Source organism: Panulirus ornatus, chromosome 40, assembly GCF_036320965.1.
Source record: "Panulirus ornatus isolate Po-2019 chromosome 40, ASM3632096v1, whole genome shotgun sequence".
Taxonomy (NCBI): Eukaryota; Metazoa; Arthropoda; class Malacostraca; order Decapoda; family Palinuridae; genus Panulirus; species Panulirus ornatus.
In genome coordinates, this window is record NC_092263.1 from 11,721,010 (window position 1) to 11,865,188 (window position 144,179).

At 37.4% G+C, this 144,179-nt stretch overlaps 6 protein-coding genes across 10 annotated transcripts; 3 read left to right on the forward strand and 3 right to left on the reverse strand.

The window, feature by feature from the left end:
* The first annotated feature begins 595 nt into the window (after positions 1-595).
* LOC139761403 (geranylgeranyl transferase type-2 subunit alpha-like) lies at positions 596-13,775 on the forward strand. Its single transcript, XM_071685545.1, has 10 exons — positions 596-730; positions 2,134-2,244; positions 2,861-2,979; positions 3,788-3,978; positions 4,987-5,186; positions 7,115-7,215; positions 7,950-8,121; positions 9,564-9,789; positions 10,088-10,216; positions 11,961-13,775. Exons 1-10 carry the CDS (start codon positions 728-730, stop codon positions 12,392-12,394), a joined length of 1,686 nt encoding a protein of 561 aa, XP_071541646.1. The 5' UTR covers positions 596-727; the 3' UTR covers positions 12,395-13,775.
* A 1,384-nt stretch (positions 13,776-15,159) lies between these two features.
* vih (ubiquitin conjugating enzyme vih) lies at positions 15,160-27,164 on the reverse strand. The gene is made up of 4 exons (XM_071685546.1): positions 26,982-27,164; positions 23,320-23,434; positions 21,599-21,803; positions 15,160-19,465 (listed from the first exon to the last, which is right to left on the reverse strand). Exons 1-4 carry the CDS (start codon positions 27,083-27,085, stop codon positions 19,350-19,352), a joined length of 540 nt encoding a protein of 179 aa, XP_071541647.1. The 5' UTR covers positions 27,086-27,164; the 3' UTR covers positions 15,160-19,349.
* A 2,096-nt stretch (positions 27,165-29,260) lies between these two features.
* Rrp46 (exosome complex component Rrp46) lies at positions 29,261-34,839 on the reverse strand. Its single transcript, XM_071685551.1, is given in 7 exon segments — positions 29,261-29,647; positions 30,746-30,786; positions 30,789-30,885; positions 32,026-32,147; positions 32,618-32,731; positions 34,090-34,165; positions 34,761-34,839. Coding segments are annotated over 6 exon segments (630 nt in total). The 5' UTR covers positions 34,157-34,165; positions 34,761-34,839; the 3' UTR covers positions 29,261-29,458.
* A 1,584-nt stretch (positions 34,840-36,423) lies between these two features.
* On the forward strand, positions 36,424-48,854 carry cnir (cornichon-like protein). 2 transcript variants are annotated; one of them, XM_071685555.1, is made up of 6 exons: positions 36,424-36,579; positions 38,012-38,080; positions 39,744-39,856; positions 45,736-45,876; positions 47,337-47,413; positions 48,487-48,854. In XM_071685555.1, exons 1-5 carry the CDS (start codon positions 36,469-36,471, stop codon positions 47,404-47,406), a joined length of 504 nt encoding a protein of 167 aa, XP_071541656.1. In that variant the 5' UTR covers positions 36,424-36,468; the 3' UTR covers positions 47,407-47,413; positions 48,487-48,854. The 2 variants fall into 2 exon arrangements, with proteins under 2 accessions (XP_071541656.1, XP_071541655.1); XM_071685554.1 differs by lacking the exon at positions 48,487-48,854 and having other exon boundaries at positions 47,337-48,128.
* Positions 48,855-50,305: 1,451 nt separating this feature from the next.
* On the reverse strand, positions 50,306-55,332 carry LOC139761407 (AP-4 complex subunit sigma-1-like). The gene is made up of 3 exons (XM_071685553.1): positions 55,187-55,332; positions 52,950-53,099; positions 50,306-51,425 (listed from the first exon to the last, which is right to left on the reverse strand). The coding sequence occupies exons 1-3, from the start codon at positions 55,310-55,312 to the stop codon at positions 51,129-51,131; spliced, it is 573 nt and encodes a 190-aa protein (XP_071541654.1). The 5' UTR covers positions 55,313-55,332; the 3' UTR covers positions 50,306-51,128.
* A 305-nt stretch (positions 55,333-55,637) lies between these two features.
* Cka (Connector of kinase to AP-1) lies at positions 55,638-119,983 on the forward strand. 4 transcript variants are annotated; one of them, XM_071685547.1, is made up of 15 exons: positions 55,638-55,880; positions 60,641-60,744; positions 62,186-62,344; positions 62,565-62,624; positions 63,578-63,698; positions 64,516-64,594; positions 65,356-65,444; positions 72,091-72,175; positions 98,260-98,393; positions 104,858-105,036; positions 108,227-108,396; positions 110,512-110,694; positions 115,938-116,107; positions 116,292-116,457; positions 117,384-119,983. In XM_071685547.1, the coding sequence occupies exons 1-15, from the start codon at positions 55,671-55,673 to the stop codon at positions 117,551-117,553; spliced, it is 2,079 nt and encodes a 692-aa protein (XP_071541648.1). In that variant the 5' UTR covers positions 55,638-55,670; the 3' UTR covers positions 117,554-119,983. The 4 variants fall into 4 exon arrangements, with proteins under 4 accessions (XP_071541648.1, XP_071541650.1, XP_071541649.1 ...); XM_071685549.1 differs by having other exon boundaries at positions 110,527-110,694; XM_071685548.1 differs by having other exon boundaries at positions 104,861-105,036.
* The last annotated feature ends 24,196 nt before the right edge of the window (positions 119,984-144,179 follow it).

A 144,179-nucleotide genomic window follows, 5' to 3' on the forward strand; every position in this document is an offset into this window, starting at 1 on the left:
ATATGGAATTACATTAGACGCCATTATGTTAAAATACGAGGAGATAAATAGAAATGAAAAGATTATTACAGCTGTAATTTATATTATGTGACGACGAAGCTGTATTTCATGATATTGTGCTGTATCATATGTTCATCATGTCCCTATTTTCCTATGTAATAAGATTACATTATTCCACATATTTAATGAAGTGATGGAGTTACATTATATTGCACTATCATCGTCTTGGATTATATCTGTAATGATTAATCTCTCATATCTCGGGAGGGGTTCCCAGGTACCTTTTTATGCCATAGATCGATGTCCCAATAACGAAATGTATAGATAATAGCGTAATATATAATAAATCATTTAGAATTTGATGTAAAGAACTTAATATTGGACAAGGGTATGTAATTACACCTTCATCAACACTAAATGTCATTTAACTCTCCTATAACTAATAAAAAAAATATTACCGGCCTCAAAGTATTCAAATTTAGAAGTATATATAGTTATTTAAAATGTATTTGTGATATATTAATTATATTGAAACTGGTGAAGTTAACCTCTGTTAGGGGGGGGGAAAAAATAACTGGTGAAAATAATTGATTGTTATGACTTGCGGTCAGTCGGTCAGCTGAGAGAGGCGAGGAGAAGTTAAGTGTTATGAACTATATTATTGACCTTGCCTCACTTTGTTCTACAGATTGTGCTTGAAATTTGAAACGAAAAGGATATTCTCGCGATGGTAATTCATTTTTTTTTTTTAAGTGTGGTTCTGTATGATCATTAGTGTGTCAGTCATTCCTCGTGTGAGTTGTGGATTCAAGTGTCTGTGTATGTGTGGTGCCATAGTAAACATTGTTGACATTGATATAGAAATGATGTCAAATCTAGTGAGACTTGAGGACTATGGAAGATGATGTATTTATGTAATAATAATGTTGTGTGTAGAGATGATGATAGGGCTGGCCTGGGGGGGGGGGAGGGGTTTAGTAATTACGATAGATAATGCTGATGGTTGGGAGGACAGTGAAGATTAGGGAAAATGTATAACTCCTAAAAGTCAACAGAATCCTAGAAATCTTTGGGAAACTTACCTTAGGCAGCCAGCGTGTGGTGATATGTTTTTCCTGTAGGATCTCGAGAGAAATAACCCGTAGTAAAAATGGAGGGTAATCATAGAAGTGGATTCCTAGCTGAAGGGGTGGTTCTGAAGGGCACTTGAATGATGATGCATCATCCAGAAATGCTGAGGGGGGGGGGGAGATAGTAGGGAAGGCTATGAAGTTCAGAGACAGTGTGCGGTTGGGAGGGGGAGTGGGTAATTATTTCTGATGTAGGTGAAACACTTGAGAAATCTACAGAACTTGTGGAAATCTCACCTAGCATCCCAGCGTAGATGAAATTTGCTTTTCATTGTGTTTCGCGAAAAATGGCATCGTTAGAGCTCTGTGCTTACCCCTTGTAGCTGAAAGGTTTGTGTGCTGAGGGCGTCATCTTCCATACAAATAGGTCTGTCAAATATCATCCACTTCCGTTGAACTTTTGTCATCGCTTGGGGTTACCAAGGGGGGAGGGGAGCAAAACAAGTGCATTCATTAATGCTGGTGTATTTCTACTAGTTTGATTTCTAGAATCTGACAATTTCTTGAAGTTTTCCACCTACTTGCGTATTACTCAACTGCTGTCATCTTATGTATTAGATAGTGTTACTCGCTCTTGATATCTATCATCTTCAGAGTGGGAGAGCTAAATTTATGTGTGATCTTATGATGCATAGTTAGGGGAGGTTTTGTATCAATTTGAGTTAAAAAAAAAAGGAAAATTGTTGACAGAGTCCCCCTCCCCCCCACATAATGATTCACTTAAATATGAGACAAAATTGTAAGATATAGTATGAACTCGATTACTATTATTTTCATATTCTTTGTGTAATTCTTCGCATTCCTCACCAGTTGATACATGTATGTGTTCTCTACTTAGGTCATCCAACAATGTACGCATTTTCTTATATGGAAGTAATTTTATTTAGTTAATGCAAACATGTATTATTCTCAGCCACATAAAAAATAGTTACAAATGATAGCTGTCCAGTCTCAGGGAAGGATCAGGTATATTGCTCTTGATTAATATATTGTATCTTTACAGCATGGACGACTTAAGATAAAGACAACAGCTGAACAAGCAGCAGAGAAGCAAAAGGAAAGGGAAGAAAAGAGAAAACTGTATCTTGGTGGTATTACGAAAGCTTTTGAAAAGGTATAGCGTACTTGTTATGAGATAAGGAACTGATTTACCATTGCCATCAGAAGTTTATTTTTTTCCCCTAAGTCAGTTAGTCTGTTTTCATGTTTTAATACCATTTGATTTCCCTCTGTATGCTACACTCAGATATAGTACCCTTGATTCTTTGCCATACAATAGTGAAAACATTACTTGTAATTGCCTATGTTATATGTACTTGTACTGTATTTTGATGTCTCTAATTAGCTATGAGTACCTGCTGAAGCAGGTCTCCAATGTTTTTTGTAAATAGCAGCTTATTTGCACATGAGTCAGTTAAACTAACCAGCAGAATTGTATCTTAGATGCTTCAAGCATTTTTGCTGTCTTAAGCATCATATGACACGGGAATGATTGATGATGATATGCTATAAGGAGAAAACCTTTTGGATATGGGAAGACATAATTCAAACGTATGTGCTCAATCCTTTGAATGCGTCAAGGTCAGGAACACTGGCCACTACTCCTTGGAAATTGGAATGTGTCTCTTCTATGTGAGGTTACTGGTCATTTTTAGATGAGCCATGAAATATAGATGTGAAGTGATATTGTTTTTTACAGTTGTATGATAACAGACTCCCATGCTTCACAGAGATCTTCAGGGGTTCATGATGAGGAAGGACTAAAGATAACTGCTCAGCTTTTAGCAGCCAATCCAGATGCTACCACACTTTGGAACTTCAGAAGAGAGATTCTCCTTGCCATGAAGGGGTCAGTAGATAAAATACTTGGTTTCATTTGTTGTGGATACATCAGTTAACTTTAATGATCTGTATCAGATATGCTGTTTGCATGAAGAGTATCTTTTGAATTCCTGTAGACACTGGTTTTCATGATTTTGTGTTACTCCCTTCTGGTCAGACATATTTCTTGACCATTCTTAATGTACTTTATGGTGGGGTAGTGCTATGGTTAGAGATTTTAACGACAAAGCTCAATATTATTGGTGTGAGTCATGTTAGTTCCAAATTTAGAATTCCCCCATCCCCTCCCAAGTCCACCCAGCTTTTAATAGATTTATTAGGACTGGGGAATCTGTCACATGTGATACCAGCCACATTGCTCATTTGTGTACTGTTAACTGCAATATTTGTGTGTTCTAGCCACAATAGCTCAGTAATAAACTGCTGGTACACAGTTGCATGAAACACTGTAAGCTGAAATGTAAGAAGAGCTTACATTAGCATGGAAGTTTGTGTTTCACTTTGACACGCTGCATTTGCATTAAGGATGTGTCTAATGGAATGTTATACACCCCATCGTACTAATACTGGGGACAGATTTAATCAATATGGAATATGTTTTAGAGCCAAATGATTTTATGCTATTTTTTTGAGTGATTCAAAGCAGTCATTTATCATTTTGATGATAGAAAAATTTATTAACTTTAGGATGTTTAGATGTCACTGGCTAGTAAAGTGCTTCATTCAAATTATTTCATTGTATTTAATGTTTTTATTTATGTTTTTTTTTTTTTCTGCTCTCCTTGTCTACACACAAAAGTTTTCATGCCTTTCAGAGATGACCAAGAGGCATGGGAAAAACTTCTTACTGGAGAAATGACAGCAGTAGAAAGTTGTTTAATGAAAAACCACAAAAGTTATGGGGCCTGGCACCACCGTTGCTGGGTTATGCAGAACTTACCTTCACCCCCTTGGATAGCTGAAATAGCACTTTGTGACAAGTATCTCAAAGCAGATGAAAGGAACTGTAAGTATTATTATGAGGCATATCAAAGAGCTTTACATAATTCAAGTTGCTTTAATAACATTAACGAAAGGATCTGTCTGTTTCATACCTATTCACATTTCTGATGCTTGTGAGGTAACATCAGAAGCAAACAAAAGGTATTGACTCATTCAATCACATCCATTCTCAGCAGTAATATATAATGCACCAAAACTTGACCCCCCCTGTCTACTTCCAGTTTCCCTGACCACTTCCTATGCCTAGGTTCAGTCCATTGATAGCACGTCAGGCCCTTTATATACCACATTGCCACTGTTCACTCCACTTCCTCCACACTTTACATCCCCTTACATGTTCAATTTCTAGACATTCGTAGCATCTTTCACTCTGTCCTTGCACCTCATCTTTGGTTTCCCCCTTTTCCTTGTTCCCTCCACTTCTGACATGTACACCCTAAAGGTCATCCTCTCTGCACTTCCTAACCATTTCAGCAAAACCTCTTCAACTCTCATATACATACACCACTTACCATTTGTGCCATGTCATGATGCATTTCAGATGATTTATGTGTAGTTATAAGGAGTTAGTAAGTTGGAGTTTGGAAGGACAAGGTTGATTGATGGTCATCTAAGCCAGCAATTGACTCAGCCTATAACAAGTGTGGTCTTGGTGATTGAGAGGAAGTGACCGCACTCTTTAGTAGTTTGAATTTAAGTTTATTCAATCTCCTGTCTTTTGGCAGGAGAGGTTTCTGCTATTCTTCAGTGCTACAGGCACAGGAACAAATTGTTTCTCTACTGCTTTTATCAGTTGAAATATTTAAGGCCGCTTTGTAATGCGATAAGAAATCCTAAACAGAGCTGACTTCTTTGAAGTGGATAGTGGAGTGTTATTCTGTGAACCACATAAGTTGCTTGTGTCGTTAGCTGCTTGTTTAGTACAGTTCATGTGCTTGCTTATATATAATAATCCTCAGGAAGTGTAAAATGAAGACTGCAAATGACAGACGAGCTTTATTTGATGTTTCAGTTCATTGCTGGGATTACCGAAGATTTGTAGTGGCAGGAAGTGATCACAAACCAGAGGATGAACTAAAGTTTTCCTTGCAGTTAATAGAGCACAACCTCAGCAATTATTCTGCATGGCATTACCGCTCCAAGTTGCTACCCGTGGTTCATCCCCCACCACCAAATACTCCACATCCTATATCAGAGAATGCACTTATTGAGGTAATGTTACTGTGTTGTGCTTTACCAAGAGATTTTGGTGTATAAAGTTGTTAGTGAATGGGCTATACATTACATACAGTGATATGAGAACTTACTGTGTCATTTTTTTAGGAAATCTAGATGAGGAGGTATAAGAAAATGCATGAGATTGAAGTAGTTGTGAGGAACATTAGGTAGGGGCCTCTGCAAACGCTGCACTAACTTGCCTCTTGCTAGTGACCTGTTAAGAGTGAGGCACTAAAGGCGAAGAAGCGGCAGTGGAGTTCTTTGGTTATGGAGTCTCTGTTGCCGTGGCCACCCCTTTGAGGGATTTCCAGTTAGAACAGATATCAGAGATATAGATAGTTAGATAGTATGATTTATAATCAGTTATACTTAAGAACAGCAGAGCTGCAGTTTTTTTCAAGAACAGCAGAGCTGCAGTTTTTTTTCACTCAGAGTTGTTTAATATGATATTCAGTTAACTGTATGTACTTTGGAATGTAATATCTATTACATTATTACAGTCAGGTATAGGTATTTACTCTAATTTATGCATTCCTTTTTATTTTTTGAGTTATAAACTGACCAACTTACAAACAGAGTCTGGGAACCTAACCAGGTCATAGCTAAGGAACCCCCTGTACCTAGTTTATTTTCAAAATATTAAAGCTCCTTAGATTAATTTAAGAATGTTTAGATTCTCTCCACGAAGAGCTTGGGTGGATTTTTGGAGCCTCCTTGGCTATTAACTCTTCCACACTGAGGATAAGGCTACAGTGGCTTGGGTGGCTCAGCCAGACCAGTTCTCACTTTTCCCTTGATATCTCTAGTATTGTGTTGATGTAGCAATAATTTTGAGTTCATGAGTATAACAACAGCTTTGGTTTTATAGTTAGGTAAGACAATTCTGAAGGGAATTTTTAAGAATTACTCTGCGATCATAAATCGTACTGTAGAGTGAAATGAACAGAGGATAGCAAATGGTAACTGCACCAGTTGAACAATGTAATTACGATCTGTAATTATTCATTTATAGTGTGATTATTTCCCACATTTATGGTTTGTGAGTTAAGTCAGACATTTTTGAACTGAAATGTGTAAAGAAAAAAGTCTGTGTAGAATAAAAGGAACTGTATATTTTGATGAGTAAAAGGTGATAGCTGGTAAGTGTGCGAGTCAGATAATTGTTATAACCCATGTAATTAGAAGTTTTGATGCTTAGAAGGAAGATGACAATAATTCTGATATATAAGTAAGTGAGAGTTACGGGAGTTTCAAAGACTTTGGAGGCAGCACAAGTGAGAATAATGGGGCATTAGCTGGAAAGGTTAGTTTGGTCTTCTTCCTTAGGGATGGTCTGTTCCATGGTGTACTTCCAGATAGGAGGAAGATGTTGGGGTTTTAGAGAGATTAAGCTAGCTTAGAGGCACACTCCCATAGTTCATTAGGGCTAGGACGCACAGAGACAACTCATGAGAATTATGGCTGAAGTATGCTTGCAGAACAGAGGGAGGGAAGCGGCATTATGTAAAGAGAAAGGGTTGGATGAAGAAAGATGGTCGTAGGAGATTCAATATGGTGGTTGGCCTTTGATTCCACATTATCTCATTGTCATGAGATTTTGTGGTCATATTGATGTCCAGGCAAAACCTGAAAGCTGTACCACTCTTAGCTTGCTCATGTTTAAGCTGTGAATGGTTTTTGTTATCTCAAAACTGGTTTTTGTTGCACAAGTGCTCATATACATAGTATGTGAAAATCGTGAATAGGCATGTGTGCATTATCATGTGATCTGCTCCATGTTGATGGGAATCAAGTTTGCAATATTAATAGCTATGTTAATACCAAGGTTGCAGTTATATGAGCTGCAACTGGCATTTATATGGAGAAATTTATTTGAAGGGGTTGATTTAGTCATAAAACATTTTTTTTTTTTTTTTTTTCAGGAACTGCAGACTGTAGTTGAGGCTGTATTCACTGATCCTTCTGATCAGAGTCCATGGTTCTTTTTAAGATGGCTTGTCAACAGACAGGAAAAAACTCCAAGGTGAGTTCTGAAGATGGTAAAAGGTCAGCCTATCTGTTAGACTTAGTTTTGAAGCTTTTCAGTACTGGTCATTAGTAAATGAGAATCACTGTCTAGCACATGGAATTATATAGAAGTATATCTGTTTAAAGGAAATCTCTTTTATGTTGGGAAAGGCTGAAAATGTGCCTTGGTACAGACATTAGTGCATGGACCCAGATGATAATGCTGTTCATGATAATCATTGTAATATGCAGAACACAGTGTTTACCATGAATATATCCCTTTCCTGAGTTTCAGACTAGGGGGATGGGGAGATGTCGAGAGGAACCAAGGCCCCTATCCCTGGTTACTAAACTAAATTGAACAGAATTTTCCACACTGTCTTTGAAAGCTAACAGTGGAAGGAGAGATGAACAAAACAAGAAAATATCAGAGATTGCATTTTCATGTAGCTAACAGCATGAAGACTACTAATATGTGAAAGGCCCTTATTGAACTGAACCAGTGCTCAGAGGGGACTTGGCTGACTTTGGAAGCGATTATAATTTTCAGGCAAAGGATAAAACATTTATTTATGTAATTAGAATTCTCAGGCAAACTAGGGTAATGTATCTAAAATGCAGAGATGACTTGATGGACCAGTTTCTTCTGCAGGTCTTAGATGATGAAATTATTAAGATATATTTAGGTTTTTGTTTCTTCAGCAGATTTTAGAAAGTTTTAATAATAGCATTCATGTGTTTGTTTTTCAGGATGCTTCAGGTTGGTTATATGCACTGTAACGATGATATTGGCACTCTTATTTGTGTGTTCTCCCAGCCAGTGCCTAAGCAAGATGTTCCTAAGGTTAAAGTTGATGGTGCCGAGTATGATGAAACCTTGTTGTGGTACGCACCAAATAATGAAAATTTCTCCAGTGTTTGGGTGAGCATAGATTCTCATGGGTAGGAGTGTTTCTTAATTGATTTGTCATTGGCTTAGTTCATGCAGTATCTAGTTATTTTTAAGTATCCCATCTCCATTTTATGGGGTTTATCATTCAGTGCTACCTCCCTGTTTACTCGCACACATCTTATATGTTGTGAATTAAAAGGGAACAAATTTATCAGGGAGTACAAAAATGGGTGTATCTGAAGGTAAAGTAGTCCCAAGAATGTTGGTTGGATGTGAGCAGTGGGCTATAGATGAGGGTGTATGTAGGTAGATGTGTTGGAAATGAAATGTTTGAGGACAGTATGTGGTGTGAATTGGTTTGATTAAGTAACGATAGGGTAAGAGAGGTGTGGTAATAAAAAAGGGTGTAGTTAAGAGAGCTGAAGAAGTTTGAACTTATGGGGTGAACAAGTTGAGGAAAGATTGACAAAGGGGACATATGTGTCAGAAGTGGGGGAACAAGTAGAATGGTGAGACCAAATTGGAGATGGAAGGAGTGGAAATGATTTTGAGAGATCAGTGCCTGAATTTGCCTGATGGTTAAAGACATGCATGGGAAAGGGTGAATTGGAATGATGCAGTATACAGGGGTCACTGTGCTGTCAGTGGATTGAACCAGGGCACGTGAAGCATACAGGGTAGACCATGGAAAGGTCTTTGGGGTTCTGGTTGTGGATAGGGAGCTTGGTTTCGATGCATCAAACATGACAGCTAGAGAATGGATGTGAGTGGATGTGGTCTTTCTTTGTCTGTACCTTGTGCTTCCTTGCTAACTCGGGAAACTGCAATCAGTTATGAAAAGGAAAACGAAAACAAACACATTAAACTTTTTTCATATCTGCTGCAAGTGTAAAGAATTATTTATCATTATCTGAGGATGTGTGAGTGATGTACAGAGGCTACATGTACATTCCTGATCTGCCACATTAAATAGGAATGAAGTAATGATTATTCAATTTTTTGCCATATACTTTGATTAAGCATAGAATTTCCTAACTTTTATTTTCTTTTCCTAAATATTTCCCCAATGTGTTGATTTGTATAGCGTATTGTAACGAAGTGCATCAACTTGACTTTTAGATAAGTGAAAAGAATAGTTTTTAGCTTCACTGCTTCTGCTGCAGCAGATTTGTGTATAATTATCATGATATAGGAAATCCATAAACTCAAGTGTATGGCCATGTGGTTGTCTGGAGAATTTAGTTGAAAATTAGATGGAAATTATACAGAAGCTACATTCATACGAGTAATGAGTGTTTGCATGCTACACCATTTAAAGAATGTTTGAGAGTGTGATTTTTTTGTGACTGTGCCTCTTTACTTCTAGAGATAGGTTGATATTGTTAATGACTTTGAATATGTGTTGGATTGGCTCGCAATTCCCATTAATCTGGGAAGTTATAATGAATTATAGTTTTTACATTTCCTTTTAGGTAACAAAAATAGAACTACTGTCAACCGAGGCTCACAGCATCACAGTTAATATCAATGACTCCATGTGCAAAACTCTGTCTATAACTCCTGGGCTAACCCATACTATTGAGTGGGTTACATCACTCGAGGTTTGCGGTGAGGAACTGTCTGACATGACACGTTCAATGCTAGAAGAGGTGAAAGAAAACTGTGTTACCTTGGATGAGTTAGATCCATATAATAAATGTGAGTATTGTCAAGTATTATTTTACTTAACCAGGAACTCTCAATTGACAGTCCTGTTTCAGTACAAAATTCCACAAGCTGTTCACTGTTCTTACGTGCTAGGTACCCATATCCGGCAATTATATCATCACCTGCCACCCTACCCATTCATGCATTTTGGTAACCCCTTAAGATTACAAATATGACTATATATCTTTTCCTTCCATATTCTTTTGTGACTTGTTTACATTGGTTTTGCATTTTTTTTTTTTTAGGAATACATAACCTTATGAGATTTTTATTATCACCTTTATTGCAGGGGTGCTACTAACTTTAGTAGATGTTATGTGGGCCCTTGACTCACGTACACATCATGAGGAGATTGATAATTATCTTTCTCAGCTGCAGAAACTAGACCCTCTACGTAACAAATACTATGCAGATATGAGTAAGTGACTGAAACTTCGCCATTGTAAAACTTAATGATACTGTTCCCAATTCATTTAGCATTTTTTGTCTTGTATCAGTACAATTTCACGTTCTTAAATTGTATTACACTTGGAAGTAAAAGTTTTTGAATTGCAACTGCTCATCTGTTAAATATGGATTCATGTTAAAATATGTATATCCAGCAGTGCATACTATATCCCAGCTTCATTACACATATATCCTCTTGGTCAATCTCTCCTCACTCATTCTCTCCATGTGCCCAAACCATTTCAAAACACCCTCTTCTGCTCTCTCGACCACGCTCTTTTTATTTCCACACATCTCTCTTACCCTTACGTTACTTACTCGATCAAACCACCTCACACCACACATTGTCCTCAAACATCTCATTTCCAGCACATCCATCCTCCTGCGCACATCTCTATCCATAGCCCACGCCTCGCAACCATACAGCATTGTTGGAACCACTATTCCCTCAAACATACCCATTTTTGCTTTCCGAGATAATGTTCTCGACTTCCACACATTTTTCAAGGCTCCCAAAATTTTCGCCCCCTCCCCCACCCTATGATCCACTTCCGCTTCCATGGTTCCATCCGCTGACAGATCCACTCCCAGATATCTAAAACACTTCACTTCCTCCAGTTTTTCTCCATTCAAACTCACCTCCCAATTGACTTGACCCTCACCCCTACTGTACCTAATAACCTTGCTCTTATTCACATTTACTCTCAACTTTCTTCTTCCACACACTTTACCAAACTCAGTCACCAGCTTCTGCAGTTTCTCACATGAATCAGCCACCAGCGCTGTATCATCAGCGAACAACAATTGACTCACTTCCCAAGCTCTCTCATCCCCAACAGACTTCATACTTGCCCCTCTTTCCAGGACTCTTGCATTTACCTCCTTTACAACCCCATCCATAAACAAATTAAACAACCATGGAGACATCACACACCCCTGCCGCAAACCTACATTCACTGAGAACCAATCACTTTCCTCTCTTCCTACACGTACACATGCCTTACATCCTCGATAAAAACTTTTCACTGCTTCTAACAACTTGCCTCCCACACCATATATTCTTAATACCTTCCACAGAGCATCTCTATCAACTCTATCATATGCCTTCTCCAGATCCATAAATGCTACATACAAATCCATTTGCTTTTCTAAGTATTTCTCACATACATTCTTCAAAGCAAACACCAGCTTCATAGATATTAAATGAATTTGTCTTTATACATTTCAACATTCTCTGGTGCTCAAAGCAAAAACCATTTGCATTATATTATCATTTTAGCTTGGTTGCCACACAGGTAAATTGATAACATTATGTTTTTTATAAAAATGGTAAAATATATTCATTTTTCTGCAAGATAGTAGCTCAGATAGTTGCAAGGAAGAAGTGATAAAGTGGTAAATGTTTTTATGTGGCACAAACATTGGTCTTAAACATTCCCATTTAGTATTTTTATAAAAGGGTAAACTAAGTTCTGAACACTCATTCATCAGTTATTTAAATGTTCAGAGAAAATTATGTAGGTTTAGAACATTTTTGTGACATCCGTAGGTACAGATTGGACTGTCTCATACATTTTGTGGACCACAGTGGCAGATGTGACATAGATATTGGGAAGGAAACAGGACATTGATTATCAATATAAAGATTTTTTACTAAAAATCATTGAGAATTCACTAAAACGTGGGTATTTAATTTTTCTTAATGTTCCTTTCAGAAAGTAAGTTGGCAATGGAGACTGCCCTTAAAGATCATAGGATGACAGCAGAAATTGGAAGTAAATTCAAGCTTTCTGGTAGCAGTCTTACCAGAATTACTTTTAGCCACCTCCTTGCAAACATAAACTTCATTGATTTGAGCTGTAATGATCTCACATCAATTTCTCCCTTGAGAAACCTTGTTGCGTGCAGAGTGCTGATCCTGGATGATAACAAGATTTGGAACCTTGCTCCAATATCTGCTGTGACTGCTCTTGAAACACTTTCTTTAAAAAACAACAAAATAGAAGATGTAGAGCAGCTGAAAGTGCTACAGATGCTGCCAGCATTAAGAGAACTCTTTATAAACTCCAATCCCATATGTGGAGACGAGAACATGGAAGAAAATGTGAGTAAAGTGTTACATCAATTAAAGTCCTTAACTTTACGGTAAGGTAAAATGTTTAGTTTAAAGTTATAGCTGCTAATTATATAATATATATTTTTTATTTTTGAAGTGATAAATATGAAGAGGTATTAAGTATTTGTTCATGGATACATGAGGATAACGCTAGTTTTTATTAAAGTTGGCACAAAGGCTTTATAAAGTTACGTTAGTTTCAATTGAAGAGAAACTTAATCGTGAATTACAAGTAACACCTAGATTACGGGAAATTTATACGGCATAATCAGACTTAATTGTTACTCATTAATTCATGATGTATAATTACAGTTCAGGGTTCAGGACAGGTAATTTATTTTGAGGCACATTTCAAATTGAAGAATTATAATTTTTATCACTGGAATAAGGGATGAATCTTTGTTTTACTGGGAAGAATAAAAAAAAAGATGAGGGCACCATTACCTATGGATAAATATATCTGTCTACATATCTGATGCCCATTCCCTTTAAGAACACCCTCAGGGGGGGGGTGGTCATAGCATGTCTCCAAAACTGATGAACTCCAGTGCCGTTTCTTAGGCCACTGGCAGAGGGCAACTCTAGTGCAGTGTGCCAGATGCTCCGAGCATCTGCTTCTTATGTGTGTGCCTAATATTCCAACATACTGCTTATACCAGATGCTTTCACCTGATATTCCTACCTACTACTACTATATACCAAGGATGGACCTTTGCATTTATAACATGTAAAGAGATGCATCATTCAGGCAAGGTTTGTACAAGTTCATTTGTTACAGTTTACCTGAGCAAGTCACTCTTGCGTAAAACCCTCCTCTGTGATGGCATTTCTTGGCAAAGCCACCACTCCTTTAAGGTGAAAGATAAAGTCAAGATCGGTTAGAAAGAGCAAGGCCATTATTTCTTATGGCGAAAAGATTATTATTTTGGAACTCCATGATGCCTTCTATGGGGCTCCTGCAGCTTCAAGGTGACTTTCCCATCAGGAGCTGGGAAAAGCTGGACTACTTTGTCATGAGACGTTCCTTGATGAGACTGCTCATTTTCGTCTGTTGACATGGTACGGCCTCAGCGTAAATACATGCAGGAAAAGTCTGGTTACATCAGAAAGGTCCGTTTTTCTTTAATTTTTTTGTACATCTTTATATGGTTTATTTTAAATATATTTATTTATAATTCCCCCAGGACCAATTTCTGTGAAAAATCATGGTGTTACCCAGAACCTTTCTAAACTCTTGATGCTCAAGGTTAGACTACTTCCAGTGGCAGGGAAATTTACTCCTTTGCAGAGGTTGTACTCTGAATGATGCAGCCTCGTCAAAGGTGGCTTTCACCTGTGGTGTAAACTTGAGCAGGCAGAGTCCTGTAACACTTGTATTTTATATGTTTGATTATATAATAAATCTATAAAATGACATGTTGTACCTCTAGCCCTTATGTATGATTTAACTTCAGGTATGAAAATATTTTCTTTTGTAAAGAGACAAAGAGCATGTGCCAACGTTTACTTTTGTAAAGAGACTAAGAGCATGTGCCAGACTCAAGTGGTCGTTGTTGAACGAGTATAGTGATATCAGCTCAGCTATAATCATCAGAAGAAAACAGAAGCTGGAAAATATGGATTGAACTAACCAGTTTGATTAAGCTTATAGTTGAACAAGTTTCATTAGGCTTATAGGTGAGTGGCTAGAATTATGAAATTCATTTCTTTACCTCTGTTCAAAGTTTCTTGCCATTCAGCTAGAAAACATTTTTCACTGCCTTGAAAGCATATCGGTCTGGTTTAGTAAATGTATAGATTTTTATTGAAGCAGTTGCATATAAAATGTCTTTGTTTTATACTCGTTTACTGCTTCTCACGTGTGCGAGTTAGAACTAGGAACAGAAGAAAGGCCTCATTTGCACACATCCATTCTCTGTCATGTGTAATATACCAAATCCACAACCAGGCTTACAGACCTTTCCTTGGTTTTCTCCAGCTGCCCTGGGTCAGTCCAGTGTCAGCACGTCATTGCAGTAAAGGGCATCTTTCCAGTTAACTGTCCTATGCATGCTTTCCCCTCTCATGCATGTTCAGGTCCTGAGCACTCAGAATTTTCACCGTTTCCTTACATCTCCAATTTGATCTCCCTTTTCTCTGTCCCCCTTCCACTTTTGACACATATCCTCTTTGTCAACCTCTCCTTGTTCATTCTAATTCCTTTGACTGTAAATCATATAACAATAGGGTTAATTTTTTCCCTATTATGACCAGATGCACATCAGTCAGTAATTAATGACTGTGTACCAGTCTGCCTTATCAAACCTAAAGTTATCCCCTGACAATTGGTACCTCAACTGGCTGCAAGTCATGCACTAACCAGCTCCCATACTGATCTTAAGAGTGGAAAGAGATTTTGAGTATAGGGTAATGAGATGAAATGGCACATTTGTACTTCACAGGTTGGGAGTGTGAATAACGATTACAAAGGGAAAAAGACATTGGCCTGGAAAACAGTTCTGTAGGACAAATATTAAAACGTGGGTGGCAGGGGAAGTTGATGGCATTATACACAGCACACTTAAGGAAGAACTCATATTGGAACTATTCAGAGCTCTTATAAACTTAAAAATGAGTTCTGAATTGAGAGTATGAGGTGGTGTTTATCATGTTTTCATCGTTATGTACTTTGCCGTTTCCCGTGTAGTGAGGTAGTGCCTCGGACAGATGGCAACTGTAGAAATAAGCAACATATGGCAGTGGTGCTGTTTGCTGTCATATCAACAACTAGGTTTTTCTAAGAGACCATAGCATCTAAAATGTTTTAACATGTTTAATTTACTCCACTCTTACCATCAATCATTTAACATGTTTTTATTGCTTTTAAAACTTTTTGACAAGTGTAACATTAATGTAGACACCCTCAGTCTTCATTCAGATGAAAACCTTAAGGTACATTTCCAATAAATCTAGTGCAGTACAGTATATTGCACTTCAACACTTCAAATAATTTTCTGAACCAAATGAGGTGTGGTTCTAAGTCATTCAGATAACCAGGGCTGTAGTGTGTATTCATACATGTACAAAAATCTGATGTTTGTATTTGGTAAACAAACGAAATATTTGAGTTCTATTTCATTATCAATCTCAAAAGAGAACAATCCTCCTCCTAATGCTAAACATATGTCTAATGAAAGACATCTTTATGGAAATACCATACTACCAGAGCTGTTTTTTAAAGGAGAAATGATAAAGTACATTACAGTATATCAAAAATAAAGGAATAAGATTAATAAGAAAGTGTGAAACATAATGAAAGCTGGAACTGGCAGTTCATTCCTATCTATCATGGTATAGAAATTCCAGGCGGATTCAAATTGGAAGAGGAATAGAGGAAGACCAAAATGAAGAGATAGAGTGCCATGTGGAAGAGCTTTGGCATTAGCTATCTTGATAGACAGCAAAATTGCACTTAAGATGCAGACAGCAATATATTTCTTGAGAACTGTGAGGGGAAAAGGAAGCACACTCCGGAGTTGCACTGAAGCAATTCAAACATATTGTAAACAATCAATTATTACCATTGGTGTATTTTAACTTTTCTTTTATTGTGATGCCAGTAGAAAGACTAGTGAATGATGATTCTTACAGAATAATCAGCTTTGTGTGCAAACTGACCAATTTTGATACACTATTGTGAAGGAATTACTGTTACACTGTACTGACACTAAAGATATAACTTGTTCAAAACTATATTTCTGATTCCTCCTGCATCAATGGGATTGGAGTTAAAGATATCAAAGACAGACACAATAGTTAAGTGTGAAGATGAAGAAAATTGATGCCAAAGGTTACAGGTAAAGAAAGCAACATGTCACAGCCACTACAAACCTTATACATAGAAGCTAAATCACACCAAATAAGACGTGGCATTCCTGATATTAACTTTTAACTTTTGATGAACAATGCCCTAGAAAGTAAAACATGGTTAATTCACAATAGTAATGCCTTGGCTTAATAACATACCAATTTTGCTCTAAGACATGAAGTTAATTATAATGCATGTTGAAGATTCATTTCAATATTTATTTTGTGCAGTACTGGTTCAAAATAAGGCTTCCCAAGCACTTAGCAATCAGGAAACAAAACTAATTACTTTTCTGCTAAAATATTAAAGCATACCTAAAAATGTTATCATTTTCACTCCTATAACAATCTAATATTCTGACATCCAGCCTTTCATACTCATGATAAAAAAAAATATACATATTTCAATAGTACAAATGAAAATCTGCTCATGTATGTGGGTAAATATGTCGGGGAATATCGTCTATGATATTTCCCTGTTTGATGAGTACACAAGAAATTCTGAAATTTAAACAGGGTAAGCTGAACACTATAGTGTCAGCATTTGTCTAGACTTACTTTGATTCGCACCACTGGCATTAATTACTTTTCAGCTTTAGTCACCAAATAACACACATGTTGATAGTAAGGTGTTACAGTATTATTTTTCAGTCACTGACATCATCCCACCCCAAACTCCTGTCCAGTTGGCTCAGACATTTAGAGACCAGTAGCAATTAGTGACATCACCCTAGCTTACACTCTTGGCCTATTTGCTCTAACTTTCGATGACCAAACATATCTGGGGGACAGAGTGGTACAATATAATTGGCTCACTTGTCTGAGGATTGGCCAAAATTTTCTCGTAAACCCCCACATTTTTTTTAGGCCCTGATGAGCTAAGAAATGTATGTAAATGATTTATAAGCAACTGGTTGGGTGGATTTCTTTAACTTGATCACAACTTCAGTAAGAAAAAAATCTGCATACACTATATTTGTTATGGGCAAATGCTGAGGTGACATGTTATAATGGATAAAGTATCCTTCTGGCATCACAATAGGTACACGTGGATGTTCGGCAAAGAGACTAGATTCTTTCTTAAAGACAAAAGAAATTACCCTTCTTATGTACAGTTTTACTCTACTTTCAGTACACAGAAACGATTATTTTTTTCATAAGGAATAAATGCAGCTTTGATTCCTACATTTTGTTTCATTATGAACAATAAATCACTTTACTTGAAAGCCTACCAAATTGCCAGTGATACATCTGGGAAAAATAAATACACACAAAAAGTGGCAAATACAAAAAGTGTCAAGTAATTGATTCACATTACAAATGACAACAGAACATCACATGAACAAAAAATATAGATTAGCTTTCTCCTATAATACGCCATTACCAGAACCCTCCTCTTAAACACATGCCCTGCAGACCTTTGAGTGGTTTCTCCTGACCAATTCACATGCACTCGTTCAGCTCACTGACAGCATGTTGCCCCTTGTAAACCACATCGCTGATTTGCTTTACCCTCCTGCATTTTATTCCCTGATAACTTAAAGCATCTTTCATTTCATCCTTCTATCTCTTTCTCAGACTACCCCTGCCCCATGCTTCCTCCACTTCTGACACATATCCTGTTAGTAAATAACTTTTCATTCATTCCTACCATAAGTTTACTACCCCTAATGCATAAATTTTTATGATAAATGTGACAATGTTTTTGATCCTACATTGTATTTTTACATGCATTTGTTCGTGAGTAATTGTTGCATAATACTGTATATGCCAAGTGGTTAATATATAACAATTTCAACTTTATGAAGTGAGTTTGTTAAGATGCATTCTACCACCAGTGCTTAAGTGTTTACAACAATAATCAATGTCTGTTGCCGTTTTTGGTCTCACATTGTCTTTAAGTACATATATTTGTTCATAAATTATTGATAAGCCACATAACAAAGCTCATACCAACTAAAAAAAAATTATATATATTAAGATAAATGATATAGTACTACACAATACTGAACTTGTTCACTGCCTAGAATAATATCGTATTTGTTACATGCTTACCTGCTCCATAACTCTGCATTTCACCTGAAAATGTGGTTTGCAGATGGAGATACTAATGGACAATATAGTACTAACAAAAAACTTTACAGCAGAATCTGGTGACAACCTATCTTGTTGATGAGGCAGCAAGCCCGAGGTATTTCACTCAACAAACAAGTAACCAAAACATGACCCAAGTCACAACTTCTGTTCTTTTATTTCTATTTTCTGCATTGTTTCACATATGGTGATTTATTTCAAACAGTTTCCTAATTCCACTGTTAATATCAGTTTGTGGGTCTTGAAAATCCAAAATGGCAGATGAAGTTGTTGCCAATAAAGGAATTCTTTTCATTTTTCCAGTATCATTTACAAAAACCGTCACTTTTGTTTGATGAGGAGGGCTGGTAGACATATGAACAATCACTAGCCTTGTCTGGGTTAGCAAAGACACTTTTATCAACAAAGCAATAGTCTCAATATATCCTCAATTTCTTCATCTTTCAAACCACACCTCATCACTCCACAATTTAATGTGATAATGTGCAATGGAAACTATCCTTAAGTGATGGTAGCACTTGGGGGAGAAAAAAAGGGGGGGAGGATGATATAGTGCCATGCACACGCTATACTCCCGTTAGGGAAAAAAGAAAGCATTCATACATTTGCTTCTGTTCAGCACCTTTACGAACAAGGGATTCTTATTGAAAATAAAGCTAAGGTGAATGCATGAATAAGGAGGAATGATCCAATGAACAAGTAGTGGTGGGAGGTTGGATAATATCAGATTCATGGTAATAATAGTAAAAGTATTTCTGGTATCCTATTGTTAATGATGCGTGTATGGGTGGTATGATGATTATTTCTCATTACCAATAAAATTTAGTTCTGACTTTACAATCTATCAGTAAACATTCTAAGCTAGTCAGGACCTGCTGGACCCACACATGAGCTGATTACCCATAATTTTGGCTTACCATAAAAAAATGACCATATAGCACTGTCATAAATAACAATATATACCAGTGAGTAAACACAACCATGCAGTTGTGATGTATTTCAGGACCATTTCATGTTAATAAATGTATCTGCAATGCTGGGCTATGTACTATTTGGATTCCCCATTCACTTTCTTGTAATGTTCTATAAGATGCTTCTTGTATGCTACCTGGTTAGCCCATAGTTCTGCTGCATGGCCGTTGAGTGGACTGTCATTGTTTGGCTCTGAAGAAGATTTTAAAAGTGTTGTCATAAACACATTTAAAAATATATGATTAATCAATTAAACAAACTTAAATAAAAACCAAGTCATTACACAAACATTCATTAAGAGTAGGGGCACGGTAGTATCCACACACTTATGAGATGGGACTGGGAAGAGCTCATGAAAAGCATTAAAATTGTATGTGTGTTTCCAAGGAAATTGCATGATGTTATGATTAAGGAGTTCGTGTGAGAGCAAGACCACCTGTGACATGGGTAAATAGAGTTGAAGAGTAGTGGAGGGAGAGAAATGGAGAAAGAATGAGTGGAATGGTGTATTTCAGGGACACATGTATGGACACCCACTTGATGCGAGTTCCCAGAGGGAATGGGTGTTAGAGACGGATAAATTTATAGACCCTTGAGCTTTGTTTCACTCAAAACCTGGTCATCCAAATTCCTCTCCGTAATATACTACTTATCTCTTCCTTTTCATCCATGCATATTCAGACACTTCAGCCTGAACCTTCAAGGAAGATAAGCATTCTTTGCTTGGCTCCTTCTTGTTCCATCTTCGAGAAATTAAAATGCGAGGAGGAAAAGGTTTCCAGACCCCCCACTCCCACCCCTTTCAGTTGCTTTCTGTGACATACAGGGAATATGACTGTAATTTTCTTTTTTTCCTTAAGTGTATATAAGAACAACAGAATGCTGCTGTTTCGTGTGGTCACCAGTTAAAGAGATGGAGATACACAAATTAAAAAAAATATACTGAAACACATCATAATTAACAGTGATGGCCCGAAGCACTTGAACTACCACAAAATGATGAGAGACCTTGAGCTATACAGTCTGGAGAGGAGAAACCATTACATAACGATATAATCTTGGCAACAAATAAAGGGCATAAAAAATAATGTCAAAGATTTGGAAGCCTCTCTCTCTCAAAAAAAAAACTCAAATTAAGAGCTATTAAAGGGAACATACTAAAAAGATGGCAGATGAATATATAGAAATATTCAGCAAAGAAATTTAAAGGGCAATTCATTGTAATTTCAGGAGAGTCAAGAAATATTTAATCTTTAAAGAGCAAACAACATCAAGTGATGTTCTCTTACCTTATGCAACAGTAGCCAACATTACCTTATGTTCTCACTTTTTATGCCTCTGTTTGATTAACCAGCTTACTAACGCGGGAGGAAGTGACAAAGTATATAAATACTAATTGTACCATATGGTTTATATTGAGAAAACACTTTGCCAAGTGTATAAACCCCCTTGTAACATGGGTTTCAATGGTTCGTCTTACAACAAATATGACTAGCAAAACGTGTTCAGAAATGTAAAGGGTTGAAGTTCAGGCCTTGGTGAATAGCATTTCTAAATCTCAATTGTTTTCTACTATTACATTCAAAACAAAACATCAGAGCCCTTTAACAACATAAACATATGTTCCACTCTAATATGGAAACCTCACACAATTAACAAAAAACTTGGGGTGCAGTATGAATGCCTTAGTTGATCTTATTTGAGCAGCTGTACCATACATAAGATGATCTAATTTGCCCTAGTATAACCATTCACATATTTGGGGTAGCTCTTCTTCCAACTCTCTCAACTGTAATTCAATAAAAAGCCTCCCTCCTTATTAACTCTCCTGATATCACTTCACCATAACAATCTCTTTTCATCTGAAACAATGTTAATTCCCCTCTCTATTCTGTAGGTAATCTTTCAGCCACTGCTCTCCAGAGCTGTTTGTGTGTGTACCAGCTCCTAAACCTGGACCCTTGGTATGTTTCTGACTACCACTTCCCAGAGTTTCTGTAAGACCAGCAACATGAAGAATGACTTTTAATATATTCTATTCTTTCCTTGTACAACAAAGCATTGGATTTTACTGTCTCTTGGCTTTCCCTTTTCTAAAACCTATCCTCCTACAAGGCATGAGTTTGTGAGTATCTGAGAAAATTACATTTATCCCTGCTGAATATTATTTTTCCTCATTCCTATTATCATAACTTTTATCCAATATGAACATGATTAAAGCATGCATGCTCCCAAACCATGTTGGCTACCGTAGTTATCATATACAGTAAACATGATATACATAAATACACACAGGTAAGGTTTAGAAACAAAACAATTATTTACCTCCGAGCAATGATTGAATAGAAAGAAGAATAGACCGCACGTCATATGAAGCAGACCACTTTTCTTTTAAAATATCGAGGCAGATGTTTCCATGCAGGTCAACATTGGGGTGAAAACAAGACGTAACAAACTTGACTGTTGGGGCTGTGTATGGGTAGCTACTTGGGAACTCCAAAGACAACCTGTATGATAAACCCTCATATACCTGTAGGGTGAAAAATTATTAGCTTTTTAAAGATAAATAGTCTATGCATATTAGTCTTCATCTTGCTGGAAGAGGTTAAAATTGAATCCCCCTTGAAAAATGAATAATGAATCAGTCAATAAAAAAATGAGGCAAATACATCTGTAATTATATCTTTATAAAGCAGATCATTAATTAGGATTAACAAGGGATTACTTATTGGTTCAGTGTCACATCAGTCTTACATAAGTATTATATCTATATCTTGGATGTCCCTTCCCATAACGTTCAATGGGTATAAAACTAAACACTAGTTTTAAAGTGTTTTGGATATTTTTTAACTGTCATAATCTGAACCCCATGTAAAATGTTAAAAACTAATTTATGATAGATGGCACATTTCATGAGGTAAACAGGCTGAAAAAAAAACTCCAGGGACTATGCAAGTATCAAAAATGTTTATGAAGGGATGGATTGGCATTCTGTGCAATCTGTAAAGAGCTGGAACCTAATGGTTATGTGAAGCATTTTTCTATGAAAAGATACTTAAAATCATCTTTTCCCTTTTTTGTTTGTCGTTTCCTGCGTTAACAAGGTAGTGTCAGGAACAGATAATGAAGAGGCCTCATTTCATTCTCTAGCTGTCACATGTAATGCACCGAAACCACAGCCCCCTATCCATAACCAAGCTCCACAGACCTTTCCACGTTTCCCCCCAGCTGCTTTATATGCCCTGACAGCATGTTACCCCCTGTATACCAAATGGCTCCAATTCACTCTATTTTATACTTGCCTTACACCCTTCTGCATGTTCTGGCCCCAACCATTCCAAATATTCTTCTTAAAACTGGCTGCCTATCAACCACAAAGGAAAAAACAATCTCACACTGTACACCTGGCACTCAGTTCTTAGCAAAAGCACTAGATCCATCCCATACAAACGAACCAAGCAAGCAACCACCCCAAAGAAAAAAAAAAAAAAACTGCCAATCCCTCCTTCCAAATTGAAGAGCAAACACATTAAAAAACATGCGAATTGTAATAACCCAACAAGCATTAAACAACCTCCCTCCCAACCTAGCACTGAACTCCATTCCACCAGACATACACCCATCTGAAACTACACTCCCCAGACCAATGTGGGTTTCTCTTTTTTTGTCCGCATCCTGGGTGCTACTAATCTCTCAAGCATTACAAACACTGATTCAGCAGATCACAAGACCCCTCAAGCGCCAGGGGCAGCCTTCACTTTGAAGATACCGAGCATTTAATCCTCAATTGTCTTGTGCTCACTCCACAAAAAACATGCAAATGCGACCACACTTTTAGACAAGTGACCATGGCCAGGTTCCTCAGTGCTGTGGAAGTCTCACAGAAGGGGATCCGAGGGCAGTATATATATATTTATCTATTTACTTATTTATATATAGTAGTGGTGGTATAAATAAATATGTACTAAGTGTATAAACTTAGGTTTACATTACACATTGGTTGAGGGTATGTCTAAACAATCATATCTTGAAGCACAGGGACTTACCGTAGTGGATGGACCTGTGATTGTGCCGATCCACTTAAACAGGTTGTCTCCTTCAGGAAAAGCTGAGACCCCTTTGTCCATGGTTAACATTAATGTCATTAGCTCATGTTGAAGTCTGTGGAACATATCATTTGATATCAGGCTTATGAAACAAGAATACAGTGATATTGGAAAACTATGAATAAGTTTTAGCATGTATAGTTTCAATGATAATAATAACAGAGTTTTCAATAAGTTTAAAATCTAACTATAAAAATTAAAGACTAAAAGAGGGGTAACAGAAAAGAAAAAAAATAAATTACTGGTAGCACTTACCACAAGTATAAATGTTAGGTTTAAGTGCAAATGCTGTATACTCTAACATATTAAATTTTGAAATCCCAAATCTGACAACTCCCAGAATTTGATGTCTGTGAGTGTAATGGTGTTTACTTAGGCTCCGATGCAATCACTTAGTGCAACCTCAGTGTACATTGCATATCTGAGTACAGTAAATAATTATAGTTATGTTTCTAACACTTACATAAATTTTCAAAGACAGTGAGGATTATGCAATGCCAGTGGTTTAAGTCAGTATTCATTCGCTTCACTGTCAAACCCTCTTTTAGCTCAGTGAAATGTCACTCGTAATCACAGAAGCTGCCACGCCTCCACCGTGAAGAGATAATGAGCATGTATGGGATTCAGGAAAAGCTAATTCTACTCAACCTCATCCTGGCACACTACTGTAAGTCGATGACCACACCTCATAAGGGCAAGCCACCCTCCCTGGCAGATGTACTTTCGTTCCGTTCCACCTGCTACATGCAACCAAACCATCTCACCCTATTTCTGGAGGTTAGGTTACCTTTGTCTGGTTGCCACAAGATATCTGCTCAATAAGTCATCATATTGGTTCTCAGTGAATGTAGGTTTGCGGCAGGGGTGTGTGATGTCTCCATGGTTGTTTAATTTGTTTATGGATGGGGTTGTAAGGGAGGTAAATGCAAGAGTCCTGGAAAGAGGGGCAAGTATGAAGTCTGTTGGGGATGAGAGAGCTTGGGAAGTGAGTCAGTTGTTGTTCGCTGATGATACAGCGCTGGTGGCTGATTCATGTGAGAAACTGCAGAAGCTGGTGACTGAGTTTGGTAAAGTGTGTGGAAGAAGAAAGTTGAGAGTAAATGTGAATAAGAGCAAGGTTATTAGGTACAGTAGGGGTGAGGGTCAAGTCAATTGGGAGGTGAGTTTGAATGGAGAAAAACTGGAGGAAGTGAAGTGTTTTAGATATCTGGGAGTGGATCTGTCAGCGGATGGAACCATGGAAGCGGAAGTGGATCATAGGGTGGGGGAGGGGGCGAAAATTTTGGGAGCCTTGAAAAATGTGTGGAAGTCGAGAACATTATCTCGGAAAGCAAAAATGGGTATGTTTGAGGGAATAGTGGTTCCAACAATGTTGTATGGTTGCGAGGCATGGGCTATGGATAGAGATGTGCGCAGGAGGATGGATGTGCTGGAAATGAGATGTTTGAGGACAATGTGTGGTGTGAGGTGGTTTGATCGAGTAAGTAACGTAAGGGTAAGAGAGATGTGTGGAAATAAAAAGAGCGTGGTTGAGAGAGCAGAAGAGGGTGTTTTGAAATGGTTTGGGCACATGGAGAGAATGAGTGAGGAGAGATTGACCAAGAGGATATATGTGTCGGAGGTGGAGGGAACGAGGAGAAGAGGGAGACCAAATTGGAGGTGGAAAGATGGAGTGAAAAAGATTTTGTGTGATCGGGGCCTGAACATGCAGGAGGGTGAAAGGAGGGCAAGAAATAGAGTGAATTGGTGTCATGTGGTATACAGGGGTTGACGTGCTGTCAGTGGATTGAAGCAAGGCATGTGAAGCGTCTGGGGTAAACCATGGAAAGCTGTGTAGGTATGTATATTTGCGTGTGTGGACGTGTGTATGTACATGTGTATGGGGGGGGGGGTTGGGCCATTTCTTTCGTCTGTTTCCTTGCGCTACCTCGCAAACGCGGGAGACAGCGACAAAGTATAAAAAAAAAAAAAAAAAAAAAAAAAAAATAACCCTTATACTGATCATACATATATAAAGGGGCATAGGAAGACCAACAATGAATAAATTCAGGTATATCCAATATGAAGCAAAGATAGCCCAAGAAAGCAAATAGGTTTATTTATAATAAAATGTAAAAAACGTTCTCTTCTGTTGATGGCTCAGTGCCTATTTTACTGCTTTGTCTTAAATGTATTAGCTCATTTATTGACTCTACAACAAAACACTTTCCTAAAACTATCATAGTAATACAGGTCTTTCATTAATAATGACACATTACAAACTCCAATAATAAACATAAGTACCATAACTGTATAAAATCTATGCACAATATGTGTTTTATTATCTATATCTTTGTCTTGCCACTCTCCTTTATACATATATTTCAACGAAATAATATCCCTGAAAACCTTTTGAATTCTAAAATAAAAAAAAACTGAGGAGCCTACTGCAGTTACCCATTTCTGTTTATGGACACGATACACACCATACGTAATTTTGCTAAGGGAAAGTTTGCTTCGGCTAAATACAATAATCTTTTATGTGCAATTATCTTAGGTGACATATGTATTAAATAATGCCTGAAATCACATAATACTGTTTCACATAGTGGAATAAAACAGACACGTTCATTTAAACTTTTAGCGTTTTTCCTTAGATTAGAGAGAGAAAAAATACTGGTACTTAACCATATCTAGTTTAAAGATTACCTAAAATCTAAATGATCCTCTCAAAATCTATTGTACTGCATGAAGGAGGTCATTCAGTATCACGCTCATCAAACATGAATCACTATATGAACAGCGCTCCCCTAAAATACTCAATTATTCTATCAAATCGTAAAATTTAAGTAGTAAACTACCATAAACCAGTGTAAGGTGTGACTATGGGTGGGTCACAGATATAGACGGCATGTAGAACCTGCTCCCGTTCTTTTAATCACTTCTTGTAGTCCTACGTCCTGAGCTACTACTGTCTATGTGTCAGTATTATTTGACCTGCGTAACTTGAATTAAAATCTTCACAGACACATACGATACAATATATTCAAATCATATATGTCGACTTTGTACATATTAATGGTGACAGCGCATACCTAATGCGATATCTGAAAAGGAACAGTTGATAAAGGAATAAGAATTAATTCATAAAAATACCTGCCATTGTCAATGAAATGTCTCGTTGGACAATAGGGCTTCGTCTATGGCCCTTAGGTGTCCGCCTATGGCCCTTAGGTGTGTGCCTAAGGGCACTCATGCCACACTATCCTAACATGGAGGATAAACCATCAAAGAGCAATGAGTTCTGGGGGAGGAGGATTCACTAAGCCTGTTGGACCTTTATTTAGAGTCCTGACCTGAAATAAAGTCGCCCCTCACCACGTCCCTGCTCTGGCAGGGGACACACACACACACACACCTCCCACTCCTTCGCCTAATTCATTTCAAATGGCCACTTTACACCCCATGGACCTCGGACCGGCCATATTTAAAGGAAGGGGACACATCTGGGCGCCATAGATCCCCCTGTCATCAGATCACAAGCTTTAACAGCTGTTAAAGGTCCCCTTTTAACTCAGGGGGCTGGGTGGCGGCGGCCCTTTAAACCTGGCCTCTTCTCTTACCTCTTCGTCACGGAATGGGAGTCTCGTCCCGCGATGGCGATCTCGCTGTTGCCTTTGCTCGAGCTTGGGGAGGTGGCCGTCCCTGGTGCGATATTTTGCGCCATATTTGCCAAAGTATGAGCGTCGCTGTGGCCAGGCAGTGTGTTTTTCTCCCCAAAGCAAATTCAAATCTGCCATTGGGATCCTGCCAGCCAATCAGCAGCCTCGATCATCATGACGTCATGGTTTAAACTTCCAAAGTGCTTGCACAAATTATAATATACATTTTCTAAGTCACCCTTGATGCTATGATTAGTCTGTCTTTTATCAAATCAAAATACACATTTGAACGAAGAGGTTTCACTATAGAAAGTGCTATATTAAAGTACGTGGAAATTATGCACGGCACCTTCGGCAATGCACGAAAACGGAAATACCACAAGCAACTAACTGCTTCAGGGGTAAAAATAAGCCATAGTCATCTCCAGAAATTTGATGGTAGAACGTAAAGTTTATTCACTTGATGGAATTTAAGTTTGTTTCCTTCAATTTATGAATACTTTTTTTCACTGCCAGTTTGAATGAGCATTTACCTCCCCCTTTGAATTCATGAATTATTAAATGTATCACCTTTAAAGTCATTAATATCTACTCCCTTGAATTCATGACGGTTTACTCCCCTTTCTTATGATTGTTCAATCCTATTGATTGTTTATTCTAGATCCTAAGATATTTTTACTCCATAGAGTCATGACTGCTCCCCCACACTGCATTAAAAATAAACCTTTGAAATTTTAAACGACAGTTTGCTCCTTTCAGTCCACAAATGGGCCAGAATATCTTGTTTAATCTAACCCTATAAATATGGGATAGGTGGATCAGTTTGCAAAATCTAATCAAAAAACTTTCAGTTTGCATATATTCTTTTCTTTAGGATGTGGAACCAAAAAGCTAAGGTGATAACGCACATTTTTGTCAAGTACTTAATTTTAATGTTAACTGTAATGACTGTTCCAATCAGGGGGCATCCTAAAAGCTTCAGCGAGGTAGTGCCAGGAAAGACTACCAAGGCTACATTCGTTCACAGTGTTTCTAGCTGTCATGTATAATGCACCAAAACCACAGCTCCCTTTCCACATTCAGGCCCCGCATACCTTTCCATGGTTTACCCTAGACGCTTCACATGCCATGGTTCAGTCCATTGACAACACGTCGACCCTAGTATACCACATCGTTCCAATTCACTCTATTCCTTGCAAGCCTCTCACCCTCCTGTATTTTCAGGCCCCGATCACTCAAAATCTTTTTCACTCTATCCTTCCATCTCCAATTTGGTCTCCTGCTTCTCCTTATTCCCTCCACCTCTGACACATATATCCTCTTTGACAGTCTTTCCTCACTCATTCTCTCCATATGTCCAAACCATTTCAACACACCCTCTTCTGCTCTCTCAACCCCACTCTTTTTATTTCCGCACATCTCTCTTACCCTTTACTTAATCAAACCACCTCACACCACATATTGTCCTCAAACATTTAATTTCCAACACATCCACCCTCCTCCATACAACCCTATATATAGCCCATGCCTCACAACCATGGAATGTTGTTGGAACCACTGTTCCTTCAAACATACCCATTTTTGCTCTCCAAGATAACGTTCTCTCCTTCCACATATTTTTCATCGCTCCCAGAACCTTTGCCCCCTCCCCCACCCTGTGACTTGCTTCTGCTTCCATTGTTCCATCCACCTGGTTCAGTCCTCTGACAGCATGTCAACCCTGGTATACCACATTGTTCCTGGTACCCAATGTTTTGTCTAGCCCTTAAGGGAGGATGGTGAAGTGGGTTGACTGCAAACCCAAAGACATGACCAAGATTTGAACCTATGAGGGCTCGAACAGGAGTGACCCCTTTTTTAAAGCAGGTTCTTCACTTTTACAAATACTCTCAGATTCATCTTCTCTCCTTACTTCATTTCTTTCACTTAAAGTCTGCCCTTAATCTGTAATTTTGGCAGACTAGAGTATCCAGCGGAAAACACTGGAGGTACTTTGTGCATGGAGATGATGTGAATGAAGACGTTGGTCTTACGAAATGAGTATACATATTGTGGAAATTGTAGACAAAAAGCTCTTACGTGAGTGTGTAAACACATGCTTCACTTTCATACATTGTGTATAGGATCATAATGAGTTTGAGTGATTTGAGAGATTATTTGTGTATGATTCATCCCATGAAATTGACAGCACATTTGATGAACATAGACAAAATAGATAGAAATTGAAATAAAAAATTACACTCTTTTTATTCTCTTTATTTCGAAGCACACAAATCTTTCAGCTCAATAAAACTAGCATGACAAAATACAAATCCATACATTCCATCTCTTAAATCTTGAAAGTTTACAAATATAAGTTTAACAATACATTAGATTCAAATAATATTCCTCTAGTAATTCAAAGATAATACTCAATTTACTATAACATGTATTCAAGTTCAAATACTCTCACTATTACACTTTTCCTCTAAAATCCTCCTGTAGAAATGAAAAATATCCTTGGCTGCAGTTTGACATTTCTTCAAACAAGCATTAAAATTATCTGCATTGAGACATCCTTCCTGATGTGCCGACAAAACATTCAATGCTTGACCATCAAATACAAATGTTGCCACTGCCACACTTTCCTGACAAAATTATGAATACTTGTAGTGCATGGAATTATTCCTTTTTAAGAAAATACTTCATTAGTATAATTAGTACAATATCAAGACATTTATTTTGGAAAATGAATTCTGAATACATAAAGAAAAATACCAAGTTAAACTGCCACTTAATGTACAATCCTGTTTATAATAAGGAAGCCAAAATGAGAAAGTCAGTAAGAAAAAAGTGCTAGTACAGTACAGTTACGGCTGTGGAAATAGAGTTCCCAAAAAGCGTATATGAAATTGAGTGGACTAAATGCTAATAGAAGAAAGAACATTGTGTGTTGGAAGATATGGGCTTGGTTTTCCTCTCTAGTCAAGGAAAACTACCCCAACACATTAGATGGAAAGTGCTTGTAGGCAGCAGTTGACATTACATTTAAGGCTCTGTTTCTTTGGGTTTTCTTAATTTTTTCATAAAATGCACCACTGCATTATATACTATAAGTGGTGTAAATGACATGGTTCACTAAGCACTAAAAACATGCATGGAAACTTAAGCAGATGAATACAATGTGTCCCATGCTATCATTTCTCTTAAGACATTGCTATCAACATGTGATTCAACGCCATATAACTGATAAAGGTAAGGAAACATTTGAAAAAACAGTAATATCAATTTTTTTCACACTTGATTGCCATTTCCCATGCTATCAAGGTAGTGCCAGAAACATACAAAGAAAGGCTGCATTTACTCATATCCATCCTCTAGCTGTTATGTGTAATGCACCAACAGCCACAGCTCCCTATACACAACCAGGCCCCCATTGAACTTTCCATGGTTTATCCCAGCCAATTCAAATGCTTGGTTCACTCCATTGACAGCATGTCAACCCTAGTATATCACATCATTCCAATTTCCTCTACCCAATACTCGTCTTTCATCTTCCTGCATGTTCAAGCCCTGATCACTATATAATATACAGTTGTTAAACATAAACAGTATGGAGTGCACTTGACCTCATTTTCATAAAAAGAATCTGACATTCAATCATAATGTAATCAGATACTGAATTCAACTCTGAGGTGAATATGATGGGGAGTCACTCTGTCCAGTACATGAGGAAAATTACTAACCTTCATCTCGGCTTCTGTGGGCTCAATTAAAATGGTCCCTCAGAAGTAACACAGCATGTGACCGCTGCAAAAGTTGATTTCATCTGTACTCCAGCATCAAGCAGAGCCATGCATGCAGCATTCACACTAGTTGAGAGTGCCTGAAACAGAATACACTACTTGGAAAAAAGGGATTTCAAATGAGAATTTCATTCCTGAGCCAAGGCAAGTAGAGAAATAAAAATCAGAATGTGCTGTGCTACTGAACAGATCAAAAGTGGTGAGATGGAAGCGTGAGGGTGATGAATAGAGAAACAATCCATGGGCATGGCCTTCCTTAGTCCTTCCACAATAAAACCAATCCACATATCTAATACCATGAATTGTGCTTTCGTGAATCATCCTTACCAATGTAACTTTAAAAATGCTATCTGCGCCTTCACAGACAGAGCTAGTGAAACTGGCATACTGCCAGAGCCTATAATGCAGCCAAACTACTAAAGCCGATATTGTATTCCACCAATGTGGTAGGCTACATCTAGAAAGTAAACAAGACCTGATAGCCAAAGAGTACTGGAAGTCTGCTGACCAATCATGTTAGAAGTTTCAGTATCTGCTTCTCAACAATCAACACAAAGGTTTACTCACTAGATGCTAAGGGTTAACATCGTAGTCAACATATAATTTTGAAATACTCAAGAGGGATCAGAAAGCCACTATGTAGGAGTAAGATCCACCTCAATTAACCATTGATTTAATGATGAAATTCATCTAAACCAACAATTTGCTTACAGACTGTTTTGCATTTTTTGCAGATATACATACAATGTAAACATTCCAAAGGGTTACCTACAGACGAAAAATCAACTGAATAATACCTGAGTGTATCCAAGCAGCTTTTTAAGAGAAAAGGAGACAACAAAAAATTTGCTTCCCTTTGATTCTATTTAGCTGGACAATACAAAGCCTGAACCTGCTAGACACAATGACTTCATGTTTAAGTATTGCCATCTAGTATAAGGACTGGGTAACATGGAAAAGTATATGTTTACTTAATTTGTGAGGAGTTAGCTATTGGTGATCACAAAGCTTGCAATATGTATATGATGCAGTACCTTCAGTATACTGTCAAAGAAAATTCTTTCCATACATGATTTCAAAAAAACTTTTTCCTTTAACTTTAAGTCAAGACTAATTTTGTATTAATTATGTTTAAAAAGTTCTAGTTAATCTATTAATATTCACTATTCTGTATATGCCACTGAATGTGGTATATCCACTTAATCATGTAGATGTCTTACCAATCCATCAGACTGCATCTCTTGTATAGTGATATACACGGCAGTTCTGGGGTGGAGATGTACAAGAATCACTTGTTCAACTGTGTGTGTGATCACTGATTCCAATGCTCTCTCTGCTATCACTGTAAAAAAGAAAACTGCAATTTCAGAACACTTTAAATACCTGGATGAGGTGAGAGAAGCATGGTTTATACTCAGTACATGGTATATGGTGGTTTCCATACATGATGGGTCATAAAAATAAAAAGTATGATGAAGGCATTACATTCATGTTTTTGGGAAAGGTGAATACCGGAAAAATGGAGTAACTGACAGATTGAGGGTGCATTGGTGTGACAGAGACATAATTATGCTTGAATCAGTGAAAAATGTCATGACTGGTGTCTGCGAGATATTTTTGGAGGCCATCCTGCTGTATTGCTGGTAAACGACACAGAAAAAAATGCTCTATCCCCTTTTTCAACACCCTACCATCTTACCATTTTCTTACTGTGTGCATATAATTATTTCTTAAAAATAGCTATACCATTAACAAGTATGACCGGGCCTTTATATGGGACTTGAAGATTTGCCACAGTAAAAATAAACCTACTGGACTGGCCCGTGCTAGGGCTGTAGCAGACCTCAAGGTGCGACCTATTGTACTGACGATTGGACTTCTTAACATCACCTGGCCCATTCACTGATGCAAGTGCCACTGTATTCCCTGTTAAAAGAATAATGTTGTGGTTACTGATCATACATTCATGGTATTGCTGATGTGGACAATGGCATCTTTACAAATATTACTGAAGATATGTATAAAATTTCTCTTGCTGACAATAGATTTAATATTTACAATCTTGCTGTCTTGTATACCATTTACTTTTCATAGTCATTAATATCTGAATCACCATTAAATATTGCAATAACTGTTTTTGAAACACAGTCTTCCTCTACACCCAGTCCCACTTCTCTTGCTGTCCATTTCTTATTCTGTAATACTCCATCCCTTTCCCTTGCTCACATCACAGTACTCCATCACTCAATCTGATACTTATCAAAAACTTTATTCATAATTCCATAACTCCCTTAAGCCTGTTGATTATTCACAGAAGTGGATCTCTCATACAAACATATTACATGTAGAACTCCAAACTGATTATCCCTACCCTGAAAACAACCATACTCTGCACACTCATGCTTTAGAGATTCCAAGTGAAATGGTGCATGACCTTCCTAAGTTTGAAGTCAAGGTGGCGTCCTGCAAGCATCAAACTGTACAGCAATCAATCTTCTATGTAAGCACCAAACTTTACCTTGAATTTCTTAGAAATGGAAAAAAAAAGGAAGTATTTCTAGTAATCATAATAAGTAAAAGATTCTAAATGTTTTAAATATTAATCTGTACTACATACTGCAATGAACAACATTCCAGTCTCCCTAAGGTGCATGGAATGCAAAACCATGGAGAAAAGAAAACTAGAAAATAAATGGACGACTGTTTACAAAGGGGAAGTATATCAAGGAAAGAAATGGCCAAAATGTGCCAAAACTCCAAAAATCCTAGACATATAAGGCTTGCTTACCAACCCTCTGTGCAATATATGGCCATGGCAGAAAAACCTGAATCATACTGTACATTACCAATATCCTAGTTCTGTGCTGTACTGAGCTACCTAAAAACATACACACACACACACACACACAAACTAAGGTTTACATAAAAAAATATAAAGACAAAAGCAGTCCCTTTGCCTGGCAGTGTGAAGATGTCTGGCACTAATATCTCACATTTTCTCCACTCACAAAGAAAGCAGTATATTTGGTTTGCCAATCATCTTAAACTTTTGAGAGGTGCAGTTGAATACTATGAATACTATTTTTGTAACCATGGAGAACTGCTGAACATCGTGCTTGATATAACTGAAAATTCATTCGACTGCAGTTAAGCAAGTGCACCCAAAGGGTTAAACATTACTGTTTTTCAAAGGATTACTGACATGCTCTGCAGTAAAATTGTAATTGACTGCAAGAGAACCCAAAATGTTAATGATACTTCCAATAGTTTTACATGGTGCCTACCTACTGAATACAGTGCAGATCCATCAGAGCGGGACAGGAAATTTAGTTCGCAGGCATGTTTAGACATTTCCTTTGTCTGAAAAGAGGACAGGAGCATTAAGATATTGTTGAATATTTTTGTAATCACGACAAACTATATGAAACCTCTACGACATAAGAAGCCATTTCTTAAAGCTAGTTTCGATGTGGATTTATATAGATGAATTACCATACAGAAGATATATCTTAAATGCTAGGAAGGTTGGGTGAAATTTTTAAATTGGTTTTATATATCAATTACAAATGAAAATAATTTCACATTGATCAGCCCCAAAGTGTCACTAATATACTACAATTGCCTTGTTCACTAGAGTTCAAATACAGCTCAACATCATGCCACACAACTGATTTCGCTCTCTAAACACTTGTAGAACAGAACAAAATCTCTCATCATCAAAAAAATTAAAGCGATGAATGATAAATGAATATCATTACAAGTAAGGGAGTATGGTACCGATACCAGATTTGTTGTTTCATGTAAACAACAAGTACCGGTGCTGGCTGGACTTGTGCTTCACCCTACAGGAATTGTAAGTCTGCCTGGTAACTAAATCTCCTAATGACAGGATGAGGGCGGTGTCGAAAATCAAATCAAGAGAGAAGAATCGACAAGAAATACCACATCGAAATACGATTTACTTTCTTTTACGACGAGTTATCACAAGTCTCGGTAGCTCGGTCAAACCCTTGGTCAACGTGAGTTTGTTTATATTTACAACTGTTCCTCTAATCCCACCGACTTATTACCGATACCAGATTACATGACAAGACTAAATATATATAATTACTTAGGCTTCCACATTATCTCATTACTGTATTTAGAGTATTATTATAACATTTAAAATCTCTGCATCATCTAATGGGTAATTACCTTGCAAAGGAGACACCAGCAGAAAGCATTGGGTGTTGCCTTAGGAGAAACGGATATATAAAAACTTCTTTAATACCTTATGTAGCTTGTAACTCTTCATTTCACTAAATGTGTTTCTTACCTTTCTGGACAGTTGTGTGCACTGAGGTTTTATAAAGATATGTTTAACTCGACGTATGATCACGGCCTGTTGGGAGAGAGAAATTAGAATTTACTCCAGAACAAATAACCAGACATTGTATTTTATTTACAAGAGCTTGAGTCCTACAAGATTATTAGATAGAGTCCTCTTGGTTCCTGCTGTCCATCTTTAGGAAAGGATATCCCATATTTTCTTGTCATCTGTTAATGAAAGTGAACAATGGAATATACTCGTACATAACGCGAGACTCCATCATGATCAAATAGAGACACCCACGATAACATATATTGCAAAATTGATAACTAAAATAAACCGTGACTCCATCAGAAAATCTGAAGCATTTACGTAAACCCGTTTCAAAGAAGTATGATGTTTCCATATAAAAGACTTCCCAGCAAAGGTGTAAAATTCACCACCCCAAGCGGCTCAACCTCAGAACCCGTCTTTTCTGGGGCTAACCAATTGTTGGCTTCGGTGATGGAAGCTAGTCAGGGGTTATTGGGGGAAGATGAGAAAGTTTCTAAAGGCCGGTGAGATGGTACAAGGGGTTGATCTAGGAGGGATGGGTGGAGCCAGGGGCATCAAATGTCTGTATGGGTCCGGCAGGAAGGGGTAATTAAGGGCTTGTGAGGGAAGGTAGGGGACAAGGGACACCTGAAGGTAGGAAGTACTTGAAAAGAATAAAAGGGGCACTTTGGAAGGAAGGAGAGGGGACTAGGAGAATGATTTGGGCGGACAAGAGTGGAACCAGGTAATGATGGAGGATAGAAAGGGTACCAGTTATTGGTGGGGAGTCCCAGATGCTGGTGCGGGTCCAGCAGGAGTGAATACCAAGGGCTCGTGAGGGAAGGAAGGGGATCAGATATACATGAAGGCAAAAGGGGACTAGGCGTGAAATATATTGGTGTTGGTTCGTAGGGAAGGAATGGTACCTTGTATGGGTGAAGGCTGAGAAAAGTAGCTGGTGAAGAGAAAATCATAAAATAATGTACACGATAATTGTTACAGCTACTATAATGAATATGAGATTCTAAAGGTTATCATTCTAAGGAGTCTACTTGAATTAATATCTTTTGACTGAAGGTACTTTTTGTCCAAGCCGGCGTGCGTTGCGCACTATCCCGCCGCTGTGAAATAAATCCCAGATTCATAAATATATTTGTAATATCAGAATATATCTATTTGATTCTTTCATCACGATCTACTCGATCATTTGATAATTCTTCTCTGATTTTATATCATACTCTTTGTTTAATATTAAGCGGAGTGACAGAGCGGGGTCTCCCGATGCAGACGATATTTTGGAATATAAGTACCACAACAAGCCATGGAGGAGGCACTTCCAGTTCAGGGAGGTTCTACCGTCTCCTTGGACACGGCTGTTTTCGTCTTCTCCCTCTTCGATACCGGAGCTTTGTTGTTCCTGCTCGTCTACTTCGTATCCTTTTTATTTGTTTTTTAAATTTGCTATAAATGTGTCTTCATTAAGGCGGGAGGTTTGCCCGCTTCCCCCCAGGTCTGTCTCTCACCGTTCTCGTCGAACTAGAATCATCTTGGCGATTTTTAGATTAAAGGTGAAATTATGGTCTAATTGGCAGTTGGTCTGGTCAGCCTTTTTTTTTTAAGGCAAAGTACCAGTTTGGCTGCGCCTTGTGTTACCATTGGAATATGAGTTTGGTCGAGGGGGATTCCGTATTACATAACAAGAGAGGCTTAACATGCTTGGAATATTTGGTTTATTATTATACGGTGATGTGATAAGACTCACAAAATTAGCAGGTATTTACCATATCAGCCCAGGCATTCTAAGTCGTATTTCTTATATAAGAGGACTTACTGGAAATAATTGTTGTATGTTATATTAGGCAATAATTCACATGTATTATATGCCTTTTTTTACTGACGTGTAAATGAATTCAGAGAAGAAGTGAAAGTAAAACTGCACGAGACAAAAACCATAGCAGAAAAGAACAAAACCTATGAACAATTTACCTAAGTAATCCCAGCAGCTTAAATGTATTCTAATTTTCAAAGTTTATTGATACATACAATGATTTTTGGTTTACCTGTAGTATGGCATACGTCCAGATTGTCCATTGGTATAATTAGAAATGATTCCCGGCTCTTGTGCATTTCCTGTTTGCTAAAGCATGGAGTGACCAGAGATTAGGTGTACACAGCGATCATAACACTCGCATAATGAAAAAGTGAGTCAGTCAGTTGCCTCCTGTCTCTTTAACTCTTCAGTTGTCTCATCTCCCCAACCATCCCATTTTATGTGCCAAGATATTGTAGTCTTCTTGATTTAAAGGTATTACTTCAGCCATTCTAATACGATCAACTGTGAATAATTTGCGTACTCCAGATGCAGAAAAGCAGTTCTGACATTCCCTTGGCATCGTATATCTTGTACTTTCAAAATTTTTTTTTTTGAAAAATGCTTTTTAACTGTGCCTCTGCCACCAAGGCTTGTGGCACACACCTGGCTGCTGCATATAGTTTCCATTGGGAAACAGACTGCTGAAGTATTGACTGTTGTCATAGTCTTCTCGTCCCAATCAGCAAAGCTGTGGAATTCTTATCCTTCTTTCATCTTTCCCTTTCAACAATATCTTTTAGAGTCATGTCTACAAACACCCGAGGAGCTCTGATTAATTTTTCATTCTTTTTTGCTCGCCCAGTTTTCTCTTGTGATTACCATAATTAATTGGGACTTATTATATAATAATAACCTTTGCCATCTGTCACTTTAAAAATGTTTTTACTTTAAATTTTTCAGTTTGTCAGTATTCTGTACATTAAGATATATTTTTCAGTATACTTTAAGATCAGTACTATAATGATTCATTATTTCCTTAACTTAATATCAGGTTATTACATTATCTGATTTGGAATGTGATTATCTGAATGCTCAACAATGCTGCTACAGGCTGAACATTGTAAGTACTGTATTGTGTTATGCAATATTTTTCTATCAATGTATAGTTTGTACAGAACTGTGTGAACTTTTTTAATTACAGAGGCTTAAGAAATAGATAAAAATCTGCTTGGTCAGTCAGAAAAAAATCTTTATTCAGAATATAGGTATTTCTTTACTACCAAATATCATGAAGACTTTCAGATACCATCCCTTTTTCCATTTATAAGTATGAACAGTCTGTAAGCTACAGGATTTTCATGTAGGTTCATTTATGCTTATAGAGTGTATGTATATGATAGGAATGCTACAACAGAACCTGTTCTATACTTGCAACAAACCAAATTACGTTTGTATTGTAATATTAGTGTTATTAGAAAGAGAAATGTAAAAGGAGGTTGCCGTTTGAAAGTTGAAGCGTGGTATTACACATTTCATGAACACAATATACAAAATTTACTGTAATGAGGAATTCACTTGCTAACAAAGAAATCCTTTGTATTTTGTTCCTTAAATGTGATGGTTATGTAACTTGAGATATACAAGCCTTAAAAAAGCTCATGAGGAAACAGTTGAATTACAATTTTCACTTGTTGGTCATTGCATTTAGAAAACATTAGAAAAGACTCTGAACACCACTGTAGGTTAATGTAAAAAAATACATTGCGAGTTCTGTGTAATGACGATTGTCAAACCAACATCCCCATGAATATATGGCAAAGGCACATCATCCCATCAAAGGTTGGTCTAGTTGTCCCTGTCTGTAGGGTGGATAACGTGAAATACTAAATAATATGATAATTGTAATAGTAATATCAATATTGAAAATGTTGATAATAATATGGTATTGTGTAAATGTTCAAATTGAAAGGGAATGAAATGTATTAAATGGAAATGCTAGGAGAGTGAACTTATTTTGGTCTGAAGGGGATCAGGTATATAAGATGGTGGATAGAAGAAAGAATAGGATTTATATGACTGCTCAAGCAGCATTTCAGCACTCAGAAAATGCCCATGATAAAGTTGTCATGGACATGAATAAATTTTACAGAGCTGATTATATGTAGAGTAGGTAAAGCTGAGAGAAGACATAAGGTTTTTTTGCTTACTTGGGCATATGCTAGGATAAGCAAATGAGTGAATATATGGTTTAGGCTTGAATTCTGTTATTTTTGTATATATCTATAGAGGTGGAGTTGTAAGGGAAATTGTGGCAATTACTATCAAGAAGTAAGATATGAAGATGGAAGTAAGTTCACATGTTTAGAAAGATCTGTAAATAGTTAAACAGCAGAATTTTACGACACTTGTCAAGTCCTCTACCATGGAACAGGAATTTTAGAAGGCTGAAGTATCTTAGAAGAGAGATGTATAGTTTGATGTCATAAATGGAGAATAAGACATGGGAGAGGATATGCCATCTTAAGATTGTTAATTATATGCAGAGGTACAGGGCAAATGACTGCAGCTCTTAGGAAAGTTAGGTTAAAAATGTAAGTTAGGGCTGATGGAAAGTGTAATTTGGCTTAATTTGAAAAGGATTGAGGCATATGTATACAGTGGCAGATTAACAAGGGAAAATTGTTGTTTTGCAAAGATTTTAGATGCATGCTAAAAAACTGTTTTATTGCTAACGTACCGTTAAAGTTTTTTGCTGTCATTTGTTGCCATTTGCTTGTTTTCAGTGGGTGATCCCCAAGATGGGAGCGCATCTTCTATTGTCCCTTGTGTTTCTCCTGACGGGCCACTACTACCTCTTCTTGGCTTCCTTACCCCTTGCTGCATTTATCATACGGGAGTATGTTTATCAACACTGGTTTAAGCATGTTTGTGGAGATATGAATGAATATTGGAGGAAACTTTGCATGGGTAACCTCAGTGTTAATATGAAAAGTTATAGATAAGACATACTTTGATAAAATATGATGCACTTGGCAAGTTAACTAGGTACTCTAATGATTATCTTATGGCAACCATCTTTTTTCAAATTTCTTTATATAAACTGACAAGTATTTTCTCTTCTATCTGTATAAGCAGTGATGATGGATTTAGGTATTTATATTTTATTGTATGTTTCCTTACCTATTATTCAGAAAACTATACAGTACTTACATCCACATTTAGGAAGACATTTCTCCTGTGTACAGCTTGTGTGTTCATATAAAATGTTTCTGTTCTTGTTGCACATCACCTGAAAGTATCCATAGGTGTTTCTTTGAAAATATTTCCCCATTTTACACTGTTTATAGTATTGTGCTTTTCACATAATTGCTTTCTCTTAGTAGTAATTGGTAGGCAGCCACCAACCAGGAAGGTATATTACCCATACTACCCGCCTGGGTATCAGGAGTGTCATTGACAACTGCATTGTGAGCCAGCACTTCAGTGTTTATCAAGTTGCACTCCTGTGACCCAGGTAGCTGTCATTTCTTTCTGTTTCACCTACTTGTGGACTGCTGGCATTTTGTCCACAAACATACAATCTCTCCTTGTCTCACATAATACTTGACAGTACCATACAATCTCTCCTTGTCTCACATAATACTTGACAATACTTACAGAACTCATTCTTCCTAACTTTGGATTTTTCTGCAGAGTGCTATGTGCTAGCCCTGTCTTTTGGCAAAAGGATAGGAGCAATAGATAGAAGTAGTAGGTAGGAACATTAGACAAGAGCATTAGGTAGGAACATTAGCAAGGAATCATTAAGTAGAAGTAGTAGGTAGGAACATTAGGTAATTGTTGATGGTGTGAACATTAGGAAGGAGCCTCTGAAAACACTGCACGTGCTGCCCTTTGCCAGCTGCCTGTTAAGGGTGAGGCACTAAAGGCTAAGAAGTGGCACTGGAGCTCACTAGTTATAGAAACTCTTTTGCCATGGTCATCCCCTCGATGTAGTTCCCAAAGGGAACAGGTATCAGAGATATAGATAGATAACTTTCTCTTTAACACTCTTAGGCCTTTTTTCTCATTTACATTTTTATTAATCTGTACCTTTTTGCAGCTCCATATTTTACTTTATCATCTTACTTCTCATTTCTTGTTATTCTTAGTTCCTATCTATCTATCTGTGTGTGTATATCTCTGATGCCTGTTCCCTTCTGGAGTCTCCATTACTAGTAAACTATAAGTGCCACTTCTTAGCCTTTAAGAGCCTCACCCTTAACAGGCCACTGGCAGAGGGAAAGCCTTGCACAGTGTTTGCAGAGGCTCCTACCTAATGTTCTTACTGACTACTACTACCTAATGTTCCTACCTAAACCTTTCTAAAATTCATTGCTTCATTTTTATACTTGTAGGTCTTTCTTCCCACTTTCAGGCTTTTCATTTATTTCTAGCTGCTTGAAATATACTTTATCATTTAATGTCTCTTTTCCTGTGAATGTGTTTTTAGTGTAATCTGCATAATTACATATTTGATTTCTGGTACCTATAGTACTAATTCTTTTGAATCTTTATTGAAGTCTAGTTCAGCCCTGGTTCGGTCATGATATTAGCTTTCTTATTATAAAGGATATCTAGGTCACAATAGAGCTTATCTAACCCCAAAAGTCTTCACTCTTATGGCTTTAATTACACTATGATGTAAACAGCTCCAAAAATTAACTGCCCTTTGGCTGTATGTCTATTTCCTAATATTACATCTGGGCTCTTTTCTTGACCTCTTGTCATATTTGTCTTTCTTGATTCAAAATGCTTCTCTCATTCATAATCAAGATTTGCACTCAAAATCTCATGCAGTATTTTTCAGTTACATTTCCCTTAGCTTTTGGTATGTCAGCATGGGTAATCTTAAAGTTTCTGGCCTTTACTGATATTTCAGATTACTAAGCTCTGGCATCAGTTTGGTGGCTCTTCTGCATATGTTTGCTCATATCTGTATGCTTTTTCTCATATAGAGGCCTTATCTGATTGATATATTTAACAGGGGTCTAACTATGCTTGTGTATCATATTCTAAAACATGTACTGTCTGCATGTTTGAAGGCTATTATTCTTAATATGAATTTTGCACTGTTAACTTTTTTAAGATGTAATGGTCGGAACTCAATCTGTTGTCTATGGTCACTCCCATGTCCTATTCTGAGTCCGATCTTTCTATTGGTGTAAGACACTGTTTACATATTGCCATTACACTGTTTTAATATTGACATTTAGGTACTCCAGATTTATCAGTGCTTATAGTTTCGTACTTCTTTAGTTGAAATTTTAAAGCCATTTTTCACACTAGTTATTTATACAGGTAATATCTTCTAAAGAGCATGTTGTCATTCTTTATCTGGATGTTTAAAAAAATCTGCATTTCATCTACATTTAGGAAAAGATCACTGGTTTTCAGGGATTCTTTTATAGTTATAATTGTCAGTTGACAATGCACAATTCCCTGCTATCATTGTCAGTTGATAATCTAATGTCACTTGCCCTCTTGTGAATTCCCAGCATATTTTTGATATCACCAGTTATCCACAGATGTCACCAGCATTCTCTCACCATAACTGCAGAAAATATCATGCCTGTCATCCATAGGTATCATAGTTAAAATGTGTTTATTGTGTGAGGACCCACTCTTTCTTAAGTAAAACTGCCAATGAAAATTTAGTTAATTTTAGAAAAGGAAACACTTTATGTAGTATTATTGCTTATATTTTGGTGTAAAAATAATTATGGTTGCATTTGAACACTCTTTAGCGTGACATGTTCGAGTAAGTTAGGGTTCTTCTGCTTGGTTTCTTGTGCTGTCAGGGATGGGCAGGCCTTAACTTTTCTTTCAGTCACTTTACAGGTCCTAGGAGACATTAATCTTGGCCTTCCAGACTTGGGAAGAGCTGATTCCTTAAACCATTTCATCAACCTTTGGACACTTTGCTGGCAGACACCTGTTTGCCAAGCGATACATTTCAAATTATGCTCTGGTTTTGATAAAGCTATCTGCTGGAATGTCTTCCTTCATTGCAATTCTATGGGGCATAATGGGTTTGCACAAGAGCTAGGTAATTGCAGACAGTCTTGGATAAAAAAATACCTATGTGAAGACAAACAAAACAGATACAAGCCTCGTGATTACTAGATGCAAACCATCGGTTATGGCACATTATTATCTTTATTGCCAAACATGTAATTAGCACTGTTGATGCACGACTTCAACTTAACGTATTTCACTTGCCAGGGGTGTCTTTAATAGATATGAGGTGCTTTCTGCATTAAGTTAACATCCTCTCATCCTTTACATTTGGCACAGACTATATATATGGTTTTGTTGTCTCCATCTTAAACTGTACATTTCGGTATTAGTTTTCGTCTCCATCTTCTCAAACCTTACATATTGGTATTGGTTTCTGTCTCCATTTTTTAAAACTTTAAATGTCGCTGTTGGCCACTGTTGTTTCCGTCTCCATCTTCTTAAACCATGTGTTGGTATTGGTTTCTGTTTCCATCTTCTTGTGCATATGAAAAAGAAGACATTTTTTTCCTTCATGAAAGAGATAGATTGGCATTTATAAGGATACTTTGAAAGTTATATACTGAATGTTTTTCTGTCGGTGTGGTCCACTGCTGTGTGAATAATGGTGGATGTTGTGGTTGACATGTTTGGTACCTCATATTAAGAAGTGAGGATGGGGAGACCTTGTTTGTGTCTGTTAATTAATTTATGTTTCACAGCCTAGTCTCATTTCACATATAGTCACTACATTGGTGGTAAATAAGATGAATATTTTTGAAGATATACTACAGAATCACACTTAAAAAAGTGATGAATGAGAGTGGATGGCATGGGTGGGGAGGATATTGAAAGTTTTGTTTCTTTTGTTGAACTTAGTGATTTTTCATTGCATATTTATTTCTTTATACAGACACAGCATCGGTGGTGTATGATTTGGATGTTCATACTTGGAAATATTTCACTCTTTCATGCTTAAAATGTGTGAAGGGTTTTGGCTGGCAAAATTAGAGAGGATACTGGATGTGTGTTTTCTTTTAAAATATTTTTTTTTTTTCTTTTTTTATACCTCGTCGCTGTCTCCCGCGGTTGCGAGGTAGCGCAAGGAAACAGACGAAAGAAATGGCCCAACCCCCCCCATACACATGTGCATACACATGTACATACACACGTCCACACACGCAAATATACATACCTACACAGCTTTCCATGGTTTACCCCGGACGCTTCACATGCCTTGATTCAATCCACTGACAGCACGTCAACCCCTGTATACCACATCGCTCCAATTCACTCTATTCCTTGCCCTCCTTTCACCCTCCTGCATGTTCAGGCCCCGATCACACAAAATCCTTTTCACTCCATCTTTCCACCTCCAATTTGGTCTCCCTCTTCTCCTCGTTCCCTCCACCTCCGACACATATATCCTCTTGGTCAATCTTTCCTCACTCATTCTCTCCATGTGCCCAAACCATTTCAAAACACCCTCTTCTGCTCTCTCAACCACGCTCTTTTTATTTCCACACATCTCTCTTACCCTTACGTTACTTACTCGATCAAACCACCTCACACCACACATTGTCCTCAAACATCTCATTTCCAGCACATCCATCCTCCTGCGCACAATTCTATCCATAGCCCACGCCTCGCAACCATACAACATTGTTGGAACCACTATTCCTTCAAACATACCCATTTTTGCTTTCCGAGATAATGTTCTCGACTTCCACACATTTTTCAAGGCTCCCAAAATTTTCGCCCCCTCCCCCACCCTATGATCCACTTCCGCTTCCATGGTTCCATCCGCTGACAGATCCACTCCCAGATATCTAAAACACTTCACTTCCTCCAGTTTTTCTCCATTCAAACTCACCTCCCAATTGACTTGACCCTCAACCCTACTGTACCTAATAACCTTGCTCTTATTCACATTTACTCTTAACTTTCTTCTTCCACACACTTTACCAAACTCCGTCACCAGCTTCTGCAGTTTCTCACATGAATCCGCCACCAGCGCTGTATCGTCAGCGAACAACAACTGACTCACTTCCCAAGCTCTCTCATCCCCAACAGACTTCATACTTGCCCCTCTTTCCAAGACTCTTGCATTTACCTCCCTAACAACCCCATCCATAAACAAATTAAACAACCATGGAGACATCACACACCCCTGCCGCAAACCTACATTCACTGAGAACCAATCACTTTCCTCTCTTCCTACACGTACACATACCTTACATCCTCGATAAAAACTTTTCACTGCTTCTAACAACTTGCCTCCCACACCATATATTCTTAATACCTTCCACAGAGCATCTCTATCAACTCTATCATATGCCTTCTCCAGATCCATAAATGCTACATACAAATCCATTTGCTTTTCTAAGTATTTCTCACATACATTCTTCAAAGCAAACACCTGATCCACACATCCTCTACCACTTCTGAAAATATTATAATCCTTTATTTATGATGTTACTAAAGTCCTCCATCACTCTGGGATTACATGAATAAATAATTTGGCTCAGTTATTATGAATTTTCCCCTATCTTTCTGGTATTGGAAGAGACCTAAGTCATCCAGATGTTCAAACATCATTTGATGTCAGTGGGAGCAGACTGAGGCTTAATACACATATAACAGTGAGGAAAACATTTTGCAGAGTGACTATTCAAAGATTTTTCTTAATGGTGTACTTTGGTCTTTTATCTCTTGATTAATTCCCTTTCATGTCTTCAGGTACACCAAAGTTCCTACAGGAAACTTTGGAGTGTACGACCCAACAGAGATTCACCGCATGGGCCAGCTGAAGAACCACATGCGAGATGCAGTTATTGGTCTTGCATATTACCTTGTTTTCTTTTTTATATATTTGTACTGGTAAGTAGCCTTTTTACTTGTATCCACATTGTTATATATTCCTATTAGTGTTCTCCTAATGCTCTTAATGTTATTCATATTAATAAATTTCAACTAAATCTCTTTGTATATATTAGCAGAAAGTATTTGGAAGATGCTGTTGTGTAGTAGAAATATAAAAAATATATAGATGAGTTAACAGAAATGGATGAGGATAGTAGGGTACAGAGAAAAGGAATTAGAAGTTACATCTCATTGAAATATTCTTACTTATAATTCTTTTTTTTTCATAAACATTTTCTTAGTTTTTTATTCATTACTAAAGTATTAGAAATGATAATTCTTGACATATTCTTAACATCTGCTGTGGTTAGGTTTAAACCATCTCTAATAGGTTGGTGAACATCAGCATTAAAATTTCCTAATCAACCACACTACTTCACCACAAATGAACTTCAAGTTTGCATTTCACAATTTATGTTTGTCCTGTTAGGTTGTATATTGTTATGCTTCTATCAACAGTATCTTTCTTTAAACTGGATAGCACTTTTGTGGTAAGGAAACGCTCAGAATATTTCCCAGTCCACAGCTTCTGTAGATCTGCCCCTTCCTGCAAAATCTTTGCAATTACCTCCCACACCACCCCCATCCATGAGCATTTTAAACAGCCTTAATACAGACTTTCTATCAGAGAAACATTATTTTATCATCAGTGGCCAGAAAAGAGTACAGTATTATTGAGGAAACTCTGCTCCAAAGGAGTCCATTCTTTCTGATACTGTGTTGAGCGCACCTCAAAGCTGTAGAAACTCAAGTTCTGGTGTTGTCTAATAATAGTATATATATTCAATTAATTTTGGAGGGAGACAATGTAAGGGTCTAGTCAGTACACTACAGAACTAGTTTAATATTTTCTTAAGAGCACCTCGTAACTAAGGTTAATATGTCTTTCATTAATCTAAGGTAGGGAGAATGTACAGTAGTTCTGCTTTGAAAAAGGACATAAAATTCCAAGGAAATACTCATTGTTAGTGATTATTAGTTCCACCTAGTAAAAGGAGAGGCAAGGGTCATAGCCACATGATACTAGTCTACAAAAAAGTACTACTGTATATATTGAAAACTATTAAAAAGTGATGGTCAGTAGCCTTGATATAGGCAGTTAGTGCAACATTACAGCACATAATAATCTGATATGTTGCCACTAAATATTTCTAATTGCCTCTTGATTGTTTAAGTCTCTTGGAGGCACTTGTTTGATGGTTATTCACCTAATTGATATCTTCAAGGCAGTGGATTCCCTTACCAGTGCTATGATATGGGAAGAAGTCCCAGTACACAAAATTACTTTTATAATTGTATTTGCTGGAATCAGTTTATAATGAAATTTTATTTATTATTCATTATACATAATCACTGTTTTCCACATCAGTGAATATCAAGATAAAAGTTTATGCTTTATATTGTTTTTTCCTTTACAGTCTTTTGACACATCTCCTGCGATCAAATCCTGTGGCCAAACCAGACTACGCAGATGATACTGGATTGTAATTTATTTGTAAGCTTTTCTTCACGTTTAAGAATTCTATGTAATATGTAGATTTCAGTGCAATAGTGAAATTGGATAAGCTGTTACGTCACAAAAAACTCTTGATAGTGCTTTGAAATAATGATTGGAAGTTTATTTCCGAAGTATTTATGAATTTAAGTATGAGGTTGTAAGTAGCAATATCATAGTATTCATGAATTTAATCTCATGTTATTTTCACTCAGAACAAAAGTATTATTTAATTTAGCTATATCTTAATCTTACTCTATGTGTAATAGTAATAACAAGTGGTTGAAAGCAATGAAATATATTTAAGCTAAAGTAATTATTGAGACTGAGTAGCTTCCTGGAAATATTTACCAAATTTCCTTGGTGTTATAAAATGAAAACTTTATGGTGGGGATTCTTCAGGAACAAAGATGTTAAAAATTTCAAGAATCATTTATCATGAAGAGTTGATAGCTAGTAATATGTATCTCAATCAATATCGATGGAATGAACTTCGTTTTCTCATGAAGTCACGTAGTATTATGAGGGAATGATGTAAAGGTCCAAATCATCCTTTCTGTATAAATTCAATTTTGCACATACAGAATACAGTCGAATTTCTCAAATCTGGCAACCATGAGGTCAAGCAGCAGCAAGATTTCAGAATTTTCTGGAATTTGGATATCCTTCATGCGAAGGAGACCTAAAAACAGATCGAATAAAGTATAGATTACCCTGTCGAGTTTCTTGTCCCAATTCATAAGTATACATGCATTTCAAACATTATAACTGCAATAGTTTACTGTACCTATGAAAAAAAATCTTGTTTTCAATATAGACTAAAGTAGTGATAGGTGGTAGTGCCTATGAAGTGCTAGGAATGACATTTGGTGCAGTTGATGCTGAGTAAACATACATGTCATCTTGCTCCTGAGAGGTTGCTATTTCCATACACCTTGTCAACAAAGAATGTCAGCAACTTTTCTGGATTCTATGTCATAAATCACTGAGGAGCCAACACCAAAACATTTGCACAGGTTATGCACTGAAATGTCCTTCTCAAATAATGTCTGTCAAAGTTCTGCTTTCTCCAGATTTGTAAGCGATACAATGGTTAGAAATCCACTTATGGAGATGGAGAAAGTGATATCATTATATACAGAGCATGAGACGAAGAAGAAAAGCAGCCTTAGTAACCCTCAACTCAGGTCTAAAGCTCTGAAGATTTATGAGCATTTATGTATAGAAGACAATGTAGCTGAGTCAGAGGCACTTCAAGCAAATAATGGATGGCTAAGTAAGTCTATTAGATGTCAGAAGCTACCTAATGTGAAGGCAATAGGAGAATATGCCAGAGATACATGTGATTTCTTTTTGTGTAAGGTTTCCGCAGAATATAAACCCTGTATAAAGTGAGAAATGGACAACTTCTGAATTATTCAATACATTGAAAAAACTTAAACTGGTATTTTTGTTATACAAAATGGCTGATTTCCCCAAACATTTCGGATAATAGAAGTTATACTGTACAAGTAGTACACTTGAACCTCATATGCGATTCATTTATGTACTAGTACATTTGTGTTTAAAGTGACACGCAAAAACAAAACAAAATTCTTCCTATTTTTTCATCAGGTTCATGATTTTTTTATATAATCATTTGGTGCCTAGAATGATCATAGTTTTTTGGTCAAAGTCAACTGAGAAATGTGGATTGTTTTTGGTGACAGTGTACTTAGAATTACTGTATATGCAATATCTGTATACAGTATACTGGTGCAGTTAGTTATCCACTAAAATATCAATGTTTTTTCATACTTGTTTGCTGTTACCCGTGCTAGCAAGGTAGCACCATGGACAGACAAAGTGTTGTCAAGGTAAAGCAATACTGGCAACAATGTCTATTTTTGATAGAAAACCAATTCCTGCCTCATTCTGGTCAAATTTCAATGCTGGAAGAGTCAGGGGAGGGAGTTTCAAACTTGTGGAGCCCCATCTTTTGAACATTCTCCACTATCATGCAACTTGTTAAATTTATGTATACTGTCTGCATTAATCATGTGCTCAGTCATTCTGTTCCACTCACCACTCTTACACTAAACAAGTCATTTAGATCTTTCTCAACATTTTTGTTTAATGAATCTGTGAAAATGTTAAACTACTTTTAAATAATACTCCAGGGTCATTTTGTTATGCCACTTCCTTTCAAACATATACTACCTCTATTGTATAAACTTATACACTGTATAAGACAAGGACTCACTAAAGTTAATCTTTAATATTGCCATACATTTGCTCTTAAAAAACATAAACACTTAAGAACAAAAATTTGGTGTATGTTTTTGTTTCTATACCGTTCTGCAGTATCCTGCATTAATAAAACATATTTAAAGCTGTTTTGTGTTATGTTCAATGAAACTGTCTACATAAGGTTTGATTTGCATTTTTTGGCTTTTAATGTGCCCATGATTTTCATAAGGCACATTAGCAGTCAGTGAGATTAGGGTTTATTCTCAAGTGGTAAGATGCTATACTAGGGAAGTTTGTAATGACAATAAACCCATTTACTATACGGTTAGCTACAGACTGTCATTACAGTATTATAGAGGAACTCTCTTTCTAAAATGGATGGCAACTACATATGCTTTAGAAATCAGAGTTGCAATTTCCTTTCTAAAGCATAAAAACCATAATGCTCTATAAATACTGGATTATCAGGATTTTTCAAGCAGGACATGTTTGACTCTTCATACATGAAAGGGGCAGGTTACAGAAAACTTTCTCTCAAAAGGAAAACTATTCTACATAACACTCCCAATGGAAGAATGTCAAACATATGTAAGAAAAATATAGATCTATAAGACAGCATATTCTATTGATGTAATTTAGGTAAGGAAATTACAACTAGGCCACTACAGCATTTTTAACTTTATTATGAAGTTCGAATACACAGTGACATTGAAAGTCTCAAATTACATTAAAGCTATGAAAGAGGAAAAAGAGAGAGAGAACCAAAGTTTAGATTCATAAAATATATACTAAAGCTTAAATCATGACAGTATATTACAAAATAAGAAAAAAGGTGTGTGGGCAATTATACATTACCAAATGCAGGGTGGGAATGTGTATTAATACACTAATGCCATTTGCTTTAAAATTATGAATGTCTATCTATAACTCTGTTGCAACTGGAACTCCCTCAAGGGGGTGGCTTCGGCAGTACAGTCTCCATAACTGGCGAACTCCAGTGTCACTTCTTAAAGCCTTTAGTACTAAAGCCTCACCCTTAATAGGCCACAGGCAGAGGGCAACTCTAGCACAGTGTTTGCAAAGGCTCCTACGTAATGTTCCTACTTACTACTACATGAATATATTACCTTTCCTTTCTGAGTTTTTATGGTTGGCCTGCTCCTGATTCAAACTTTTACTGTAACACATGTAAGGAACCACCTCCACTTACTTAGTTGTACATACTGTAAATGGCTAACTCATTTTCTGTGATAAACAGCAAACCAATTTTTATTATTTTTCCTCAAATAAAAATGAAGACTCTTCACATATTCTAAGAGTTTAGTATTTCAGATCCAATTCTTACCTGCAAATGATAATGTTCTACCTTTATGAGCAAATTATGTGGTGGTTCAGGAAGTCTTAATCCATTTTAGATACAAAGGTACAAGAGGGTTGAATGAAGTACAAAATATGAAATGATTTATAAAATACTGTAGATTTATTACTATCTAGAAGAAACTGTATCAAGCATATGAATAGGACTCAATACATTTCTTATTGAGGATTCAACTATCTCACCACCAACTACCATTTCCTCGAGAACCATATGCAACCTATCTACATTAAAGAGAACATGTCTCTCAGAAAATTTCCCAAAATACCTATGAAGGGCACTGACATATAAACTTAGAAATTCATAAACCATCAGTTCGTTTTCTGTGTCGTCAGCAGCAACAATGAAGAGACAAGGGCCAAACCACCGGAAGACCAGGGTGTGATCTCCTTCTCCTAGGAAGTGGCACTAGGGGGAATGGTAAGCTTGTGATCACTGACAAGTTATCATTATTGAGTAAAATTCTGAAAAAATTAGTTTCAAGGGGGGAATTTTGAAATGAAAAGGATGAGACAAGAAATATGGTTAGTCAGAGCAATGCAACTCACAATACTTCTAAATGAGAAAAATGAAAATATACCTATCTCTCTCTCACACACACACACACCCTCAATGTCCATCCTCTCCACATCAAACAAACTACATATATCCATTCCTGAATGCATAAAAGTTATTTTTACTAATGACCTTACTTTAAGGAGGTCTGCAACAGTTATATACCCCTGCCCTAAGTTTACATCATATTTCCAAAATTCTGGACTTTCTGATATCTTCCTATATTCCTGCAGCATCCTTTCTCATCTTACTACTATCATATAATCTCTATTTCTCATCGCCACCCCAAGTCATATCATGGGGTGGATCAATGCTCTCAATTCTCATACACACATCTAATGCATTGTGAAAAATGGGCTTTTGCACCAACATAGGCACCTATCACTTTTTCATTTTACAAACTAAGTTCATCTGTTAGCTAACCAACTTAAAAACACCATCCTAGACAAAGGACAGATTTACTAAAGGAAAGAAGTTCTTCATGGCTTGTCTTTTCCATTAAAAGTTCCTTCATCAAATTTACACAAATTATCCCACTTTCTTGATTTCCATTTGGTCCTCTGCACACTTCATTTCCCATTTTTCTGCACTACTGCCTAATTTCCCCCCGACCTGAATTGCCTCATTTGGTTGGGAACCCTTATTCTAATTAACATAAAGCACTTGTTATTTCTTGTTACATACATGCAATGCATTTCACTATTGGTCAATACCTGGACTACTCAATCATGACATTCTTCCAGCATGTACAACAAATATTGTTAATAGGCCTTTATTTACAAGAACGAGAAAAGGGGTCACAAATCAAGCTGATCTAAGTGTAACGTACAGCACTGACACCATTCTGATAAAATGATCAACTTGCTAATGCCTATTTTCTTTGAAACTTCTTTGAGGTTGACAGACTGCACATTCCTAAGTTATACATGGCTATACTGCGAACTTACTCCATTGCATTATACATTTATGGGACCTGACTCCCAAAAGTAACTACTGTACGGAGTGGCATCCCATTACATTGTAATTTCACATGGGAATAAGTTCAGTGGATTTTAATGGCCAAATACAGTACCATAGTAACAAATAAGCATATGATGTAGTGAACATTTTCAATAAGAACTACCATTAACAAGCACTGTTTATAGTGAAAGACATGGCATGGGCAAAACAAGCCCCAATGAAGGTCATTTCTGGAGGGAGAAAAGGTAAAAGAGAGAGAGAGGAGAAATTGATCAGGGATCTGCAGGTCTTTGTACACCTGACTCTTAAAAGATCATGGTAGTGAAAACAAAAGAGGATGGAAACCTTCAAATGTGTTTTACTTAACAGAAGGATTTTAAATGTTTTTCATTAATACTAAGAGGCCACATTACTTACCGCATCTTTGTCAGAACTCAAACACTTCGAGGCCACTCTGGATTCTAAAGCTGTCCGACTATTAGAGTTGATGTGGGTGAAGTAATGGGAAAACTGTACATTACCATCCTTAGAAACTATAAGCATATAGTGCATCATTGTGACCACAGCCTGCAAAATGAAATTTTTTTATAACTATCAATTCAGTCATAAAACTGACAACAAATTTAACACACACATTGATGTATCCCATAAGAGATAAAAGTTCTCTGCTTCAATGGTTTACAAAACTTGCTTATAGTATGTTATATTCATTTTCCCTTCCAGTTTTTATTGAGCTCCATCTAGATGAGGATACACTGTGAGTGAAAAGTGTAGTTTCATCAAAGAACTTTCACTTAAAAAAAGAGTTCATTCTATCCTGTTACTTGAAATAGTACAGCCTTGGGTAACAGGAGCTAAATATTTAGGAAGAGGTCCTGGATAATATCAAGGCCCTATTTTAAAGAAAATGGTCCAAGGGTGATTATATAAATACATTTCCTCTCATATATTCAGACTACCAGTAACCTTGTACGTTTCCTTTATCTTTTAGCTATCCAGTATACTGGACTGAAAGCACGGCTCCTATTTGCAACCAGGCCCCACAGACCTTTCCATGGGGTCCTACAGCCACATCATATGCCCTGGTTCAGTCCTTTGACCATAGATAAAAATCTACCTGCACAAGAAAAACAGCACAGTAGCTGAAGCTGTAGGAATCACTTCATTGTATGTTAATCAGGCTTGGCTAAGATCTATTTATTTTTTTGCTAATAATAACAAGTAAAAGCTTTAGTAAACATCAGAAGAGAAAACATACTGTAACTATAAATGGGAAATCATCAGTATGGAAGGACATAACAAGTGGGATCTCACAAGGGTCTGAGCAGGATCAGATTCAAGCTGTTTTACAAACTAAATTCTTCATGAGATTAGGAAACGACTACGATATACATCGATAAGATTCACAAGTATTTTGAGAAATATGAAGTGAAACAAACTTTTTTAAACAGAAGACAAAAAGAAATCATAAATGGAGAATCATTGGAATAGGACACAACATGTGGGATCCCGTAAGGGTCTGATTAGGGTCGTTTCGAGTCGTTTTAGAGAGGAATTATCCTGAGCCACTAGGAAATAACTGCAAGTTATATCTGTAAGCAGACGACACTAAAGTACTCTGTTAAATATGAACTGAACCATACTGTAAACTATTGCAGAAAGATAACAGTACAAACAAATCATAAATATATCAAATGATACTTAAGGATTATGAATACACACTGAAGAAGAAATAAAAGTATTGGAAAAGACAAAACTAGAGAAAGACGTAGTTGTAATAGACAGAAAAGTGACATCTGAATTTATAAACAAGGAAATACACAAAGCCAACCCCATAATACATAAAATAAGAGATATTGATGAATACTCTAAAACAGGTAGTTTTAAAACATTATAAGGAATTGTTTTGACTTGATAATGAATACACGAATCAAGAATGATTGCTGTGTTGAAGGAAACACAAAGACATGCTAGAACATGTCCAAGAAAGAGGGACTAAATAAGTGCCACAACCACAAGACATATTATAAGAAGAATGATTAAAAACTCTGAAATTGCCAAGCCTTTCCTATCGGTGAATCTGCAAAGATCTGATAATGACCAACACAATTCTACATAAATACAGCTACAATCCACATATATCATTTAACTATAATGAGACACTAACTACAGGCCACAAATATTGACCATTAAGTGTAAAAATAAAAACGGTGATGATATTCATAGAAAACCTGTGGCTATGGTGCGATCAATGCGGTTCCCCACAACCACAGATTTCCTACAGACCGACTTTAATCTACAACACACAGAAAGCAAAAAAAAGAAAAAAAAATTCTGCTGTCCATGTAGCTTTATAATTAACGGTGACGTTGATAATGAAGACATTATCCCTCAACCCCGAGGAAGACAGTGGACACTAGACGCCGGGAGCAAACTTGGCCTGTGGGATGAATGGTAGCGTGACCCCGTGTCAGGTCAAAGGCCGGCGGGACGTTAAACCCACAGGTCATATCGCGAGGCTCAAAGGTCATCCTCTTTGATCAATGGGTGTGTCGTCGTGGTCAAGAGGTCAATGACTACATGGTATTATACTTAAATATTACCTCGCACATTGGACAGGATCCGTTTGGCCTTATCTTGACAGGATTTCCTACCTTATACCGAAGACATTTGAATCTCTCCGCGACTTTAATGACCCCTTGATAAACCTCGGAAATATAAAGACACGAAGTGAAAAAATATGATATTAGTCGTAATATACTCCCTCCTCTCTCTGTCATGAGGGGTAAGAGAAGGTTAACCATACCTTTAGGTTGGTCTGGGGGGATTTTTGCGATTCAGGTAAAGGCCTGGCGTCCTTGTTTGGGAGCCACGATCACTTTTCTTCGGCCACAATCGCCACAGCTGACACTGGTTCCAATATTATCTCGCCCCATCATATATCCCTTATTTTCTACACTACCTCAATTGAAACGAGGAAAAAAAATATTCCTTTGACGAACGTTGTCATTATTTCCGTGGGGAAATTAGGTGAATGGATGGTATGATACACGTATGAAACGCCTGCTTTTTGGAAAACTCAGGGTTGATCCGTGCCGACGGGAGTTTGAGTAGTGTGGTTGTAATGGCTGCCATGGTATGAAATTACCTAGGATGGAAGAGGCTTCGAGTCAAAACCAGCTGGGTGGGAGTGGTGGTCCGGCTGGTGTGGCCAACAGACAAAATCTAGAAGAACCGAGCCCGCGAGTGCAGTACTCCATCCCGGGGATACTACACTTCATCCAGCATGAGTGGGCCAGGTTTGAGATGGAGCGATCGCAGTGGGAGCTGGAGAGGGCGGAACTCCAGGTTTGTTTTGTTGTCATTGTTCCACCCTACCACCACGAGAGAGACGGTGGGGGGAGAGGTTTACCCTCTCTCCTCTGCCTCTTCTCTAACCCCGTGGGATACCCTTGGGGGGTTGGTTGGTCATGGGGATCGGGAGGAGTCCGGGGAATAGGCCAAATATGGCGCGGGGAGAGGAAAAGGGGTGTGGGTGGATCATTGATTGACGGTGATCAGCTGTGTTGACGAGTTGCCATTCACTCGAACGACCGCCAGGTTTATTCCACCATTACCATGATGCTGAGGCTTATCTCTGTAGTCCCTTTGGTGCCCGACACCAGGCCTTCAAAGTCGTCAATCTGTAGCATAGATATGGCGACTTGACCTCTAAATGAGTGTAAATTTCGGTCTCGAGTCAATTTATATAGTTCAATGTTTATGTTCGTGAAGGTGGGCTGGTCATGCTCATTAGGGGACAGTTAATGACCCCCATAATTCATTTTTTGGGGGGTTGATAGGGCTTTTGGTGAGTGCGGGAGAGGTTTTCCCCACAGTGGAATTGAGGTGCATTATATATATGGTTGGTGGTTAGAGAGGAGGATTATCCATTTTTGACCATTTAAAAGCTCTCATCTGAATTATTTATTATTGAGTTGATGTAATACACTTGAATATCGATATTGAATTAGCAGGGGGCCAGGTAGAGCTTCTAGGGGACCTGGGGCAAATATTCCTTGGGAGGTCTTTACCGTGACTGGAATAGGATTGTAAAGGGTAGAAATACACCATTACAAAGTCCTCTTAATTCAAGAAGAGACATTGAAGTTTATTTTTTAACCTAAGCAAGAATATTTACACTGAATTTAATGTATGATTAAAGAACACACAGTCTTTAGTTCACACGGTCGTTGGTTCACTCATCCTTAATGGTCGCTTGCGTACGGGCGTCAGGTATCCCGCAGGGTTTAGTTTTGGGACTCTTCCTCTTAGGTGTGTTTATACAAATGGTCCTCCAGAGCAAATTAAGGGCACTATACATGTATATCTTATCAGTGATAGTTCTGATGTTTTCAGTTTGATAACTATTCAAGAATCCTGCCCGACACTGTAGGATAACCTTCAGAAGTTGGAGGATTGGAGTGAAAACTGGCTCATAAAGCTTCACTCGTAAAAAAGGCAAGCGCATGAATACCAGAGGAGTAATAGGGAAAGATTGAAATCCATCAGAAAGAAATGCAAACATTGAAATCAGAAAAGGATGTAGGATTTACATTTGATAATTGAAAAAATCTGTAATGAAAAAAAGAAATAAAGCCATTTCATTAATGGGCTTAATTAGGAGGTTTCATTGTGTTGATTTAAATGTTTTCATATCCTTGTACAGATCAGTGGTAAGATGCCACATAGATACGATAATTCCAAAAGAAGGAACAGAGAAGGGGGCCAGGTGAGGATATTCCCTCAAAGGCCCAGTCCTCTGTTCTTAACGCTACCTCACTAATGTGGGAAATGGCGAATAGTATGAAAGAAAAGATTGTTTATGCTGAAAAGTAGGGGTGGTTAATGTAGAGCAACTAGACAACTCCTAGGGATGAAAGCCTTTACCTATTCAGAAAGACTAAGGAAACTAAAGTTTAAGATGTAGATAACTTTAGGCAGACATGATAGAGAATTATAGGATGATTCATGGTCACTGATGTATGTATGTGACATAGGCCAGCTATGGTGAGATTCTAGATTATACAGAAATGAGCAGGAATAGCCATAAACTTTATCCGGAGGTGATAGATTCGACAAGAAAAAGAAGGGACCCTTTTGTGCTGAGAGCAGTGAAAGTATGAAACAGGGTGACAAGAGGAGGTTGTAACAGCCAGAAAAGCATGAATTCATTCAAAAACAAGTTGGAAAAACTTTGGGCAGGACTGGATAGATAGTACAATGACTTCAAAGACAACACATTATGTAACACCAATAGGAAACAAGGGCATAAAGAGTCTAGAGTACAGGAACTCTGAGGATCTTAAACTGAAATTCACCCATAAGTAAGTGATGAATAAGTAACAGTGTTCAAAGTGTGGTCGACTTTCGTTGAAGGCCTGGGGCATATTCTCTGGATGCCTTTGTGTCAATAAGCCATCGTAGATTGGTATGCTGAGTGCTTGCTTTATGTTGGAATGGATGTCTGGAAAGGTCAGTTGCTTGACTCTGTATTTTTCCAGTGTTGAGAAAGGGTGCAGTGGTTGTCCCTTGGGTCAAAAGTGGAGTCTTGAAAAGGTGTAAGCTGAGCACAGAAAAAGTTTAGGGATCCTCGTAGTTGTACACGTATATTTTACTTTGCAAGGTAGAATATATAAGAATGATATGTTCATGTGTTATGTATTTAGGTATGTTCTGTTCACAGCATTTCATTACAAAACTAGATGAAATGGGAAGTGCATACTTTGATATTGATAAGGTTTAGGTATGCCATCATACAGGAATATCATTTATAAGGTAGGGTAATGTAGTGTGAAATGAGACCAAGGATGTGTGAAATGGAGCTTTATGTATTTTTATTCTGTGGTGATGATACCGGCAAGGCTTTGAATGTCAGGGGGATGATTATCATAATCGAGGGAAATATGAGCTTGATTGATCTGAAACAAGGTAAAACAGATGTAGAAATCAGTTGAACTTTTGAGTTTTGTACCTAGATTTCTCTAGCACACAAAATTTACCTTATCTTTGATTTTTTTTTTAAAGATATATAATTGTTCATTGTCCACATTTGATTGCTTCCCTTTTTGTGCTTTATTGAGCAGTGCATTCATGAAGCAATCAATCAACGCTGATATACACATCAAACTACTGTTCAGGACCATATTCCTTGTGGCTGTAGATGAAAATGTCGTTGATGTATATCAAATGCAACTCTGAAAATCAAGATAGATTTTGGGTAGCAGGAGGGGATGAAAGAGGTTTTCACAAATGATCTTGTTTCCTACATGTTTTGCCTAGTTTTACATTAATGAAAATTTACTTGAGCCTCCTGATTCTCTCAGACTTTGCCTTTTTCAGTATTGCAGAAGAAGGAATGATCCAAATCTTACATCATTCTTATTTTTATTTATTTTATTATACTTAAAACTAAACTCCCTTTGCACAGAGTGGCATCCCTAAACTGGTAAAATACCTAGTAAGGACTGTTTGTGTTGCTTAAATGTAGCAGTTATTTTTAATCATTTTAGGGCTGGTGGGTCAAGTGATGTGGCACAATTTTTTATTTTGATTTATTGTAGCATTATTACTGTAGCTGCTTATTGGCTTTACAAAAAAAGGTAGATGGACAGGAGAAGAATGATTTTGGATCTGCCTTTTCTAAACGCCCACATACTGCAACAGATTCAAGATGACCTCTTTATAGAGCATTTGCCAGACCATACAGTTAACCTTTAAGTGCCAGCAGTCTTCATTTAAAGACTCCTTGCATATTGTAGGAGTATTTCATATAAAGTACTATGTTTTATAGGCTTTGTTTAGATATCTGCCAATGTTTTGATTTTTTGGCTATCACTTAAGTTCCATTATGTTTTATTGGTTCAACCATGGATTTACATTAGAAAGGAGGATATCAGTCTTAGCACTCCTCAAACCTTTAATAGGAGGTATGAAAAATAGTCTTCGGCACTCAACTATCATGTTCATTAGGCACTACCTAAGAATCCCTCCCCCCTCTCTCAAATTAAGAGAGAGAGAGAGAGAGAGAGAGAGAGAGAGAGAGAGAGAGAGAGAGAGAGAGAGAGAGAGAGAGAGCTTTGTTATTGTCTCTGAATTACCACTGAAGGTATTTTATTTTGCTTGTGGGCTTAGTCTTCTTAACTGAAAGTTTTCTCTAGATGAACCTCTGTTTTCATGCTCTTGAGACAGATCACATAGGAGAAAAGTGTAGGTTCAGAAAGTTGAAAACTCTTTTTTACTCCAAAGCAGTGTTCAGGCCACGATGCATTTTTTCTTGGTGTTCTTATGCTGTCTTGCCTTTCCATCTCTTATTTTGAGCAATCTTGTGTTTGTACCAAATCTGATTATGGTTGGGTTTACTCCCACAGTCTGTGATTTCTGATCTGTTTGGTGGCCAGGAGTAGTAAGTCTATGATATCATCTCTCTTGGGGTCTTTAATTAGCCAGTGGTGAGACTGGAATAAATGAATTGTTGTAAGCAGTGTTGAGTGGATGGCATAGGCTGGGTAAGGCCATCACATCCTTACCAGAAAGAGTGAATGTTGGAAGTTCTTAACCTTGAATTTCTTAGAGAAAGGGCCATTTTCCTAGTTGCTTGGAGTATAGTGAATGATTTTAGCTTCCTCCCTACACTGGAATGCATTTTTTTGAAAGTGTTTTTTAGAGGTGAGATGCTATAGAAATGCTTTTAAGAAATGTATATCAGTGTGGGGTGGTAGCTAACAACATGATTGACTAGTTTCTTAGAGACTGAGAAAATGGCTCAATGTTATAGATTATTTCTTATTTTGGCAGGATACTGCCTCATCTTTCAAAACTTATATAATTTTTACTTATTCACTGATACATTGGTCAGTTGCCAGAATCCCAGCATCTTCAAAGTAATAAAAGATATAGGTGCAGCATATGTTTGAAGACAGGCAACATTTATGTTTGGTAAAATTTTCTGCAATTTGATTAATTCAGGATTATTTTATACTTTTTTAAATCTGATGTAGTTATCATTTTATGCACCTCAATCCTTCCTCTTTGATATGTTGAATTATAGTGCCTTATGCTTCTTACAGGCCAAGATTGCATTCCTTAACGGGGAAAGGAAGGGACAAGAAAATCTCAAGAATGATTTGGTGAGAAGAATAAAGATGCTTGAATATGCATTAAAACAAGAAAGGTAAGATTTGCTTTAGAATGTTTTTCTATTCAGTAACCTCTAAAAGGATTAAATATTAAAGACTTTGTATTCTGGATGTTGAAATACAATACATATCATCAAAGACTTATATAATGTCTTCATGTTTTGTCAAATTCATTTGTATTTGTGCATCATGTATCACAAATACATGACCTCACTCATATTGGTTTGACATTTGCATCTTTACTGTATTCTGCCTAGCGTGGCATACACTTAAGGATTGCTTTGTTTGTTACGATTGTCTGTCATCCATCCTTAATTGTCTCATTTTAACATTCTGCTTATCTTTGATCACACCAGGAAGACTTCAATCAGATACACACAAAACTTTATAAATTTGTGTTCTTACTCTTGAAGAGTTGATTGGTGTAAGAACTGTGACTGTTATTTGGATTTCTTGAGTAATGGTGCTTAGAAACAGTTTAATGTGTGATATATCCTTCCTCTTAACTTGAAGAAAATTCAGCCATTGGCTATAAGTGTTTGAACAGTTCTTACTTAGCATCAAAATAATTGTCATAAGACCCGTTATTTCAGTTTAATTTTAATGACATGCATTGAGAACTTTATGTAGCCCATAATTTGAAGAAAATTCCACCTTTGGCAGTTTTTTAGAATTGTTTCTCAACACATAAAGAAATGAGTGGCATAAGACCCATAATCAAAGTTTGGATTTTATGTGAATTAGGTACCTCATAAAAAGGTGTAACCTGAAAATTAATGAGCCCATAACATGAAAAGATATTTATGAAAAGGTTTAACATGGACCTTAATTAACGGGTCATAATTCAGAGGATATGTCACCTTTCTATCGAAAATGATGCAAATGTTTTTGATATTTTCAAGGAGTATTTACACTCATTCCTGTTTCACTCCAAATAGCTTTGCTGAACTTCAGGTGACAAATGTTCAATGGAATACCCTGATAGTGTATACATTCTTTGATTTTGAACTAAATGGTATTATTGGAGTAACTTTCCTTAGTGCCTGAATTTTTAGATGATTTATTGCTTTCCAAGACCTCTTCCCAAATCCATTTCAGTGATGCTAGGGGTATAGTGTCTTCTACTGTGAAAACACATTTGAAATTATTCACTAATGGCATATCTTGTACAATTCTTTACTTTGAATCCCTTTGTCTGATTATTTGCTCTTTAACTGACAGTTTACTCCTGATGGATTTATTGAAAGTTTTGGATTATCTCCTACCTTGTCCACAGTGTTCTTTTGATAGTTTCTCTGTTTCTTCTCTTATCCTGCTTTACCCATTCCTTGGTCTTGTATACCTTTCAAATTCTGGCTGGCTATATTGATGCCTATATCTTCTCCACGGTACATCCCTAAGCTTTTTTGTTTTTGACCTCTTATTGAACTACATCTGTCACTTTTGTAGAACCTTAGATATGTTTTTACTTCCCAGAGCTAAATATCACAAGCTTAAATATGGGACGGACCTGGTTCAAGGGGATATGAACCCACCCGTTGAAGAGGGTGGTGATGAAGTGCGGGTAGATACCGATGCTATACTCTCTACTAATACAAATGTATCATGGAAGCAATCAAGACACCTACTTAGACAGTGAGTATTATGTGGCTGTTCCATGTTGATGGTGTAAATTGGTTACAATGTTTTGTTTATTTTTCTTTTGAAATATTAAAGACAGCATAGTGAAGAAAATGCTTTTTATTAAACGATTTTGGAAGATTCAAGACATAGCTCTACTGCTGGGTTGATTATCTGATGTGACTGTAAGCTTTGTCATGCAGGTATGTCATTTTTAATAAACTTTATCTTGCAGGTATCTACAAGAGATTGGGTACACAGATACAATCATAGACCTACGAAGTAATAGAGTAAGGTGAGTTGCTTTATCTTTACTTGTAGATATTAAATCCCACTATTTATGGTACATGGTTTCTTAGGTTTATTAAGAGTAGATATCAAAACCCACTATTTATGATACATGGTTTCTTAGGTTTATTAAGACTGCTTGAGCAGAGTTGTGCATATTACTGTATTCCGTCCAGGAGTTTATTTAGACAGTACTTCTTACAGTTTGTAATGTCTCATAAACAGTAATACATATGAATTACAAGATGGGGATGAAGTATAGCAATAATAGAGTATATGCAGATGATCAGTTCAGGGAATGGCATGGAAGCAAACAGATGTGTGTGGCAAATGAGCAACAGAAATTATCAGTATTTCAGTTGAAACTAAGGCTGAAAAGTTTTATTTCAAAATCAACCATACATTGATACAGAAATTTCCATTTACCTAATTAATGCAAAAATGAACTATATTTATCTTTAAAAACAACGTCATTGAAGGAAATGTACTCTCCCTGGTTTTGTTTGCTGTAATTATGGATTTTTTAGTGAGGGAGATGGTTGGAGACTATCAAAGGGGAGTGGATCGGTAGATGGTGAGCACCTACCTGATTTAGACTTTGAAGACAATGATGCAGTCTTGTGTTGGAGTTTAATTGGAAGTAGTGGGAATAATGGACAGTGTGGATGAGAAGAGAAGTGTAGTTAGCATGAAGGTCATCTTCTGAAAGTCAAAGATTTTGTGAATGAAGCTGGCCAGAGTAGGGGATCTCTTGTTGGACGTTCAAGTGATTAAAGTCTTGGTTACATTTTTGTACATTGTTTGTGCATTTATTTTTGTTGAGAGTTTGTAAATTTTTGTTGTGTGATAATGCGGGAAATGGCGAATATTTATGAAAAAAATCACTGAAAATATTGAGAAAGTCACTGCTGATTTCTTTTTATGTACTCTGTTTCTTTAGTTTAAAATCTTTGGTTTCAGATCGTTGTTAGGAATAAGCAGTGGTGAAAATGAGGAAAACCATAACAATACTCCAGCTGTGAATGGTTCCGATACAACTAAAAGACAACCCGACTCCAATCGCTGGAATGCTTCAAAAAAGGTAAATGATTTGACTTGGAGATATTTTGTATCTGTTTCTCAATGTTTAGAGATATTTTGTCAGTTTCTCAGTGTTTTATGTGTGCCATGTTCTTTGTCCACTATGTCCAAATTGGAAAGTGGTATTGGATGAATCATTAGCAGAGACATCATTTTGCAGTGTGGAAAGAAGATAGACATAGAGAATGTTTAGTAGTTAGTGTTGCTGACAGTTAAGTATTCATGGGGATGAGCCTGTATAGATCTACAGTTGACCCAGCTGTTTTTCATCCTATTGGGGTTTGTTGATGAATTTGGTGAGAGGGCAAGTATGCAGCCTGTTGTGGATGAGAGGCCTTGGAAGGTGAGTCAGGTGATGTTTGCTGATGATTCAGTGCTGATGGCTGATTCAGGTGAGAAACTGCAGAAGTTGTTGACTGAGTTTGGTAGTGTTTGAAAGAAGGAAGCTGAGAGTAAATGTGAATAAGAGCAAGGTTATTAGGTTCAGTAGGGTTGAGGGACAAGTAAATTGGGAGGTAAGCTGGACTGGAGAAAAACTGGAGGAAGTGAAATGTTTTAGACATCTGGGAGTGGAGTTGGCAGCGGATGGAACCATGGAAGCGGAAGTGAGTCACAGGGTGGGGGAGAGGCTGTATGCCCTTCATCCACTTCATATAGGTTTGCTTGAAGTTATTATGTGGTAGTTATGTATAACTGGAAAAAACTTTATGTGAGAATTTGAAATTTATTGTCATATGTTAATCAAGGAAAAAATTCTGATGCTTTTAATTGTGAAAAATAAAGATGAATGTGTGTAATGACTGAACTGTTCATTTCAGCCACAATCCACACTAGAGGCACAGATACGTGATGCAGAGAAAGCCGTTATGGACAACTTTGACTTTTTACAATCGGAAGGTAAATTATATGAAATCAGTAATTTTTCCATTCATTGTGGTACGTTTATACATAAGTTCTATGCAAAAAAATTTGATGATTAAGTATTGTGCTCAACTAGATGGATTTTCTTTTTAGCTTTTGAATGGTAATTAGATGTAATAGCATCTTATTCTTCTTCACCTTAGTTGTCACACATGATATTAAGAAATAGGGGAAATGAATTTTTCTTTTGTGGATTTACTGGGGTATCCACCAGTGGTGTTTTAAAAGGACACGATGGCCTTTTGTTAGACTTCCTACTCCTTCCTCTCATCATTTTGTGTTGTAGAAGATCAGAATTCTCCTTTTGTAGTCTTTTCCTCTTTAACATACTCTTAATGTTATTATTCATGTATGCTGGATGCTTTTTATCAATCTATTTGTTAATTACCCCTTCCCTTAAGAGTAATCTGTCTATATGCACTAGCTTCACTACTCATTTTATACTGTTTTGCATATCCTTCAGCTGCTCATCAGCTTTTATTGAAAAATCATTCTTAGATTATCATTTCCCAGCTCCACTTTAATCTATTTTACTTTTGCTTATCACAGCCACGAAGATTGACATTCTGTTTGTGTGTTACCATAGTATGGTTTGATAAGAAACAGATAGTTTTTGGACGTAATGTACGATAACATTCTCCAAAAAAGTACTGCATGTGCATCCAGATCTTATCAGGTTAGATATTTGCTAAGTGTGATATTTAAGATGCCTTTATAATGAGTGTACCTCTCTGTAGGAATGGAGATGGATGATGATGATGATGAAGAGGAGCCTGAGGAAGAGGAGGATGTACATAGACTTAAGAATCCAAAAGTAGCAAAAGTGGTGAGTCATGATGAAATCATAGTTGAGGGTTTTGTTATCTCTGATTTATCATTTTAGTTGACAGATTTTTCATCGTAATGTTTAAATGACTTGAAATATCAAATGAAGGGTTATTGACATCTGCTTAGTGAGCCAGCACTTTAATGGTTGCCAAGTTGCACTCCTCTGACCTCAGTAACATGTGGATTACTAGCATTCTGTTCACAAACATACAGTCTCTCCTTGTCATATGTAACACTTAACTCATGCAGCTCATTCTCTGTAACTCTAGATTTTCATGTGGTGAGCACTATGCGCTAGCCCTGCCCTTTGACAAAATGGTAAAAGCAGTAGATAGAGGTAGTAGGTAGGAACTTTTAGGTAGGAGCATTGGGTAGGAGTAGTTGGTAAGAGCATTAGTTAGAAGTAATCAGGAACTTTAGGCAGGAGCCCTGCAAACACTGCCCTAGACTTGCCCTCTGCCAGTGGCCTGTTAAGGGTGAGGCACTAAAGGCTAAGAAGCAGCACTGGAGTTTTTCAGTTATGGAGACTGTTGCTGTGGCCACCTCTTTGAGGGAGTTCCAGTTGAAACAGGCATCATAGATATCGATAGATAGATAGATAGAAAGTTAAGAGTAAATGTGAATAAGAGCAAGGTTATTAGGTACAGTAGGGCTGAGGGTCAAGTCAATTGGGAGGTGAGTTTGAATGGTGAAAAACTGGAGGAAGTGAAGTGTTTTAGATATCTGGGAGTGGATCTGTCAGCGGATGGAACCATGGAAGCGGAAGTGGATCATAGGGTGGGGGAGGGGGCGAAAATTTTGGGAGCCTTGAAAAATGTGTGGAAGTCGAGAACATTATCCCGGAAAGCAAAAATGGGTATGTTTGAAGGAATAGTAGTTCCAACAATGTTGTATGGTTGCGAGGCGTGGGCTATGGATAGAGTTGTGCGCAGGAGGATGGATGTGCTGGAAATGAGATGTTTGAGGACAATGTGTGGTGTGAGGTGGTTTGATCGAGTAAGTAACGTAAGGGTAAGAGAGATGTGTGGAAATAAAAAGAGCGTGGTTGAGAGAGCAGAAGAGAGTGTTTTAAAATGGTTTGGGCACATGGAGAGAATGAGTGAGGAAAGATTGACCAAGAGGATATATGTGTCGGAGGTGGAGGGAACGAGGAGAAGAGGGAGACCAAATTGGAGGTGGAAAGATGGAGTGAAAAAGATTTTGTGTGATCGGGGCCTGAACATGCAGGAGGGTGAAAGGAGGGCAAGGAATAGAGTGAATTGGAGCGATGTGGTATACAGGGGTTGACGTGCTGTCAGTGGATTGAATCAAGGCATGTGAAGCGTCCGGGGTAAACCATGGAAAGCTGTGTAGGTATGTATATTTGTGTGTGTGGACGTGTGTATGTACATGTGTATGGGGGGGGTTGGGCCATTTCTTTCGTCTGTTTCCTTGCGCTACCTCGCAATACGCGGGAGACAGCGACAAAGTATAAAAAAAAAAAAAAAAAAAGAACCATTTTCAGATTTTTTCTCTCCAGGGTCTGTTCATACTACGAGCCATGAGATGATATTTTGGACATGTTGGAATTAGAAACCTCAACCTTCTAACTTACTGGTGAGGTAAATGTCTCACCCCTTGTTAAGCCTCAGTTAGTGATGGCATTGGTTTACCTTGGGTCTGCTTTTTGAAAGATCCTTCTCCACTCAGATAGAATGTTGTTGTCCCTCTCTCAGCCATTAGTGCAGATTTACTTCATGTAATCTCAGATCAGAGAAGAGGCTGGATATAACTGGCTGGGCCAATGTTTTCCATCCTGTTGTGGATAAGTACCTTTTTTCTGAATTGACAAGCGTGTGTTATATAATTGACTACAACTCTTTGTACAGAGGTAGTCTGGCATTCTGAACAATAATGACCCATATCTGTTCACTTTGTATGCTTAAAGTAATGAAAAGCACTATGATATACTGTATGGGCAGCTTTACTTATATAGTCGGGTATATAAGTAAATGTGAATGTGAATAAGAGCAAGGTTATTAGGTACAGTAGGGTTGAGGGTCAAGTCAATTGGGAGGTGAGTTTGAATGGAGAAAAACTGGAGGAAGTGAAGTGTTTTAGATATCTGGGGGTGGATCTGGCAGCGGATGGAACCATGGAAGCGGAAGTGGATCATAGGGTGGGGGAGGGGGCGAAAATTCTGGGGGCCTTGAAGAATGTGTGGAAGTCGAGAACATTATCTCGGAAAGCAAAAATGGGTATGTTTGAAGGAATAGTGGTTCCAACAATGTTGTATGGTTGCGAGGCGTGGGCTATGGATAGAGTTGTGCGCAGGAGGATGGATGTGCTGGAAATGAGATGTTTGAGGACAATGTGTGGTGTGCGGTGGTTTGATCGAGTGAGTAACGTGGGGGTAAGAGGGATGTGTGGAAATAAAAAGAGCGTGGTTGAGAGAGCAGGAGAGGGTGTTTTGAAGTGGTTTGGGCACATGGAGAGGATGAGTGAGGAAAGATTGACCGAGAGGATATATGTGTCGGAGGTGGAGGGAGCGAGGAGAGGAGGGAGACCAAATTGGAGGTGGAAAGATGGAGTGAAAAAGATTTTGTGTGATCGGGGCCTGAACATGCAGGAGGGTGGGGGGAAGGCGGGGAATAGAGTGAATTGGAGCGATGTGGTGTACCGGGGTTGACGTGCTGTCAGTGGATTGAATCAAGGCATGTGAAGCGTCTGGGGTAAACCATGGAAAGCTGTGTAGGTATGTATATTTGCGTGTGTGGACGTATGTATATACATGTGTATGGGGGGAGGTTGGGCCATTTCTTTCGTCTGTTTCCTTGCGCTACCTCGCAAACGCGGGAGACAGCGACAAAGTATAATATGATATAAAAATAGATGAATAAATAGATAAAGAACAGTTTGATTTCAAGCAACTGTTTGGCTAAAAAATACGCTGTTGAGAGGTCATGATAGTAACCAGTTGATTGATTACAAAAGAGCTTAAGAGCAAGGTAGGGCTGGATACTTCTGTGCTTTGGATAGACACGTGAGTGAAGTCTAGCTAAATAGTACAGAAAGTTTTATAGGGTATTTTATGGTTTATGTATTTTATATTGAGTGGTGATTCTTTGAACAATATGCATAATGGTAGAGTTGTAGCTGTATTTTGTTGACATACATTATGTATTTGATGGTGAACATTAAGTTATTTAACGTTGAATACTGGTTAAAGATAATGTGTTGACTTACATTATGTATGTAATGGATAGACACGTGAGTGAAGTCTAGCTAAATAGTACAGAAAGTTTTATAGGGTATTTTATGGTTTATGTATTTTATATTGAGTGGTGATTCGTTGAACAATATGCATAATGGTAGAGTTGTAGCTGTATTTTGTTGACATACATTATGTATTTGATGGTGAACATCAAGTTATTTAACGTTGAATACTGGTTAAAGATAATGTGTTGACTTACATTATGTATGTAATGGTGACCTTTAAGGGATGTAAAGGTACATTCTTGTTGAACTTAAGTAATACTATGTTGACATATGTATTTAGTAGTGAACATTAAGTGATGAATATTTTCATGTTAGTTGCTTACAGTAATACAGTAGCTGACATGCATATAAACATTGGAAAACTAAGCTATTAGCTTGCTTAACTGTAACTTGTTCATGGATTGTTTACAGCACCTTTAATGGGTACACTGCCCGTTTTGTCTCATAGCGATTGTGTTTCTCACAGTGCTGGGAACAGTGGAACAACTTGTGGACAAAGATCACATCCCAAATAATGGTGGTTTGGTTTGGAATCATTTGATCCAGATAACGTGGCAATCCCACAACTTGACTTTTGATATGCTGTGAGGCATTGAGGGTCCAGAGCCACCCCAAGGCAGAAATACAGAAACCTCTTTTAGAGCCATATTTTCTATATATAGAGAGATTGTGAGTACTTATAGCTTTTGGGGGGGGGGGGTGAATGGAGGTCATCTTTGGATTGAGGTTTCATACCTGTTGGGTACCTTGTGTCTTTCAAGATTATCCATCTCAAACATACTGATCATGGTTTTGGAGAAGGGTATTGTGTTCAAAGGCTTTAGGCCTAGCTTGCATAATGCAGAAACTGCTTCAACCTTATTTATAATAGTTTCACTTCAGTAGGTCCCTTCTAAGCTTTGTAGCTAAGTTTGATGTATTACCTGTTCAGGTAAACCACAGTTCACGTAATCTGGAACTTGTAGTGCACTCTGTGGATCTTTTTAAAATGAGGCTGAATCATTTTAGGGACATGATAGGTAAATGATAGTCACCCTTTTTCCAAAAAACTTGCTTCCTTCTTAGAATATTGATGATATAGTAGCTGAATGTTTTGGTAGTGGATGGCCCAACCGATAGGATTAGTCACCAGTTATTATTCTAAAAATGCCAGTGGAGTGGTAGCCTTCAGCACTAGAACAAAAGAAAGTGTATGATCCTTGGTAAAAGCAGATGACAAGATCATTACATATCCCTGATGTTGTTTGTTCAGTTTTGTTTTGGGATTTTTTACATATGGTAGGGGTTTATTACAGATCTTGCAATTATTTCCATTTTATGCCAAGTTTTCTTTTAAATGTGTCTGTATTTGTTCCATGCTTGTTTTTTGTTCTCATGGTAGCACGTTGAATAGTCAGTTTAGTTTCCTGGCAGGGGTTTCATGTATTTTGTAGGAGGCATTGACTTTGCTGAGTGAAGGCTGTTGATTGGTCAGAAGGCAGTTTTGGGCCGAGCGTTTTTTTCTTCTAAATGGTTGGGTAATGAGGGGTGAGAGGCATTTACCTCAGCCATAAGGTAGGGGGTTATGAGATTTCTAACCAAGAGAGATTCAAGATATCTCCTATCTGTTTCACCTACCATTTTCCCTAAAGACAGGGCTAGCATACAGTGAGCACCACAGAAAAATCTAGAGTTATGAAGAATGATTTGTGTGAGTTAAGTATAGTCAAGTGTTGTGTTTGATAAGGAGAGATTGTATGTTTGTGAACAGAATGCCATAAGTCCTCATTTGGATGAGGCAGAAAGAAGAACAGCAACCTGGGGTCAGAGGAGTGCACATTGACAACTGCTGAAGTGCTGGCTCACAGGCAGATAGTACTGGTAATTTACCCCCTTGCTGTTGGCTGCCTACCAGCTGCTGCCTATTTATTGATGATATCCTCTGTTCTTGGCGCTACCTTGCTAATGCGGGAAATGGCGAATGGTTTGAATCATTATTATTATTATTATTAGTTGATTGGTTGGTTGGTCGGAGTATGAGTTTGAATAGAGTGAACTCGATGGAAGTGAAGTATTGTAGGCATGTAGGAGAGGGACTGACAGTGGATGGAACAAATTAAGAGCTGAAATAAGCCTTAGGATAGGTGAAGGGTATATGTTCGAAGTTACATTGAAGATGGTGTGGAAAGAGGTTGCTGCTGTGAGAGCAAAGATGGGGATGGTTTATAGTAGTGTTGTATGGATGTTAGGCTTGGTCTTTAGATAAAAAAGTATGGAAGAGGGTGGATGTGTTGCAAATGAAATGCCTAAGGACAGAATGTGAGGATTGTTGATTGAGTAGAAATGGTAGTGAGAAGAGTATGGTTGATAAAGCTGAAGAAGGCATACTAAACTAGTATGGACAGAGCAGGTAAGGAGAGGCTCACAAAGAGGATATATGTGTCAGATATGGAGCAGATAAAAAGGAGGAACTAAATTGGAGACTGGAGGGAGTGAAATATGTTTTCAGTGATTGGGGGCTTAAACATGGAGGTAGATGTGAGGCTGCGTGGAACTGAGTTTTGTGGTATGCAGGAGGGCAATTTCCTCTAAATGGGCTGAACCAGGGCACTTAAAATGGTCAGGGGAAATGACACAAATGTGTGTAGTGTTTGGCTGTGGATAAGGGGCTCTAGTTTCTCTGCATTATGCATAACATCTAGAGAGTGGATGTAAGCAACTGAGATATTTTTTTTTTTGTTCTTGGTACTACCTCTGTAGCTCAGAAAATGGCAAGCAACTGTGAAAAAGAGTGGTGGAGTTGATGTCAAAGATCTTAATATTATGTGAGTGTAAATGACATGCAGTTGATACATGGACATTGTATATGTGAAATACCTTATGCTGATACACTGCATACTGTAGTGGTGGATATTTTTAGTGTACATTAGTGCAGCCAGGCTTAGCGAGTCTCTTACCCAGTCAGTTTCATTATTGGTAAAATTGATTACTAGAGTTAGTAATAATGTAGTTGAGAAGATCGATAAAGGGACTGCCATTGGTAGGCGATGGCTCGCTATCCCACACACCCTAATTTTCCATATTATCTTACACGACTATCGTCAGTCAACTAGTGCATAGGAAAACCAACCTGTTTGGTGAGTATTCATTCACACTGTATTTTTATTGAATTATACTGCTTTACGTATTATTTCTATTAGCTGTACCAGTTGGTTTTAGAGAGGGTCTGGAACATATCTCCTGTTTGTTATGTCAAAGGTGGTTTGCTTTTGATGAATTTACCTTGAGCACCATTTTCCAATGATGCATTCATTGTTTAAAAGATGCGTGGTAAAAATCGAAAGCTTTTTACTCTGTTCACAGGAAAGCATAGTGAAAGATATATGATACTATGCTTATCTTTGCAGGCTCTAGATGTTGAAGATGTCGATGGGGAATCTGTAGAACTTGACCATGAATTTCGTTTTCTGCCTGAAATGGAAGACACTTCCCGTAAGTTTATGGATTTTTTTTTCTTAAGATACTTTGTGGATGTATAGAGTTTTATGTAATTAGATTTGGATTTGTTGAAATGTTATTTTTGGTAGGTTAGACAGTTTACTGTTTCAACTCTCTGTTTTTTAAGATAAGATCTTATAATTTTTTTGGAAAAGTAGAAGAGTTGATTGTGCTGTATCTCCATTTTGTATACTGTAGCAGTGATAGGGGATACTTTTAGTGCCTCCTGTGGTTAGGGAAGGAAATACTCTCCTGAAGTAAGCCACAAAGATATAAAACAGCAGTGTGTGAATTATGTTTCATCAAATATAATGGGATGATTTGCATGATTTTTGTGTAATTATATTTATTTCTCTCTTTTTTAGTATATTAGCAAGTGGGTCCCATTGCAGGTGACCATTCAGGTAAATTTGAATGTTTTTCAACTGTGTTATGAAGGACTTTTAGAGGGAACTAAGAAGCAGGTAGAAGAATGAGGTGAAAGAAGCTTTGAAGGCTCAGAGCCTGAACGTGCAAGAGGGTGTGAGGCATGTAAAGGATACTCCGAATTGGAGTGATGCACAGTCATTAGGTTGAACTGGGACAGTGAAGCATTTGGGGGAAACCATGGAAAGGTCTCTGGGGCCTGATTGTGGATTGGGGCTGTATTTTCATTGTGTAATGCGTAACAGCTAGAGAGTGGATGTGAGCAAATGAAGTTATTTCTTCATTTTTCCTGTCACTACCTCACTAACACTGGAAATGGCAAGTATGTATGGATTTTTGGTTGTTGTTGTTGAAGATTGTGTTTCAGTTTTAAGACTGGACATGAATTTTGAAGAAGGGTTGGGTTGGGCCTTTGAATGATGTTGCTTGTGGGTGTGTTTGCACCTGATCCCTCCCATTGAATTAGGATATATTTATTTATCTGTTTATCTGTCTATCTTGATATAGCCTTCACTGTGCATTACATAGTTTATCTGTAGGTTATTTTCTTTCCTCCATTTGGTAACCTATCACAGAGATCTTGTTTTAACAGCTGTGATTTAACTGGATGTTTTAGATATGCATAAATTTATATAAATTTTCTTGCAGTCATTTGAGCATGTTCTTAGTCATCTCAGCTTCAGGGTTCAGGTGGACACCATAAGCATATGCTGCTTTTTCCGTTTATATAATATGAATCCTACTATCTCTGAATTTTTTATTGAGTATGTATTTAACAACTTTAACTGTTTTACTTATGACTTAGTGACAGTAATGGTAGCACTTGCTTGATAACATCGAGTCCCTGCTAATACTAAGTTACTATATTAGCCCTTTCTATGATATTGTTTTCTTGGGCCATGCAATGAACTGTATATGAAGAGAAATTACTGTGAGCATTGGTGTGCTTTTTTTTTTAGAATTATCCAAGTAAGAATCTCAATTAAGCTACCTTCATCCAGCCTTCTGTACAGATAACACTCCTTTGTGGATGCTTAGCATCAATATAGTTCGAAATTTCCCTTTTTGTATTTTCTTAGTTATTATGGCTATGCTGACTTATTTTGAATTTAGACTTAATGGTTGTTGCCAATAGCAAAGAGAAGCTTATTGTGCCCTGAACCTCTATTTTCTTGACAACACTGATAATCAAGATATTTGGGTCCTTTATCATATTCATCCTTATATTGCTCATTTCAATGCTAGATGGTTCTTTGAAGTCCTTTGATAGACTTAATATAATGCATTGCTGGTGAGGATGTAGTAGAGTCATTTTGGTTGTGCTGTTGAAGCTAGTTAGTAGCTGGTAGGTAGCCACTGTTCAAGGAGGTATTACTAGTACTACCCACCTGGGTATCATGAGGGTTAGTGATAGGTGTATAGGGAGCCAGCACTTCATTGGTTGTCAAGTTGTGCTCCTCTGACCCAGGTAGCTGTTTTTTTCGTTTTGCCTCTCCCACAACGGGACTGCTGGCATTCTCTCCACGAACATACAATCTCTCTTTGTCACAGATAACACTTGACAACACTTAACTCACACAACTCATTTTTGTAACTGTAAATTTTCTTGTGGTGTGCACTGTGTGCTAACCATGCCTTTTGGCAAAATGGTAAGAGCAATAGACAGATATAGTAGGTAGGAACATTAGACAGGAGCAATAGGTAGAAATAGTTAGAAGGAACATGTTGATGTGAGCATTAGGTAGAAGTAGGAGGTAGGAACATAAGGTAGGTTCCTTTGGAAGCACTGCGCTAGAGTTGCTCTCTGCCAGTGTCTTTCTAAGATCGAGGCACTAAAAGGCTAAGAAGCAGTAATAGAGTTTACCAGTTATCAACTTCTTTGCCGTGGCACCTCTTTGAGGGAGTTCCTGAAGGGAATGGGCATCAGAGATATAGATAGGAAGGTAGATTACAAGGTTTTGAATGGAGACAGCTTCATTTTATGAAATGAATTGGTATTTAAGATGAAGAAATGAGAATCACTTCTGTTATGTGGAAACCCTTGTTTTACTTAATTGACTAGACATAGGTTGAGGGTGTGTTTAAGTGAACTGAGGCAGTTAAAATCTTTAATGCATCCCATGTAAAAGTTGAAGATGATGCTTAGAGCAGATGGTTGTAATTCTCAGAAAAATCTTTTTCATGAGCTCCCAGATGTTTTTTAATAGAATCCCTTTCATAAGCCCTCAGATGTTTTGGAACAATTAAAATCCTTTTCATAGTCCCCTAAATGTTTTGGAAAACTTAAAATCCCTTTCATAAGCCCCCAGGTACTTTTTAAGTTTAAATCTCTTTCATAAGCCTGCAGTGTTTTGTAAGAGTTCAAATCCTTTTTATAAGCCCCCAGATGTTTTGTGAGAGTTACTTTTCAAAGCTGTCTTTGTACAGAAAGTTGCCCTTCTAAAGTTAGGACTGTCTCAGTACAGAAAGTTAACCTTCTGAAGTTAGGGGTGTCTCTACAGAAAGTTGGCCATTTCTTGAGGCTAGGACTACTCATCTCATTTAGGGCATCTGTTCCTCTGAAGCTTATGTGCATTGAAGAAAATTTGTTTTGAAGTTTGAGGCATATTTTCCTTATGAGTAGTTGGAAAAATTTACTTTTATCATTTACCAATTCTTCTTTCGTTACATGGATGGCATTGCTTGTAGTGATGAAAGCTGGTAGTCGGAATGACCTGTCTCATGATATTATTTCAATCAAGCTTTCACCTTCACAAAATAATTGTCAGGAATCTACAAAGCAGAGAGAAAAAACTGTCACAAAACTTGGATATAAATTGTAGAATGTTTGCATTTTACATTTTTTATCCAAGTTTTTTGATGCAGCTTTTTCTAATTTTTTTGTAGATTCCTGACAATGCTTCTGTGAAGGCGAAAGCATGATTAAAATCAAATAGTCAGTTCTGGAGAACTAGTGTTTGAGCACCCGCGTAATGGGTGAACAATATTGAGAAAATTAGAGAACATTAAAAAAGAAGATTGATAAATGTAAATATGCTGTAGTATTCAATTCTCTGTATGTATGTATTTATATTCAGTCATTCTCATATTACATAACTCTAAATTCTTTATCTTTACAGAGTTTTATGTACACTTTCTTTGCGGACTATGTTGGCAGTCTTAGCACTCAAAATAAAGGTGTTTTGACTAGCTAGCTAGAAACCAGGAAGATCAGTGCAGTGTTTTTAATTTATAAGGATTCTTTTCATTTTGATCTTTGAAATTTCATGTACTTTTTCTGATAGCACCAGAATATCTTGATTGATATTATCATAATCATATATGTCAGCGAGGATTACTACACGGCTGTCTAACTGGGAGGCCTCTTGCCTTCTTTAATTCAGTACAGGGTAATATGTGACTGATGGTTTTACTCAAAATGTGCTCTTACCTTGAATTTGTTAGTATTGCTTTAGAATGGCCATTGTATTTTGGCAATGCATAATGGTGTGAATGTCTGAAGTGCTACATGGTTCTTGTAGAAAATTTGATCTAAAATTGATGCTTAGTCCATGTTGATGGGATATTTAATGCATTTTTTCTGCTGGGTTGTGATCAGAGAGAGTTTATGGCAGAGCTCATTATACTCTTGTCATGTGCATTACATATTCCTCTATTCATTATTACCTTGCTTAGATATAAGCCAATACTGATCCAAAGGGTATGCAAAGGTCAAAATAATGGCATTCCATTACTGATAGTGCTATATTGACATACTCTTTTCAAAAAGAATTATTAATTTTTATTAGTTTGAAACTAATTTGTATCTAACTAAACAAAGTATACCCTGAAAATTACATTTATAAGTGGTATGATAGTGTGGTCTGAAGTTTCATACTTTCTTTTAAAAATGATAGTTTAGAAATTTTAATTGAATGAATTAATTGTATTATTTCCATGTGTTTTGAAGTGCCAGAAGGAAATGAGTATGCTCTGTTGGATGAAAAGTGTTAAGAATTAAATTCATGATTTAAGTTGGTTAGGATGAGACTAGATTACATGAAGTGGGTGATTGTTACTACTTCAGTTTTTACATTTTTAAAGAACATTTTCAAGAGAAAAGAGATCCCTGTCCACAATGCGTTTTATGTGTCTGCAGAATACATTGTCCGCCCCCATATACTTTCAGAGGCGATATTTGACAAAGGTTTATTGTGAGTACAAGCATATGGTGCTCTGAGGGTGAAATCATCTTACATCTGATCGCTGAGACTAGTGTTTCTGATGGTGTGAGTACCAGCAACCTGCCTCAGTGTGCCTCAGGCTATCTTAATGGAAGGATGTTCTTTCTTTACTCTTTCTGGTTGCCATTTCATTCTTGGAATTTCGCTTCAGGGTGCTGTTTTTCTTCCACCTGTTCTTCAAGATGATTGGCTCTTACCTTTCTGGGAAGGACAAAACCTGAATTCTTGCCTTGAAAGGAAATGAGGGTATTTCTTGGTACACTGGACTCTTAGAATGCACAATCAGACAGCTGCTTCCTACAAAACCACATCTTCAAGCAGAAAGCTTATAGCATACTAGGGATAGGGAATGATATGGGAGGTGTCATTTGCTGTTTGCAGATGAAACTTCTCCGGTGATAGACTTGAGATAGACTTCAGAAGCTGATGATAGAATTTGGGAGAATCTGCAAAAGGAAAAAGTTTAAAGATCACTAGATTAAGATAATGAAGTGCAGAAGGGATATGAGACAGGATTTTATGAGAGTAATTTTGAATAAGGGGAGACCTCGAGAAAATGGAGTGCCTTTAGGCTCTTGGGAGTGGACTTGGCTGTGGATGGAACCATGGGGGCTGAAGTGTCATTGGATAGGAGAGGTGTGTTGAGGAATGTGTGGAAGAAGAGGTTTATCTGTTAGAGCATTGATGAACATGTCTGGATGTTTAGTAATCATGACAGTTTTGTGTGGATTTTGAGTCTTTTTATGTAAATGGATATTTTGGAAGCGGAATATATGAGGACAATATGTGGTGTGAGGTGGAATGATTATGTAAGAAATGACTGTGTAAGAGAAAAGTAGGAGGTAGAGTATGATTGAGAGATTTGACCAGGGGATGCTGTAATGGTTCACATGTATGGAGAGGATGGGTAAAGTCTGACTAAGATCTACATTTCAGAAGGAAGGGAGAAAGGGAAGTAGGATACCAAGGAGGTGGAAAGATAGAGTAAAAGAAGCTTTGGGGTATGAGGGTCTGAACATTCAGGAGGGTAAGAGGTTTGCATAGATCAGAATGATTTTGACTGATGTGGTATATGGGAGGTAATTTAACTGTCACTAGTCTTGAGTCAGGACCTATGAATCATTATTTGGAATCAGTATGTGGTATATGGGATGCAATTTAACTGTCACTAGTCTTGAGTCAGGACCTATGAATGATTATATGGCAGATAATGTATTGTCAATGGGCTAAGTCATTACATATAAAGTATATCTTGGAATAGTATATTGGGCTTGGTTTTGGACAGTAGAGTCTGGATTCAGAGCATCATATCTATTTACCTGTTTATGCCTCTGATGCCTGTTCCCACCTGGAACTCCCACAAGAGGGTTGCCACGACAATAGAGTCTCCATAACTTGTGAACTCCAGTGCCGCTTCTTAGCCTTTAGTGCCTTACCTTTAACAGGTCAATGGCAGAGGGTAACTGTAGCGCAGTGTTTACAGAGGCTTCTGCCTAATGTTTCTACTGACTACTACCTAATGCTCTTGCCTCATGTTCCTAATGTGCATCATACTTGACAGTTAAAGAGTAAATGTGCACAAATAAGGTCATCTGTTGTTTGGTGTTGTTGCTGCCTTTCTTAGGCATAGGAAGTAGTTGTGTTTAGATAAAAGAATGATATAATTGAATATGTATTGATATATGACTTTTACAGTAGTGTTATTTTGTGTGTATTGGTGATAAGAATTGAGATGTTAATGGTTCGTGAATGGTTAACTTCGTGTATCAAATTAGAAATCAGTAAGCACTAGTATTAGTGTGGAGTCTTTTATACACCTTAGCACACCATGCAAAATTTGAGGATGTGACTGAGTTCACAACTTCATTGTCATTGAGCTTGTTACTGTTCATTGGTTTAAGGGAAATAACACTGATAGGAAATTTATTTTATATTTGTATTCTTACAACTAATGCCATGTTTCATTCTCCTTAAGTCTGTTCCCATTTCAATGTTATGCATTAGTTTTGTACAGACTAAGATCTCTCTCACATTTTCTATTACAGCTTACTATAACTTGGGTATACACTCAAAAGTATATATATTGAGTGTATGCATGTAGGAATTGCATGGACTTTCTGTTTCCTTTTTTGCTTAGAAGAATATAAGAAACATATACACTTCAGGAAAATATTCAAATTGTTGATATGATACTTGCAAAATTTCTAGTTTTGGTCATGCTAGTTGTGGCCTTGCAGGATCTTAGAAGTAATACGACTATTTGTGATATTTTATATGTATGTTGTTATTGTTCTTTTTTTGTATCAATAACTCGCACTTCATATGTATTGATAGTTCTGTATACATATCAAAAAAAACTATAAAGTAAAGCAAGTAATTTAGCCAGAATCTTTCTCTGGTGAAACATTGCATGAAGTTTGGTGGAGTGAAGTTTGGAAGCTGGTTTACTGGTCATGATTCTACAGATAATTGAGAAATTTCTTACAAACCCATTCTAACTTTGGGGTTCTGATTTATTTAACTTATTATTTGAAGTCATATTGAATGTGCATATTATTTGGAAGAATTCTCTACAGTGTGTATCTTTAAAAACTTTTTTTTTTTTTAAATGTTTGAAATTTCTTTGACAATATTGATAGAGTACTAAGAATTTCTGTGATATTTTGTAACCAGTGATTTGTAGTTATTAATACCCATTTCCATATAACTCGTACGTATCATATGAATATATTGATATTTTTGTACATATGGAAATGTAAACAAACATTTTCAGTTTGCAACACAGCCACACTACTACGTATAGTACCTCACTGCTCATGAGGGGTTCCGATATGCTCAACTTGCTAGGTCTGTTATAGCATAGACAAAGAGGATTATGTATTGTCTGGAAGAATTCCCTACTTATCGCAAAATAGGTGGCATTCTTGGGCACAGCTTAACAGTTTATGTGGGACCCTGTCTTCCATTTGGAAATATAGCACATGGTAATTCTGACAAAATATATCGTGTGTGAGATTTGATGGTTGGAGGTAAATTATAATAGCTTATGCACCATAACTCACACATTTTTCAACAGTGTGAGAAGTGATTTTTGCATATTATTGCTACTGTGTCACTGTATGGCATGGATTACTTTACCTTTTTTTTCACAGGGTCTCGTGCTTCACCAGTGTACAGCATCATCCTATTGCAGTTAATGTGATGTTTCTCAAGACTGTAATTTAGATATTTTCTTTTATCCATGAAATAACTACCCACAGATTACTCAGGACTGTCACCCAAGATATTGTATACTGATTTTGGGAAGCAGAGAAAAACAAATCATCCTAGGATCAAAATGTGATATGTTGATAGTTTTGAGGTCAGCATTTATTTTGTTAGGCTTAATTGTAAAGGTGAATTTATTTTTTATTTATTTATTTTGTACTTTTCCTGCTTTTTGCAATAGGAGACTGGCAGGAGGAATATTTGCAAGGTAAATAATGACTCAGACGGCCTTGTAGAACCTTTCATGGCTAATATTGCAAGGGTCATAGAGCCAGGTTTATGTTCATCCTTGAAGTTCATATCTCATCGTTGAAATTTGTAAACCACTATTTACAAAATCTAACATCTTAGCAGTGTAGTTTATGGAAGAATTTTTCTTGCTTGGATTGTATTTCTATGTTTGCATGCATGCTTTTCTCAGTGTTTTTTGTGGTATGCTGATAATTTTGAATTGTAGTTCATTTTAGGTTACTATGCTGTATATGAACAGAAAAATAAGATATTTTAGCTAGTACTTTGAATAATAGAATGCAATTGTATGTTTTTTCTTTATCTTTCCTTGAAGAGAGACTGGAGATTTTTAAAGGATTATGTGGCCAATGAAGGAGAATCTGTTAGTTTTCTCTATTGACATTTAGGTCTTGCTTTATGGGCATATACATTCTGAAAACAGACAAAGTTATATAACTTCCATGTTAATTTATATTTACTCCCCTGCCATTTTGATTGGGGTACATCATATTACGTGTCTGTATGTCCCATATGTTTGGAATGACATATCTTCATATATTCTTGGCATCTGTTATAGTGTTCGGAAGGGAATTAGAAGACCAGGGTTGAAACATTTCATCCGCATCGTGCCAACAGGGAAGTACCAGTTAGAAGCAAAATACTGAACATGTTTATGAATTCCTTGTGTCCGCATTTCTACGTTTTGGGAAATGATTAGTTACTGGGCACCACACAGTCTTGTACACTTGTCATGTCACATTATCCTCTTTTTTGGTAAACAATGTTATATCTCATTAAACCTTTTATTCCTTTACATTATAATGGTTTATTGACAAGCTCATTGGTTAAAGTTAGAAGGGCAAGTACCTTTTTGGCAGATTTACTGTTATTATACTTGAGAAGATTAACATTGTGATTATGACCACTACCTTAAATGTTGAACATTTTGGTGTTTAGCTAACTCCTTGCTTGTTCATTATTTGTATGAGCAACACATATCTCTAAACCTACAAGTTTTTTGTGAGTCTTTTGTTTTCTGCTTAGAGGGTGGACATTGAATAAGAACTGCAGTGTTGTTTCGAAGGAATTGTTGATAATCTACAACCTAAATCTTCTTAGCACCCATACCAGTCAAAATATTTTTTAGAGGCAGATTCTGATTTCATGAAAAGTTTCAAATAGCAGGGTACAAATTTTCCATTTGGAATTCTAGCATTTATTGCAAGATACAAAATAGTTTTCAGGGACTTTTTTATGGCACCTCATTTCTTAAAAGAATTTTCCTGTGAAGGTCAGCAACCTGTTTGTATATGTTTCAGAATTCAATTTTTAGTCAGGCCTTAAGTGGGATTTAGTCTTTTTGGCTTTCTATTTGGGATAGTGACTCATGTGCTGTATGTTATCTGTTTATTATTGATGTGCTGAGCTGGTAATCATATGATCTGTTGCTATTTTTTGATTAGTTTGACCTTTTCTTCTAAGATTTTCCCATTTGCATTCCTATTTGACGGCATAGATAGATTTGGATGGTATTGCAGTGGAATTTATTAAAAAAGGGGGTGACTGTATTGTTGACTGGTTGGTAAGGTTATTTAATGTATGTATGACTCATGGTGAGGTGCCTGAGGATTGGCGGAATGCGTGCATAGTGCCATTGTACAAAGGCAAAGGGGATAAGAGTGAGTGCTCAAATTACAGAGGTATAAGTTTGTTGAGTATTCCTGGTAAATTATATGGGAGGGTATTGATTGAGAGGGTGAAGGCATGTACAGAGCATCAGATTGGGGAAGAGCAGTGCGGTTTCAGAAGTGGTAGAGGATGTGTGGATCAGGTGTTTGCTTTGAAGAATGTATGTGAGAAATACTTAGAAAAGCAAATGGATTTGTATGTAGCATTTATGGATCTGGAGAAGGCATATGATAGAGTTGATAGAGATGCTCTGTGGAAGGTATTAAGAATATATGGTGTGGGAGGCAAGTTGTTAGAAGCAGTGAAAAGTTTTTATCGAGGATGTAAGGCATGTGTACGTGTAGGAAGAGAGGAAAGTGATTGGTTCTCAGTGAATGTAGGTTTGCGGCAGGGTTGTGTGATGTCTCCATGGTTGTTTAATTTGTTTATGGATGGGGTTGTTAGGGAGGTAAATGCAAGAGTCCTGGAAAGAGGGGCAAGTATGAAGTCTGTTGGGGATGAGAGAGCTTGGGAAGTGAGTCAGTTGTTGTTCGCTGATGATACAGCGCTGGTGGCTGATTCATGTGAGAAACTGCAGAAGCTGGTGACTGAGTTTGGTAAAGTGTGTGGAAGAAGAAAGTTAAGAGTAAATGTGAATAAGAGCAAGGTTATTAGGTACAGTAGGGTTGAGGGTCAAGTCAATTGGGAGGTGAGTTTGAATGGAGAAAAACTGGAGGAAGTGAAGTGTTTTAGATATCTGGGAGTGGATCTGTCAGCGGATGGAACCATGGAAGCGGAAGTGGATCATAGGGTGGGGGAGGGGGCGAAAATTTTGGGAGCCTTGAAAAATGTGTGGAAGTCGAGAACATTATCTCGGAAAGCAAAAATGGGTATGTTTGAAGGAATAGTGGTTCCAACAATGTTGTATGGTTGCGAGGCGTGGGCTATGGATAGAGTTGTGCGCAGGAGGATGGATGTGCTGGAAATGAGATGTTTGAGGACAATGTGTGGTGTGAGGTGGTTTGATCGAGTAAGTAACGTAAGGGTAAGAGAGATGTGTGGAAATAAAAAGAGCGTGGTTGAGAGAGCAGAAGAGGGTGTTTTGAAATGGTTTGGGCACATGGAGAGAATGAGTGAGGAAAGATTGACCAAGAGGATATATGTGTCGGAGGTGGAGGGAACGAGGAGAAGAGGGAGGCCAAATTGGAGGTGGAAAGATGGAGTGAAAAAGATTTTGTGTGATCGGGGCCTGAACATGCAGGAGGGTGAAAGGAGGGCAAGAAATAGAGTGAATTGGAGCGATGTGGTATACAGGGGTTGACGTGCTGTCAGTGGATTGAATCAAGGCATGTGAAGCGTCTGGGGTAAACCATGGAAAGCTGTGTAGGTATGTATATTTGCGTGTGTGGACGTGTGTATGTACGTGTGTATGGGGGTTGGGCCATTTCTTTCGTCTGTTTCCTTGCGCTACCTCGCAAACGCGGGAGACAGCGACAAAGTATAAAAAAAAAAAAAAAAAAAAAAAAAAAAAAAAAAAAAAAAAAAAAAAGATATGCCATATAGTGACAAAAATTATTCATATACAAGTGAATGTGGTCTTTCTTCTTCTATTCCTGGCACTACCTCAATGATGCGAGAAATGCTAGACAAGTATGAAAGAGAAGCAACGTCTACCTTTAATATGTAAAATCCACCAGGCACTGACTGAATAATTAATCATTGGTTTTAATGATAAGGTTTATGAAAATTATTGTATTACCTTTTTGGAAATGCATGGTAGGTAACATCGATTAAATTCTCTGATTTTTGTAATTTGATTAGTAATTTGATATTATTTCTGAAGATTAATTAAGATTTTGATGGCATTTGTTGTTGATTTTGTGATATTTATTGAAAATTTTATCATATTGCTGACTGGCAAAGGAAAGTTTCAGTTATATTTTGTTTTTTCATATGGCAAACATTGGATAACCTTCACTTAATACACTGGATAGCTGTCACTATTTCTGACTAAGGATGAGGATGGTGTTCACAACGTAGGTTCTCTTGATTCCTTTTTCTTATTATTTGAAACTTGAGTGATTATATGATGAACTAACTCATTCTTTTTCATCATAATGACCCTTCAAACCATGGCTAATTTTTCTTCACAGCCTTTACTAAAGATTATAGCCCCTTGCTTTTTAATCTGCAGTATGGCTGTCTCCTCCATTTAGAGCTCGGGTATTTACTGCGCCATTTTTCATTTAAGGGTAGAATTCCTCATTGCTTAGGAAGATTTCCCAAATAGGAATCAGGAATCTTTACCTACTTTGGGTGCTTCAGTTAATCTCATGAGAAGGACTTTTAAATGTAAGCTCACTTTGTGAGTTAATGTACTGTTTTATTCCTAGCAAGCAGCATAAAGTCTGTCATTTTATGAAGCAAACTTTCAAGATGTGTAGAGTTTTTTCAGTGATTTATGCTGTATGACTTTGTAATATATAATTGATCATGCTTTTTACATAGGCTGTTAGCATTACTTACTGCAAAGTGACTTTTTTTTGCCTGTATGTACTTTTGAAGACTCAAGAATCATAACAGTGTTTTGTCCTTAAAAAAGAGTGAGTCTTGCAAAACATGTTGTCTGATAATGAAATATTATCCAATCTGTCTATCTGTCTACATCTCTGATGCCTGTTCCCTCCAGGAACTCCCTCAGTGGGATGGCCATGGCGTAAGAGTATAATCCATTCATATTTCTATATCGTGGTTGCTACAGTTTGTAAGAAGTCTTTTTTTTTTCTATCTAAGAAAAGTTACTGTTGTTCATAGAAAAATTTATTCTTTGTCATTGTCAAGGATATTCAAGTGAAGTGGGTGAATATTGTCATTGTTTACAGAGGTGCACAGGTTTAATGAAATGATTTTATGATTGAAAGAAATTAGATTGTTCTGAAAAGAGTGAGCTTGAAGTAGAGGCTTGTGTGCAGAGATACCAAGAGAGAGAGATAGACTGATAAGTGACATAGGGTAAGAGTAAATGTAGCAAAGAGAATTTGTGAGGTGCGAAAGGTATTTAAGGAAGCAGTGCTCATGTGTGCAGGTGAAGTGTGCCCTAAACAGAAGTTTGAACTTGGGCATATGAAAAAGGGTAGCAAGTGGTGGGATGAGGAATTTGAATTGGTAGCAAAAGAGAAAATAGAGGTTTATTATATCTGCTTGGAAGGAATATGAGGGATTTGGTGTTCAAGGGAAAGGAACAGGATAAGAAAAATATACAAAAGTTGAAATAAAAGGAAATGACAATTGGAGTGAGAAACTATTGATAAACTTCAGTGAGAATTAGCGAAAATGTGAATGGTGATGAATAGCTTTAGGAAATTGAGACCAAATAGGATTGAGAATAAGGGGTACAGATGGGGAAGTGGAGACAGGCAAAGAAGCAGTGAAAAAGTATTTTTAAGGACTTCTGAATGTGTTTGATGATGTAATGGGAGATGTGATGTGTTTGGAATGAGATAGCATGCATCAGGAGAGATTTATGAAAAAAAGAGAGGGTAACAAAAGTCTTAAATAAGATGAAGTTTGGGAAAATAGCGGTAGTGGATGGGATTACAGATAAATTGCTCAAGAAATGGGGTGATAGTTGTTCACAGGTTGGTCTGGCTGTTCAGTGTTGTTATGGTCTAAGATGAGGTGCCTGATTACTGGTATGAGTATGTTGAGAATACTCGATAAAGTTTGTGGTATGCGCATCTGACCAAGAAGGAGCCATGTGACTCCAGGAAAGGAAGAGGATGTGTAGGTGCTTTAAGACTGGTAGAGTGCATGTGTTGGCCCTTATGTTAAGTGATGGGGACGGAAGTAAATATATGAATTGCAGTTATGTCTCTTAAGTATACCAAGTAATGAGTATGAGAAAGTGATGATTTAGAGCATAGGTGCATGCACAGACAATCTGAGCAGGGAGGAGATGCTTGGCTTTGGTGAAGTAAAGGATGTATGAACTGTATATATGCTCCGAAGAAATGCTTGGAGAATGGTAGTGGATTGTATTTATCATTTTTGAATTTGGAGAAAGGGTTGACAGAGAGGCCTTGTGGAAGGTACTACAATGTATGGGGTGGATGGAATGTCACTAAATGTTGTGTGGAATCTCTTTGGGGAAAGCGAGAAATGCTTATGAGTTGGAGGAGTGGAGGGCAAGTTGTTCCGGTTGGATATGGATCCATGTCAGGGATATATGACGTCAGTATGGTTCTTTAATCTGTTTAATGCAAGGATGGTGAGGGAGGTAAAATAAACGATTTTAGGGTAAGGGGCACATCTATGGTATGCTTGGGATGGGGAGACATGGGAGGTGAATTATTTAGCACTTGTAGGTGACATGGCTCCGGTGGCAGATTTCGGAGAGAAACCAAAAAAGCTGGTGACAGAAGTTGGATAGTGTGAAAGGAGAAATTTGAGTAAATGAACAAAAGTAGGTGAGGTGTTGTGGGGAGGATGAGACAGGAGGGTTTGAGTGTGTGTTCAAAGGTGAGAGTCTGGAGGAAGTAAGAGTTCTTTAAAGATACCTGAATTGGGTGTAGGAACTGAATAAACTGTGGGGGCTAAAGTAAGTCTTAGGGTGTTAGAGGGGACTAAGTTCATGTTTGCTTTGAGGAGGGTTTGAAAGGAGAGGTCAATGTTTAATAGGTCAAAGATGGATTTGTTTGAAGATATAGTAGTTCGTCTGTGTTTTGCTGATGTGAATCTTGTTCATTGAGCACAAAAGACCTCTTGGAAATTTGATATCTAAAGACATTATTTGGTGTGAGGTGGGCTGACCATGAAAAGAATAACAGTATTAGAGAGAGGTGTGGCAATAAGTGCAGTCTTATTGGGAGAGCTCACCTGTATGGGCTGAAATGGTTAGTACACAGAGAGTAATGAGTGAGGAAAGACTGATGTATAGAGGACCTGTGTCAGACGTGGAATGAGTAAGGGGGAGGAGCAGCCCAATAAGATGGAGGGATGGAGCGAAGGAGGCAGTGGTTTTTTTTGGGCCCACACGTTCAAGAAACTGAAAGGCATTTATGGGATGGAATGAATTGGATTGATGTGGTAGCCATAGGGAAAGGGATGTGCTGTAAGTGGGCTGAACCATGGCATATGAAGTGGTCAAGGCAATCATGGAATAACCCCTGGGTGTTGAATGTGTATAGTGGGTTCTGGTTTCAATATATTATACATACCAGCTAGAGAATGGCTGTGTGGAAATGAGTCTGTTGCTTACTTTTTCCTGACATTACCTTGCTGATACAGGAGAAGCAGCTGTGTACAAAAGAATTAGGTTATTTTTTCAGATATCAGTGAAGGAATTGTTTGGTAGATTCAGGATACAAAGTTTCTTGAAGTATTTCATTATTCAGGTTGTGAATACAGTTCAAGGCATCTCCTTCCTCTTTTTCTCATCTTCCACTGCATTTGCTAAGAATTACCAGATGTGATACTGTCCTTTTTTCAGGACACTGAAGAAAGGTCTTCCACTTGGCTCTTGTCTTATTTTTGTGATATTTAAAAATGAATTGTCAGGTTCATATCTGTGACAAACTTTCCTCTCCTGGATAAACATTTAGAGATTCTGATTTAAAAGGAAATCCTTTTCTATTGCAGTTTATACTGTACTTGATTCAATGGAGACTGTCTGTAGATGTAAATACATACTTCTCTGGTCATGGAACCTTCTCAAAATTCATTGCCTTTTCCTCATGGCGCATATCCTATAAATCTTTTCTCAGATTTCTCTCTCCCTCTTTTTTTCAGACCTCTTTGCACATAGTTATAAAAGTGATACAAGAGAGAGTGTGTAAAACCAGAAATTGCTTCGAATTTCACATGATTTTTTATTCATAAGGATAGGGTTGTTTTGCTTTAAAACCAAGGTCTTATGCCCTATGTTCTCAAAGCCTCTGAGTTGTTAAAGGTCATTATTGGAAGTCTGAGCTGGGTCTTGATAATTACCATTAATATTTTGGATTGTGTGTTTCTGACTGGAATGAAAAGAAGTAAGATTTTGTATTCAGGAATTACTGATTGTACATAGTAGAGATTGAGTGTTTGTCAGTTTCACTTTCTAGAATACAGTGGATTATGGTTTGCATGATAGAAGAGGGATAGGTTACATGGGGTTAGATTTGGATGGTATATACTGCAGAGTTTGTGGTACAGAAACTAGAATATGCAGTTGCTCTGAGGCAGGAAAACTGTTGGACCTGTCAGATGAATAGTGAAAGAATCGTTGCAAACTATCAGCTCTTTTGAAGTTTCTTAGGAGTTAGGCCAGTCGTACTTGTATTGTGAAATTGGTTTGTGTTGAATTGCTTGTGAAAAATGTACATTACCTTGGAATGGTTAGTGGAGAGTAAGCATGTGAGATGGATTTTTTGAAAGTGGAGTAAATGAGGAAATTAGAGAAGGATAGAGTAAGAATAAAGAATATAGAGGAAGCTATGGTATGATGCTCAGGACATCTCTCAGAACTGAGAAAGTTGTGTATCAGTTATATTTATAGTAAGGTTGATGTAAAAATTGTGGATGAGTCTAAATATTTGACTGTAAAGTCTATTAAGGATGGTAGTGGGAAGATATAAGTTGAAAAAAGAATTGTGCAAGGAAGGAAGTTGGCATTGCACTGACTGCTGTGGTGAACAGGAATAATTTGAGCGTAGTGTGTGCGAAAGCTTTTATGAAAAGGGGACTTGTTGCTTTGCTGATTTTATGGCTTTTAAGCCCAAGAGTAACTGTATGTCAGGATAGGTCAAATAGTAGTAGGGCAGTAGCGATGGATAGTTTGCATAGTATGGTTGGAATTAGAAGTACCAATGTTAAGATTTTGCTTATGGCAGGGAGAGGACATAGGATAGATAGAATGAAGAATGAATATTAGAGACTGTTATGTTGTGTGAAAAGTCATGAGGAAGGTAAATGGGTGATACAGTGATGCTGAACATATGCCAGAATTGGTTGGCTAAAAGATATATAACAGTACAGTAGACGCACAAGTAAGAGAGATAGACCATGGAAGAGATGTATAGATGTAGTGATAGAATTGATTATTTGTGATGTGGAGATGCTGAAGGAATTATTTGATATTGGATGCACCAGAAGCATTTTGTGTGTAGAGTTGTTGTAAATGGAGAGTTTTACTCTACAAATCCACTTCATGTGTAAGGTGAAGAGGTAAGAAACATTTTAATTGTGGGATTCCATGTTTTACTTTAACGAACTGGGCAGTGGTTGAGGATTTGAATGAGCAGTGTTGCTGAGGCAGCATGTACCTGATCCACCTCACTGAATTTGGAATGGAGTTATGATAATGAATAGATGGGTTGCAACCTGTTGTGTGCCAAGTGGAGATGTGATGGTAGAAATGATTGCAAGATTATTTAAGGCAAAAAATATGTAGGTCTGGACATGTGCAAAGTAGAATGATTTAGATGTGATGAGTAAATTTGAGTCCCAGTGGATTAGAGGTTAGGTTAACCCAAATGTATTTCTTTAAAATTGTGTCATTTCTTGAAAATTTGTTCAAACGTGCAGATAATTTTCTTGTGAAAACTTTTCAAATATAGTTTGTTCTTAATGGCTTTAGTTGCTATGGATATCTTAGAGAAGTGACTGTCCACCTGTCAGTGAATTATGCCATAGAGATATAGGTTTCAGTTTTCTTTTGTAAAGCAATTTTTTTTTCTGCTAAGCATACCGTCTGCTTGATAGTCTAGTCGTGTACTGTTTGCACAAAGTTTGTTGCATGCTCTGCAAGAGGTCGCCATGAAGGGAGATTTTTTTATTTCATAAGTGATGCAGCATTTTTTTGCACTTTTCCATGGATGAGCTCAATTGAACATGTCAAAATGATTTAGATGTAGGCACCTCAGATTTGTTTTGTTACTCCATACCTCTTTTGTTATAAGCTGCCTGCTGCCTGTTTCCAAAGATGACTTATTAATTAGATTTGAAATTAAAGCTGATGTCCTTAGCTGTAAATTATGATAAAGCACCTTGACATCCTCAAAGTTTTCTTTAGGATGTGAACTTCTTGTGCAACTCGTGAATCTTTTGATTGATAATCATTTGTTGCACTGGGAATTCACTGTAAAACTCACAGAAAGAACAGTTATATGGTGTTATAATTTTGTATTCTTATGATGAGGCTGACAGTGAATCATTGGAGATTGAAGTGTCATTTTATGTAGGGGCAGTTACTTCATGTAGATTTACAAAGTTTTTATGATTTTATTTTTTACAAAAGACAATGCACTCTGCAGTATCAGAAAAATTGGTATATTATTAGGGCTTTTGTTGAATTAATAGAATTTTTTTGAGAAAAAAGAGATTTTCAGAAGTTTAGTATAAGGTGGGGCAGTATCATATGTAAGTGGATCATAATGAAAATGCAACAGACATCATTTTTACTAGTACTTTATCATGTTTTTGTATTGATATGTTTAGAGAAAAGTAATTGATTCATACCACTTTGAAGGTTTAGCATTTGACATTGTCCGTTTACAGTATTATTTAACGTTGCGGAAATTGTTGGAAGACATGACAGTGATATCCTGTGTTTGGATGATTATTTTTTATCAATTTTAATTATGTCAGGCTGGTGAAGATGTTACAAAAATTTTAGCTGAAAGATGTAATTGTAAAGCAATGCACTAGAAGACAATTTTTTTTTTGTATTTTGTTTTGTATTTTGTGATAGCATGATTAATACTGTATATCATGATTAAGGGAGTCAGTGTGGAAAAAGTTGATTATAAGAATGGGATTTTTTTCACGTTTCTATAGCTTCCTGTGAAAGAAACATAAAATCCCGTATATTTCAGTAGACTCAAGTGAGTAAGTACTAAGGGACTTTAAGTATGGGAATATTATGAAATATTTAAATTTGTAACTTTACAATGAATTGTTTTTTAGTATTTATGTACAGCATGTAACTAAATGAGGTCCCTTGATACAGTATTACTGTAATTATCAACATTCTAGGATTGATTTGAAAATAAATTAATATGGAATTTATTAACCATTAATGGTTTATAAAGCAAAGCTTTTTTTGCTCAAAATGGGATAAAAAATATTTCCATTGTTGAGAAGGGATAGCAGAATTTGAGTTTGATCAGCTGATATTAAGATTTACCAAGCATTTACAATGAACTGAAATTTTTTTTGAATAGTTCTGTACTGGTATGTGTTGTTCTCCTCTTGAGTACTCTTCTGTGGTGTTGACCGCTATGGTTTATTCTGCCGTGGTGTGGTGGCGTGTCCGTGGTGCTGATTGTGTCGTGTAGCGCACCTGGTGGGCGGGCACAGGGCCACTTGGACGGGCACCAGGCGCAGGCCAGAGTTGGAGGGTGAGGAGGAGGAGGAAATGGAGGGCATTGAGGAGGAAGTGGAGGAGGGAAGGCTTTCATCATTTCGGGGGGATTGGGCAGGCCCACCCCCTGCCCTAGAGGCTCTCAAAGCTAGATACCGTGCTGCAGTAGGAGCGAGGGGAAGCCCATCCTCCCAGCACTCTCCCCCCTCCCCACCCACCACTGCCACACCCACTACTACCATTACCACAACCACCACCAATGTCCACACCAGTAAGTTGCACCTTGCTCAACCACTCTAGTCTGACCACACCCCTCATTCTGGTTATGGCTACCTTACAAAATACATAGATAAAATGTACAACTGAAAGAAGGGATTTAAAGTACATGAGGTTCGGGGTTTTCTTGGCTCTTCAGTTACCTTATTATAAATTTCTACTGTATGTCTAAAATGCACCCTTTAAACTTTTGGGGTATTTAGTATCAATTTATATTTCTAGAAATCACCTTGACTGAATTTGACTTGAAAGTCAGTTTAATCAAAATATTTTTTGGTAGACAAAATGTTAGTTTACCATATCTATAGGTGATTGAGGAAATGGTCAGATTTTGTAGTCATACATGTGAAATTAGAAAAATTCTTTTGTTATATCTGTCACAGTTGAGGTGATTCCTTACTAAATGTGAGGAGATGTGGTCATTTTGGATCTTGCCAATCTCATTTGTGCACATTTTTTCTCCTGGTGGTGCTGGTGGTTATTGCAGTAAAATCTCTTGTGACCAGTGCGCTTTGATCCCTCAGTTGCCTCTGGTGGTGTGTTTGTCACCCCAGATCAAATTCACTAGCATGCAATTCTGAAGTAAGGAACAGCCCATGTAATTTGTTTTTGTTGGTGATTGTCTTATTAATACTGACAAAGATATGAATAATGAAGATAACCTTAAATGTGACATTTATTTTATTGCATTGATTTGTGGGATCTTGTTTCCATGTCACATAAAGATGTTACTTGGGCTTCTCCTTCTCTTGTGGTGTTGGTGGTTACTGCTGTGGTTGATGATTTTTTCTCTTTTGAGTTGCAAGCATTAGCCCATGTATGCTTGAGCTTAGCATGAACGTGGTACAGGATATCATTGGTGCACATATAAGAGTAGGTTTGAGTCTCTTTATATGCTTTTTCCATTCTGGATAACGTCATATTTACTTTTTCATTAACAGGTAAGCATATAGCTTTTTCTTACTTTTTAAAAGTTTGCTGTATTTTTTTTTGCAGTATAAATATTTTGTTTATTACCTTTATCTCCATTATAAATTGTAATGTTAAAAGTGTGCAGTATGACCAGTTGGGACAGTTTCAGATTAATGTGCCTAAAATTTTTATATTACTTTTGCCTTTTCTCACTTTAGGTTTTTTTTATTTATTTTTACAAACCCATTGATATTACTCCTGCATTCTCAAATACTTGCAGATTTTGATTCAAATAGTTTTGCTTAAAAATTGTATTAATCCAGCTTGTGACATCTTACAGAGGGTGCTATTTTCATTATAGATTTTGTCAGTAACAATAAGATACTGTAAGTTTGTGAATGCTTGCATCTTAACCCCCTAAGCTTGATATATTGTTGTTATTGTTATTCAACTACAGGACCCTTATTATGAGCTCCTGTCGGTTTGAGGCTGCACTTCACGCAGAAAGAGTAAAATAATGGACTTCTTTGGAGATTGAAGGTTCTTAATGAGAATGTTCTCCTTCTCCATTGTTGATGATGCAGCCTTTTTGAAGGTGACATTTGCTTGTGGTGTAACCACATGCAAGTGGGGTCTGGTAACATTGGCTTAACATAAATAATTTCAGCTCTTACTAGTGGAACGGTCATATCTTTTAATGCAGTGATGGAGAACGATGTAATGCTGCTTTTTTCATGAAATAGTGCACGTATTTTTCATTAAAGGGTGTCAGTATGATACTTGATAATGATTTTTTGGTTTTTGTCAGGCAGATTTTATGTAATAGATTTTGACGAAGGAAAATGTAATAGTTTTTGGGAGTTTGGTTTGCATTCTTTAAATGCAAAACATTAAGCACTAGAGGCACTTTGAAAATGTTTTTTGTCCTATGTTTTTACATTAATCTGTAGCTACTGACTTCATTGTGCCTGCCATATTGATATATATAGAATTCAAAGAATCTGATTTTTCTGCATTACTGTAGGTATAGTCATATTTGAATCACTTTCTGTATTTTTTCATGACTAATCTTGTACATGTATGTTACCTTTATTTGACAAAGAAAGATGAAATGCAAGTAATAGCATAATATCCGTAACATTTGGCACTAATTACACTGGTGGATTGGTAGATGACTGCAGTAACTAATTGATCTTACAATATTTGTTTACTTGTCATCTGTAAATCACTAATGGTTTTTAGTGAAGATACTTTTTTAGCTATAAATCTTTGATGTTATATATTTTAAGGATTAATGTTTTTACTAAGCTGATGTGCCTATCTCATACCTTAAGAACACATTTCACTCTATCTGAGATGCTTCCACTAAAGCATTCATCTATTGGGGAGGGGCCACTGGTTATAGATACATGCTGCTGGATGATAGGCATTGCGTTAATTATGACCTCACTTGTGCACAGTTATTCAGCGTTCGAGCATAGGGGGTTAAAAAAATTTAATTTTCCAATGAAAAGTCCATCATAATAACTTGTTGGATTGGGCAATGTGACACTTGTTTTTGTAGGTATATAAGTAAATTTGAAATTTTTTGTTTCTCTGAATGTGCACCTAGTCACCGCTGCCTGGTGGTTTACTATTTTAGTGTTTAATTTGTATGGTGTTCATGTAGAAATAAGTAATACAGACACGCAAAAAAAAGTTTCAAAAACTGCAAATGGCAATAATGGGTAATCACTCGCCAAGATGATTGTTGTGGTAGTATCCACCAAGACAGGCACTCTGATTCACCTAAACATGTGAGGGTCATACAGTATGAATTTTTATTTTACAGTAGTGTGTATACTAATGTATTGTACAAATTGATATTTTGTTTCAATACAGACACATGAGAAAGATATTCAAACTCTTTATTCAGAACACACCCCTACTGCATCATGAATTAGTTTACATAATGTCATTTTCTCACTGAAATGGAATCCACCACATGTATAGTTAACAGTATTCATAATCTGTGGCACAAAATGTAAACAGCCAGTCCTGTTAGTGAAGTTGGAGGGGGAAGTTGAAATGGTGGTGGTAGAGTACAGGATGGCTTCAAGGTATGTTTCAACTTCTGATGTTTCAGACTTGTGACACTTCAAACTTAGGATTTAGTACATGTATCGACTTGAGATGATACTGATTTGACTTGCGACAGTGGAAAGAATTAGGTTTTTCTGTCTTGCATCCTGTGTTAGCATGGTAGGGCCAAGAATACACGAAGTGCTGCATTTGTTCACATCCATTCTCTAGTTATCATGTGAAATGAACTGAAATCACAGGTCCCTATTCATAATTCATTCTCTCCATATGTCCAAACCATTTTAGCACCTTCTCTTCAGCACCCTCAACTGTACTCTTTTTATCACCACACCTGTCTTTTATTGTTTTATTATTAAGTCGATCAAACCACCTCACACCACAAATTGTCCTTAAACATTTCATTTCCAACACATCCTCATGTATTGATGCCTAAAGAATGCTTTTTTTTTTTTTTAACAGATCATATCGCCTTAATTTGAGATTTTTGTGTACTTGCATATTATGATTATTATACAGCAAAATACCATTTGATTTTTATCCCACCAACTGGCAAAAGATATTTGTTTGTATTCACAGTGACCCCCATTGTTTACCACATTCACAGTAAATGTAGGTATTTCAGTATGTCTGGAAGGAATGTTAAGAATGATCATGGGAGTACAAGATGTATTGATACCACTTGAAGTTGAATTATGAGTGCTCAGGAGTTTGATGCTGGTCAGAAACTCATAACCAAGTTTGGGTCTCCCTGTCTTAGGTACCTTTATATTTTTCTTAATGTAAGTCTGTTAAGTATTGTTTACATTTCATATGATATGGCAGTATTTGTTGCATCAAATAATTCAAGGGTTGATGTTCATAACCTATGTGCTCTTCCCTTTCACTCCCAATTAGCCTTAAGTCCATCCCATTCCTTTTAAGGAGCAACTAAAGATCCTATTAACATGTTTCAGCACAGTGTTTTCTTTGCTCATTTCATTAAATGTCATTTAGATTACGGCATGACATGACATGTGCTGTACTGTATGCGAGTTGTGTGATGTTTCATGTAGAGATATAATCCATCTGGGAAACTTTCTGGTTAGGGATGTAACTCTCTTATAACATGGGTTTTATTAGTTTGACATTAGGTAGATTTGACTTACAACAGGTTCTCCAGGAACATAACCCTGTTTTAAGTTGAAATCCTCCTGTGTGATACTGAAGGAAGGTGGGAGATGATGGATTAACCACCACCATTCATCCCTTCCTCTCTCCCCCTTGCTTTCTTGCTTTTTTGATCGGCTGTTTTTGTACAAATCACTTATGTAATACATCCTGTATCATTATTGTTAGAAGCCTTTACAAGCACTGTGCTAGACTAGCCCTCTACCTGTGGCCTGTTAAGGGTGAGGTACTAAAGGCTAAGAAGTGGCGCTGGAGTTCTTTCCTTACGGAGTCTCTGTAGCTGTGGCCATGCCTTTGAGGGACTTCCAATTGGAATGGGCGTCAGAGATATAGTTAGATAGATATCATTATTGTTCATCAAACCCAATATAATTACTATTAGTAAGAAATAAGGCAGCATCTGCTGCCTATGACATGCTGCTCCCACTCAGCATACTATTTTCAAATCACTGGAAAATTGACCAGGTCTAGCATATCACATGGCCCCTTTAACATATTTTTGGGTTAATCTAAGGAAACGAAGTGATTTTATGGACCATATTACAGACCTTAGGCTCTTACTTATCGATGAGTTACATTCTTTGAGAACTGTCATTCTAGTGGCCCATCAGTATTAAAACCATTGAAACCCATGTTGTAAGATGAATTACATATTTGACGAAACATTTTGTCTAACGTGTGTATGTGATATAGGCATTACTTTTCAAAAAAAGTAACATAAATTGTTAATGATGATGAGGAATAGGCCATGGCCATTGGTTTCTGTCTCCCAACAAACTGCCTGAGCAACTCAGATTTAACATCAGGTAATGGCTTTTACATACTGTCATGAATGAGGTTGAAAGTGGAGATTTTGATGATGTTCGTGTAGAAGAGTTGGTTGGAGCTAACAGCACCATATGCTTGCTGATATCTTATGTCTGTTTTTGCTGGCAGTATGATCCAAATTCTTATATTTTAATGTTGTGTACATTATTATGTGTTGCAGATTAATATTACATTTCAGTACAAACACACAAGAGAAGATAAAGTATATACTAAATAGTGATGTTGGGGCAGGTGTTGTGGAGATTTCACTGTAATGAAATGTTGATATACAGTATAAGTACAATATGGAGGTTCATCTGAATGTTTTATTCGTCTTATGTTTATAAGCAGGGGACTAGTTACATGGTATTTTTTTTGTGGTATATTAGAAATATGAAAACTAAAGTGCTCATTACAAGGTGACTGCTAGTGGCTTGGATGCATTACTTCAATTATTTTTCTTTCCAGTCGTAATGAAATACATGACTTAAAACCATAAAACATCCTCTGTATTTTTTTTTACACTTGTTTACTGTTTCCCAACACCAGGAACAGATGACAAAATGCAGTGGGTGTTTGATAAGATGCATTAAAGACATGAAAACTTGATGTTCCATACTAGGTGACTGTTGCAGCTAGGATATGAAACCAACAACTTTTGCCAGTGATTGTGGTGTATGAGCAAAGTGTTATTTTGCTTTGACATTATCTTGCAATGCATTATAGAAATAAAGATTTTAATGTCTTTAGATATTTGGTTATTAATGGAAAAGTCTATTTGATAATTTGATTAGAGATATGTATTTTTTTTTCATATGTTACAATTGTGAGTCTTTAGTGTGTTCTGAGAATTTTTGCTGTAGTTCTTGAATGTCAGTATTTTGAAACATTGCTGTTGAGGCCATGTCTGTGTGGGGGCCCCTCTCCAACCACGCTCCAACTGGAACTCACCACCACCATATCCACCTTTGCTTGCAAGTCTGCTTCTGCTGGTCAATGATGCTCTTGTCAGCTTTTGAACTGTTTTCATATTGTGCACATATGTATTATATTTACTTTTATCACTTCATGTAATTAGGTACATTGTGTATGATTTTGCCTGTCATGACTGAGTAATAAAAATGGGTTTTGGGTTGGGAGGGTGGGTTGAGACTTCTGAATATATCCCTATGTCTTTCATGAAATAGTACTGGATGATATATATAGTACACTTAGATAAGATATTATGTGCTTCATATTTTGTTTACATAGACTGATAATGTACGTGAGATGTGCTGTATGTTTCTTGACATTTAATTCTCATTTTTGTGTGAAAATAGGATAAGGAATCTCCCACAGGAAGGTAATCCCCTTATCACACTTAGTTTAATGGAAGAATGGGTTTCAGTATCCAATGATTCCACTAGATTATGTTTCCAGGAATGTATTTCCAACATAAAGCGGTGACTAGGTGTATACAGGTTGTTATGATTGGGGTTGTGAACCCTGGTCTGTTTGTTTTCTAGTAGCACTGCACTGTATCTTGCATAGCAATGCCAACGAGTTATGAGGCAGTAGAGCTGCTACCTTAGTCCAGTTATCTTGCCTTACATGCACTATTTTATTATGGTTCAGAATAGATGTCTTTTTATAATTTTCTTGGATTCAATTTGTATATAAAGATTCTGTTTTACTTCCAGCTGGCGTACTAGGGTTTGGTCCAGGATCCCGTCGGGCATATGTTGGAGGGCCAGGGGGAGAGGAGGATGCATTGGAAGGTCTAGGAGAATTAGCTCAACTGACTGTAACCAATGAGGCTGATGCCAGTTATGATGTAAGTTTGTAAACGTGATGTCTTCACAGAAGTGCATGACTTATTTAGGAGCTGTATATTTGTCATCGTAAGTAAGTATAGAGAATGTACTGTCATTTTAGATACTTTATCCCTTTGGATACTTATTTGGGTGTTTCCATGACTTCTTTAGCCTTACAAGAACACTGATAACTGTTAAGAAATATGTTACGGAATATCACAGTGTGTAGTGCAGTCTGGATAGATGTATAGCAATACTACATAAAGCTCATATAATTACTAATAGTTTCTGTATTCTTTCAATGAGTGCTTGCCAGGTACAGCATCACAAGGTCTTACAGTCTTCTCACTTTAAATATGTTTGTCTGTCATGTACATTGCAGTCCACAATTTAACCTAGTTCTCCGCTTAACCTTTAACTATAAATGTTGATTGAATATTGTATCAGAAGATGCTCTAGTCCTTTCATGTAGCCTCTGCTTTTGTATGATATCTGTTTTATATGGAGCTTCTACTTATGCATGATATCTGTTTTATAGAGTGGTAGATATACATCCTGAAAGGAAGCCTACCTTATCCTCCAAGGGTGTGGCTCACCAGATGCTTGGTTGCAGGTCAAGTAAAGGCTAGGAAATCCCGTGAGGTGTGTTGTTGTACATATATATTTATTTATTTTATTTATTATACTTGATAGCTATTTCCCGCGTCAGTGAGGTAGCGTAAGGAAAACAGACGAAGAATGGTCCAACCACCCACATACACATTTATATACGTGTGTATGTGCGTCAGTTTTTAAACTCCATATCCACTTACATGGAATGGATCAAATGCTTACAGCCAAGGAGCTCACACACATTCTCATATTAGGGTCATTGTTATAATTAAATTCTTCCACACAGTTACAGTTGTCCTTATTTTTTACTTTACGTACTCTTTTGGGTCATCAAAAAATACCAGGGTCTCCATTCACACCACCCTTTACACACATGTGACATAACCTGCTGTGTGTATGTGTGTGTATACATTAGGGTAAGGCTTAGTACATGAGTAGAGTTAGGGACAGAATGACATGAATTTGGAACTCTTCCTTAAAATGCAAACAGTTCTCTCATCCTTCCATTGCACATGATCAGCAATCATTTTCCTGGGATCCAAACCTGAGATAGATAAATCCCATAGTATTTACTCATTATATCTTTCTTTTTCATATATTATCTACATCTATTCCTTGTATCTTCATCCAAACTACTATACATGCTTATTAGCGAACATGGCCGTAGCGTCTCAAGAGGTATCTGTCATTGTATGTTTTTAATGACTTCTTCAAATCTTTGTTATATTTTCATTCATTGATCTGTATGTTTTAATTTAAGTTATACAGTGTAGGCTGTCCATCTTTTCTGCTGTATTATTTCTCCTCTGGCTTTTTGTCGTGTAAACATTGGGATATGTATTGTTACTTAGTAGGTTAGGATCTTCTAACACCCTATGTGACTTGGTGAGGTTGCATTAGCTTTACTCGCATGCTGTTAATCACTAAACCACCGTAGCTTACTCATATTAGGCCTACTTTTGCCCAATCAGAGACCACCAGATAGGTGATTTCACTGATCCACTTGCCCCAGTGGATTGATCCACCCAGGAGCTTAGAATTCTTTTGGATTTCTTCTTCTGGCCCGCTGACAAAACATTTTAGAGGTCACTGGGAGAGTCCTGGATGTGTCTTATAACAGCTTACAGGGCCCACAAAAGAGACTTTATTCTCACTCGTAGCATCAAGCATTGTTAGAACTGTGACAGTCCATGTTCTATGTGGACCCCTTCTCTCCCCATAAGGCAATTTGGAAGGGCAGTTGCACTATCAGTTTTAAGAAATTCTACTTTTTAATCCTATCTCTTTAATGAAATGTGTAACAAGGAGATAGTTGTTCAAGATCTTATCTCTTGATATTGAAAGTAGAAGGAAGTTCAAAATTTAGAAGGGCAGTTGCACCATCAGTTTTAAGAAATTCTACTTTTTAATCCTATCTCTTTTATGAAATGTGTAACAAGGAGATAGTTGTTCAAGATCTTATCTCTTGATATTGAAAGTAGAAGGAAGTTCAAAATTTTTTTTGTACTCCTCTTAGAAGTATAATCAGAGCTCCTTTATCTTTACCTGACCATGCTGTAGACAGAGATGCTTTTTTGAGGGAGCTTTTTTAAGACAATCAGGTTAGGTCTCAAGTTAGTTTTTCCTCACAATATTTCTCCGCCTGTTGGGCCTCAACTCTTAGAACTTGCAAGATTTGTGGAAATTTGACAAGGTGGCATATCTAATGTTTAGATAGAGGTCTATGGTGGAGTTAGAATTTTCAGCCACTGTTGTCAAGGGGAATTTTAGGACAATCTTAGTTCACTTTTTGAGAGCTTTTGGTGGAACTGGAATTGATCAGTGCCTTTTTTTAAGTGTGATGTGGCTTAGCTAAGCACTTAAATCCTGAAGTGCTAAGCCATTTGACCACTTTACAGAATGTCCACTAGACTTTTCTGTAAAACAACTGGATAGTCAGCCTGGACTTAAACTGCTTACTGATATATTTCAGTTCATTCCAGGATGAGGAGATTTTGGCTTTCCCTGTGGTGTCCAAGACCTCTGAGTTCAAGGTGATGCCTTTTGGCTTTTGCATAGCCCCACATGTTAATTAGTAAGATGCCAATTCCTCCTTTGAGGAATTGGGTTTATTGTAACTTCTGCAATTCATGATTGATTCCCAGTCACTGCTTTACATGACAAGGGATGGATAGGTTAACTCATGGAGGCTGATCTGCTTGTTTCCATTGGTACAAAGCTCTGGACTGTAGATTTTCTGTAATATAGTACTGACTCTAGTGTCTCGATTTCAACTTTTACATTTTTTAAGGTTATTCCAGCCATATGCAAAGATATGTTGAGACTGCAGGCTGAAATGTTACTGTTTGGATAAAAAGGTTCTTTACTGCATTAAGTAGGGATATCTGAGAATGCTTCCCTGAGAAATTTTTGGATCTTTTTATTTTTACTTGACTGACATATTCTCCAAAACCTGTGCCATAGAGAACATCAGAATCTTTTTAGGTGGTCAACGTAATACTTTGAGGTGGTTTGGGCATGTGGAAAGAATGCAATATTGGGAGTTTACAAGGAGAGTGTATGTTAGTACAATTAAAGGGGTTAGTTAGAGGAAGACTACCTGTGACATGGGCAAATAGGGTGGAGGAATAGTGGAGGGAGAGAAATAGTGGAGGAATACGAGGAATGGTGTATGTGAGGGAGGCATATAAGGACAGGGATAAGTGGAAAGACTTTCCGTGGCCACCCCTTGATGGGAGTTCCCAAAGGGAATGGGCATCAAGGATACAGATAGGTAGATGGTCAAGATTGATGCATCAGATCCAGGATAAGGCTATTTTGGAAACCCCACGTTTTGCAAATAACTCAGTCTTCCTCAAAAATGCTGAATGTCCTATTCAGATACCAAGGTTCCTTTTGATGTGAACACTTGCAACAGTTCCACAGAGGCTTGTTTGTCCTTGTATGCAGAACTGCTCTCAAATCTAGAGAGGTTATAGCTCTACATATTTTACTTAACAAAGTCTAAAGTAGTCCAGCTAATCAGCTTTCTCAGTCTGACTTCAGAATTTGTCCCATCTGTTCTGTGCCTTATGTAGCAGCATTGGTTGTCTTTCCCTCTTCTGGAGATGTTACCCCCATTTATGCTTTCGAGAATTGGAAACTTATGTACCCCTGCCATCAGCTAGACCATGTGATCTTCAGCAAGCCACTGCATCACTGATTATTATGTGATTAGTGACTACTCAGGAGGGGGCTGTTACAATAAAAGTTTTATGTACACCACTGAGCTTTGGATCTCATTCTCTCATATCTGTTGTAACGGTTATGACTTGCCCATTTTTAAGAGGTAGGCTTTTTACATACTATAGGACTGCTAGATTTTCTCTATCACTTAGCTCATTTTTATGTTTCATTTAAGGCCTGGTCTTAGAGAGAGAGAGAGAGAGAGAGAGAGAGAGAGAGAGAGAGAGAGAGAGAGAGAGATTACTCTTAGCAGATCTTACATGATGTATAAGACTCTCCTTCTCAGCTGCTACCAACATTATATAGTTAACAATTTATGGTTCATCTGAGACTGATTTCAACTATATGTCAAGCTCTCTATTAAATATTTCTGTAGTTTTTCCATGCATGTTTCTTATTTCTTCTGGCATTACAGCATGTTTCTTATTTCTTCTGGCAGTACAGTGAATAATTGGTTTAGGTTTCTGGTTGGTCTGTCATATATTTTTGTCTGATTTATTTTCTCTTTGTTTCATGGTATTCTTGAAGACATGAATATTCTGTATCTTTCTTGTTGAGAGACTTTCAGGTCGAACATATTTTCTCTATACTTTCAATTTTTTACCATGCGTAGACTACCATATATCTTTCTCTTCATTTTAGACAGTATAGATGCAGCTCTTTTAGCCTTTCGTGGTAGTCCACTTGCTCCTTTCCCTTGATTTTGCTTGTGAAGAGTACCCACTTAAGTATGATGAGATTTAACCAAAACGGCAAGGCAAGTGCAAAGTGCTCACCAGAGAGAGAGAGAGAGAGAGAGAGAGAGAATTCTTGAATTCTTGGGACAAGAACCTTGCTAATATATATACTCTCAACATCATATTTATACTTACCTGTAAAGTGATCACCTATTCTGCCTAACTCATATGTTTCAATTAAAAGAACAGCATCACCTGCTTAAGATAACTGTGGTAGCTTTCACTATATTCCTTATACACTCAGATAATTCGTATCTAGAAACAGGCTTGTTGGCACACAAATACATAATACACAGCTGGTGATGAAAAACTTTTGGCATCTCCTCATCCCAACCCATCCCTCATTCTTCTATTGCCCCCTGTGATCTGCAGTTAAGCAACTGGTGTCTCCCTCTATGATGGTAAAGTATGTTTCAAACATTTTATTTCAATGATAATGATACTGGAAATATTTTGTGGCTTTGTGGAAAGATTAGAAAATTTTACAATACAGTAGTTGCTTAGAGGTAATATGAGAAAGGCAAGTGGAAGAACTTAACATGATTTTGCTAATGAGGAATATTATTATTGATGGAGCTGCTAGTCGTCAATAGGGGACATGGATATATCCCTCAGAATTGTCCTGTCCACCTGAATACCTCTTGCTAATATCATGTTTTTATTATCTACCAGTGAAGATGTTACGTACCCACATAGAAGAAGGTGGATACCTACCTACTTTTGAGTACACATGATGAGATTTTGATAAAAGGCAGAGCAAGTGGGAGGTGCTCATCACACATCATGCTTTATTGATTTTTATTGTTTATCTATACCACCATGCGCATTCCATAGTTTTGAATCTTACAGTCACGTGAGAGTGACCTCAACCATGTATCAGTTTTTCCTCTCAATGTTTCTGTAGTTGTTCCATGCATGTTTCGTATTTCTCCTTGTATTTGTTTTTATTTATGTTAGCTGAGATGGGGCAGCTGAGGTCCTAATCAAGGCCATCCCATTAATGCTATTTATATATACTTTTACAAGTATTGTTTTGTTATATGGACACCATGCAAGTTCTACTCATAGAATAGAATTTCATTGGTTTTAAAGTGGGTGATCATCTGTGAAGTCATGTTAGTAAATGCAGGAATTAGGATTGTGACAACTTTAAGCCAGTGAGCTCTGCAGTAATTGGCAGGGTTTGTGATTCTCTCAACCAGTGAGCATCAAGTCATTTTATATTTTGTGTGGAGAGGGTAAATTTTTAAAAAATTTTAACAATTTATTTGAACTTTGATACTTCTTAAAAAATGAAGGTTGGTTTATCAGTTGTGCATGTGCTGTTAACTGTCTCGTGGTATTATACATAATGGTTGCTACATGCAGAAGATATCACAGACATTTTGAATAGTCTTTCTTTTCCAAAAGTTTTTAACGAGAATATTAAGCTTGAATCATTTTCTTAAGATTTACCTGTCTGCTTGACGACTGTTGCAAAAATGAAGCACATAATGTTTGACTACAAAAAAATAATGTTATTTATGTGTTAGATTTGTCTTCATGAGTAGATAAGAAGGTAAAATAAAGTGGGGTTATAGTGAGCAGTTAAAAATTGTGAATAGTAATTACGGATTACTATGAAATTAGGAATTTGTAAGCATAGGTTTGAAGCGTATATGCTGCTCAGAAAAGAAGTTCTACTGGGTACAAAGGTAAATTTGTCTTTCTCATGTTGTAGTGCATTTCTGGTTGACTAGAGACAACTGATCCTAGGCCGGTGGTATTTGTTGCCTTGGAGAATTGGCATCAGAGATGTAGATGGATAGAATACTACTCATATTCATGATGTGAGTCTTACTAACTGATATGATATTTGATGTAAATTTCTGTGATGTGATCGTTGAATTTCTTCTACCTTACTCTCCAAGCAGATATCATCAACCAAAGAGAATTTTCGAAAGACATGGACAGCCAAATACACACTGCGATCACACTTTGATGGTGTGCGAGCATTATGTTTTCACCCTCAAGAACCTACTCTTATAACTGCTTCTGAGGATGCGACACTTAAACTTTGGAATCTCCAAAAAACTGTGCCAGCGAAGAAGTAAGTTTATGTTGCTGTTTCTTTCTGTATGTCACAATAGTATATATTTCTGTACATAATGCTGTGTTGTAATTTAGATATTTGTTGAAGACTGCTTGAATGCTGTCTCTCTTCGTGAAATACACTTTTTATGACTCATATTGATTTTTTTTCCTATTAGGTTTTAGTTTTAACTATTGCAATGCTCTAGTTTTGATCAAATTCATTGTTGAAAAATTCAGGGTTAGCAAATGCAAAGTGATGAAAATGGTGCTAAGTTGAAGGAGCACATAAATCTTCACAGGTAATGTAACTGAGTCATAGTGGGAAGCTAGATGTTTGCAGCAGTTGTATTAGTTATTTATATAGTAAAGGAAACAATTTCTCTTGTTTTATTGTTTATATTTGCAATGAAAATTAGGTTGTATTTTCGAATTTATATGTTTAGATAATCCTCTGTCATTTAAGATTACAAGTAATTGCATTGATAAATGCAAATGGGAACTTCAGTGAAGGGCGCAAATGGGGAGGTGATAACAAGTAGTGGTGATGTGAGAAGGAGATGGAGTGAGTATTTTGAAGGTTTGTTGAATGTGTTTGATGATAGAGTGGCAGATATAGGGTGTTTTGGTCGAGGTGGTGTGCAAAGTGAGAGGGTTAGGGAAAATGATTTGGTAAACAGAGAAGAGGTAGTGAAAGCTTTGTGGAAGATGAAAGCCGGCAAGGCAGCAGGTTTGGATGGTATTGCAGTGGAATTTATTAAAAAAGGGGGTGACTGTATTGTTGACTGGTTGGTAAGGTTATTTAATGTATGTATGACTCATGGTGAGGTGCCTGAGGATTGGCGGAATGCGTGCATAGTGACATTGTACAAAGGCAAAGGGGATAAGAGTGAGTGCTCAAATTACAGAGGTATAAGTTTGTTGAGTATTCCTGGTAAATTATATGGGAGGGTATTGATTGAGAGGGTGAAGGCATGTACAGAGCATCAGATTGGGGAAGAGCAGTGTGGTTTCAGAAGTGGTAGAGGATGTATGGATCAGGTGTTTGCTTTGAAGAATGTATGTGAGAAATACTTAGAAAAGCAAATGGATTTGTATGTAGCATTTATGGATCTGGAGAAGGCATATGATAGAGTTGATAGAGATGCTCTGTGGAAGGTATTAAGAATATATGGTGTGGGAGGCAAGTTGTTAGAAGCAGTGAAAAGTTTTTATCGAGGATGTAAGGCATGTGTACGTGTAGGAAGAGAGGAAAGTGATTGGTTCTCAGTGAATGTAGGTTTGCGGCAGGGGTGTGTGATGTCTCCATGGTTGTTTAATTTGTTTATGGATGGGGTTGTTAGGGAGGTAAATGCAAGAGTCCTGGAAAGAGGGGCAAGTATGAAGTCTGTTGGGGATGAGAGAGCTTGGGAAGTGAGTCAGTTGTTGTTCGCTGATGATACAGCGCTGGTGGCTGATTCATGTGAGACTCTGCAGAAGCTGGTGACTGAGTTTGGTAAAGTGTGTGGAAGAAGAAAGCTAAGAGTAAATGTGAATAAGAGCAAGGTTATTAGGTACAGTAGGGTTGAGGGTCAAGTCAATTGGGAGGTGAGTTTGAATGGAGAAAAACTGGAGGAAGTGAAGTGTTTTAGATATCTGGGAGTGGATCTGGCAGCGGATGGAACCATGGAAGCGAAAGTGGATCATAGGGTGGGGGAGGGGGCGAAAATTCTGGGGGCCTTGAAGAATGTGTGGAAGTCGAGAACATTATCTCGGAAAGCAAAAATGGGTATGTTTGAAGGAATAGTGGTTCCAACAATGTTGTATGGTTGCGAGGCGTGGGCTATGGATAGAGTTGTGCGCAGGAGGATGGATGTGCTGGAAATGAGATGTTTGAGGACAATGTGTGGTGTGAGGTGGTTTGATCGAGTGAGTAACGTAAGGGTAAGAGAGATGTGTGGAAATAAAAAGAGCGTGGTTGAGAGAGCAGAAGAGGGTGTTTTGAAGTGGTTTGGGCACATGGAGAGAATGAGTGAGGAAAGATTGACCAAGAGGATATATGTGTCGGAGGTGGAGGGAATGAGGAGAAGAGGGAGACCAAATTGGAGGTGGAAAGATGGAGTGAAAAAGATTTTGTGTGATCGGGGCCTGAACATGCAGGAGGGTGAAAGGAGGGCAAGGAATAGAGTGAATTGGAGCGATGTGGTATACTGGGGTTGACGTGCTGTCAGTGGATTGAATCAAGGCATGTGAAGCGTCTGGGGTAAACCATGGAAAGCTGTGTAGGTATGTATATTTGCGTGTGTGGACGTATGTATATACATGTGTATGAGGGGGGGGGGGTTGGGCCATTTCTTTCGTCTGTTTCCTTGCGCTACCTCGCAAACGCGGGAGACAGCGACAAAGTATAATAAAAAAAAAAATAAAAAAAATAAAAAAAAGTATGTAAATGTGTAAAAGATATATAAATAATACATACAGGATATGTGAAATTATGCCTGGTAAGGTACCTCAGTGTGTGTAATGTGTATAAGTATATATTTAGAATGATATCACATGTAAAAAACTTGTAATCTTCATACTTACATAGATAAAGAGGATACATACTGCAATTCAGGGTACATAGTACACCCTCAGTTTAGTGCAACAGTGCTAGACCCAACCCACCCAAACCACCCAATAACTAACTGCTAACCCCCAAATAGACGTAAAAATCCTATCCCTGCCTCACACTTTAGTAACCTCTACACACAGAGACCCTAACCCACAAAAATATAATGCTGACAAAACATACACACACTGAAATAATCTGACAAGCTCTAAACATCCGACTTTCCTACTAAGTCTTAAACTCCAGCCCACCAGACATACACCCATCAGAAACCACACTCCCTAGACAAACATATAGCAGCAATAATTGCCATAAAACTAACAGATTGATAGTTCATCATGCCTGTTGGTCAAATTTTATGATATTTATATATTTGTAATGGTTATTTTTACTGGTAATAGTGAATTATTATTATTTATCTCAAATTGCCACACAGGAGGTAATCTAAGGATTTAAATCTGCCACAATGAATAGTTATTTTAGAATACTGAAAGTGGTCTTTTAGTTGTGGTCTTGGTATGCATAGGTAAATCTGTACTCTCCATCCTACCTAGAAATACAAGGAATCCACATACATTCTAAAAGTATTTAGATTATAAATAGATAACATCCTTTTCAGGTCAGCATCTTTGGATGTAGAGCCGGTTTATACCTTTCGTGGCCACTTGGGTCCCGTCCTTTGTTTGGCGATAAACAGTGATGGAGAGAAGTGCTACTCGGGAGGCATTGATGGCACCATACGTATCTGGAATGTCCCTTCCTCGAATATTGACCCTTATGATTCATATGGTTAGTTTCATGCATTAATGAATTTGTATTCCTATCATGAATATAAAGATCAATAATTTTCTTATAATTTCATTTTTAACTACTTGGTGTGGTGGAAGTTTGCTTTATGATGATGTGATGTGCAGGGTGGGTATAGAAATTTTTAGTTTTTATGCCTGTTGGCCTGTTACATTTTAAGAACTATCAATTGTACAGTGTCTGATTGATGGTTTTATTCTTTAAATATAATCTCATCTTGATATCCATGATGACCTGCTTTCTGTTTTCATATTGCTGACTTCTGATCCACCCCATGAAATGATAATTGAATTAATGGTGATACATAGATGTTTTTGCAGTTGATATACGTCTAATAAAGTAGAGTGCAATGCATTGTGGAAGACACTGAAAGTCTTGGGTGTATAAGGATAGTCTTAAGATGCAACAGAATCATACTATGAAAATAGAAAAGTGTTGCAAGTGGTCAGTAGTTTGACTGAAACCTTAGGTGAATGTGGGATTGAGAAGGGTTTGCATAATGTCACCATGGCTTTGCAATGTATATATGGATGGGGGTGTAAGAGAGCTGAAAGTAAGAATAGGAAAAGAGGAAACATACTTTGAATTAGATTGAAACCTGATTGTTAGGGAGTAGCCTTTATGCATACAGATTTGTGGAGAATAGAAGGAAAACACTGAGGATGGTGATTGAATTTAACACGGTGTAAAAAAGAAGGAAGGTGAAAAAACAGAGGAAGATGAAGTGTGTGTTAATGTGTAGATTTTTCAGTGCCATGCAGAATAAAGAAAAATAATGCACTGAAATACATGGTAAAGACAGGTGATAAGCTCTTGGACAAGAGTAGAGAAACTGTTTGGTTTATCACTGCACATACATAGCACAGGAGAATGAGAAATGAAAGGAGGATTGTCTAAAAGAAGGAAGATGACTGGATTCATGAGGTGAGCAATGAAAGGGAAAAATGTATCAACGCTTGTAAAACAAATGCCTGAGGGACAGCATATTTCTTCCAGCTCAGTTCTTTAGGTGTAGAACATGGATATAGATAAGTGCCAATAGTTCCAGGATTCAGGCTGCTTAAATGAGCTGTTTGAGGGATGCTTGTTTTGTGAAGTTAGTTGTGTTGAAGTGTGTAGAAGATGTGGGATGTCAGAAAGAAAGAAAGACACAGAATAAGGTGTGAATAAGTGAGTTAACAGAATTACCTTGAAGTGGTTTGGTTAGTTGAAGACATTACAAGATAGAAGATGTGGGATGTCAGATAGAGGGAAAGATGTGGGATGAAGTATGAGTGAGTTAAGAGAAATACCTTGGAGTGGTTTTGTTCTCTGGAGAGAATGATGTAAAATGAATTGGAGTTAGGGGAAGACATCCATCTTCCATGGAGGGGGAAAATAAGGGAATATATACATATATATTTTTGGGAGATGGAGTATATTCTGGTGGTTTGTCATGATAGGGCACCCTGGAGGCTTTTCTTCATGGCTGCCTCCTGAGGGCAAGTTCTCAGTGAGGAGACCAGGTGCTAGAGAGTTATAGATTTTTACCTCTTATTTTATCCCAGTTTTCCCAATTTCCCTGCTTTTTACTTTCTCCTTGTGTATTGTTGCTGACACTGTGCCTGTTCTCTCAGTACATTCTGATTTCATAGTGAAGGCAAGCAACCCATGTTTGACTTGTTGTAGTCAAGGCAGATAGTTTGATCACTTACTTTGGTTCTATGACACTTAGTCTTTGAGATGAACAGTGAGAATGCCATGGGAAGAGCTTGCATGTGCTTCTATCTTCTTATTGCAGAAAAAAAGCTTACATTATGTTGACAGATAGAATGATGAAACTCATTGAGTGATGACTTATGGAGTGTTGTTTGCTGATTGAAATCAGGCTAGAGTGGAACACGTGCTTTTGATACAAATATATTATTGTTTATACTCAGAAATTTGAAAGAACTCAAGTTAGCTAAAGCTTACTGATACATGTGTGCTTATTAACATTTGGTGATCTATTTCTTTGCCTTTTTGAGTGATTGTTGAGTTATTTTATGATGATTGTTATATATTAAAAGTTGTCAATAATTTGAACTGAGTTGTAAGAGAAAACTAATTATATTGAAGAATGTATCATTGCAGACCCAAGTGTGGTAGGCGGAAGTTTATCAGGTCATACAGATGCAGTGTGGGGCTTGACATTCCATCCACAGCGCCAGCATCTTTTATCCTGTGCAGCAGATTCTACAGTTAGATTGTGGTCTGCTGATGCCCGCTCACCGTTACTATATACATATGCTGTTGAAAAAGGTATTTTTTTTGTGCTTTACAGTGAATATTACTGATTTTTATTTGTGCCGTTATTGAAGGTAATTGTTTTGAATTATATTTCTTTGTGACAAATCAGGAAGTTTGACTTTTATATTTGATACTTTGTTGTGATGAGATTCCCCTGCTGTCATGATAATGTCAGTTGGAAACAATTAGATTGAAAGGGGACTATTTTTAATACTAATTTTCTCTCCTGCTGTAGTGAGGTAGTGCTGGGAGCAAGCTGGCAATATCCTTATTTGCACACAACCTCTTTAAGTTGTTGCATAGAATATACTGAAAGTAGAGCCATCCATCTGCAGCTGAACTCTGAAACTACTCTTTGGTTTACCTTGACTGCTTCGTATGCCCTGTTTCAGCCCATTGACAGCACCCCCCTCCCCCCTCCTTCCCACACATGTAACAGCGATCTAATTCATTCCATCCTGTGCAAACCTCTTACCTTCTTTGATATTCATGCCCATATTGCTCAAAGCTTCTTTCATCTTTCTCCTTTTTCCCGTTCTTCCTTCCACTTCTGACACATAGACTCTCTTAATTAGTCTTTCTTTGTTTATCCTCTCCATATCCCAGCCATTTCAGTATACTGGTAGTCTTGTTCAGTCAGACTAGGCTTGCTGATTCACTACCCTCTTACATTGTCATTTCTGACATGATCAGCCATCTTTGCACCACATGTCAGCCTTATGCATTTCATTCTATCTCTCACATTTCTCTTTTCTCATGCACTCCCATGCTCTCATTCTCACGAACTTCTGGAGTCTCTCAGCAGTGCATTGTCATCTGTAAACAGCAACTGATTAGCCTTTCCTAACCTTCAGCCTCCTGCTTATTGTGAACCAACCCCTCATTTGTAAGACCCTTGCATCTAGATCCCTCACCACTTTATCCATAAACAAATTAAACATACATGGTGACATTGTACATCCCAGGTACAGAAACATCTTTTCCAAGGAACTGCTTTCCCTCCTCCCTAGCTACTTGCACATGTGCTATACTTTTTCATTAAAAACTTTGCACTGCTTGTATTAGCATTCCTGTCTATCTCTCTATATCTCTTACACCTATTCATATTGGAACTCCCTCAGAGGGGTGGCCATGGTAACATTCTCCAATTTTAAAGAACTCCACTGCTGCTGCTTAGTCTTTAGTGCCTCATCCTTAACAGGCCACTGGCAGAAGGCAAATCTCGCATAGTGTTTGCGGAGGCTCCATGGCATTCCTGTTACACCATATATTTGTTATACCTTCCACAAGGCATCTCTGCCAACCCTGTCTTATGATATTTTGTAATACATAAATGCTGCAAATAAAGTCCTCTTTCTCTAAGCATTTTTAAACTGAGTCTTCATAGGAAATAACTGGTCCTTTTTTCCTACATTACTTCTAAAGCCACATTGCTTCCCCCATTCTGATGCTCTGTGCATCCTCTGGCACCACTCTCCTAAAAACTTGCCACTTATTTAAAAAAACTTATACCTCTGTAACTCAAGCACTCACTTTTATCCTTCTTGCCTATTTTTTTTTTTTTCCATACTATTCGCCATCTCCTGCATTGGCGAAATAGCGTTAAGAACAGAGGACTGAGCCTTTGAGGGAAATTCTCACTTGGCCCCTTCTCTGTTCCTCCTTTTGGAAAATTAGAAATGAGAGAGGAGGATTTACAGCCCCCTGGTCCCTCCCCTTTTAGTCGCCTTCTACAACATGCAATGAATACGTGGAAATTATTCTTTCTCCCCTAATATATTTTTTTTTTTTTTTTTTTTTTTTTTTTTTTTTTATACTTTGTCGCTGTCTCCCGCGTCTGCGAGGTAGCGCAAGGAAACAGACGAAAGAAATGGCCCAACCCCCCCCCCCATACACATGTACATACACATGTCCACACACTTGTATACATACCTACACAGCTTTCCATGGTCCACCCCAGACGCCTCACATGCCCTGATTCACTCCACTGACAGCACGTCAACCCCTGTATACCACATCGCTCCAATTCACTCTATTCCTTGCCCTCCTTACACCCTCCTGCATGTTCAGGCCCCGATCACACAAAATCTTTTTCACTCCATCTTTCCACCTCCAATTTGGTCTCCCTCTTCTCCTCGTTCCCTCCACCTCCGACACATATATCCTCTTGGTCAATCTTTCCTCACTCATTCTCTCCATGTGCCCAAACCATTTCAAAACACCCTCTTCTGCTCTCTCAACCACGCTCTTTTTATTTCCACACATCTCTCTTACCCTTACGTTACTTACTCGATCAAACCACCTCACACCACACATTGTCCTCAAACATCTCATTTCCAGCACATCCATCCTCCTGCGCACAACTCTATCCATAGCCCACGCCTCGCAACCATACAACATTGTTGGAACCACTATTCCTTCAAACATACCCATTTTTGCTTTCCGAGATAATGTTCTCGACTTCCACACATTTTTCAAGGCTCCCAAAATTTTCGCCCCCTCCCCCACCCTATGATCCACTTCCGCTTCCATGGTTCCATCCGCTGACAGATCCACTCCCAGATATCTAAAACACTTCACTTCCTCCAGTTTTTCTCCATTCAAACTTACCTCCCAATTGACTTGACCCTCAACCCTACTGTACCTAATAACCTTGCTCTTATTCACATTTACTCTTAACTTTCTTCTTCCACACACTTTACCAAACTCAGTCACCAGCTTCTGCAGTTTCTCACATGAATCAGCCACCAGCGCTGTATCATCAGCGAACAACAACTGACTCACTTCCCAGGCTCTCTCATCCCCAACAGACTTCATACTTGCCCCTCTTTCCAGGACTCTTGCATTCACCTCCCTAACAACCCCATCCATAAACAGATTAAACAACCATGGAGACATCACACACCCCTGCCGCAAACCTACATTCACTGAGAACCAATCACTTTCCTCTCTTCCTACACGTACACATGCCTTACATCCTCGATAAAAACTTTTCACTGCTTCTAACAACTTGCCTCCCACACCATATATTCTTAATACCTTCCACAGAGCATCTCTATCAACTCTATCATATGCCTTCTCCAGATCCATAAATGCTACATACAAATCCATTTGCTTTTCTAAGTATTTCTCACATACATTCTTCAAAGCAAACACCTGATCCACACATCCTCTACCACTTCTGAAACCGCACTGCTCTTCCCCAATCTGATGCTCTGTACATGCCTTCACCCTCTCAATCAATACCCTCCCATATAATTTACCAGGAATACTCAACAAACTTATACCTCTGTAATTTGAGCACTCACTCTTATCCCCTTTGCCTTTGTACAATGGCACTATGCACGCATTCCGCCAATCCTCAGGCACCTCACCATGAGTCATACATACATTAAATAACCTTACCAACCAGTCAACAATACAGTCACCCCCTTTTTTAATAAATTCCACTGCAATACCATCCAAACCTGCTGCCTTGCCGGCTTTCATCTTCCGCAAAGCTTTTACTACCTCTTCTCTGTTTACCAAATCATTTTCCCTAACCCTCTCACTTTGCACACCACCTCGACCAAAACACCCTATATCTGCCACTCTGTCATCAGACACATTCAACAAACCTTCAAAATACTCATTCCATCTCCTTCTCACATCACCACTACTTGTTATCACCTCCCCATTTACGCCCTTCACTGAAGTTCCCATTTGCTCCCTTGTCTTACGCACCCTATTTACCTCCTTCCAGAACATCTTTTTATTCTCCCTAAAATTTACTGATAGTCTCTCACCCCAACTCTCATTTGCCCTTTTTTTCACCTCTTGCACCTTTCTCTTGACCTCCTGTCTCTTTCTTTTATACTTCTCCCACTCAATTGCATTTTTTCCCTGCAAAAATCGTCCAAATGCCTCTCTCTTCTCTTTCACTAATACTCTTACTTCTTCATCCCACCACTCACTACCCTTTCTAAACAGCCCACCTCCCACTCTTCTCATGCCACAAGCATCTTTTGCGCAATCCATCACTGATTCCCTAAATACATCCCATTCCTCCCCCACTCCCCTTACTTCCATTGTTCTCACCTTTTTCCATTCTGTACACAGTCTCTCCTGGTACTTCCCCACACAGGTCTCCTTCCCAAGCTCACTTATTCTCACCACCTTCTTCACCCCAACATTCACTCCTCTTTTCTGAAAACCCATACTAATCTTCACCTTAGCCTCCACAAGATAATAGTTATTTATATTTATTTTGCTTTGTTGCTGTCTCCCGTGTTAGCAAGGTAGCGCAAGGAAACAGACGAAAGAATGGTCCAACCCACCCACATTCACACACGTCCACACACGCAAATATACATACCTATACATCTCAACGTATACATATATATATATACACACACAGACATATACATATATACACATGTACATAATTCATGCTGTCTGCCTTTATTCATTCCCATTTCCATATATAGTTATTTATTTATATTTATTATACTTTTTCGCTGTCTCCCGCGTTAGCGAGGTAGCACAAGGAAACAGACGAAAGAAATGGCCCAACCCACCCACATACACATGTTTATACATACACGTCCTTACACAGTACATATGCATACCTATACATCTCATCGTATACACATATATACACACAGACATATACATATACAGTATACACATGTACATAATTCATACTGGCTGCCCTTATTTATTTCCTTCGCCACCCTGCCACACATGAAATGACAACCCCCTCCCCCCGCATGTGCATGAGGTAGCGCTAGGAAAAGACAATAAAGGCCACATTCATTCACACTCAGTCTCTAGCTGTCATGTACAATGCACCGAAACCACTGCTCCCTTTCCACATCCAGGCCCCACAAAAACTTTCCAAGATTTACCCTAGACGCTTCACATGCCCTGGTTCATATTAGCATTATATAGGTATTGGCATTATATAGGTATTCTGCTAGTCCTCATGTGCTTCACCTTGGGTCATACAGACATTGAAAAGCATTGGCTGACCAGTCGATGATACCATTATCCTCTTTTTTGAGGAACTCAACTGTAATCCCATTCACTCCTCATATCTATTGATGATAGTTTAGGATTTATGCTTCATGGGATACCATGGTATGAAAATAGATGGTTCTTAATTTATATTCCAGAGATATTGTTTTGTGTTGTGATTATTTTTTTCAGTTGATGGATTTGTACAGCAGTAATGTAAAAATATTCTTTGTAACCTCCTGTATTATCTTTGACTGTAGATGGCATCCCCACCTCGGTTGACTTTGTGTACGAGTCAAGCAACCAGTTTGTATGCAGCTTTAACACAGCTAACTGTGTCGTATTTGACCTGGAGACTGGTAAACCCATCATGCGTCTTGACACAGAACCTGATCAGGGCAGCAATTCACTGAACCGACAGATTAATAGAGTAAGTAAGGTTTCAGTTGTTACCAAATCTGTTAATGTACATAGATATTCACATTCATAGACAGTGTTGTTATAGTAATTGTTTATTTAACTAAAATGTGAAAAGTCAATATAGTTTAACCATCGTTGCATATAAAAGGATATATAAATTTTTTGCGGGCATTTATAAGTTATTTTCACCACAGGTTGTGTCCCACCCTACTCTACCACTAACTATCACAGGCCATGAGGACCGTCATATTCGGTTCTGGGACAATAATAGTGGCCGTTTAGTTCAGTCAATGGTAGCTCACCTAGACTCCGTCACTTCCTTGGCTGTTGATCCCAATGGCCTCTACCTCCTCTCAGGCAGTGAGTTTTACTTACCATTACCATAATTTTCATGTATTATGTCTCATTGAAAAGTACCTGTTTTCAAACATTCTCTTAGTATGTTGACTTGGACTCATGATTTGAGTTATGAACAGCTTAAAAAAGTGTAGAAGGCCCCGGATATGTCTTTGCAAGGTGTACTTAACCAAATAGATTGTAGGAGGTTTTTGGGGCCTGTGTGCTGTGGCTTTCAACTGCTTCGTTGACCAGTGACCCAACTCTGCAGCTTGGACTAAGCCCAAACCTTCAGAGTAGAAATCCCACAGACTACTCCAGGTATAATCCAGGGCTGTGTCATCTGCAAACAGCCACTGACTCATCATGCTCCCCCCTGGCAGACACAAGACCTGCCTCATGCTCTCAAATGTTTCACGTTACCTTTCTCACCACTCCACATGTTGACATGACACATTCTTGACACTGACCTATATTCAATTTATACTGATGTAAGCACTCAACTACACTGTCATCCAATTTCTTAAGAAACTCATCTGTAATCCCACCTGCTCCTGCCATTTTGCCACACGTCATCTTACGCAAGGCTTCTTGCATGTCTTCTTTTTTATTGTACCATGTTACTAGGACTGTGATTCTACATACAACCTATACCCAGATGCAACACATCTGCCCATCTTCTCTTCTTTTCCAATTAACACTTCTCCAGCTGCTCTTCTCATTTTGTTTTTATTTTGCTGTTTTTTGCGTCAGCAAGGTAGCATCATGTATAGACTACTGAACCTTTGGGAAAAACCTTTCTCTTAGCTCCTTCCTCTGTACAGCAAAGGAGAGAATATGTGGTGGATTTGAGTTTATTTATGCTTTTTTTGAGAATGGTGTCAATTGCCTCGAGCTTTATAAGTAATTTGTTAGATAGGGTCATGCTTAAACTGAATCATCTTCTTCAGGTCATGACTGCAGTATCCGCTTGTGGCAGCTGGACAGTAAGCAGTGTGTGCAGGAGATAACTGCCCACAGAAAGAAGTTTGATGAGAGTATATTTGATGTGGCCTTTCATCCCAGCAAGCCCTTCATCGCGAGTGCAGGAGCTGATGCCCTAGCTAAAGTCTTTGTTTGATCACAGAGCAACTCCAATAGACAGAGTAACAAGTCCAAACCCCAAGCTGCTGGTGGAGAAGCAGATTCCAGGGCTACAGTATTCCTCTAATGCCTCGGACTCTCAGTGTGCAGAAGACATATAGAGTGCTGTGTTAACAATGATACGGACAGTACTAGCGTATCCACTTGGGAGTTTGAGACCTAATTTGAATGTTTTCTAAGAAGACTTCATTAAAGCATTAGTAGGTACTTCTAATGAAGTTAACTGTATTACTCATCTTGGTAAGACCACATACCTGAAACTTAGATCAGGTGGAAGTAAAATCGTACATGCTTCTGGTCTCAGGCTCTCGTTATGATAATCTATATAATGCTCTCTCATCTGACACACTGAATAGCTGGCCTGATTCTAAAGCCATTCTGTGAGCTATAAGTAATACTTGGTTTAGCTGGTTCTGGATTACATTTGGAATCTGATGTTTTCTTGATTACTTAGGTGCTTGAAAACCTACAGATGCCAATTAATCTCAGTCACCACATTCAAAAGTATTTTTTATAACCTTGTGGAAATGTACAGAATTTTGGGCTTGCTGTGGTAGCCCGGAATCAGCTCAAGCCGTAATACTCTAATTTAAGCCAGATTCCACCCAAGAATGAATGGCTACAGAGCTCTTAACAAATTCATAGTGGTGCATATGAATCCCTTCTGTAGCAGACAGTGACCAACCCTGTAAATTCCTGGTACTAGTGGTAATGAATATAACAAATCGTTAAAGTTATAGAGAGTTACCACTACTTAATTATACTTGGAATTATACAAGAATTAAAAGTGATTTTACTGAATGCCCTGGATGTGTTATTTTCAGTGGCATCCTGTTGATGGGAACTGAAGTATCCATGAACCTATAGAAAAAGGAGCTGTGGTCACTGACACAGAGTGAGAGATCAGTGAGACTCTCCTGGTGAAGCGGATACACTTCTCGACTAGTCTTTAAAGGGTTAACGTGGAAGTTACCCTTTGGTTTAAGAATACTGGCTTGCACGCAGACTTTAATCATGGGATGGTTTACATTCTTATATTTATCTGTAAATAAGACAGTTCACTTCTTGCTCATATTATTAGGCATATGTATATGCCAAATGTTGCTGGGAAAATAATTGGTCTTGTTATCTCAAAGGGAAGAATGTAAATAAACACCAGCCTTACTTCAAGAAACTCATTTTACAGAGGGTAATGAAGCCCTTTGACTGTTTAGATTAACAATAAATTAATTACAGAAAAAAGTTGTTCAGATCTGACTGGTCACACATGGGTAATTGTCAAAGATTTACAATAATGCAATTGCCCCTGATGAGTATTATTCAGATTTGTGAGAGAATGAATAAATGGAGAGGAGGCAGCATGTGACTAACAGCAAAACATCATTTAGGCTTGGTGAACTATACAAGAAGCCTGTCTATATAAAGCTTTATTTTTGTATTTTTTTATTTACATAACAGTTATTTTCCCATCAGCACTTGACTGATCCCACCCTCATTGCAGTCTTCATAAGCATCAATTCATTGTGTGTGATGACATCAGAGATTCTGAGCCTTGGATGCATTTGATATAATGAGTATGTTTCATTAATGCATTGGATGAACAAGCAATTATTTCAAGCCCCGAACAATGTTCAGCTAAAGTTTTCTCCTTAATTTTATTCATCTAAGGAGTCAGCTGACCAGGAAGCTGATTCTGCTCTTTCTATTGTGTAAACTAGTTAGGAGTTACCAAGCCTTAACGCTGAAAAAAATTCTCACTAGTAGACTGCTCCTAAGCAGATATACTCTCATATGTATAGTTTCTTCTTATAGTTAATATATAGTATATTATTTGAGATATGCAGGGAGAGTAAACCTCAGAGTTGAGTGATTAAGTTGGTAATTTCTCAGTGACAACAGCATTAGTTTGGATAAAAGTAAGTGGCATTTGTATATTAAAAGCAGTTTGAAGTATGATTTTTTTTTTAGAATTTTTTAAGTTATCAGACCAAGCTGGTTAAATAATTAGCAAGTATAAAAGTTTTTATTCACTTCTTCCCAAGAAAGGATGTTGGCCATATGAAAAACATAAGAAAGCAAGTGTATGTATTGTAGATTTTCATTTTCATTATTGACAGTGATATAGTCATTATGACTGCAAAATCAGTATTGTTCTTTGTGTTAAAGTTGTTTGCCTAAATTTTCACTAATCCTGGCTATTGTCCACATCTGTATAAAGTAAACTGCTATATATGGATTTGGGATATAGTTGGGTTTTTGCATATTTTAGTAAGAATTTCGAGCCTATTTTACTTAGGAAAAATTCACTTACGGTTAGTTTTCTTAAACTTTTACTAAACTAGCTCAATTATACATTTTAAGGTTTTTAATTTTTATTTAAAAAAATATAGATTTGAAAATTACAGTCTCACATGTTTTAATCAGTATTCTTGAATGTGGAAGTGATGATAAGTTTTGCAGTTTTTTGTTCCCAGCATCATCCCACTTCTTAAGAGGAATGAATGATAATGGGGTTGACTTGTCACAGTGCCTACCCCACTTTGGGATGTCCACTACAGGATATTTTATTATTCAAACATGAAAAGCCTGTAAGGATTACAGACAGTTGAATATGGTACTTGCTGTCACAGTCATTCAACCACACTCTCTCTCAGGCCTTTTTTCTCAATAGAGAAGGCATTACCACTGACCAGCAAGGAATTACAAGTACTGTCTGCTTGGGTATTAGGAGGGTTAGTGGCAGCTGTATAGTGAGCCAGCACTTCACTGTCTCATTTGGCTCAGATCGCTGTCCTTTCTCTCTGCCTCATCTGTATATGGACTACTGGCATTCACTCCAAAAACAATTTCTCCATCTCACACATAACACTTGACAACATGTAACTCACATAACTTGTTTTTCATTACTAGATCTTCCATCGGTAAATGCTGTGTGCTCGTCCTACCCTGTGGTAGAATCATAATGTATGCTCTCGTACATACTCTTTCTGGAGCAGCAGGTGAAAGAGAACAGTTTCAAATGCTAGTTAACTTTGTGAATCATTCAAACTTGTGCAAGTAAATCATGGACCAACAAGAGGGTACAGCACAATACATCTTATCCTTACAAATGATTGGACACTATTTCAGATTTAGAGTTGAATAATACAAGGCATATCAGATTTCTTTGTTATGGGAATCACTATATCATGCTGCATAGAAGCAGTTGAATGTGAACAGGTTACAACCGCCAAGGACAGCAATATAGATTAAGCAATATGAATCTTCACCATACCAAGTCAGACGAGAGTAATCACTGAAAGGATATTAACACAAATTGGAAAAAGATCTTCAAGAGCAATAACCTATCAACAAATATGAAAGTGTCTAATGAGAAAATAAGGCAAATACTCGGTGGGATAATACCTAACAAAAAGGGAGGTAGTGCAAAGTCGAGGATACTGTAAAAGAAAACAGTGGGTGAAGAGAAGAAGAAAAGTTTGAAAAGAACAGATAAACAAATAGATAGAGATTCAAAGAGCATAATGAGGAAACTAAGAATAGTGAAGTGGAAATTATGTAATCTCATAGAAGAGAACAGAAAATGAATGGAGAGTGAGTTGTACAGAATATAGGAAGGAACCAAAAATTTCTATTTATATAAAGGAACAAAGAAAGAAAAGATATAGAGATTGGACCATTCAACCCTTTTTTGCACACAGGAGGTAAAGTTTCAAAAATGGAAAGAAACATTTAAAGTTTCTTATAATTGAATAGAGCAGAATTTTCTAACTGAAATGATGTACAACTCAATCATGTGGGTCATCGTTTATGAGAGCTGCTCGCTCTTTACCATCAGCTGTACCATTACTGTGAGCATGAGGTACTCCATGAGTATTTTCAGGCAAATCAAGTGAGTTTTTGGGGATTTTTGTAAATGTTCTTATCACAAACAAAGATGATAAATGATAGGTTTATGTCGTTGACATTTGTTACCTTGTGAGAGTGATGAAGCATCAAAAATTATTTTGTAACATGAGGGTACAAATCTTATGCAGGTTACTTTGACATCTCCACATATACTGACCTGTATACAGATAAAGGAAGGGCCTGCATTGCCTGGAAACAATGCATGGGATGCCACTACATTAATGGCTGTATATTTTGCCTCGAGGCCAATTCAGGAATTAGTTCTTATTTGAGATCAACTTCTTTCTGAATCATTGGTCTCGTGAATTCAGCTGTTTTGTAAATCATAGATTCTCGTGAGGTCAACTGCCCTTTGAGGGTTAAATTGGGAGAACAGTATGAAAATGACCCAAAGGAAATATGCAGGATGGTTATTTAGTAATAGAATTTACTTTCGGCTCGAAATGCAATGAGAAGTGAACTGTTTAACTGATATGAGGAATATACATTCTTAGATATAGAGATATGATATAGTCAGAGCTCTTAATCAGCTGAGAGAAGATTCATCTCAGAACCAGATGGAATTCCAACCATTTTCCTCAAGGAGACAGAAAAGCAACAGCAAAACCAATGGTGTTATTTTGATTAAGTTTAGATGAAAAGAAAACTACAGACGTTCACTAAATGGTAAGAAAAAAAGGAGGATCCAGGTTAATGTGTTTTAAGAACAGACCAGTTAGCTTGACTTCATATATTATAAAAGTATTGTAAAGAGTAATAAAAGGAGATATATTGCAAAGTCTGATAAACAGCAGCTACATAAATGAAGGCCAATTTAGATATGTACCAGGAAAATGTATACAGTCCATTATAGTGACATTTATGAAAGTTTAATGCAAGGAAAGAGACTGGATACAGTTTTCTTGATTCTTGAAAGGCATTTGACAAAACAAACCAATGAATTTTATTGGAGAATAGTTAAACATTAAGGATAAGATAGGAAGCTGTGTCAAGAATTTTTAACTTAGAGAAAGTTCAAAGTAGTACCTAATGGAACCATGTCAGATGATGTCCCATCTAGGGTTACATAGGGAATGGTGTTAGCCTCACTCATCTTTAATCTTTATAATAAAGATATCAGACATCGACAGAGAAATAAAAGAAAGCGATAGCCTCACTCATCTTTAATCTTTATAATAAAGATATCAGACATCGACAGAGAAATAAAAGAAAGCAGAATAACGAGCTTTGCTGATGACACCATAGTAAGCAAATTGGGGATGCTAAAAGCCCTAGACACAATATACATATAGGCTAAAGTGAACTTCTTGGAATTTAGCATAGGTAGATTTGAGCAAAGAGCAAATAAGTCATTGAAAAAGTAAGAATACTTTGGTGACACATATAAAGGCCCATCATAAAAAAGGATAGAAATTGAGACAAATGTAAAGGATTTGCATATCATTATAACATAGAAACTAGGATCCTAAGAACATAGAAAAGCTAGAACTATTGAAACGCATAATGAGAGGATTGAAGACAGAGAAAATATTGAATACTGCTATGCAGTATGGTCACCAATGAAACAAATTGAAATAGATTACAGGGAATTCAGAAGTACTTCATGAGTAAAGTAAACATATGAACTGCCATGAAAGGCCAAAAGGGCTTGAATTATGTGGCTTAGATGGGAAAGAAATTTAGCTGTGGCAAATATTGAAGGCTTTAGGGAAAATGTATTGAACCTGAAAACATGTCACCAAGGATGATACAGATGTATTAAATCTACAAGAAGGTTGTGGCACATGCCAAAGATAAATCATAAGAAAACATATGAAAGTCCAGCCAGAAAGCTAGAATGACTATTCAGTACACAGCCAGGAGACATAAGAAACAGGCTTAAAGCAATTACAGAAACATCTTAGAAAATGTGACCTTGTAAAAATCTTTCTCAGATGACCCCAGAATAGATATGTAATGCAAGTGGCTGTGTAGAGGAACAGTATTATGTATCAAGCAAGACGTTCAGTAACTTCATGCATAGGCAACTGTTGTGGCAAAATCTTGTCAATGGTATGTAGGTAGATACTCTTTTTCTCTCATACATCCAAAGAATTTTCTCAAAAAAAAAGGACACAAAATTTGGAAAGGAAGCTATTATACCATTAATGGATCAAAACGAGATAAGGCATCAATACTGAATAATGCCTTCAGTTCAGCATAAAGACTGACAACATCTCAGATTTGTCATAATTTCATTAATTTTCCTTAACCCTTTAAAAATGTCTCATAGGATGGGTGAAAGTGGTAATATTTGAAATATTAGAAAAGAGATTACCATTCAAACAGTTATATCCATTTAAAACTTGACTTTTTATGGGTATTTAAACTGGCATGACAATTAGGCATTTAAAACTTGTTCCACTCCCATTTAAACCTAAGGCATATCCATCAACAGCAATGCATGATCCTCCACTTTAACTTGGCTGTGCCTGGGGATTAATTCTTTTGATATTTAAATCAGAATGGCTCGTCATGTTCACCGTTAAGTCTAGCTTTGATAGTTGTGTTTGTTGTCTGAGACGCACAAGGTCTTGCGTACTTCAACTGCATAGCAGCATATGGTAATGTACACTATATCTCTGCTGCAGTGATCTCTGGGTAAATGAGCTAAGAGAATTTTTTCAGCAGATTCTACACTTTTGCACACAAGGTATCCCCAAGTTGAATGAGGCATGTTTGTGAATGTATGATAGTTATAAGTATGTGGCACTGCTTATGGTCTTACATTTTTTTTAATGCAGTTTTTCATTAGTGATTGCTTAGCAATGCTACGTACACCGAATTGTAAATCTTATGCCAGTCTCATTACTATTGTGATTTTTTTTGATGTGTAAGATGCATACTGGTAATGCATAGATGTGTATGATGATTTTCAGTTTGAGACTTTATTTGATTGCACATTGTTTTGTTTTGCTTGTATTTGTTCATAAATGATTGCTTCATGATATTATTTACTGCAAATAGTAAATTTTATACAAGCTTCACCATTGATAACTTCTTTGAAATGCATACTATTGCCTGCACTTCAATTCTTTCAACAATTCTTAATTTGTGACTGTATATGTTGCATTTTATTATAAATGATTGCTCTATAGTAATATAAACACCAAATGATAAATCCCAAACCATCATTGCCAGTCCAAAGTATATTTGTTGATTGCTTCCATGAATATTTATTACTGGTGTGAGGTGAGTGGGGGACTTGCTGAACTCACAACGTGTGATATAGCAAAATAATGCGCATAGAATAATGTTCCACACTTTAATCCATAACATGTGCCTACAGACCCAAAACTGGATTTTTAGGGAATTTTTAAAGCTTTTGTTGCATTTTATGTCCAATTTATGCCAGTATGAATATTCAGAAGGACACACATTGAGATGTCTTTGTGCTAGAGTACTGATTAGAATTACAGGTAGTGTTGGATATCCGTTTATACTCCTAGGAGTCACCAACTCATTTAAACATAAGTGAGAGCTTTGACAATGTATATATATATATATATATATATATATATATATATATATATATGGGTTTTGTCTCTTCCCAGTAAGATACAAATATGAACAGTGCTTAAGAGTTAAGGACAGAGGCCTGGAGGCCAAAGAGAACCTCTCAAAAATGAGTTTATGATATAAAAAAGTATGTTGTAGAGTACCTTTTAAAGTTGATTATTGAATTATTTTTGCAGGAGTGTGCCAAACCATAGAAATATTGGAAGTGATACCCCAGTACTTAAAGCAGTCTGATGGGAAATTTTCACACAAATACTATCTAGTCATCTTCTGGTCATTACTAGGGAAAATGAAAACTGTACTTGTAGATGTTAATTTGTTTGAAGTAAAGAAATTGATAACATATTCAGTAGAGGGCAAGGAATAGAGTGAATTGGATCGGTGTGGTATACCGGGGTTGACGTGCTGTCAGTGGATTGAATCAGGGCATGTGAAGCGTCTGGGGTAAACCATGGAAAGCTGTGTAGGTATGTATATTTGCGTGTGTGGACGTATGTATATACATGTGTATGGGGGTGGGTTGGGCCATTTCTTTTGTCTGTTTCCTTGCGCTACCTCGCAAACGCGGGAGACCGACAAAGCAAAAAAAAAAAAAAAAAAAATATCAAGAGAGCATCATACATAGTATCGGATGTTAGTTTTCTTGTCTTCAAAAAGGCCTCTGACAAAAGTAGACAAGAAAAACTATTCACTATATTAAGTTAGTACTGAAATATGCAGCTAAGTACTGGTTAATGAGCAGAGAATTTGATAATACAGTATGGAAAAACATCCAAAATCTTTGTTGGTGGAAACTTAGTGTAACACATGCTCAGTCCTTGGCCATATTTCATTTGTACTTAAATGTACCTCCATGTTGTTAGAAGGACCAAGATATATTTGAAAGAATCCAGAAAAGGACAGCATCAGGGAAGAGTATTAGTGGAAGTAACAAAGCCATTTGTGGAAAGAGTGAAGGAACTTGGAATATTTTTTATGTAGAGGCACAGTCGTCATTTTTTACAAAAACTTTGTAGAGGTTGAAAAATTTATAATTGGTATAGAAATATTGTTCAAAGAATTGAATGGGCATAGAATCACTGAGAATAGGAATGAACTGCCTGCTAATTTCAGAAATACCAAACGAGACATTCACTTAGAGATGACAAAAATTTCTCTCTCTTTTCTAGTTATATGCTTTGCAGATGATACCAGCATCAGCAGAATGATAGGGCAGAAGATGGAAAGGGTATGCAAAAGGACCTGAATATAATGTATAAGTGTGCAGGAGAGAACCTAAGATATAATGAAAATAGATTTGAGCAGACGTGGCTTTTCTTCATCTGTTCCAGACGCTGCCTCGTTAATGTGGCAAATGGCAATTAAGTATAAAAGAAAGATTAGAAAAATTATGGTGTGGAAGGTGAAGCCTTAGAAAGGACTATTGCAGAAAGAGATAGAGAGTAAAGCAAATGTCAAATAAGTTGGAATCCTAAACAAAAACTTGAAATTGATGAGCACGTTGAGAAGTTACACTGTTGAGTCAAGTGATGAGTATTATGATAAGAACATTCACTGCAACAAACAGAAAGATGATGGTGTTCAACTTATAAAAAAGAAGCAAAATGGAATACTGATGCATTGTATGATCACTATGTTAGTTACAGATAATCCAAAAACATCATACATGGTAACAAAGGAATACGAGGCATAAACTACCATGGAAGGCTTAAAAAACTGCAAATATGTAGCCTTAAATGAAGAAGGGAAATGTGTATGTTGATAATCTATGTGTGGCATCAAAAGGATAACATTTTAGAACTAAAAACTGAACACATGGGAAGAATCAGTTTATATCAACATGAACATGGGAAATTAATTTAAAGGACATAGAGTAAAAACATATGAATTCCTTGCCAGGAAGATAGAGCCACTATTCAGTATTCTACCAAGTGAAATATATGTATATTGGTGCAGCAACTTGAAAGTGGGTACTCTTTCTCTCTCTCTTTACTGACAAGTTGTGCAATGTGGTTGGATCTTTTTTCAGGTATGTACAAATTTTCATAAGAACAACTATATAAATGAAAGTGAATGTGCATTTGTATGAAGAAAAAGAATGCAAATCCGGGTATAACCTCATTATACTAATGTATATGAAACCTGAATGCAATGAAAGATGCGGGAGATGGCGGTTAAGTATGATAAAAAAGAAAAAAAGATACTCAGAGAAGTTATGGAACATTAACAAGACAAAGATGACATTATATGATGGCCAGATGGGGAAAGTGAAACAAATATCATAGATCAAGGAGACATCACAAATGAAAAACTTAAGAGTTGAAATGATGAGTGGTATGATTGTGGTTATGGGAAATTTTACTGTAAGGAACAGAAAACTTAATGTGAGTATTTCATACATTCAGAATCAAAACATTACTGTGTTATATGAACAAACAAGTTATAATTCACAGGGTAAATCAAGGGAAGAGACTTATGTGAGAGACTGAAAAATTTTGAAACTTAGAGCATGAAATGAATGAGAGAAAGTTACGTGATAATCTATGCATGGCAACACATTGTAGGAATAAAGGACAATATCATGAACTTGAAAGCCTCTCAACAAGGAAGAACCAAAGTTACTATGCCTGGAAGAGCTCCATGGAATATACTAAAATATATTGAACAAAGATATACAAGAGCCCTATGAACCCCATTTTGGAAATATAATGACAAAGTATAGTATATGGTATGAGGTCAGTCGACTGCATAAAAATGACTATGAGAGAGGTTCACTATTAGGCAAAGTATGATGAGAAAGTTGACCAAGGTCATCTGAAATGATTCAGATATATGGAGAGGATGACCAAAGAAAGACTGTTTAAGAGGATCTATTTGTCACCTGGAAGCTGGAAGTGGGAGTACCTGTCCATAAATGTTTACAACAGGCTTTTGCCATGTGTTGCATGTTGGGTTATGCTGTTTCTTTGAACCACATCTTCCTCTTCATCACGTCTTGCCTTTTGTATAATGGTGTTTTTGTTGGCAGCTACTATGGTGTAGATTTCTATTCAAGGTTTATCTAGGAGCTTTCCAGAGGTTCCTGCAGCCCAAGGCTGTACTACTTAAAGTGGCAGAGAAATACCGTCTCCTGTTGAGTGAGTTCTTTGATGAGACTACTCCCAGTGATACAGCCTCACTAGAAGTGACTTTTCACTTGTGGTGTGACCTTGACCAGGCAGACCCTGGTAACATTTATTTATTTTCATTTATTTATTATACTTTGTCGCTGTCTCCTGTGTTAGCGAGGTAGCGCAAGGAAACAGACGAAAGAATGGCCCAAACCACCCACATACACATGTATATACATACATGTCCTCATACTCACATATACATTTATACTCTATGTAATTTATGATAATTATGATTATCCCACGACCAGTTTCTATAAAGAGTCCTGGTGTTATTCAGGACCTTTGTAGAGGTTCCTGCAGCAAGAACTACACTACTTCAAGTAGCAGGGAAATGTAGACTCCTTTAGAGTGGAAAGCTCTTTGGTGGGACTGCATTTCCGTGATTCAGCCATCCCGAAGGTGACTTTTTGCTGATGGTGTAACCTTGAGTAGGCAGAATCATTGAACAACTGTTGTTTTATATATATTTTTTTTTCATACTATTCACTGTCTCCTGTGTTAGCAAGGTAGTGTTAAGAACAAAAGACTGAGCCTTTGAGGGAAATCCTCACTTGGCTCCCTTCTCTTTTCCTTCTTTTGGAAAATTTTGAAATGAGAGGGGAGGATTTCCAGCCCCCTGCTCCCTGCCCTTTTAGTCGCCTTCTACGACACACAGGGAATATGTGGGAAGTATTCTTTCTCCCCTATCCCCAGGGATATATATATATGTATATTTTCTCTTTAGACATCATATATAACACATGATATTCACTCCCCCCACCAATAACATCAACACAAGAGTGACACACAAACTAAATGCCCTCAGGACACTGACTTTAAGATAAAAATCCCTCAACATCCTATACAAATAATTCATCTGCTTCAGTTTAAACTGTGCTGAACCTTCCTGGTCTTCCACTCTCTCAGAAGTAAACATAATAGCTGCAAACTCCACCAATAATGTGTTGAGAGCAGTCATTAGCTGCCTTACAGCCAAAACTCAACACCTTCACAATGAAACACATTCCCCTATCACAGTCCCTCCTGAATATGCTTGGCACTCAATTCCTTGTGACAACTCTAGATCCCTCCCACCCAAACCATCCTATAACAAACCACCAGCCCTGAAGTAGGCATGAAATGCATACTCTTGCCTCACACCTCAATAAATTCTTCTCACAGATTCCCCCCCACTTCCAACAGTTGTATCTCTGACAAAACATACACGCTGAAGTAATCCGGCAATTCCTGAACAACCGACCTCCCAACTTAATCTTGAGCCCCAACCCACTAGCCATACAGCCATCAGAAACCACCTTTCCCAGACAAACATGAGTCACACTGTCCTACTTAACTTCTGGACATCATCCATCAATACAACACTACAAATACCTTTTCAACATGTCCCAAGACCCTTCATGCCCACAATGCTTCTGCCACAAGAGAACACGGAGGGTTGTGGAGAGAAGGTCAATTCTGCTGTCTGTCAGGGGGTCAAGGGGCATCTGGAAGGTGAGTCAGTTTCTGTCTGTCGATATGGTGCTGGTGTTAGATTTCAGTGAGAAATAGCAAAAGCTGATGTCTGAGTTTGGGGGAGTGTCTTAAATGAAGTTGAGAATAAATTTGAATAAAAGCAAGGTTTAGCAGTGGAAAGAGAGAGAGTTTAGTTGGGGATTGGGTTTGAATGGAGAAAACGTAGAGTAGGAGTGTTTTAGATACCTTGGAGTTAATATAACAATGAGTGGAACCATTAGAGCTGAAATGAGTCATAGGGTGGATAAAGGGCAAAGGTCTTGGGTGCATGAGGAAGTGTGTGGGAAGAGAGGGAGAGGTCATCGCACTAGAATGTGAGGGCAAAAATGGGTATGTTTGATGGCATGGTAGTCCCAACAGTGTTGAATGGATGAGACATGGGCTGTAGCTGAGAAAGTGTGGAGGAGGTGTGGATGTGCCGGAAATGAAATGACTGAGATTTTGGTGTGAAGAGGGTTGATCAAATAAGAAATAATAGGGTAAAAGAGAGGTGTGATTGGAAGAGGAGTATGTGTGAGAGAGATGAAGAGGTGTGCTAAAGTGGTGTGGACATATGGAGAGGCAGACTAAGATGGTATTCATGTTAGATGTGGAGGGAAAAAAGAGAGGTGGGAAATGAAGAAGGAGGTGGAAGGATGGAGTGAGAGATGCTTTGAGTGATAGAGGCCTGGACATGATGGAGGTGTGAGGTATGCATGGGACAGAGTGAATTAGTGATGTGGTTCAGGCAATGTGCTGTCAAAAGGCTGAACCGGAGCATATGAAGTGGTCAAAGAAAACCATGGAAAGGGCTATGGGGCTTGCCTGTGGATAGGAAGTTTCAGGTTTTGAGGTGTTTTGCTTGATAGCTATTGAGTGGATGTGAGAAATTAGGCCATTTTTTGTCTATTCTTGGTGCTACCTTACCATGTGGGAAGAGACAAACAAGTATAAAAAGAAAGAAAGAAAAAAGAGAATATGTATATATTTTAATGATTTATCTATACTTAATCGCTGTTTCCTGCATCAGCAAGGTAGCCCAGGAAAGAGATGAAGAATGGCTCATCTACTAATATACACATATACATACATACATGCCCATACACATACATATACCTATGAACACACACACACACACACACACACACACACACATATATATATATATATATATATATATATATATATATAACGCTACCTCGCAAACGCGGGAAATGGCGAATAGTATGAAAAAAAAAAAAAAATATATATATATATATATATATATATATATATATATATATATATATATATGTAGCAGTTGCACTTCCAGCAGGGAAGCAGACTCTTGATATGAAGGTCAAGACCAATGGATCTCTGATCAATATCATTTATGTCTTCTCTAATCCTTAGTGTATTTTATTGAATGTAGGAATAGGAAATTTTTTGGTAATACATTCATCAGGGAAGTGTGTACATTTAGTGCACCAAAGGATATAATTCATATGAAACTGATGCATTTAATACCTTAAGTTTCATGATCAAAAGGAAATTATTCCAAATAATTAGAGCCAGTCACGCACCTCTGCTGCAGATCCACTTTCACCTGGAACTGCTCATCCTTCTCTTTTCAAACTCGTGCATGTGCCTCACTCTTTTAATAAGAACATCTTACTACTACAAGTAATTTTCCTCTCAAGTCATATGTTTGTGTTGCCTTCCACAAAGCACCTTTGTTTCTCTGTTAACTTTATCATAAGCTTTCTCCAGAAAAATAAATGCCACATACAAATAGTGTTTTAAGTATTTCTCACACAAAGTCTTCAAAGCAAACTCCTGATCTATAAACCCTCTTCCACTCCTGAGGCCACATTGATCCTCTGCAGTCTGATGCTCAGTACATTATTGCGATATGGTATGGTTGTGATAGGATACTTTTCAGTGAACTTCTGTTACATTTTGTCAGTATATTAGTTTGCACAACATAATGCCTGTTCCACCCAAAATCACTTGATCCTCAAATGACAAAATCATTCTCACATTAACTCCTGGTAGCATCATGCAACGTCACTTAAGTAATGTTGCATGAGGAAGGGAAGGGAGGAGGGGGAGGTTGGTCACTATATATGTCAAAAGTCACCCAAGCCATTTGTTGTAACAATGATACTGAGAATGAGGTGGTTTTCTTGTTTGTAGTATAGGTGCATAGTGACTTATGGCTCACCCTTTATATACTCTATTTTACTCATGATTTTGTCAAGCCCTTTCTCAAAAAGGGTATTGGCATTACTCAGGACTTCCTTTCCAGAGACCCCAAGGCTGTTATTCTTCCAGTATCAGGAAAATAGTGGACTCTTATGGAGCAAGATGTTTTTTGGTGAGACCTCCCAGTGGTGCCGCCTCTATAAGGGTGAGTTTTCATTTGCAGTGCAACCTCATGCAGACAGAGTCTGGTAATTATATATGTATGTTATCCTTGGTGGGTAGGGGTGGAAGAATACTGCCCATGTACACCCTGCACATTATAGGAGGCAACTGAGAGGGGCAGGAGTGGATAGCTGGAAATCTTCCCTGCCTGTATTACTTTCTAGGAAAAAGAACAGAGCATGGAGGCAAGTGAGAATTTTTCCCTCTTAGGCTCTGTCGCTTGTCTTAGATGCTACTTCGCTTAAGTGGGAAGTGGCGAGCTTTTATGAAAAAAAAAAGAACATATGTTTCATTGATTATGACTGCTAATTTAGCATTTATGAGTGTCTTGCTGATGTTCTCAACATGTATAATAATTTTTTATACTGCTCAGGTAGATTACCAACAAGCTGGCTAAAGTTCATAGCAAGGGTAGAACAAAATTCAAGTAGAAACCAGTAGTGTAATTCTTCTTCAGTATACAGTAACACAACACAATGTTTTGTGACTTCTGTCACATTCTCATTTGTAAGTGTAAGGACCAAAACCACAGCTCCCCATATATTACATTTATTTATTTATTTATTATGCATAATCACTGTTTCCTGCATCAGCAAGGTATGCCAGGACACAGACAAAGAATGGCCCACCCACTCATATAGGCATATATATATGTAAATGCCCACATACACACATATACATATCAACATACACATACATATGTATATATACACATACACAGACATTACATACATACACATGTACATATTCATACTTGCTTGCCTTCATCCATTCCTGTCACTCCCTCGCCACACAAGAAAACAGCATCGCTATCCCCTGCTTCAGCGAGGTAGTGCCAGGAATACAGACGAAAAGGACACATTTGTTCACACTCAGTCTCTAGCTGTCCTGTGTAATGCACCGAAACCACAGCTCCCTATTTACATCCAGGCCCCACAGACCTTTCCATGGTTTGCCCCAGATGTTTCACTTGCCCTGGTTCATTATTCGCATAGGTATATGTGTTACCAGACCCTGTCTGCATGAGGTTGTGCTGTGAGTAAAAAGTCACCTTTAGTGAGGCTGTATCATATGGGAATACAGTCTCATCAAACAACTTATCAATGCAAAGGAGCCTACATTTCCCTCCTGCTGGAAGTAGTGCAACCTTGGGATGCAGAAACTTTTGATGAGAGGCTTGGGTAAAACCACGACTTTTCTCAGAAGGAGGTCCTAGGGTGATCTTAAATGAATAGATTATTTTTTTTCCATATGTATTTGCCGTTTCTAGTGTTGGTGAGGAAGTGCCGGCAACATTTGAAGAAATGGCCTCATTTGCACTCATCCACTCCCTAGCTGTCATGTATAATGCACAGAGACCAGAGCCCCCATCCACAACCAGGCTGTACAGACCTTTCCGTGGTGTTCTCTGACCACATCTAATACCGTGGTTCAGCCCACTAACAACAAGTTGTTTCCTTTGTGGTTTGCATGCTTTGATAAATACAGTTTCCTCAGAAAAGCATTGTCTACCACCATAAATATTTTCAGAGGCAATACACAGCTAAGTTTATTGTGGGTACAAGCAAATGATGCTCCATAGGTGAGATCATCATACATATGGTTGCCGAGGCTTTTGTTTCTAATAGTGGGAGCACCAGCAAACCACTTCAGTGTACCTCAGGCTATCTTGAGGGGACAGTGTTCTATCTTTACTTTTCCATGCTACCACTTCATTTTGGGAATTTTACTGCTGGGCACCATATTTTTCTTCTGTGCGTCAAGATGGTTGGCTCGTACCTTTCTGAGGAGGAAAAAGCCCAAACTTTTGCCTGGAAGCAAGAAAATGAGTATGTACACTTGAGATTTCTTGGTGTGCTGGGTGCTCAGAACTCACAATCATGTAGCTGCTTCCTGTAACACCTTATCAGTGGTTTGCTTCATTCAGAAAATCAGTACCCTATGGACCCAAAGCATGGACCTATAATACTTCAGGAACCTTGCTAATTCATCCCCAGGCATCTGCAGATGGTAATCAAAGCCAAAGGAGAGATGACAAAGTAATAAATTGATATAATACTGCCTTTGAAAATGATGGGGAGGTTGACAAGGTTTTTGCAGATACTGTGCATGGGGACTTCAAAAGAAGTTATGAATTCAAAATATTGAAATGAGCTGTAGAGTTTTAAAGTAATAGAAAAGCGACTTATTCAATTATGGCTTACAAATGCAGCTGATGGGAATGGGGAAGAATTTTTATGTAAGACCATTGTTGACTAACAAAATTTATGTTTTTGTTGCTAATTACATAAAGAACAAATCTCATCTAAGATATTCTCTTTTCAAATTACAGTAGCTTCATATTGAGTTGGCAAAATGTAGCTGCCCAATGTTTGACAGAATTTATTTTTGCTGTAGGTTTCTTGGGCTAGAATGTTCTAATGCATCTCTGTGCAAAAGGAATGTTAGGTTCTATAGGGGGAGACTTGATTTGTCTGTTGGACATGAAAAATTTGATGTTCGTGGCAAGTTGGACATACAATATGAATTGACTTTCTTAGATTTTTTCATAAATGTACAATGTGAGATTCATCTGAACTCGGCATAAACTGTCTGTGTATATAGATGCTTTCTTGAAAAGATATGCACAGCAGCAGAGTAGGCTGATGCTGTTTTTTCCCTTTTGATATTGATGAAATTGAGCATGAATTGTAATTAGAAATTATGTGGCATAGTTCGAACATGGAGCCTAAGAACTTTACATTAGTCAAGTTGCACAAGATACTATGGCATCAAGTTGAAGCTACTAATTGTTTATCCCATTAACACCTTGTTTACTTTTATACATGGGGTTTTTATACATAATGAAAATGGTTGCTCTTTTATAACATTCTTAAGGTGTGAATTTTTTAACCAAGTTATTCCTCCACTGAGCACATTTTTTAGATTAGCTTGGAGAAGCTGCGATGCGTATCCAAGAATTAAAAGTTGATATTGGCAGCTAAAGGCAGTAGCTGCAAGATGATTAATTTGCAATGTAAGCGAATTTTATGAATGCTTTACAATAATGTTTGTAAGTAGTAATAATATTTCATGCTGGATATTTCCATCACTGTCTTCCTATAGATTTAGTAGTGAATATCTGATATTTGGGAAGTGTGTACAACTCTTATAATGCACTAGTATGTTCTCTTCAATACTACTTGATGGACCCACAACTTTTCAACATAAAATACACAGTTTAATACTTAACCTGTGACCTCACAGTTTCTTTTCTTCTGTTTAAAGTATATGATCCCAATTTAGGTTTCAGTTTGGATAAAGAGAAAAGAGAATATATACAAAATTTCTCATTGGACTGAGCACCTACTGTAGGTGATATTTTATTCATCTGTTAACTGCTTCTTTGTCATTATTTGTGGGTCTGATTAGTATATGTTTTGCATTATCATGAGACTTTGATATTTTAATTTCATGCTATATTATGAATTAAGGTCACAGTCATATGAAGATAAAAGGCAGTAAATACATGAAGCTTTATGTATTCAAATACTTTATTTCCGATATGAATAGTAGGTTAGCTCAGGAAGAATATCCACTCAGAATCACCTTACAAACTTCATCAAAGCAATACCTCACTTTTCTTCATGCTCACAGCCATCTTGCATACATATTCCATGTGATTTCTGCTTTTTTTCTGTCCCTACTCACATCACTCGCCAAACATTCTACAATTTCTCATTTCTTAATATTTTCCATGAGGTTATTCTATCTGTTAATACATTAATGTAGTTTAGATATCGTTCTTTTTGCAGTACTGAGAAAATCTTTATAGAATTGCTATGTATAATGTTGGTCTTCCCTTTGTTGAAGGAGTTGCTCTGTAAATATCAGTATTGATGTTGAAGATTCTTGGTGTTACTCCTATGGTTTTGAACAGGATGCACTGGATAGTTTTATTACAGTGCAGTTTTAAGTGTCATTTCATTTGTGGATAGTTATAATTCAGCACTTGTTCCTCAAATTTTGTGCTCGGTATTTCCTTTGCAGTAGAATGCAGAATCTTCTTTAAAACGTCATCGATTGTACTGCTGTTTTGTTAGTTGGTTTACTTAATCATTGTGAGCAAATTATTGAACCAGATTACAAGGAGACTGAGAACCAGAACAATCAGTAAGAAAAAGAGTAAAAAAAGTAGTCAACTAGTGTTTTAGTAAGGTGCCTTCAATGACAGTGTCATAGAGATGGAGCATTATTTCTCTGTTTATCATATCATTTATTCTCAGTATATAATGTAGGAAACTGTCTTAGACTTTCCCATAGACAATTCCACCCTTTAACAAAAAAATCTTTTCAAAATGTCTAGCAGATGGTGGTTGATTTCTAGTCATAACATGAGGGAGACTTAGGAGAGGAATTATATTATTTCAGAGTTATTGTTAAGCTAGGGTATATGCAACTGAGGTTTAAAAATGTAGAAAATATCTTGTGTTATTATATATATATGAAGCCATTACTTTTCAAAGGATCATATTTGTAAGCTTATATAGACATGATATACTGAGCAAAATTCACCACAAGCATCTATGCTTAGTTTGTGCATTCATGCTCGGTTCAAGCTCTGAGCCTTATCAGTATATTCAGGTATTTTACATCATAATAGCAGAGGGATTCATGAGGTGCTTGGAACATACTTTGTCTCATGTCAACAACCACAGGTCATATACTTGTTTTGTAGTTATCATAGTTATCATCATATTCATAGGACAGTATACACCCCTGGGATTTTAAGATTAACTTGGCTTTACCAGTAAGTACACGTATGACTATATTCTACAAAATGGGATTGATGAAGGCAAGCCCTTGCTTAGCTTTTTCTGTTTTTCTATATGTTAATTTAATGCTGTACAGGAAGGGATGATTTCCAGCTCCCATTCCTCCTGCCTGTTTTAGTTACTTTCTTCCCCATGGGAATTGTGTGGGTAGTTGTCTTTCTCCCCTTTTCCTAAGGATGAATTGGAAATGAGACTTAGGATATTCCTCAGTAATGATGATGTGTATATAGGCTCTTAGGGACCCCATACATCTTTAATGCCTCCATATAGACCAGACACCATTGTCACGAATATTTGTGATTTGGATCGAGAAATCTTGTGATGTTCAGCCTCATGAATTTCATTTCGTTGGTGTTCACTGTAGATATATGCTTAGGGGCCCAAGCGTTGCTTTTTAAAGTTCTCTAACCCACTGTTCGGTGATCCACGTATGTGGTTCTCTTAAAAAATACAGTGAATAATAAAGACAGAAAAAGACTGAAAAAGTTTTAAAAACTGTGCACAGCAATAACAGGCGATTGCTATGACAAGTGATCACTTGCCAAACCAATCATTTGGTGACAGGTGGCAGAGATGGTGTGTTGTTCATGAAGAAATGAATTAATAAAAGAAAAGTTGTAAAAACAGTACACTTCATGGCAGTAGAAAGCTATCACTCTGGCAAGTGGTTGTTCTCTAGCAAGTGGTAGTGTCTCCTTGACAGCTAGTATGATGCTTATGTTGCAGTGGAAATACAATTTCACTCTTTATTTGCATTTACAGTGCAATGTGCAGTGTAAAGTGCAGTATGCTATGAGTGCAAAGCACCAAAATGAATCTTGTGCTTCTGGAAAGAAAGATGCAAGAACATCAATTCTGAGGTGAATCAGACATTTGGAGGCATTATGATGCTGGTCAGTGTGGTGTTTATATTGCTAGAACTCTAGGCATGCCTGCCATTTCAGTGAAAAACAATTCTTGAACATGCAGAGAAAGTGTGGCAATAGCCTCCAACATGACACTTTTAGATGCAACAAAGTCGCTTGTACCAGCAGTGAAGTTAAGGAGAACATGATGCGAATGTTAAGTATCTGGATCAAAGATCAAAATCAACATAACATGCCATCATGCCCCTTCCCACCCAGTGTACCATATCCAAAGTAACTTCATGTAAGTGCTATTTTTACAGTGTTTGATGTTTCTAACCCAAGTTTTTTATTTAGATACTCACAATAACAATATACCTACATTATGTCGTATGGTTTGTTGCATTTTATTCATTTTTTTGTGTGCAATTTAGGATGAAAAATCTTCCCAAGGAATATAAACCCCTGTTTATTACATTGAATCCCATGGTAAAATGTGATATGTTATCTAGTGTTTCCAGTAAATTGTGATTTCCAGGAATGCACTCCCAACGTTAAGTAGGGACCAGATGTATATATTATTTATGTGCAGTCAGGAAGGACACATTCCAAATATCATCCTTCAAGCATAGAAGATATTCACATGGGTGATGAAAGAGCAAAACAGTGCAGGGGGCACACATTCTCATTTGCTAAATAGGGATTTATGTTTTTGGTGGTGGGACACTGTACTCATACACCACTCTTAGAATGGGACACTGTACTCATACACCACACTCAGACACTTAGGAAATACCATCTGACCCCTCTGGTGGCAAGAGAGAGATATACTTAGTCTTAGCTGTCAGATTTGATTGTGCCTACCTGCCTGGCCTTGTGAATTTGAGTGTTTTACTTGCATTTCTTATAGCATAGGGGTAATCGATTTATAAAAAGCAAGTTATGAATTGGAGAACGATTGTGAAACTGGTGTAAATTTCAGCTGCCCTTTCCTTTCTGTCTTATTCATCAGTGAAATCCAAAGTCCTCCACCAGTACTAATAGAAATGTGGATTACAAAGTTATTATAGTTTCATAAGTACAGTGAAGTAAATCTTGTTGACAAATAATCAGATTTCAACGTACAGTAATGACTGTTAAGGCATTTACCAAACAGTACATGATGACTGTTGATAACCTAATATAATTTGGATGATAAAAAACTAAGGAAAGAGCCTTAGTTAGTTTCATTATGAAAGGGCAATGGCTTTAGTTTCCGTATTTGCCATGACTCTAAATTACTGTGTCTACTTAACTTCAGGTAATCTTTACTTATCGATTATAATTGGTGGTATACTAAGAATTGAATATTTTGCTGTAATCAAATACTATGAAAGTCTTAATTTTGGTATTGGGTATATGACAATGGTTATTTATTGATCATATTTATCATTCCCAAAGCTCATTTTGTAAAGTTATACATCACTGAATCCCTTGTTAAGGGTTTGGTAAAACAATTCCTTTTTCTGTCCAAAAAACAATTATTAAGTTAGATTAGATTATTATAAACGTATTAGGCAATAAATCATAGATGCCACGATTACCACATGTAGATAATTAAGGTTATATTTGTGTCATATTGGTACAAGGTATTTTCATGGTGCATTCGGTTGAATTTATAGTTTTATGTTAAACGAAAAGATATATCTGTTCATAACTGTTCAGTACCATCATCATGAGATTTTTAATTCATTATATTAGTTGCAATCCATAGATCATGCTAAAGAAACTCCATGGGTAGACTTGATTGTTACACTTATGTAACCAAGTGAAAGCAATATTACACACCTGCAACACTCAGGAAACTGGCTGTGTCCACTGGTTGGGACCACAGATCATAAAGTGTTGTGATGTCGTGTTGTGTCTGTCTGGGGTTAAGAGAGTGATTGAAGACTTATGTGGAGATGCTGACATTCTGTTCATGGTGGGTAAATGTTTCAGTAGTACAATGTAGTATCTTTGATGTTGTTATTGCAGTGTCAAGGTGTGAGGCGAGTGTGAGGTTGACTGCATACAAAAGGGCCTTAGTGTTGAGGTTTGCCTGAGGTAATGGGAGGTCTTGTAGGAAGAAAGTGAAGTGAGTTGAAGAAAGAACTGCTCCTTAGGGAACTGCATTGTAGAGTTTAAGTGTTTTAGAGGTGAAGCCATCGTGAATGACTCTGGCATTGCAGCCAGTTATGAAATTGGCTAACCTTATCTCTGTAACCTATTTCTCTAACCCTCTCTACACCCATACCACTGCACCACCACTTCCAGTTCTCATCACCATGTTTTTTCCATGAGTTTCCAGTAAATATCATTTTCATAATCTGCGATATGATAGCAGTAGTTGAATCAGATGATTCACGGAAGTACCCTTCCCTCTACCTCTCAGTTTCCCTCACCCCACCTCCATCCCACTCAAGCAGTACCTTGAGATCAAATCACTACCTTTTTCAGTACCTTTCTCAGTAAGTTTTCATTGAATATCTTGTAAATTATGTCATGACAGAGTGTGGTATATTGGTAGTAAGCTAAGATGTTTCAGGTATACTCCATCCATAAGGGTTAGATCAGGAAAATGTCTGTTCAGTAGAGTAACTCCTGTTCATAATGGGGCTCAGTTGCTTGACTGAAGATGTTTTGAATTGCAATGGGTTGTTCAGGAATGTAATCCTGTCGAAAGTTAGGATATAGATGTATGTTTTGGTGTTACCAGATTCTGCCTATATGTGATTACACTGTGAGTGTAAAGTCACCTTTAGCGGGGCCATGTTATTGTCAGTGAATGAAAAGGAGCAGTCTCATCGAGGAACTCCTTACTCCAAAGGATTCCATTATTTCCTTTCTCCTGATTAGCAGCAAGGCATATTTTATTTATTTATTTAATTTATTTTATTTTTGTCGCTGTCTCCTGTGTTAGCGAGGTAGCACAAGGAAACAGATGAAAGAATGGCCCAAGCCACCCACATACACATGTATATACATACACGTCCACACACGCAAATAGACATGCCTCTACATCTCAACATATACATATATATACACACACAGACATATACATATATACACATGTACATAATTCATACTGTCTGCCTTTATTCATTCCCATCGCCACCCCGCCACACATGAAATAACAACCCCCTCCCCACGCATGTGCACGAGGTAGTGCTAGGAAAAGACAACAAAGGCCACATTTGTTCACACTCAGTCTCTAGCTGTCATGTAATAATGCACCGAAACCACAGCTCCCTTTCCACATCCAGGCCCCACAGAACTTTCCATGGTTTACTCCAGACGCTTCATGTTCCCTGGTTCAATCCATTGACAGCATGTCGACTCCGGTATACCACATCATTCCAGTTCACTCTATTCCTTGCATGCCTTTCACCCTCCTGCATGTTCAGGCCCCGATCACTCAAAATCTTTTTCACTCCATCTTTCCACCTTCAATTTGGTCTCCCACCTCTCCTCGAACCCTCCACCTCCGACACATATATCCTCTTTGTCAATCTTTCCTCACTCATTCTCTCCATTTGACCAAACCATTGTAAAACACCCTCTTCTGCTCTCTATAATTTATTTATCTATGTATTTATTTATTTATTCATTGGCGTTACAGCACCAGTGAAAAGTCACCTCTGGTGAGGTTGTATCACTGGGAATGCAGTCTTATCAAAGAACTTCTCATTCTAAAGGAGTCTACATTTTCTTGCTACTGGAAGTAGTGCAACCTTGGGCTGCAGGAGCTTTGGGTGACAGTGGCTGTTTTTCATAGAAATTGATCCTTAGGTAATTTTTATTTGATTATGGATTTGTTTATTTATTTATGATTACTCCAGGACCAGTCTTCTGAATGAGTGCTGGTGTTCCCCAGAATGTTTCTAAAGGATTCCTGCAGCTCAAGACTGCACTACTTTCAGTTGCAGGGAGATACAGACTCCTTTGGAGATGAAACTGTATTCCCATTGATACAGCCTCAGCAAAGGTGACTTTTCACTTGTAGTGTAACTTTGTACTGGCAGAATCTAGTACTTTTATCCTTATGAGGCTTCTGTAGCACTCGGGAAGCTGGCTATGTCCACTGTTGAAGACTACTGGTCATAGTGTTGTGATGTTGTATGTGCAGAGAGTGCAGTGCAAATTAGTAGTAAGTGCTTGATGTCTTCGTTATGGTACTTGCAGCATGGGCATGAAGGGTTTTGTAATATAATGAAATGCTGTTTGTAGTGTTATAGTGATGGGTGATGTCCAAAGCATAAGTAAGAGAGTGTGACTCGTGTTTGTCTGGGGAGTTTAGTTTCTGAGGGGTGAATGTTTAGGAGTTCGTTTGTTCTGCTCTTGTTAGATTATTCTTGTGTACTTATATTGTGAGTGTTATGTTTGTTGGGGTTAGGGAAGCTGTGAGTAGAGGTTACTGAAATGGGAGGCAAGGGTGGACTTTTTATTGCCATTTGGGAGTTGGTGGATAGTTATATATGTATATATGTTTGGGGCCAGAACATGCAGGAGGATGAAAGGCATGTACAGGATGAACTGGTGCAATGTGGTATACAAGGAGAGAGGTGCTGTTTAGTGGACTGAACCAGGGCATTTGAAGCAGCCAGGGGAAACCATGGATTGGTCTTTGGATCCTGGTTGTGGAAAAGGTTTTGGTGCAATTGACATAGCAGCTAGAGAATAGATCTGAATGAATTTGGCCTTTCTTTGACTGTTCCTGGTGCTGCCTCACTAACACATGAAATGGTAAACTAATATGTACAAAAATGATTTATATACTCATTTATGATTAAGCCAGGACAAATTTCTGTGCAAGAGTCCTGGTGTTGCCCATGATGTTTCTAAAGGCTCTTGCAGCCCAAAGCTGTTACCTCCATTAGCAGGGAAGTGTAGACTCCTTTGAAGTGAGATGTTCTTTGATGAGGCTGTACTCCCAGGGATACAGCCTCACCAAAGGTGAGTTTTCACTTGCAGTGAAACCTTGAGCAGGCAGAGTCTGGTAACACGTATGTATGTAATGTTCATATTCCATATTCATGAAAGTTATTATTTAGTTCTTGGGAACAGAAATACATTCTACACTTTTTTTTCATTATATCACAGACTTTGGCTTGCAGAGTTTATGTTGATAGAATCAGAAACTTAAGAGTTTCCTTCCGTGTTTTGCAAATTTCATACTGAATTCTTGATAATGCGCTCTTGCATGCAATTTCCTTAATTCTGTATAGAATGTTTAGTTGCTTGTAACATGCAGTTAGTTATCACTTTTCTTTTACAGATTTATTCATTTATTTTCATCTGGTAAAGTTATTGGATTATCAGTCTGATTTATTGGTATAGTTACTGTCATTAAAAAATTCACTTCAGGAAAATGAATTAGGGTGGCCTGTGCCAATGATGTAGTGCTGGTATATCCATGAGAATACACAACTGACTATGTATACTACTGCGCATTGAAGCGAGGTAAACTTTGCTTGTATGAACATTTGGAAATGATTCTTTTGTAAGAACTTATAATAGGATCCTTGGTTAATTATTTAATTGAAATGAGATCATCAGTTTGAAATAGTTAAACAGATTGATGTGGATGTATGTTTAGTTATTAAATAATCCACAGTATTATTTATTCAAGGCTCATGATATCTGATTTTGTCATAAATTCTGAATGGCCATGCACATATACCATTAAAATTGTTGATGATTTAGTGTTTCTTAAATGATCGTAAAGTGTTAGGGATGTTGTGAGGATGCTGTGTAGAATGATGAATGGGTATTTTCTTTTCCGTTAAGACTGACTTTTGTGTTGCTTATATTTTGCTATGTGAACCCCCATGTCTATTATGAATTAAGTGTCAAGTGCATCTCTTACTTATGCATTGTATGTGAGATGTTTTGAAGAAACTTTTTCTAACAAACTGAATGGAATGAATGTGCAAGAGAATTGTAAATTGATATAAATATCTGGTATGTGTAATTTATTATAAATATTTTCTTTTTATGAAGCAAGAAAAAGATCCAGGGATGGTGCCTCCACACATGAGACCTGGAGAGTGATTCTCTGATCTTAAGAGCTGACTTATAATTACTTTGGTAGGCAGTTGTTATGTTGTACAGAAATCTCATGACCCTCAGTTGACCATTTCCATGGTGGCCAACCTCATCTGCATTTATAGACAGCATTGAGTCACTACCTGTAGTAAGGAATAGCACTAACACCCAAATAATGACTATAGACACTTCTCAGGTTAGATTATTTATTAGAGGTGTTAAATCCTTCCTGTTGTCGAATAGTAATGCTCAAGCACTCCAATAATGATCTTATGTCTGTTTGACTGTTACTACTTGGCTGTCAGTAGTGGTCAGCTTTATTATTTATCTGCGCAGTAACA

Excerpts from the sequence above, each read along its gene's own strand:
- LOC139761403 (XM_071685545.1), top strand. Across the intron at positions 3,979-4,986 it reads CAAAGCAGATGAAAGGAACT|TTCATTGCTGGGATTACCGA; the intron begins GTAAGTATTATT and ends TTGATGTTTCAG. Across the intron at positions 9,790-10,087 it reads GTTAGATCCATATAATAAAT|GGGTGCTACTAACTTTAGTA; the intron begins GTGAGTATTGTC and ends CCTTTATTGCAG.
- vih (XM_071685546.1), bottom strand. The coding sequence starts at position 27,085 with ATGGCGCAAAATATCGCACCAGGGACGGCCACCTCCCCAAGCTCGAGC. Across the intron at positions 23,435-26,981 it reads TCCCATTCCGTGACGAAGAG|ACTTCAACATGAGCTAATGA; the intron begins GTAAGAGAAGAG and ends TATGTTCCACAG. Across the intron at positions 21,804-23,319 it reads TCACAGGTCCATCCACTACG|GTATATGAGGGTTTATCATA; the intron begins GTAAGTCCCTGT and ends TTCACCCTACAG.
- cnir (XM_071685555.1), top strand. The coding sequence starts at position 36,469 with ATGGAGGAGGCACTTCCAGTTCAGGGAGGTTCTACCGTCTCCTTGGAC. Across the intron at positions 38,081-39,743 it reads GCTGCTACAGGCTGAACATT|TGGGTGATCCCCAAGATGGG; the intron begins GTAAGTACTGTA and ends GCTTGTTTTCAG. Across the intron at positions 39,857-45,735 it reads GCTGCATTTATCATACGGGA|GTACACCAAAGTTCCTACAG; the intron begins GTATGTTTATCA and ends TCATGTCTTCAG.
- LOC139761407 (XM_071685553.1), bottom strand. The coding sequence starts at position 55,312 with ATGACAGAGAGAGGAGGGAGTATATTACGACTAATATCATATTTTTTC. Across the intron at positions 53,100-55,186 it reads TCAAATGTCTTCGGTATAAG|GCTGTGGTCACAATGATGCA; the intron begins GTAGGAAATCCT and ends TTCATTTTGCAG. Across the intron at positions 51,426-52,949 it reads TGAGTTCTGACAAAGATGCG|TGCCACTTCCTAGGAGAAGG; the intron begins GTAAGTAATGTG and ends CATTCCCCCTAG.
- Cka (XM_071685547.1), top strand. The coding sequence starts at position 55,671 with ATGAAATTACCTAGGATGGAAGAGGCTTCGAGTCAAAACCAGCTGGGT. Across the intron at positions 55,881-60,640 it reads TGGAGAGGGCGGAACTCCAG|GCCAAGATTGCATTCCTTAA; the intron begins GTTTGTTTTGTT and ends TGCTTCTTACAG. Across the intron at positions 116,108-116,291 it reads TGAACCGACAGATTAATAGA|GTTGTGTCCCACCCTACTCT; the intron begins GTAAGTAAGGTT and ends TTTTCACCACAG.